The sequence below is a fragment of the Schistocerca nitens genome, chromosome 1 (genome assembly GCF_023898315.1).
Source record: "Schistocerca nitens isolate TAMUIC-IGC-003100 chromosome 1, iqSchNite1.1, whole genome shotgun sequence".
Taxonomy (NCBI): domain Eukaryota; kingdom Metazoa; phylum Arthropoda; class Insecta; order Orthoptera; family Acrididae; genus Schistocerca; species Schistocerca nitens.
The window spans coordinates 1,236,562,076-1,236,682,845 of record NC_064614.1 but is presented as its reverse complement, the minus strand read 5'-3'; the positions used below and the strand labels follow the sequence as shown (position 1 = coordinate 1,236,682,845).

General features: G+C 40.9%; 2 protein-coding genes across 2 annotated transcripts; both read left to right on the top strand.

Annotated features, from left to right (window-relative positions):
* Positions 1-31,729: 31,729 nt before the first annotated feature.
* Positions 31,730-32,176, top strand: LOC126233778 (uncharacterized). Its single transcript, XM_049942884.1, has one exon. It carries the CDS (start codon positions 31,730-31,732, stop codon positions 32,174-32,176), a length of 447 nt encoding a protein of 148 aa, XP_049798841.1.
* A 24,515-nt stretch (positions 32,177-56,691) lies between these two features.
* On the top strand, positions 56,692-101,352 carry LOC126201669 (cytoplasmic tRNA 2-thiolation protein 1). Its single transcript, XM_049936803.1, has 6 exons — positions 56,692-57,028; positions 64,339-64,570; positions 65,972-66,090; positions 67,462-67,650; positions 67,751-67,955; positions 100,617-101,352. The coding sequence occupies exons 1-6, from the start codon at positions 56,981-56,983 to the stop codon at positions 100,826-100,828; spliced, it is 1,005 nt and encodes a 334-aa protein (XP_049792760.1). The 5' UTR covers positions 56,692-56,980; the 3' UTR covers positions 100,829-101,352.
* Positions 101,353-120,770: the final 19,418 nt, after the last annotated feature.

Sequence of the window (120,770 nt, the reverse complement as noted above, 5' to 3'; positions counted from 1 at the left end):
AGATTACAAAACATAGTTGACCTCTAAAAATTTATTTGTTAATTAAGTTCTTTAGATAAGTTCAATTCATTTTAGAGTTTTATGTCTTCTTTCGCTAGAAACCGGGATATGGCATCATATGTACTCTTGGTTGTGTCTCCGACAATTGGGATCGTGCAAAGCGACTGGCAGCGACCAAGTCTTAAGAGCTCCTTTAAAAAGTCGACCCTGCCTTTCTCATACCCATTACACTGAAATAAGATGTGTTTATGTCACCAATTGTTTCCTATTCACATTGACAGTAGGGTGTCCCTGATACGCCGATTCTATGTAAGTCGGCAGGGGAAGATCCATGATTGAGACGCATTCTCAGAATGGAGGCTACAATTTTCTTTGAATGTCTGAAGTTCGCAAATCAAGTCTGTCTTGGTATGAATGTCCGTATAGGCGCATAGCTTTTTCCTCTGGTTTGTTGGCTTTCATTCCATTATTCCTGCCACGAGAGAATCGCTCGTTGTTTTACTTTTGGGAGGTATTCTGTGTATGGGAGTTTAATGTCCATAGGTCTTCAACTGTTAATCGCATCTCTCGTTAGTTGATCTGCTTTGTCACTGTATAGAATGCTGGAATATGATTTGACCCATACAAATTCTATAATTTGGCCAGTTTCTTAGCTTTGTGGTATTGATCCAGTATGTCGAGGGTGTATTTACTAGTTCTTTTGTCCCAATTCCTGTAACTAATGGATTTCAGAACGCTTTGAAAGCCAGTGATTATTACTGCCTTGGGGATTTTGAGAGATCTTGCATATTTGATTGCCTCTATAATAGCGAAAGTATCAGCAATAAATATGGAAGCATCACCTGGTAGTTGAAACTTCCTTTCTTCTGCAGTTTCTGGACAGAAGGAAGCACATGCAGTATGATTTTCCGTCCCCATTTTTTAGCCATCTCTATATAGTTTAAGATATCCTACCAATTTTTCTGCCAGGTGCGATTAGGTGAAAAGTGCCCATATCCTTTTCCTTTGCTGGAATAGTCGACATATGTTACATGAATATCGTGATAAGAGCTGTGATAATCATATAGAAACATTGGAAGGACCTCACTTCGATATACTTTCTTTTGGAGATCTTTCCAGTCTTCGTACCACTTGTAGATATAAAACTGCTGTTTCCTGACATTTCTGTTATTCCCGATTTGAGAGAGCGCTTTCTACTTTTTTTATCAGTGGATGTTTAGTATCTGCCATCCGCTGTAAGATATAACGATCACACATCATTGTTCTGCAAATATGTCGAGGCATTTCTAATGCTTCCAGGAGAAGGGCGTTGGTGGGAGAAGAATGTATAGCTCCGAGGCAGATGCGTAAGCTTCTGTACTGCATTTTATCCAGCAGTGCGATAGACCGTCCATCTGTAGTCTGTATGGGAACGTATCAATGTGCAGTAGAGGGTGAGCAGAGTGTTGAGGTGAGACCCCCACAATACTCTTCAATGCTTTTTCACGTGTATTGACGACGGTTTGAATATGAGGTGTCCAACTCATTCTGGAATCGAAGAGAACACCCAGAAACATCGCCTGGGATTTTAGTGGTATTTTATGACCAGAAAGTCCTATACTATGCAAGTAGCCTGGCATAATCTGGTTCGTGAAAGGAACAGGTACTGATTATTCTGCCGAAATCTGTAACCCACAGCTATGTAATGTTTGATCCAGTGTGCCCATCGCCCTTGATAGCCTACACACAGCCTGATCCATTCCTTTGGTCGACACATACAAACAAATATCATCTGCATACTGGAGGATTCTAACTGCAAAAGGGATAATCGTCGGCAGCTCGTTAGTATATAGTGCAAAGAGTAGGGGGCTGAGGATAGCTCCTTACAGAAGACCTGTAGTAAGACGACGTGGTCCAATTAATTTTTTTTGGAACCAAACCCATTTGTGTCTTTCGGCGAGGAAAGTGCTAATTCCATAAATCAGTTGTGGCGGGATTCCAATGGTTCCCAACTTCCATAGTGACACAGGTATAAGAACATTATCATACACTCCAACTATATCCTGGAATATTGCTGTTACATTCTCTTTTCTTGTTGTTACGTCATAGATCTCTGAGGTTAAGATATTTAAATTATCTATTGTTTCCTTGCCTTTTCTAAGTCCATACTGACTTGATGATAGTGTCTGATTTGATTCCAACTACCATTCCAAGCGATTTTTTACCAGGCGCTCTAAGGTTTTTAACCGATACAGGAAGAAAGAGAAACAGGTCTATGTGATTTGGCCTGCTCTTCATCTTTATGTGGTTTCAGTATGGGTACCACTACCTGAGTTGTCCAGTCTTCTATTAGCGTGTCATTCATCCATATTTGGTTAAATATCTGTAACAGTTTTCTGAGTGCTATGTCTGAGAGATTTTCTATCATCTGATGTGTATATTGTCCTCACTGGGAGTGGAAGTTAAGCTCTTTTTAATGCCATTCATCAGTTCTACATACGAAAACGGTACCACGATCGGATGATTGCAATCCCGTAGCTCTGGGGGGGGGGGGGGGGGGCAATATGGCTGCTCGGCTGCAGAAGCTGGTGAGATTAAATTCACAATGTCTTCAAGCCATGTGTCACTTAATGGCTGATGCCTAGTGAAGTTTTTGTTTTTGAATAATTTTAATTTCTTCCAAACATCAGCGATATTAACATTGTTATTTAAAGATTCACAGAATTTTGCCAGCTATTCTGTTTACAGTATTTTAACCGTCTTCGAACTTTTGCTGCTATTGTCCTATATGCAATGAGGTTTTCTACATTTCGTTGTTTACAGTAGTTACTGTACGCAAGTTTGCCTTGTGGTATGGCTCTAGAGCATGCTGGTGTCAAACAGACTGGGGGCCGTTGTTCAAAACGATGACTTCCTTTTTTCTTGGAATGGAAATTGTTGCATCGTCTTCAATAATTGAAATCAGCTGTTGGTAGGGCTCTTTCGGAGCTAACAAATTGTTAAAAGATTGAAACTTCACCTGGACTGTTGCAGTATCCTTTGTTTTCCACCTGCTGATTGGGTACATAATTTTTACTGCATTTATAGGTAAGTCTATTGTGATTTCCAGAAGGAAATGATCTGAGCCATTACATGGTCGAAGTTTAAAAAAATGGTTCAAATGGCTCTGAGCACTATGGGACTCAACATCTGAAGGTCATCAGTCTCCTAGAACTTAGAACTACTTAAACCTAACCAACCTAAGGACATCACACACATCCATGCCCGAGGCAGGATTCGAATCTGCGACCGTAGCAGTCACGCGGTTCTGGACTGAAGTGCCTAGAACCGCACGGCCACTGCGGCCGGGTACCAGGTTGAAGTCAATAGGGCACAATGTCAAATCGACGGCCAATGGTCGTCTGTTTGGGTTCTGTGTCATAGTAGGAGAACCATCATTTAGAAGAATCAAATTGAACTTTTCAAAAAGAATAACTAACTCTCTACCATCCGCGTCATCTATTACGCAAACCCATAGTGAGTAGTGTGCACTGAAATCTGCACAAAGGAGAAATGGCGTTTGAAGCTGGACTACAATCTGATCCAGTAAAAGATCTTGTATTTTACACATAGATGGTTTGTAAATGGTGACGATGGTGAATGCGCCGTTAGGAGTGTAAATTTCAGCAGCAACTACCTGGCATTCTGTTTCCTAGTAGTGATGTCCAATTTTTTGAAATTAATCCTCTCTCTAATCAACATGACTACTCCTCCTCCTTTTCCATCGTCTCTGTCGTTTCTGAGAATAGCGTATCCTCTGAATTGTACTAGTTGGGTTGGCTTAAACCAAGTTCCGTAAATACAAGCTACCGATATGTGGTTGCTGCTAAGCTCCCGATAAAGACCTTCTCTGTTCGAGATTGCTGACCTTGCATTCCACTGGAGTATTTTAAAAGCCATTGTCAGATTTGTAGAAGTCTTCAACAGCATTATGTATAAGAGCCTGTGTCGTTAACATGTCTGTTTCAGTTTTAAGAGAAAGAAACATCTGAATTATTAAAGCACAAATGCTGTTAATAGTAGTTTCTCGACCAGTATAAGATGTTGCCAGAGGAGTGAGAGGGTATGGATTGTTTTGTATTGAGTTCTGTGGACCCTGAAATTCGTATAAGATATCAGAATAAACCTGCTTGTATGGACTGCGAGTAAATGGTTTATTTTTGTAAGATCTGGGAGCTGGAACCGACATAACTTCATGCTTAGGTCCTTGTTGTAACCATTTTTCTGTCATTTTCAAACCTTTTGGTTTCTCGCATATTTTAGGCCAGTCACTAGGAGAGAGCTCTCATGTTGTAGAAACACCAGCAGTAGTATGCGCAAATTATGGTCATGGTGACAGGATGGCAGTTACGTAAGAAGCGCCATAGGCTTCGCTGCACTTTATTTCCATGTGCTGCTGATAAACTGGGCAACAGCGATCAGAAGTGAGGTGGTTTCCGTTGCAACGCAAACACCTGGGCTCTCCGGCATGTGAGCACTGTGAGGTCTCGTGGGCTCCAGTGCATTTGGCACAGTGGGCACTACTGCGACATTGCAAACTTAAATGGAAATATCTAAGGCAATTATGACACAGCAAAACTGACTGGACATACGATTCAACAGGGCATCGCATACCGCACAAATATACATACTGGGAAAGTTGTTGAGATTTAAATGTTACAACACATTTCAGTGTGGGAATTACTTTCAACCTCCATTTTCTATTACTTTCTTTGTGAACCTTCGGACGTCGGTTACTAAAAAGTCCGACTTTGTTTCTGCAAGGATGTCTTCGTGGGATAATGCAATCTCCATCACAGATAACTCCCCTTCTCTTTGTTAGGAAATTTTGAATATAAACCTGTATATTCTTTAGCCAAAAAACATCAATCAACCGCAACCTGTTTGCAGACTGCCCTGTTTTGGCTTCAATTTTATACCTGTTTCTACCAGTAGCTGAAATATCAACTATTTCATGTCTTAAATTATTACTTTCTGTAAACAACATTCTTCCAAGAGCCATCGGATGTAACTTTCCTACATTACCATTTTCTCCCTCTACAAAGACAATGATGTGTATTATCTTTACTAGCATATCTGTTGTTACGAGGAAACGTGTTATTTCCTGTAGGAGGTACCGTTGTGGTCACTGAATTGTCCAAGTTTTTACGACTAATAGACTTTTGGGAACCAGGCTGCTCATTGCAATTCCAGTCTCCTATATTTACATTTTACTGTCTTCTCCTGGAACTTCCACAGTGTGTGCAACATTATCAATATCTACCATATCTACGTCCCCTTCAACATTACTACTGTGCTTTTCACTTGCCTTTGCCTTCTTCGGAACAATTGCGTCAGGAGCTGCTGCCTGTTGGGGTGATGGTGATCGGTGTCTTGCCTTTTGTCCCTGGGTGTTGTTTGTCCGACACTGCGACAAGACAGCTGAACTGGATGAATGCTGATCCATCTCCATCTGAGCGTTCTGAGGACAGTGATCTTAAGAGCACATTTTGATGGTACCCAATTGATGCTTATTTTTAATTAACACTGTTGAAGGAGGGTGCATCATGACAGTCTCGTTGTTGTGACTCTTATGCAAAGTGATAGCCGACCCTTGGCTGATATCGACTGGGATTTCGTCATTAGTTTCCATTTTAAAAATAGCCACTGAGAGAAATCTCCCAGCGACGATGCTTTGACACTTGTTACTAACTACTTGTAGTTAAAATATCCAGTAGATAACACTAAAAAAACTTGATAACAGTTCCATAAAACACCTGATGGACCGGTGCCAGCCCCCGCACGAAGCACAAACGACTGCTCAGAGCGACTGCGGTAACTGCAAGCAACAATTTGTCGTTACCCGCTGGTCGAAAAGTTTTTCACTGCAGACAACACAGTTTAGAGTCTAACTGTTAATGATTAATCACCCTTTCTCAATATTCTGGAGAACGATCGGAAAAACAGCGTTGTTAATTTCGTTTCTAACCAAAGATCACTATTTTGTTTCAAAAATTATTAATTTTGTTCATGTGGCTTTGGTTACACACCATTCAGTCATTGCTGCGTAATGATAAATACTTTGTACACGTAGAGATCACTTCTTTTGGTATATATTAAGGTTTTGATGCTCATTATAGTTTATTACAGCTCCTTAAATGTTGATGTATGCGTCACAGAAGAATTAGACTATGGAGACCAATTCACACTGGCCATCACGTCACATCATGGCTAATGAAAACATTTCTCAAAGCAGTTTAAATGGCGGTGTGGTAACGATGGCAGCGCCGAAAACATGTCACTGCACAATGTGCATCACAGCTATCAGGAGAAGGAAATAAAGCTCATAGGCGGGAGCCTTCACTAAGTTTCAAGCAAAGATAGGAAACTCAACGTAAATACTAAAAGTTCGTCTCTACCAAAGGGACACTGTTGTGTGGCATCGTCACATATGAGGAAATGTACATAGGCGCAGGACACTTAAGTTTTGTCTCTGATAGAGACCTCTGGAATGACAAATAAAAGTAAAGGGAACACTCTGGTGAGGCGCCATTGTGACGAACTACAAAGGTACTGAATGGGATTTCTTCGAGGAAGCGCCAGTAGGCACATTGTGGTAGCTGGGGGGAAGACATTCCAGTTTGTAGGTGTCCATTATGGCTTAGGTATTTTAGAGAGTATCTAGGTGCTACTGCGAGGGAAGAGTCTTGTGTTAGTGCAGACAGTGGGATTTGCAAAATTTTAAACTTTAGGGAGTCGCCACACAGTTTCCCCTGTGTGAGAGGTAATTACATCGAATGCATCTCCAGGGTGTCAAACACTAGTGTTGGTCCTGTGCTGGTGAGCAATAGTGGCCTGGGCAGGTATGGGTGAGATCCACAGCACCTGGCAGCCAATGTGTTGACAGACAGCTGCTGTGTTGATAGTAGGACACATTGGCACACAGTGTGGTGTGTGTTTGGGGGGGGGGGGGGGGGAACAGCTGGCCACTGCCAGCAGTTGAGATGGTGCAGCAGCGATGGTAGAGTACACAAGCAGTGTGCTGTACATGGTGGTGGGTGATAGTCCATAATGTGTGACAGACAACTGGCAGGAAGGTGCACTGCACCACATGGCTAAAGACATGCCTGGTGATGTGCAATGTGGCTGGGTCTGCAACTCAGAAACAAGGCACTGCGTCGTTGAGTGATAGGCATGGAGAAGGCATTGGGCAGCATAAGGAGCTGTGATGCGGCGCTATCTCACTAAACACACATTGTTTAGTGAGATCCGACAAATATCACCTCAGTGCAGGAAAACAATAGGTGTGGGACGTGGGTGTCAAATATGAGGAGTTGAGCAGATCTCTGTTTGACTGATGAGGCAGCAATTGGGCCTGTGCCTGAAGTGTAACAGCACTCTAGGGTTGTGCAACTGGATGAGAAACTTATTTAAACTGGCCGCCTGAACCAGCAGTTCAGGCAGGCTAGGTGCAGGGACCTGACTGGATGAAACACTGACCGGTGCAGATGACATTTCAGGGCAGTATAGCTTCCAAACTAGATAGTGTCTCAGACGTAAGTAGAATGAATCTGACTGGTAAGGAGATTGCAGGCACGGGGTGAAAACAATGAATAAATACTGCATGGCGTTTATGGAATAATACTGATGCACACAAAGGGCAGCCTAATGGGGAAGTTGTAGTGTGTGGATCATGTAAGGAATGGGTCTGGTAGAAGGGGGGCAGGGGGGCGGGGTGCTTGAATGCTGGGTAACCAGTGTGGTAATGCTAGCAACGCCAAAAATATTTCACTCAACAACGTACATCACAGCTATAAGGGGAGGGAAACTGAGGAGAAAAGAAGGAGAAGGCAGGAAACGAAGTGGAATGCGCATTCTGGTGAAGCAACGAAAACACAAGGGAACTGTTTATTAAGGCTGGCAATACTAGGTTTCATTTAAAGCCGTTCAGCCATTGATGCTAGGGAACAGTGTTCCTGGAATGGACATGGCAGGATGTTTTGACCAAATCTTTGTTTATTTGTAACATGTGCAACTATATTAGCATTTGGCCATGGTGATTAAGAAAAAGGTCTTCCGCCAACACACAGCACTAACTACAGCACTCTCGGTGTTCAGCTGATTCTTTAAATTAAAATTTAAAATTTGAATTCCAAAATTTAAAAAAAAGTTAAAACAGGTAATATTCAAAAATTGAGCTTCTTATGGAATTAAAATACTGCTTGCTCGAGGTCTTCAGGAACGACTTCAGAAAATTTAAATTTAATAAGAACAGAGCAGCCACACCATAATGAAAATATAAGCATAACCAGAATGGGGCCATTGAAATGCAGTTAAAACAATCAAGCCTCTTGCATAATTAAATTACATACTGCTTGGTCCAGTTTTTCAATAATGACTTCAAGAAATTTAATCTTTAATACCGAACACAGCAAGCATATGGACCGAGGTGCAGCAAAATGCAATTGTAAGAATTAAACCTCTTGCAGTATTAAATTTGGTTCTCAACAACGATTAATAAAATTTAAAATTTAATACCAAACAGAGCAAGCACACCAAAATCTAAATATTAAAGCTTAATTTTAAACCTCTGACATCGATGGCCGAGCTCGCCCAGTTTGTTGCTAAACAATAACTAGTGGAATTACATCTGAAACCAGCACGGCCTTAGCTGAAGACTATAATTTAAGGAACAGGTTAATATACCAAAATTTTCAACAGATACTTCTTATTAGCAACCTAACCACCTCAAACATTCGTTATTTTCCGAGCTGTTAAGCAGCCCAACTTAGACAGACAGCTATTGAAATAAGGGGGTTACAAGAACACTAGCTTAGCTACTTAATAACAAAGTAAGAGAGCATGCGTGATCGGCATCATGTAAGATTAAGCAGAATGCCAAAGCACATGAAACCATTAAACTGAATACAGAAACCGAGTGACATCTTTCTTACAGTACTAGCAGACATCTGTATGCCTGTCTAGTCCACAATTAGGAATGGCACTAGCCACAACACACACCACTACGCCAGGAAGCAATTTAGTCCTTGTGTACAACATACCAAGAATATATGATTAGGTGACTTGCCAATAAACAATGGTACCTCAAGATTTAAACATTAATACAGTGAAGAATAAATAGCTAGAACATCTCACCATATTTTTCTGTTTCAAGGTGCTTGGAAGTAAAGCAAAGCTGTGAATTCTCTCTCAAGTTCCCCATCAAGCTGACAAATGCTGGTACACAAACAAACAGCTGGCAACACGTCTCACTTCTGCTTTACTGCCTGTCTTCGTTACTACTGACTGTATCTACACCGACGGCATTGTGCTCATTCATGTGGTCACCGACATAGTCCAAGTCACCACGTTCCATCTGCTGCCATTTCTCCCCTTACATACATATCCAAATCCCGTGACCACCGCCGTGAACACGCCCCTTGGCTCGAGGCAAGAGAAATCGATGAGCACGAAATCGACCTGAAGCTCTATGGGCATACATCAGAAAGCGGCTCTCCAAAGCATCTTGGGAAAAGTAAAGGGAAAACTGGACGAAAGCCTTAAGTCGATGGATAGGTCATGTTAGGGAAACTATGAAACTCGCAAGCTATGTGCCCAAAGCAATGCACAAGATCGATTCACCCGATATGTCCACGAGTAGTCATCATGTGGCAGTCCATGGGTCTTCATAGAAAGCGCTGGTCCAAGAGGAAAGCACTGTTCCGCAAACGGAAGCACTGATTCACAAACAATAGCACTGGTTCGCAACAAAAGGAGGAGCATTTGCGTGGATGTGTTATTGACCATTCACCATCTGACCATGCCAAAAGACGCTTGATTTGCACGCAGATAGGAGTTCTGGGCAGAAGATCGGTATACAGATTACGATTCTGGTTGTGGGGGGAGGGGGAGGAACATTCCAGTCAGTGGGTGTCCACATGGCGCTGGTGCTATTGAGAGTTTCTAGATGCGACTGTGAGGAGACAATTATCTACTAGTGCAGAATGTGGCACAAGCGAAATTTTAGAATTTAGTGAGGCGCACAATGGCATTCACGTTGGCCACCACATCATGTCATGTTGTGTGCCTGCATCATGATTGTTTATTGGGAACAACGTTTTGATGGCTGATGTCATCGTCCACTGTTGATCACGTGACCCCCATGCTCATTTCTGCCCAATAAACAGCTATGCTCTCGTCCTCCACACTTCTTGCCATTGAACTTTCATTATATCGTGGTTGATATCTGCTGTTATTCTATGTCTCTGTTATTCGTTCTTTGTTATTTGATGTAGATTAAAAACCGTTAAGAACAGATATGTGAGCTGAGATCATGTGACTTGAATTGACTTGACCTGATGTGATGAGACATGATGGACATTGTGAATACACCCTGACGTGACTGTGCCACGATGTGATGGTGCTGTGACGCCAATGTGAATTGGCCGTTGATGTTTTAGTTTTTTATATTGGTTGTATAAAGCAGAGACTTAACTGACATTGGTTATGGTACTATGGTTGATGAGAAGTATTAAAAATCTCTTCCATACTTCCTGATATTTTGAGCACTGTAATAAGATGTGTTTTGTATCTTCCTGTGTGATTGGAAAAGGGCACAGGTCATCCCTGTTTTCAAGAAGGGACGTCGAACAGATGTGCAGAACTATAGACCTATATCTCTAACGTCGATCAGTTGTAGAATTTTGGAACACGTATTGTGTTCGAGTATAATGACTTTTCTGGAGACTAGAAATGTACTCTGTAGGAATCAGCATGGGTTTCGAAAAAGACGGTCATGTGAAACCCAGCTCGCGCTATTCGTCCACGAGACTCAGAGGGCTATAGACACGGGTTCACAGGTAGATGCCGTGTTTCTTGACTTCCGCAAGGCGTTCGATACAGTTCCCCACAGTCGTTTAATGAACAAAGTAAGAGCATATGGACTATCAGACCAATGGATTGAGGAGTTCCTAGATAACAGGACGCAGCATGTCAATCTCAATGGAGAGAAGTCTTCCGAAGTAAGAGTGATTTCTGGTGTGCCGCAGGGGAGTGTCATAGGACCGTTACTATTCACAATATACATAAATGACCTGGTGGATGACATCGGAAGTTCACTGAGGCTTTTTGCAGATGATGCTGTGGTGTATCGAGAGGTTGTAACAATGGAAAATTGTACGGAAATGCAGGAGGATCTGCAGCGAATTGACGCATGGTGCAGGGAATGGCAATTGAATCTCAATGTAGACAACTGTAATGTGCTGCGAATACACAGAAAGATCGATCCTTTATCATTTAGCTACAAAATAGCAGGTCAGCAACTGGAAGCAGTTAATACCATAAATTATCTGGGAGTACGCATTAGGAGTGATTTAAAATGGAATGATCATATAATGTTGATCGTCAGTAAAGCAGATGCCAGACTGAGATTCATTGGAAGAATCCTAAGGAAATGCAATTCGAAAACAAAGGAAGTAGGTTACAGTACGCTTGTTCGCCCACTGCTTGAATACTGCTCAGCAGTGTGGAATCCATACCAGATAGGGTTGATAGAAGATATAGAGAAGATCCAACGGAGAGCAGCGCGCTTCGTTACAGGATCATTTAGTAATCGCGAAAGCGTTACGGAGATGATAGATAAACTCCAGTGGAAGATTCTGCAGGAGAGACGCTCAGTAGCTCGGTACGGGCTTTTGTCGAAGTTTCGAGAACATACCTTCACCAAAGAGTCAAGCAGTATATTGCTCCCTCCTACGTATATCTCGCGAAGAGACCATGAGGATAAAATCAGAGAGATTCGAGCCCACACAGTGGCATACCGACTATCCTTCTTTCCACGAACAATACGAGACTGGAATAGAAGGGAGAACCGATAGAGGTACTCAAGGTACCCTCCGCCACACACCGTCAGGTGGCTTGCGGAGTATGGATGTAGATGTAGATGTAGATGTAGATGTAGATGTAGATATCATCACAGTCACAGCAGGGGTTTGATTTATATGCAGTCAGTATATGTGCTCTGGCAATGTCCCATGGTTTAGTCTTGTTGTGCTTAATGCAGACGTCACTAGTTGAGATCCATCAATGGTCTCAAACCAAGGTCTTTTCAGAATTCGTGGTTGTATTTGGACATAGAGTGTCCTTTGTGCCATAAACACTGTGTCTACATATCATGCTAGGAGTTGAATGCTCTTTTGTGAATGAGTTACCTATATTCTGCGTACAGAAGCTTTATGACTAGTGGTGTCCTGTTGCTTGCAGCCAGCTTTGCTGACTCATATGCTTGTTTTCATTGCCTGGAATTCGCCAGTGGGCTTCCGCTCACATAACTGTCATTTGTTTCTTCATTCATAGCCACTCATAATACCGAAACCAAACTTGGATTAGGTCTTTATTGATAATTTTTGAGACTTTTATTAAGTATTGCGAAAGATGAGTACTTCCTATTCATATGATACATATCACCTTTATTATTGCAGTTGTCTCAGCAATATAGATTTCTTGGCAACCTACATTTTTGCGTTGACTGCAGCTATGCACTGAATATAGCGATTCTTATGCTGTTTTCTTCTGCTGTCTTTGAACCGTCTGTGTATATGTATATTATGCAGTTTCGTCTCTCCGCCATTTGCTTTGGCAGTACTGTCGTTGTCTGTACAAAATCAGACTTTCCCTCTGTCATATGGAATAATATGTGATCTCTGAGGATAAAAATGGTCGTATTGGTAGACAGACCATGTTATGTTTGAAGCTATAGCTCGCACATACCTGCCAAACTATTCTATGTCAAAATGAAATCATATGGCTTTTTGCCCTGATTTCCTGTGATGCATGGAACAATCGTATAATGTGGTGTACTGGATGTTAGGAACATGATAGCTTGTTTACTACAAATTGTACCATGAGCATCTTCCTTATTATACGAAAGGGCACCTCTAGTGCTTCCACTAGTAGCACATATGTTAGTGTGGATTTCATTGCACCTAAGAAGGTACTGAAATCTATCTAACTACTATAAAAGATTGCTGTTTGTGTATTCATAAAACATACACCCGTAATCCAGTCTCGTTCGAATAAGAGAGTGGTACATTAGCAACAGTACTGATGGATTTGCCCTCTACCATATTGCAGTAAGGAATGTAATGATATTAAGCATTCAATTGCCATTTTCAGTTGAGGTGTTAATGTGCACCATCTATGTAAGCTTACTATCCAGTGTCATGTCTAAAAATTGAAACTACACCTTCATCAACAAATTTAAATTTCATAGAGTGCCTAGCACATAGGTTAAAGTGCTATTTGTGGCGACCAACGTTAACTTGGACATTATATTAACAGTGGTCAGAACATTGAGAGGAGGCAGTGTATCGTTTGTCTGTGGAAAGTGAACTACTTTGTTTCATAAATCGTTTAATTTTCCTTTGGAATTTGTTCAGCGAAATCTAACATAGAAGTGGACAGCATTTCTGATGCAGAGTGTGTCATCAGTGACATCATGGGTTTTCCTCATCCCTCCTCCTCTGAGAAAGGACGATTTCCCTATGTACCCAGTTGTGGGAATTCAAATTTAGATGGGATATTCAAAATTTTGGTGGGAAATTAAAAAATAGTCTAGTTGCAGTAGTATGTTTCCTATGGGATTAGGGCTGTTGTCGTAAGTACAAACTGGCAGTAAATTCAAAATGGTGCATTGTCATGCTGGCTGACTTGGAATTTGAACACCAGCCTAACTATGATCTCTCAGTCCAAGATGGTCATCCTGGAATGCAAGATGGTGACTGAGGCATTCTGGCGTAGCTCTATGATGTCACAATAAAACTCGATCTGTCGGGCTATTTATAACACTGCGGATTTCTGGCATACTGGCCCAGACTTGAGTTACTGGGATAGGTTCTATGATGACAGAGTTCACAGCATTATGATGTCTTAGACAAAGGATGTTTGTGCAGGTCCAGTCCAGTGACATGTTTTCACCAGCTACTACTCACTCAGAGGTGAATTGTCACTGCTTCTCCTAACTCTGTGTTTGGTTCTTTCCAGTTTATATCTTTAAAACCACACTGGGGGCGAAAGGCTCCCACTCGGAGGTGTATGGTTACTTATAGAATTCCTGCATATTTCTTCTCCTAACTACAATTCCTCTAGCTCGTACTGGAGTCGCACCTATGATAGTTCCGTGCTCAGAGATGTAATATGCATACTGTTGATTTAAGTACCTCACGCAGAGTGGAGGATAGTGATGCACCCCGTCACTTGTCCTAAGTTTAATTCAACGTGTGCACCTCAAAACAACTGCAGGGAACAGAATAGCAATGACTAATCTTTGTTTAAGCAAACGCACACCATATCAGAAGAAGAGCCCATTCTGTGTTCGTGAAGGTTTTGATCGAGAAGTCTGCCTGAGGTCACTAAGAGCCCTGTCACCATGCATCACTGCTGACGCTGGAAGGCAGGGCTGTAGGATTAATTGCACTATGTAAGGCATAAGCACCCTGAGTTAAAATCATGGAGAAGATGAAAACACGTATACTTTCACCAGACTAATAGGTGAGGGTGTAACAGTAGTGGGTACAACAAGAATGCTGGGATGGTTAGCATTTTGAAGTACCAGAGAGTTGCCATAGCCAAGTCTACTCACAAGGGAACCTCCCCATCGCACCCCCCTCAGATTTAGTTATAAGTTGGCACAGTGGATAGGCCTTGAAAAACTGAACACAGATTAATCGAGAAAACAGGAAGAAGTTGTGTGGAACTACGAAAAAAATAAGCAAAATATACAAACTAAGGAGTCCATGCGCAAGATAGGCAACATCAAGGAGAATGTGAGCTCAGGAGCGCCGTGGTCCCGTGGTTAGCGTGAGCACGTGGGGAACGGGAGGTTCAAGTCTTCCTTAGACTGAAAATTTTAATTTCTTTATTTTCGCAAAGTTATGATCTGTCCGTTCGTTCATTGACGTCTCTGTTCACTGTAATAAGTTTAGTGTCTGTGTTTTGCGACCGCACTGCAAAACCGTGTGATTAGTGGACGAAAGGACGTGCCAATGGGAACCGAAAACATTTGATTGCAAGGTCATAGGTCAACCGATTCCTCCACATGAAAACACGTCTGATATATTCTAAACGACACTGGTGACGGCATGTGCTTCACATGACAGGAACATGTTGTAATCCCACCTAACTTGTACACTTGGCGAACGGATAAAAAGATTCTTCTACCTTGCCCGATTTAGGTTTTCTTGTGGATGTGATAATCACTTCCAAAAAAGTGATGAAAAGATAAGAGTTTGTCACATAACCTGCAACAAATGAATGCAACGGTTTCACAGTCGCACAGTTTTGCCTGTGCTCTATCAAAACATTTGTTTTTAACGTTTTCACATTTTTCCGTGTGTAGACCGTCAAATCCTGCATATGTCCAAGCAAATCTGAACATGTCCTGGAATTTTGGAGAGCGAAGTTGATTATGTGTGAGTGCCTGAACCTTGATAATTGTCTGAAAACAAAAAATTAAAATTTTCACTCGAGGGTAGACTTGAACCAAGGACCTTTCATCCCGCAGGTGCTCACGCTAACCACGGGACCACAGCGCTCCTGAGCTCACACTCTCGTTGATGTTGCATATCCTCCGCATGGACTACTCAGTTTGTATATTTTGCTTATTTTTTACGTAGTTCCACACAACGTCTTCCTGTTTTCTCGATTGATCTGTGTTCAGTTTTTCAAGGCCTATCCACTGTGCCAACGTATAACTAAATCTGAGGGGGGTGCGATGGGGAGGTTCCCTTGTCAGTAAGGAATGAGAGAGGAATGCTGGGACTGAGAAGCACCAGGAAGTTGCTCTAGTCAAGTTTACTCAACAGTGACTAAGAGACAAATGATGGGACAGCTGGCGTGAAGTATCGATAATCTGTAACACATACATACATACTGGATGGAAATTAAAAATCAAGAGACGCACATTGGTCCTCTTGATAGTGCAAACTTTTGCGCAAGTTTGTAAAAAAAGAAGAGAGGAGAAAAGAAAAGAAAAGAACCACAATACTCATATATCACATTTCATGACGAAAACATGAACTGCCACCAACAACAGAGTCCAGCGCCGTCTGGTTGTGGATGACTGTAGAATCGCTTAGCGACACACCACAGGTTATAGTTTCATCTGAAGGAGGGAGTATGACTACAACAACTCGGAAGAGCTGTCAGATACCTAATACGGACTACGCAGTGAAAGTGGTAGCACTCTGTAAATATGTTATGACTCACGCGCTTTGTCACGCTGGCGAGCAAGACCCACAAGGAGCAACATTGAGTGGTAGCGTCACTCCGACACACAAGTCTACCACGTACTGGTAGCTGATCACAGCCAACCGAATTGTACATATCCATAAACATTACAGCATCGGTTCCGCGCTACATAAGAAGAGAATGTTCCTGATGGCACACACACATTTCGAATTTGTTATGCCAAACGTAGAAACCATCCTCGAATGCGTATTATTTTACAATAAGAGCTGCACTTCACGAAATCAAAGAACTTTGCAACTGTAGCTGCAAAAGGTCTTGATGAACACAATCGTGTGACAGGAAGTGGGACGAGATGTTTCCATTGATTTCTAGGTCTGACGTCGAAATATCGCAAGTAAAGCGGTACCGTTTCTACAGAAGTCAGAAAACATGATATTTACTGTGATTTCTTGAGAAATGGGAATATCGATATACATTACAGCGTCGATTCTGTGTTACACAATGGTGGAATCAACGACTTTAGATAGGTCGAGAGGAATGGAATACATGTTATTGTTATTCTTTCCAGACAAGGCACAGGACGAATTATAAAACTGAACAGCCAAGTAACGATATAGACCTTTGGTTGTGTGCACCATGTAGTGGTTAATTAAAAAAAGAAAAGAGAGAAGAAAAGAAAAAGGTTGAAAATGTGGGAAGAAATGGTGAATAAAAAGGGGTTGTTAAAATCGTTAATGATCGTGAAAAAAGGGAAAGAATGAAAAGCAAATCGGACTTCGTATTACAGAAAAGCTATTGTTGGGGTGGTTCTTGTGGCGTTTTTGAGCAAAAGTTAAACCAATTTCCACTACAAAAAGTACTGAAAAAGAACAGAGAATAACAAAATGTAACTGACAGGGGGAAATGGCGTAGATAAGAGTTCATCCTTTACCAGGTTAAATGTCTTCTTTCATGCGGCGTCTAGGTCTTCAAAAATCTCCTACTTCATTTCTGCGTGAAAAGTCTGCTCCGAAATCTTGCAATAAGCTCCATTGTCCAGGAATTTTTAATGTATACAAAACCGTCTTGATCTTAAATACAATTTATTTTAGTTGCTTCTCTCCATCCTCCGAATTTCATAACAACTTCCACAATGTCTACACATTAATAAGTTTTTTTCGTCTTAATCAAATCACGTCTGCCTTAAGCTTCGGCTATCAAGAGACAAACAAGAAACGGATACAAAACAAAAAAAGAGCTACAATTTTAGTATTTTCTCTGCCGTCGAGCGCTCATACCGCTGCGACAGGATATTTTTTACCTGAGGGAACGAGTGTAGCGCGGCGAAATTCAAAGTCCCGCTACATCGCCCCCTCGACTGTCACGCTAAAACATTTAGCGTGGCAGGCTAGCAAACAATATAATAGATATTCCTTATACATTAAACATATTCCTCATCAAACAGTAATATATCACATATGTGGGGCCATTTGGCACTTCCATTCTCATAAAACTCCAGTAATATTTTCCTCAAATAATCTCTTGTCTCCATCAACTACTTCACCGTAACTTACCTTCTTATATTAACTTAAATATTAACTCATTCATACTGATCATTCATTCTTACATCCTCATTCATTCTGCTACATACCTACGTCATTACTGATCTCAATAGCTATTATTTCCTCTCATTATAGTGCCTTGAAATAACTAACTAGTTGTTGATTCACCTTTTAATTTACAATTAACAACCAATGTAACCTGCGTAGACCTCATTCCTATATGAATATCTTTTCTCATTCAGTAAGTGTACTCACCTGGGTTTACATTCTCTTCATAATTATGTATACAAGTGTAACTGCAGTATATAATTTCCATAAATGAATGTTTGTGTTCTTAGGCTGTATAACTTAATGTTCGTGTATTCAATACAAATATTCATGATCTCGTTTTCACAGGGACTTGTTCATGTTCAAATTAGTTGTCATTATATTATGTTGTCTTAGTGCACAAAGGGTTTAAAATGTTTGTAGGGATGCAGCCCCCTCGGCTTGTGAGATAATGGGTATTCTAGGGGGTAACAACCTGTGTGAGACACGCTTGCTATTCTGCAAGGACCTGAATATAATAGCTGCTGTTTTCTGTTCAGTTGTTTTAATTTTGTAGACTTGGGATGTGAACGCAAAAGAACAAGGTCATCAACCTGATAGGTTTGTTAATTCCTGTTCTGCTGTCATTTTGTCGTCGTACCTGAGGAAACAAACCGACTCAGCTGTTGCGCTCTTACAATACCTCACGACCGAAGCACGTGCGCTTAGCTCGGTCGTCGACTGTTTTCCGTCGCCTGCTGTGTTTGGCCGGGTTCATTGACCAGCTCCACTATGTTTACATTCCGGCCGGTTGGCGAGCGTCAGCTGATGGCGCGCCGCAATTGTTATTGCTACTGTGCGAGCTATAGCTTCAAACATAACATGGTCTGTCTACCAATACAACCATTGTTATCCTCAGAGATCACATTTTATTCCATATGACAGAGGGAAAGTCTGATTTTGTACAGACAATGACAGTACTGCCAAAGCAAATGGCGGAGAGACCAAACTGCATAATATACATATACACAGACGGTTCAAAGACAGCAGAAGAAAACAGCATAAGAATCGCTATATTCAGTGCATAACTGCAGTCAACGCAAAAATGTACTGCTACTTCGTGGCGGGGAGTGCATGACTGTACTGGGGAACGGCGGCGGATTCCGTGGAGGGTTATGATTTGTCATACGTGAATTTTGTGTGTTCCACATATTCTGTCGGTGATTGCTGGGACTGTTATTGTTTTGATAGTAATTATGTCTGTTATATGGCATGTTCCTGTCAAAGTAGCCTGGGTTGTGCCGGTTATTCTCACGTCTCCCATTGCGGTTGTTGTTGTACTGTCTGTGATTTTCATTTTGCATGTAGTTACCATTTTGATATGGGTGATATTTATTGTTGTTATTATTATTCCACGAATTTCTGCGGTTGTTCCTACTGTCATACACGTTTCCATTTGAATATGTTTCGCGCGCAGGCATCGTATTGTGTCGTGGCGCGGACGGATGGTTCCACCAACCACCGTCACTACGGTTCCTTTGGGGTGGGTGCTAATTTTAACTGATAGAAGCTCAGTTCTTCTTGTACCGCTTACTTTGGGCTGGGTGCTGACTTTGGTTAGTAATATGAGTAAAATTTGAATGGCATGAATCGCCTCTGTAAACTACGTCCATTTGATCTAAGAAGTTTAAAAAAACTCTTAATGTCATTCTCCAGTACTCCTATTAATCTGTCTCGGTATGGAAAGTGTAAGTGGCTCTTTAAAATGTCAATTATCGCTGGCAAGTCGGCTGGTTTGGACCAGTACAGTGTCTTGTCTAGGTACCTCTCAAAGTATTGTCTTAGTGTCTCTTTTTTAGGGTCATAGGTCTCGGGGTTGCACACTTCTCTCCTTAGACTCTGTTGCTCATTCTCGGACCAGAATTCGTCTAAGAAGGTTTGCTCGAACTGTTCAAACGTAAGGCACCGCCGCTTCATAGCGGCACCCCACTTAGATGCTCGTTCTCTCATGAGATTGGTGACGTATCTGATTTTATCGACTTCTGACCAACTCCGTGGAAAAACACCGTCAAAAGATCTAATAAACACAATAGGGTGGACTTCGTGCTTGTCCTCACTGGAAAATGTCTGGAAATGCCCATGTCTTACAAACGTGTCATCGGCCATGCCGGTTGGCATAGCTGTATTGACGTAGTTTGTGTCACTTGCTACTCTAGGTGTCGTACCGTAATATTGCTCGTTTGGTGGAAAAGAAAGCGGCACATTGTAATTTTTTGATTGGAAATAGGTGATTCCACAATAGGTGTTCTGTCTGTGACATTAGCCATGGTTTTAGCTGTTTTGTCGTTTCCTAGCGATGCGTTTGCACCAATCGCCAAACACGGCACAACATTGTCTCGTAATTTTGTCACTTCGTCTTCTATGTGTTTTGTCTTGTCTTTAACATGTGTCTTTGTTTTTGAAAGTATGTCCTGTGTAATTGTTTCAAGTTTTTTGTCCAGATAGTCGTCACACAATTTACATTCGTGTACAATTCTTTCGGCCATGTTGGTGTCATTGTTTAGTGACGCGAGGTCTGCTCGGTCTTCTAATTTTCCTATCTTTTCTTTGAGGTGGGTTTGTTCAAGAACTACTACCATTGTGAGTTGTTGGGTAATATTTCCCACTTCTTCAGTCAGCTTTTCTTGGGTGGAGCTAGCTGAAGTGTGGGCCTGAGCTAACTCTTCCACACGAGTGTTCACTTCCTGCTGCACATTCACTATTTGAGTTAACTGATTCTCACATCGGGTGATATTGTTTTTTGTTTCATGTGTGAATGTAACCAAAGTTTCTTCCTGTTTAGTGACTCAGTCGGACAATGTCTCAAATCGCTGGCTGAGCTGTTGAGTGGTGTCATTTAATTCTGTCATCTGTTTTGTCGTTCGTTCAAAATTTTCGGTCATAGTATGGTTTAATATGTCAATTTTCTGACTAACGTCTCGTTTCATGTCTGCAAATAACTCTAATAGTCGGTCCAGTTTGTCAGTTTCCTGTGTCCGATTTGTGTCACATTGCTGAATTTGTCTCATATTCGGTTCTGACATTGATGTTAACAATGGCGCTGACGGTCTAGTCTCGCGTCTATTCCTCATTTCGTCATTTAAAGTCGCCATCTGTGTATTATCACAAATGTTGCGAGTTTGAGGCAAAATCATTGCATTGATCTGTGAACTCGTCCATGGAGGGAAACGCAGACTTTCTTGGTTGCACGATGAATCTAGTTCACTTAACTCATCTGCCGAAACTATCTCTACCTTACCGCGTTCCATTGTAATAGGATGTATAATCGTAAGTAAAAAAGGGAATAATATAAGTCTGATTAATAAAGATTTGACTCAAATTTAGGTTGACATATTTTCTCGTCAATGTAAATGATTGCTCTATTGCAAACAATGGTTGAGAAAGAAGCAGCAGGGCGGACAAAATTTTTCGTAACAAATGAGTGTTTGGCGGTCAAATTCACGATCTTCATATGCTACAACAATACTATAATTACCACAAACTACAATAGAGATAGATAATTTTGGAAAAATCTAGAAGAAAACTACAGGATGCGTGGAAAGGGAAAAATGGATTCTGCAGTTGGCTATTGAATGTTTGAATGAAACATAATTGTGTGACTCACCATTAAATTTTCTGTCCTGCAGCGGCTGGTCAAACACTTCTGCGTAAATCGTATTCGTCAAAATATGGATTTTCGTAATACATCTCCATCGGATAATCACCAAAAGGTCTCAGAATAACAGTTTTGCATCAATATATGCCATGAAAAGAAAGACAGATTGAATTAGTTACAAAAATTCTTTACAATATTGTTGTATAATCATTTGCTTAGGTACAATAAAGTTGGTGTTTTAGTTAACCTTTAAACTACCGGATTTCTGGTTATTTTCTGTTGGGAAAAAATATAAATTAAAGTTTCAAATTTGCTCAAAAACGACACATCCGAAAATTGCGTCCTATCACGGGAGCCAGTTGTAGTGGTTAACAAAAAAAGAAAAGAGAGAAGAAAAGAAAAAGAAAAAGGTTGAAAATGTGGGAAGAAATGGTGAATAAAAAGGGGGTTTTAAAATCGTTAATGACCGTGAAAAAAGGGAAAGAATGAAAAGCAAATCGGACTTCGTATTACAGAAAAGCTATTGTTGGGGTGGTCCTTGTGGCGTTTTTGAGCAAAAGTTAAACCAATTTCCACTACAAAAAGTATTGAAAAAGAACAGAGAATAACAAAATGTAACTGACAGGGGGAAATGGCGTAGATAAGAGTTCATCCTTTACCAGGTTAAATGTCTTCTTTCATGCGGCGTCCAGGTCTTCAAAAATCTCCTTCTTCATTTCTGTGCGAAAAGTCTGCTCCGAAATCTTGCAATAAGTTCCATTGTCCAGGAATTTCTAATGTATACAAAACCGTCTTGATCTTAAATACAATTTATTTTAGTTGCTTCTCTCCATCCTCCGAATTTCATAACAACTTCCACAATGTCTACACATTAATAAGTTTTTTTCGTCTTAATCAGATCACGTCTGCCTTAAGCTTCGGCTATCAAGAGACAAACAAGAAACGGATAGAAAACAAAAAAAGAGTTAAAATTTTAGTATTTCCTCTGCCGTCGAGCGCTGATACCGCTGCGACAGGATATTTTTTACCTGAGGGCACGAGTGTAGTGCGGCGAAATTCAAAGTCCCGCTACAACCGACTTGGTGATACCTCACACAATACATTTTTCATTTCTACTAATTTCGAACCTGCAGAATGGGTGTATTTGCGACATATGGCAGGCCATCCAGTGAATTGTTACATTGAGGGATTCACATTTCGACCATAGACTCAGGATTTATAAAGGTTCCCGTGAATGTAGTCGTTTGATGGAAGGTGGAACTTCTCTTTGACGACAGGTTAATTTTTGAAAGGCTTATATGGCAGATGCATACGTAAAAAATTTCGGGGTCGTTTGACGAGCTGACCAGATCCTAATTTCACCTCTCTGTTCAGAATGACTCTGGGAGAATGTAATGTTTCGATTCCACTGATTACAAAGGAGTTCAAAGGCGTGTGTACGTTTATTTCGCGGAACAGCGAAACATTAACGCTAAACTTTCCAGGCCCTATAGTTGAGACACCTGAGCGATCAACATCTAATGTAAGCACTTCGCTAAAGTATCGTTAGTCTGTGTTGGGGGTGGCGAGGTGATTACAGAGATCCAAACACAATGGTCGCAAACTGTAACAGAACGAAGCTACTACATTGTACATCCACTACAACTTCGATTCAGTCTGACATAAACCAATTATAAGTTTCCATAGGTGTATAAGGTCAACTATTTAAGAAATTCACATCCGATTACGTTCGTAAGTTATGGTATGTTCACAACATCCCCTATATAAAACGATCGTCGGTGATGTTAAATGTGTGTGACGAAACAGCATCATCTTACGAGAGAAATTGTCTGTTTCCTTCTTATCCATGACATTTCTACACGGAAAACAGTCGCTCCTGTCAGACACCAGACCTTAGAGTTCCCTGTACTTACCCCTACCCAGAAGTCAGTCACTTTACGTTCCAACACATACTTGACAGCACAATCGAAGAGCGGTTAAGATATATCCACCATAGATAGAGCCTTTCCATAGGGATCCATATTGCAGAGTACAGCTCACACAGGTTCACCACAACTGAATGTTTCAAGTTGCTTGACAGAGACACATATTCGCTTCCCCATTTTTCCATATGCAGGTCGAATAGTAGAGGGGGTCAAACTTCTTCTCAGTCTCCCTCATTGTAAATGTCAAGTATATCAAGAGATGCACATTCATTCTCCGGATGGTGGGCCAGTCCCTTCTTATAAACAAATTCAACACGAAAAACAGTCAGCAGTGCCAGACACCAGACCACAACGCTCCCTATATTTAACACCAACCTGAGTCACGAACGCTATCTTTGTGTTCTAACAAATGCTTGACAACTCAGTTGAAGAGCAGTAAAGATATGTCTACCACAGGTAGTGATCCATATTACAGACTGCAAGTTGCACAGGTTCACCACACTTGAGTACCCGAACGCAGTCTAAGGTAGGATGACATTTGCAGGGGGCAGTCTCTCCCTGTTACAAACATCTTGTGTGTTGTTCACTTCTTCAATACATATAGTTCCAGCTATACATGCTTGTGAATTGTCTTATCACATGGTACAGGGCATACATCAGACAGGTATACATGGGATCAGTCGTCTACCAAAGGAGATGCTGTCATCTTGGATTTTGAGGTATGCAGGGTGTTACAAAAAGGTACGGCCAAGCTTTCAGTAAACATTCCTCACACACAAAGAAAGAAAATATGTTATGTGGACATGTGTCCGGAAACGCTTACTTTCCATGTTAGAGCTCATTTTATTACTTCTCTTCAAATCACATTATTCATGGAATGGAAACACACAGCAACAGAACGTACCAGCGTGACTTCAACCACTTTGTTACAGGAAATGTTCAAAATGTCCTCCGTTAGCGAGGATACATGCATCCACCCTCTGTCGCACGGAATCCCTGATGTGCTGATGCAGCCCTGGAGAATGGCGTATTGTATCACAGCCGTCCACAATACGAGCACGAAGAGTCTCTACATTTGGTACTGGGGTTGCGTAGACAAGAGCTTTCAAATGCCCTCATAAATGAAAGTCAAGAGGGTTGAGGTCAGGAGAGCGTGGAGGCCATGGAATTGGTCCGCCTCTACCAATCAATTGGTCACCGAATCTGTTGTTGAGAAGCGTACGAGCACTTCAATTGAAATGTGCAGGAGCTCCATCGTGCATGAACAACATGTTGTGTCGTACTAGTAAAGGCACATGTTCTAGCAGCACAGGTAGAGTATCCCATATGAAATCATGATAACGTGCTCCATTGAGCGTATGTGGAAGAACATGGGGCCCAATCAAGACATCACCAACAATGCCTGCCCAAACGTTCACAGAAAATCTGTGTTGATGACGTGATTGCACAACTGCGTGCGGATTCTCTTCAGCCCACACATGTTGACTGTGAAAATTTACAATTTGATCAAGTTGGAATGAAGCCTCATCCGTAAAGAGAACATTTGCACTGAAATGAGGATTGACACATTGTTGGATGAACCATTCGCAGAAGTGTACCTGTGGAGGCCAATCAGCTGCTGATAGTGCTTGCACACACTGTACATGGTACGGAAACAACTGGTTCTGCCGTAGCACTCTCCATACAGTGACGTGGTCAGCGTTACCTTGTACAGCAGGAACTTCTCTGACGCTGACATTAGGGTTATCGTCAACTGCACGAAGAATTGCCTCGTCAATTGCAGGTGTCTTCATCGTTCTAGGTCTTCCCCAGTCACGAGTTATAGGCTGGAATGTTCCGTCCTCCCTAAGACGCCGATCAATTGCTTCGAACGTCTTCCTGTCGGGACACCTTCGTTCTGGAAATCTGTCTCGATACAAACGTACCTCACCACGGCTATTGCCCCGTGCTAATCCATACATGAAATGGGCATCTGCCAACTCTGCATTTGTAAACATTGCACTGACTGCAAAACCACGTTCGTGATGAACATTAACTTGTTGATGCTACGTACTGATGTGCTTGATACTAGTACTGTAGAGCAATGAGTCGCATGTCAACACAAGCACCGAAGTCAACATTACCTTCCTTCAACTGGGCCAACTGGCGGTGAATCGAGGAAGTACAGTACATACTGACGAAACCAAAATGAGCTCTAACATGGAAATTAAGCGTTTCCGGACACATGTCCACATAACATCTTTTCTTTATTTGTATTTGAGGAATGTTTCCTGAAAGTTTGGCCGTACCTTTTTGTAAAATTTCTGTATGTAAGAAGCCTTAAAGGATGAATACACATTTTGCTTTGTCTAATAAGAAGAAGCAGAAAGTGCAGATTGAAGAAGAAAGAGAATATGAGGCTTTATACATTAATTGCTTGGGATTTTTCATATTGTGCTGCACGTAATGTTCCATCAGAACAGATAGCTCATGATCATACTCATATCCATATATGTATCAAAGACCTATAAAAAATTTGGTCATCTTTACGGGATGAATGCCATATTTCATGAGAGACATGTTTCATAGATATTATATGCAGGAACAAACGTATATTACTTACAGTAAGGGATGAAGCCAATATTAAACTTTAGGAATCTGTAATCACTGCTGTCCCTAAAGCATCACGTGCATTGTCATCTGAACAGTATATGATTCTGAAGGCTATAGACGTGCTAAGATTCTCTGATATAGCAGCAGCTGAACTGTAAGGTCTCTCTGACATTGCAAATGACTAAAGCTCTCTTCCCAACATCTGAACTGTTGAGTCTCAAGGTATATGTGAATGATGGAATAAAACATATTATAACTTGTAAATAAAAAATATTATTTATTATTGTACTTATTTATGGTACAGCTTCTATACATTGTTAATTTATTAGATTGGTGTGTAAGTTCATAGGGTTTTTGTTTTGCATGTTGGTATTCTGGTAGCTATGGTTATGTTTATCGATGTCATTTCTTATTTGTAGTTTACTGTTGTCACTGGAGTTAATATATTGTCATTTTGTCATTTGGAGATAGTGAGTGGAGCTTTTACGCTAGAATACGGATTGCCAAGTGGAGAAATGGGAGCATTACCGAAATGTTATTCTGTTTGAGTTCAGTAGAGGGGTGGCAGCAGTGGAGGCGTCCAGAAACACTAATGCCTTGTAAGGGGATAATGTCAATGGACAGAGCATGGCGAGAAAATGTTTTTCTCGCTTTAAGGAGGATCGTTTTGACTTTACCGACTCTGCACGTTCAGGAATATATTTCAGGTTTGGTGAAGAGCGTTTAAACGCATAATCCACAGTGATCGACGTCAATGAACTCGAGAACTGGCAAATGTGATGAACTGTGATCTTTCCACAATAGAGCAACATTTGCAAGAAATGGGGAAGGTTAAAAAATCGGGTATGCTGTAAGCAAAATCTGGTAATTCACCAGTAAACAGTGTTTAAATACAGGTGTTAAAGCTATTAAAAATAAAACTGAATAAAAACTCCAATAGTCTGCTGTAGCTGTATGTATTTAAGTCGATTATTGACCCATACGACCGGTTTCGCAACTTTTAAGTCGCATCTTCTGGTGCTTATAAATGTTAAGTCACATGGTACAGGAAGTAGTTACAGAAAGTCCAGAATAACATTTAGCGTGGCTAGACAGTGGCTAAACAAAGTTCTCAGTCCTCCTCAACTGACCAAAAATCCATCATCAACTAATTGAAAGAATCATCATCAATGATGAATGTCATGTTTGTGTTAAATCACGAACTGTCATCAATTTAACGATTAAAATATGTTCTTGTCGACCCATGTCATGCAACACACAATGCCCCTCATAGATATTATCCAAGAAAGTGATAGGTCCAAAAGCAAACATGCTCATGTGTATTTGTCACAAACACTGCAGCGAACAACATAATTACGAGTGTCCCATCTGTTGTCGAAGCGTGGTGTGGCTGCTGTCCGTTTACTGAGATAGTGATGGAAACTGTACCAAGGCGAGGAACACAGAAGGTAAGAAAAGTGCAGCGCTAGTGCTCTGCTCCGGAATTGCGGTCGGCTCTCTGTATGGCAAAAAATTAAACTGGGATAGTAGTAATATAATAACGCTACTAAGATGAGCTACTAATTTCTGAACCAGTAAAACAGTGTATACTTTAATCGAATTGGTTTGCCTCCAAGTGGACTGGCAGTGGGAGTAAACATGAATATTAACATAAAAAAGCTGTAATAAGCTAATCATCTAGTTAGATGCTGAGACTTCAAACTTCAAAAAATTCAAATAGTCAAAATTGGCCAATAAAGCTTGAACCCTTTACTCCATAAGAGGGAATGTGGTGGTAGTTCTTGTTATCCTGCCTAACAAGTTGTAAAGTGACAGAAAATGTGGAGTGATATTGGAAGAACTTGTCTTGTTCAATACTTCCTTCCTAATATTATAATAAAATTTATATCGTATCGATTAGCAAGTGCAATACTTTGTTTAACCTGGTACTCCTGGTCGAAAGTCTGGGGGTTTAAGGGAACCTGATGGAGGTGGTAGAGAAGCGAACGAAAGGCAGCCTTTTGATATTTCATGGGATTACTGGAAGAACGATGGAGCATGGTGTCAGTGGTTGACTGTTTCTGGTAAATATCAAAAACAAAAGTACTCTTACTTAATGTGATTAAGAGGTCAAGGTAAGGGAGTGTCAAATTAACACTGTATTTGATTGTATATTGAATACCAGAGTGCTGCGAATTCAGGTGGTCCATTAGGAGACTGTAAAACTCATTGGGGCCTTTATATAGTAAGAGAAACATCATCAATATAACGAAACCAACCAAGGATTTCTACATCTGCTCGCCTGATTCGTGAACTACACCAATGATTCATACCCTGTACCTCTACTGGTGACGAGAAATGGTGTCTTTGTGCTAATATAACGAAAAGAAAGGAATCCAAACAAAGCAGCTACTCCTTGTACATAGATGTGTGTGCATCCACAAAATTTAATGTTAAGCATCTGATGGAACAGCGGTGATCTAATGTACTATAAATTGCTCCACCAAGGTGTAGCCATCTCTGCTGACATTTATTGTCAACAACTGAGACATCTCACAGACACAATGCAAGAACAACGACCAATAAGGCTGCGTGAAGTGATGCTACTCCACGATAAGGCCTGTTGGCATTCTGCTAGACTGACATACTATACTACACACATCAAAAAATTTTTTACATCACCCCGGTTCCCAGAACACCTGAACATAGACGTTGACTGTGGATGTTGTATCACAGACACAGTCCCTTTGACTGTTCAGAGATGTCACTAAACCCACCCAAATATGTAAACAATCGTGCATGAGCAGCGCTTATTAGGAGGAGGGGGTCCGACAGTCGATCAGTTACAGTCATTGCACCAGGGAAGAGGTATATGGCTCATGTTGCCTGTAGTTCAACCATGGCTAGAAGGTCAATACCACGGTTCGATAGCGTCCGCATTGTTGGCTTGTGCCAGGAAGGGCTTTCAACAAGGGAAGTGTCCGGGTGTCTCGGAGTGAACCAAAGCGATGTTTCTCGGATATGAAGGAGATGCAGAGAGACAAGAACTGTCGATGACATGCTTCGCTCAGGCCGCCCAAGGGCTACTACTGCACTGGATGACCGCTACCTACGGATTATGACTCAGAGGCACCCTGACAGCAGCGCCACCACGTTGAATAATGCTGTTTGTGCAGCCACAGGGCGTCGTGTTACAACTCAAACTGTGCACAATAGGCTGCATAATGTGCAACTTCACTCCCGACATCTATGGCGAGGTCCAACTTTGCAACCACGACACCATGCAGCGCGGTAGAGATGGGCCCAGCAAGGTGCCGAATGGACCACTCAGGATTGGCATCACGTGCCCTTCACCAATGAGTGTCGCATATGCCTTCAACCAGACAATCGTCGGAGACGTGTTTGGAGACAACCTGGTCAGTCTGAACGTCTTAGACACACTGTCCAGCGAGTGAAGCAAGGTGGAGGTTTCCTGCTGTTTTGGGGTGGCATTATGTGGGGACGACGTGGTCATGGAAGGCGCCATATCTGCTGTACGATACCGCGAATGCCATCCTCTAACCGACAGTGAAACCATATCAGTGAGGCATTCGTCTTCATGGACGACAATTCGCGCCACCATCGTGCACATCTTGTGAATGAATTTCTTCAGGATAACGACATAGCTCGACTAGAGTGGCCAGCATGTACTCCAGACATGAATCCTATCGATCATGTCTAGGATAGATTGAAAAGGGCTGTTTATAGACAATGTGACCCGCTAACCACTCTGAGGGATCTACGCCGAATCGCTGTTGAGGAGTGGGACAATCTGGACCAACAAAGCCTCGATGAACTTGTGGATAGTATACCACAACGAATACAGGCATGCATCAATGCAAATGGACGTGCTACTGGGTATTAGAGATACCGGTGTGTACAGCAATCTGGACCACCATCTCTGAAGGTCTCGCAGTATGGTGGTACAACATGCAATGTGTAGTTTCCCTGAGCAATAAAAAGGGCGGAAATGATGTTTGTATGCACATCAAAAAAGTTTTGCATCACCTCGGTTTCGAGAGTTCTGGAACCTGTACAGAAAATTGGAATAGAGATCAACATAAAGGAGATGAGTTGGGAAGTATTTCTTCACCTACCTTATCCACATAATCTTGCGCCCTCAGATTTTCACCTTTTGTGCTCGCTAACGAACAACCTTCAAGGAACTTCCTTCCCAGATGAAAATGCGGTCTGAACATGGCTCAACGAGTTCTTCACCTCAAAAGTATGTGATTTCCACAGTCACAGAATCGAAAAGTTATCCCAGTGTTGGCAGACTGTTGTAAATAGTATAGGAAAATATATTATTGATGACTAAAGTGTCTGTTACGTGTATCTTTTGTGTTTATTGAAATTATCGAAAAACATTATGAAATAATGCACAAACACATACATTTGGTACTTTGTGAACTGTGGCAAGTAAAACACCATCGCTAAAGAAACATTGTCATTTTCTTTTTTCTGCATCAACGCAATTCATTGCTCTACAGTACTTTACAGATAACTGTTTTCTATGCTCTATTATATTCAGTCTCGCAATCCAGTTAGAGTGTTATTAAACTCCACTTGCAAGGAATTTTTGTTTATGGGGGTAATACTAGCAGACTTCAGTATAGCATACATACACACACACACACCTATTCACACATTTAACTCCTCATCCTAAACGTAAACTTCATGTTCCAGTAGATACATGACAATATCATCAAATAATGGATTAACAAACAATTGCCATAGACAGAGTCTCTCCATGGCGATCCATGTTGCATTTTACAGATTATGCAGCTTCATGACACTTGAACACTTTGAATATATACACTGTGCTGCATCTTGAGATGTTAACTTCATTCTATCATCACCAAATATGTCAACAATGGATACACTATTGCTGCCAAAGATATTGATGTCTCTAGGGAATGGAGTGTTCTCAGTTGTCGATATATTTCAGCTTGCTGCACAGTTGATCCCATTCCATATCACACAAATGCATCTTTGTATCCATTTGGACATTTCCATTTGAAGTCTATGTCAGGTGCCAAACCAACATTAACACGCTTTGATCCATTAGTGGTCAGTTGAAAAGTAGTACTGAACGACAACAGTCTGTGACGACTTAGCTGAGACTCGACAAGTGGTGCAATATTAAATGCAAAGAATGATGTTGTTCGATATAAGGTTTGACTGGTGGCAAGAGGTTATACTCAACGTTTTGGAGTAGATTATGTCGACATATTTAGCCCTGTTGTAAGATTTGAGACCATTAGATGCCTTTTTAGTGTTCAATTCAACATGATATGTGTATAGGCAATTTGATGTGAGGACAGCATTTCTCACTGGTATTTTGAAGAAAGAAATTTACATGGGTCAACGAGAGGGATTTGATGATGGTATAGGATGGGTGTGTAAGTTACTGAAGAGTCTATATGGTTTAAAGCAAGCCTCAAAATGCTGGTATGAATGTCTTGTTTGGTTCATTACTGAATGTAACTTACAGGAGAGCAGTTCAGATCCATGTATGTTTTATGGTGAAAACCTGGTATTGTTGTTTTATGTTGTTGATGGATTGGCTATGGGCTCTACTGATGCCACAGCTAAGTTCATTGAACAGTTGGGTAAATGTTTTCAAATCAGTGTAGAAAAAGTTGATTACTTTACAAATCAAGAGGTGTGACAACTGTATTCAAATAAATCAATCTGCATACATGAAGATGATTTTGGAGAAATACGATATGATGGATGCAAAATCATTGTCTTTACCCATTGAACCAGGATGGACACCAGGTGAGTCACCTCCTTTTAATAATACTGGACTGTATCGAGAAATGGTTGGAAGTTTGATGCATTTAACACAAGGCACAAGACCAGATTTATCATATGCTGTTAATGTTGCCTCAAGAGTTCAAGACTCACCAACTCAGGAGCACTTTGCATTACTCAAACGAATATTTAGTTATCTTAAATCAACAATTACAGATGGCATTAAGTTTACGAAGCCTATAGCAAGGCTGACCATGGTGGGGACAGAGGCACTAGACGTTCAACAAGTGGCATCCTGCTCAAGTTCCATGGTGGGTCAGTTGTGTGGAAAAGTAAATTACAGCAATGTGTTGCTCTTTCTTCAATGGAGGCAGAATATGGGGCTGCAAGTGAAGCTTGTAAATCACTTGTATGATTAGACCGATTTCTGAAAGAAATTGGAACTGTTGTTGAGTCATCAGTTCCTAATTTACAAATTTATAACCAAAGTGCTATCAAATTTATTAATGGACCAAAGTTTTATGAACGATCAAAACACATACAGACAAGCTATCATTACATTCATGAACTGGCTAGGAAGATTGAAGTGAATTACATACCAACAGGCAGCAGACATCCTGACAAAAGGGATACCATTTACAAAGTTACAAATTATGAAGGAACTTGTTGGTGTAGTATCTACTTAATCATATATATATAACATTGCGGGAGAGTGTGAAAATATTAATGTTTCAATTTTGTTATATGTATGTATAGTTTATATTATTTGAATTTTGTCTGTCATATGTCTCATAAATTCTTTGGTTCATTGTTGGTGTAGTTATTATGATCTCTAGCTATGTTTTGAAATGCGTAGTTCGTGTTTTCATATCATATTATCGTACTGTGTGATGCTTTATAAATGATTCGTTTCTAAAACGGCATTTGATGATTTGTCAACAATTCTAAACTTAGAACTATGCAATTTGGAACCTGCAGGGTGACATCACTGAAATACTGTTAGCCTGCTCAGTTCTTTACTGTGTTGGAATATTGCATGAGAATAACATATTAGTAATTCATAGCGGAGACTTCACTCTTGGTAGGTAGTGATCTAGGATGCTACAGGTAATAAGTGGGTAGAAATCTGCTGGAAATCTTAGATGTCCTATGTACAATATAAAACACTCGTAATTTACATAAGGAATCATCTAAAATGTGGTAGTAGCCTTGACAGTAGATCGTATTCTATTTATAGGGAGTATTGTAGGATATTAACATTTCGTCTGTATCGGTATCAAAGTTCCATCACACCAACACATGTCTACAGCGAAAATCGGTTTTAGATTAAAAAAATTATATTGCCGCCATTCAAATTAGTGTGTGGATCGCTATGCTACAGATGAATGAGAATTCTGCAGTTAGTTGGGTACTACTGTAATCTGAATTCGTCTCAGAGCCTTGTGTTTGAATTGCATCTACTACTACAAATGATAGTATGGTACTATACCAGCTGAGCCACAGCGACCCACAGATCTATACGAGCTATTGTAGCACATTTTCCTGGACAAACACCTTGAGAGTTCATCAGAAATGGGAGATGTATGTTTTTGAGGTGTTACAGACATAGATGCTGCTTCTGCTAAACTTTAAACTTTAGAAAGACGATTATGCATACTGTGGAAACCTGCATACAATACACTGTGGAGAATTTCTTATATCAGCGCTAGTTGACCCCTTTGCTATTCCATCTGTATGTGGAGAAATGCGGGAATGAACATGTCCTCTGTCATGTAACTTTAAGTGTGTGGTGAACCTGTATGATGTGCACTCTACAATATGAACCGCTATGAAGGGACTGCCTACAGCAGACATATCTTTACTGCTCTTCAATTGTGTTGTCAAGGACTTGTTGGAACGCAAAGTTAGCATTGCTTACTTCAGATTGGTGTTAAATACATAAATACAGGGAGTGCTGTGGTCTAGCATCTGGCACTGCTGACTATTTTTGTGTGTAATTTTATTTATAAGAAGGGCAGGGCCCACCACCAGGAGGATGAATGTGCACCTCTTGATATTCTCGACATTTACATTGAGAGAGAGAAGAGGTTTGGCTCCTTCTGCTATTCCATATGCATATGAAGCAATAGGGGAGCGAATATGTGTCTCTGTCAAGCAACTTGAAGCATTCAATTGTGGTGAACCTGTGTGAACTGTACTCTGCAATATGGATCGCTATGGAGAGCAGCATAGTGAATGCATTATTGTAGCCAAGATAGACACGAAACCCACGCCTACCACAGTAGTACAAGTTTATTTGCCAACTAGCTCTGCAGATGATGAAGAGATTGAAGAAATGTTTGATGCGATAAAACAAATTATTCAGATGGTTTAGCGAGACGAAAATGTAATAGTCATGGGGAACTGAAATTCAATAGTAAGGAAAGGAAGCGAAGGAATAGTAGTAGCTGAATAGGGACTGGGGTAAGGAACGAAAGAGGAAGCCGCCTGGTAGAATTTTGTGCAGAGGATAACTTAATCGTAACCAACACTTTGTTTAAGAATCATGAAAGAAGTCTGTATATGTGGAAGAGGCCTGGAGACACTGGAAGATTTCAGGTGGTTTATTTAATGGCAAGACAGAGATTTAGCAACCAGGTTTTTAATTGTAAGACGTTTTTAGGGGCAAATGTGGACTCTGACCACAATTTATTGGTTATGAATTGTAGATTAAACCTGAAGTCACTGCAAAAAGGTGGGAATATAAGGAGATGGGACCGGGATAAACTGAAAGAGCCAGAGTCTGTGGAAAGTTTCAGAGAGAGCATTACGGAACGGTTGACAGGAAGAGGGGAAAGAGATACAGTGGAAGAAGAATGGGTAGCTTTGAAAGATGAAATAGTGAAGGCAGCAGATGATGAAGTAGGTAGAAATATGAAGGCTAATGGGAAACCAAGGGTAACATAAGAGATATTGAATATATTTGATGAATGAAGAAAATATAAAAATGCAGTAAATGAAACAGGTGAAAAGCAATACAAACGTCTCAAGAATGAGATTGACAGGAAGTGCAAAATGCCTAAGCAGGGATGGCTTGAGGACAAATGTAATGATGTATCACTACGGGTAAGATAGATACGGCCTACAGGAAAATTAGAGACCTGTGGAGAAAAGACAAGCACTTTATGAACATCAAGAGCACAGATGGAAAACCAGTCCTAAGCAAAGAAGGGAAAGCAGAAAGATGGAAGGAGTATACAGAGGGCCTATACAAGGGCGATTTATTTGACGACAATATTATGGAAATGGAAGAGGATGTAGATGAAGATGAAATTGGAGTTATGATGCGGCATGAAGGATTCGACGGAGCACTGAAAGACCTAAGTCAAAAAAAGGCCCTGGGAGTAGATAACATTCCAATAGAACTACTGATAGCCTTCGTAGAAAAAATGGTTCAAATGGCTCTGAGCACTATGGGACTTAACATCTATGGTCATCAGTCCCCTAGAACTTAGAACTACTTAAACCTAACTAACCTAAGGACATCACACAACACCCAGCCATCACGATGCAGAGAAAATCCCTGACCCCGCCGGGAATCGAACCTGGGAACCCGGGCGTGGGAAACGAGAACGCTACCGCACGACCACGAGATGCGGGCGCTTTGGTAGAGCCAGCCATGACAAAACTCTACTGTCTGTTGAGCAAGATGTATGAGACAGTTGAAGTACCCTCAGATTTCAGAAGAATATAATAATTCCAGTCCCAAAGAACGCAGGTGTCGACAAATGTGAAAGTTGCCAAACCATCAGTTTAATAAGTCATGGTTGCAAAATAGTAACACAAATATTTTACAGATGAATTGAAAAACTGGTAGAAACTAACCTCAGGGAAGATCAGTTTGGATTCCTCAGAAATGTTGGAAAACATGAGGCAATACTGACCCTACGACTTATCTTAGAAGATATGTTAAGAAAAGGCAAACCTACGTTTCTAGCATTTGTAGACGCAGAGAAAGCTTTTGACAATGTTGACTGTATTACTCTCTTTCAAATTCTGAAAGTGGCAGGGTAAAATACAGGGAGTGAAAAGCTATTTACAATTTGTGCAGAATGTTGTGTCTAGACAAGACAGCCTAGACACAACGAGAGGAAGCCGAAAGGCACGCGCTTAAACTCACGCAGGCTGGCGTGAGGTCTGAAACAGGATACGTAATGAATGCTATAAAGAAAAGTACGTAGCTTCTGTAATACTTAACTTTAATCCACATTTGTAGAACATCGCTCTTGATGATACATTAATAGAATCTCAATATCAATTGAATACGGCGCCTTGTTAGGTCGTAGCAAATGTAGCTGAAGGCTATGCTAACTATTGTCTCGGCAAATGAGAGCGTATTTGTCAGTAATGCATCTCAGGCAAAGTCGGCTGTACAACTGGGGCGAGTGCCAGGACATCTCTCTAGACCTGCCGTGTGGTGGCGCTCGGTCTGCAATTACGGACAGTGGCGACACGCGGGTCCGGCGTATACTAATGGACCGCGGCCGATTTAAAGGCTACCACCTAGCAAGTGTGGTGTCTGGCGGTGACACCACATTTCTCCCCCGCAAATCGGCGAACGGTTATGTTATAAGGCTTCCGCCCGCCGTGGGGAGGACCCCATGTTGACGTATGCGACGAGGTGGGGAGCCTAACAACAGGCGAGGCCGTGCCACCCGCACCCGGCCATTCGGTCCGAGGGGAGCTAGGAAACGCCTGAAAAGCTAGTCCAGGGTGCACGCCAACATGCGGTGTATGCGCCCTTAGAGAGACAGGAGGGGCCGAAGGGTCGACATCTGGTCCGGAGCGGGCAAGAGGTCCATGTCGGCAGACAGCTGGTCACGGGAAGCGATCGGCGGCGCGTGACCCAAGGAGGCGCCCGGCGGCTGCAGCGAAGCGTCCACCGCGGGCGGCGCCGGCGGGAGAACAGGCGGCGGCGGCGGCGGCGGCGCGTCGCCATGGGGCAAAATGGAAGGCATCGTCGGTAACACCTGGGAAGAGGCGAGCCAGTAGATGGGTCCCCAGGGCGCTGACCAGACGGCACCGTCGCTGAAAGCAGACGGGGGGCGGCAGAACCCGTGCGACGACAGAGGCCCCCAAAACCAGATACATAGCGCGGCCGAGGCAGCGAAGAAGGCTCCCTGCGAGCCAACGCCGTGAACCTCGATAGTTGCGATAGTATACAACGTTGCCTGGAGCAAAAGCAGGTGGCTGCCGCTGCACAGGAACCTGATGCGGCGGATGTAGCAAAGACATCAAGGTTCGATGAGGACGACCGTAGAGCAACTCAGCCGGCGAGCGACCATCTCGGGGCTGAGAGCGATACGAAGACAAAAAGAGCAACAACGCGTCCTCCCGAGAATGCGACTCTTTCAACTTCAACATCTGTGACTTGAAAGTCCGGACCAATCGTTCAGCGGCACCGTTTGACTGAGGCGAAAACGGCGCGGATGTCAGATGTTGAATACCATTGGCCTTTCAGAATGACTGAAATTCTGCGGACATGAACTGTGGGCCATTGTCGGAAACAATAGTCTGTGGAAGACCTTCAATGCAAAAGATAGCGGATAACGCTTGGATGGTGGCAGATGACGTCGTGGAAGACATCCTGACAACAAAAGGAAAATTACTGAAGGAATCGACCAGAACCAACCATCGAGCATTCCAAAATGGACCAGCAAAATCTATGTGCAAGCGTTGCCAAGGGGAAGTGGCTTTCGGCCATGCAAAGAATTTCCGTGGCGGTGCGGAGTGTTGTTCGGCACACGCCATGCAAGAAGAGCACATATTCGTAATCGCAGCATCGATTCCAAAGCAAGTACAGTGCTGACGAGCAAGTTGTTTCGTGCGCACTATACCCCAATGTCCTTGGTGGAGAAGCCGTAAAACAGAGGACTGTAACGAACGTGGGACCACGACCCTGGACTGATCATTATCAGAACGCAACAGCAAAACACCACGTCGTACAAAAAGTCTCTCCTTGTGAGCAAAAAATCGGCGAACCAACGGATCCTCGATCCGAGACTGTGACAAGGGCCATTGCGTAGCAACAAAACGCAAAACGGTAGCAAGGACGGGGTCAGCAGCTGTGGCTGTAGCTACACGACGAAAATCAATCGGAAACGATTCAACCACGTCATCGGTTTCCGAATCAATGAACATGCAAGCAAGTTTGGAAGAATCGAATACTCTATCCTCAGCAACAGGGAAACGGGACAACGCATCAGAGTTGCCGTGCTTAGCAGTGGACCAATACAATATATCGTAGCGGTACTGCGAGAGGAAAATTGACCAGCGAATGAATTTCTGCGCTGTACGCGGAGGTACAGGCTTGTTCGGATGAAAAAGCGATGTCAAAGGTTTGTGGTCTGTGATGATGGTAAAGTGACGACCATACAAGAAATCATGGAACTTAGTAACACCAAATACGAGAGCCAAAGCTTCTTTCTCGATCTGTGAATAATGTCTTTGCGCAGACGAGAGCAATTTTGACGCAAAGGCAATAGGGCGATCATGCGATCCATCTTTGTGCGCAAGCACAGCACCGATCCCGAAATCCGATGGATCAACAAAAGGGGTTTCTGGGGATCGAATGGCGTAAGGCAAGTAGTTGAAAGCAACGCCGATTTCAACTGGTGAAAGGCGCGTTCGCATTCCGTCGTCCAGACGAACGGAACACCTTTACGGCGTAAGCGATGAAGCGGAGCTGAAATGGAAGAGGCATGTGGGATATATTTATGATAATAGTTAATTTTTCCCAGCACACTCTGTAGCTGCTTCAAATTCTGCGGCGAAGGCAAGTCTTGTATGGCACGGAGGTGCTCTGGACTCGGATGGATGCCTTGTGCATTGATTACATGTCCCAAATATGGTAAGTCACGAGCAAAAAACACACATTTGTCCTTCCGCAAGCGAAGACCATTTTGTCGCAAGACCTGAAATAATGTCCTGAGATTGGCTAAATGTTCTTCTTCCGTCTTTCCGGAGATCACAATATCGTCCAGATAGTTGGCTGCAGTAGGGACCGAGGCACAAACAGTTTGTAGATATTGCTGAAACAAGGCAGGGGCGGATGCACACCCGAATGGCAGTCTTTTGAATCGGTACAAACCCAGATGCAAGTATGCATCTGCTAGGTCCAACTTCGAAAAATATGTACCCGGGCACAGTTTGTCAAAAAGATCTTCCGGGCGGGGTAAAGGAAAAGTTGCAATCACTAGTTGTGGATTCACTGTTGCCTTGAAGTCCACACAAAGTCTCAATTTTCCGAAAGGTTTTGGCAAAATTACTAAGGGTGAGGCCCAGAGAGAAGCCTGCACACGTTCAATCACACCTTGTGATTCCAAATCATTTAATGTTCTTGCGACCTCATCACGCAATGCGTGGGGAACATTGAGCGCTCGGAAAAATTTCGGTTGCGCGTTTACTTTCAGTTCCAAATGTGCTTTATAGTTCGTAGCGCAACCAAGGCCCAGTGCAAAAACGTCTGCAATTCTTCACATAGACGAGAAACACTGACTGCAGGCACAGTCTGGTTCACTGATAGGACCTGATTGACTATAGACAAGTTAAACAATTGAAATAAATCTAAACCAAACAAGTTCACAGCAGAAGAAGAACGAAGGACGTAAAAAGACACAAGGTTTGTTTGTCCCTTGTATGTTGCAAGAAGGCTGCACTGTCCTAACACAGGGATATTCTGACCTGAATACGTAGTTAGCTTAACATTGGCGGCACGCAAGGGAGGTGTGCCCAGTTGTATGTACGTGTCTTTATTGATCAATGAAACTGCAGCTCCGGTATCGAGCTGGAATGGTATCTCGTGGCCAAGAATGTCCAAGTCCACAAAAAGTTTATTGTCCTGCTGACGACAAGAGCGACTGTCTCGTGCAACGTGAACAGACACTGGTACATAATCACTTGCTAATTGACGTGATTTCCGGCGACGTCGACGCACACTTTTTGCGGGACGAACACAGTCACTGTTAGAGAGAGTGGCACTGGGCGGAGTGGAATTAACTACATGAATGTCCATGGGCGAAGGTTCACGAGCCCGAGTATTCCTGGTTCGATTACGATTCCAGCGCGAAGCAAAGGGCCTGGAATGGTTGTTAGTGTCCGATCTGAGCTTTTTCTGGCAAACACTCTGAACATGTCCTATTTTATTACAGAAAAAGCAAATAGCTTGGCGTGACGGGCAATTCTCACGCGAATGTCTAGTAGCATACCGCGGGCATGATTTCACTGCATTTGCGTGCTTGCTTGGGACACGTGGCTGCGCGGACGTGCGCGAGTGCTGTTTACCGTTCCGTGCAGCTCGCCCGGCGGGCCGGTTTACGTGACACACGGCTGGCGAAGTTTCAAATGATGCCTGAGCAAAGTCAAGTGTGTCTTGCCTATCCAATATGTCTATCACTTGTTGAAGGGAGGGATTGACTAGTTTCAAAATTTGCTCCCGTATACGAACATCAGAAACGTTCTGTGCAATTGCATCACGTACCATTGTATCTGAATAAGGGAGTCCATATTCACACTCAAAAGCACAATCCCTAGTAAGGCCTTGCAAAGTTGCAACCCACTCGCGATTAGTTTGACCGGCCGTACGTTTTGTATGAAAGGACGTATACCTTTTTGCAACTACATTGACTGATTCTTTGAAATATGCATCTAATGCCGACAAAATTGCGTCGTAGGACAGAGTTGCTACGTCGCGTCGGGGAAACAATTTCACTATCACACGGTACGTCGACACGCCGACGGCGGAAAGAAGAAAAGGCTGCCGCTCATTACCTTAAATTCTGTAGGCGGCGAGATGGAATCCAAATTGGCGTGACCACTCCGTCCAGCTTTCCATTGCCGCATCGAAATGACGAAACGGTGGTGCAACTGCGTGTTGTGGCTGCGGTAGCGGTGGAGCGGCGGCTGCCGCATCGGTTTGCATTGCACGTTGACCCTGGACGAGCTGTCCAAGGGCATCCAATAACGCCTGCGTCTGCTGATTCTGCAAGCGATAAAATTCGGACAGTACATCTGGAGATTGTGGCGAAGCCATGACACAAGTAAATTAGGGCAATACGAACGCGAAAGCCTCTTTGGAGACTCGTCGCCAAATATGTTGTGTCTAGACAAGACAGCCTAGACACAAAGAGAGGAAGCCGAAAGGCATGCGCTTAAACTCACGCAGGCTGGCGTGAGGTCTGAAACAGGATACGTAATGAATGCTATAAAGAAAAGTACGTAGCTTCTGGAATACTTAACTTTAATCCACATTTGTAGAACATCGCTCTTGATGATACATTAATAGAATCTCAATATCAATTGAATACGGCGCTTTGCTAGGTCGTAGCAAATGTAGCTGAAGGCTATGCTAACTATCGTCTCGGCAAATGAGAGCGTATTTGTCAGTAATCCATCTCAGGCAAAGTCGGCTGTACAACTGGGGCTTTTGACAATGTTGACTGTATTACTCTCTTTCAAATTCTGAAAGTGGCAGGGTAAAATACAGGGAGTGAAAAGCTATTTACAATTTGTGCAGAATGTTGTGTCTAGACAAGACAGCCTAGACACAATGAGAGGAAGCCGAAAGGCACGCGCTTAAACTCACGCAGGCTGGCGTGAGGTCTGAAACAGGATACGTAATGAATGTTATAAAGAAAAGTACGTAGCTTCTGTAATACTTAACTTTAATCCACATTTGTAGAACATCGCTCTTGATGATACATTAATAGAATCTCAATATCAATTGAATACGGCGCCTTGTTAGGTCGTAGCAAATGTAGCTGAAGGCTATGCTAACTATTGTCTCGGCAAATGAGAGCGTATTTGTCAGTAATGCATCTCAGGCAAAGTCGGCTGTACAACTGGGGCGAGTGCCAGGACATCTCTCTAGACCTGCCGTGTGGTGGCGCTCGGTCTGCAATTACGGACAGTGGCGACACGCGGGTCCGGCGTATACTAATGGACCGCGGCCGATTTAAAGGCTACCACCTAGCAAGTGTGGTGTCTGACGGTGACACCACACAGAAACCAGTTGGCAGTTATAGGAGTCAGGGGCATGAAAGGGAAGCAGTGATTGAAAAGTGAGGGAGACAGGGTTGTAGCTTATCCCAATGATATTCAATCTGTTTATGGAGCAGGCAGTAAAGGAAACAAAAGAAAAAATTGGAGTAGGAATTAAAATCCGTGGAGAAGAAATAAAAAATTTTAAGGCTTGCTGATGACATTGTAGTTCTGTCAGAGACAGCAAAGGACCTGGAAAAGAAATTGGATGGAATGGAAAGTGTCTTGAAAGGAGGATATAAGAAGAACATCAACAAAACCAAAACGAAGATCATGGAATGCAGTAAATCAGGTGATACTGAAGGAATTAGATTAGGAAATGGGACACTTAAGGTAGTGGACGGGTTTTGTTATCTGGGGAGAAAACTAAATGATGATGCCCGAAGTAGAGAGCATATAAAATGTAGACTAGCTCTGACAAGGAAAGCGTTTCTGAAGAAGAGAAATTTGTTAACATCAAGTACAGATTTAAGTGTCTGGAACTCTTTTCTGTAAGTATTTGTATGGAGTGTAGCCATGTCTGGAAGCGAAACATGGATGATGAATAGTTTAGACAAGAAGAGAATAGAAGCTTTCGAAATGTGGTGTTACAGGAGAATGCTGAAGATTAGATGGATAGATCACATAACTACTGAGGAGGTATTGAATAGAATTGGGGAGAAGAGAAATTTGTGGCACAACTTGACTAGAAGAAGGGATCGGTTGGCAGGACATGTTCTGAGGCATCAAGGTACCACCAATTTAGTATTGGAGGGCAGCATGGAGCGTAAAAATCATAGAGGGAGACCAAGAGATGAATACACTAAGCAGTTTCAGAAGGATGTGGGGTGCAGTAGATACTGGGAGATGAAGAAGCTTGTACAGGATAGAGTAGCATGAAGAGCTGCATCAAACCAGTCTCTGGACTGAAGACTACAACTACAACATGGAGAGGCTCAATCTATGGCGGATATATATTAACTGCTCTTCGATTATGCTGTCAAGTATGTGTTGGAACGTAAAGTGACTGACTTCTGGGTAGGGATAAATACAGGGAACTCTGTGGTCTGGTGTCTGACAGGAGCGACTGTTTTCCGTGTATATGTAATGGATAAGAAGGAAACTGACTATTACTCTCGTAAGATGATGCTGTTTCGTCACACACATTTAACATCACCGACGATCGTTCTTTATAGGGGATGTTGTGAACATACCATAACTTCCGAACGTAATCGGATGTGAATTTCTTAAATAGTTGACCTTATACACCTATGGAAACTTATAAATGATTTATGTCAGACTGAATCGAAGTTGTAGTTGATGTACAATGTAGTAGCTTCGTTCTCTTACAGTTTGCGATCATTGTCTTTGGAGCTCTGTAATCACATCGTCACCCTCAACACAGAGTAACGGTACTTAAGCGAGGTGTTTACATTAGATGCTGATTGCTCAGGTGTCTCAACCGTAAGTTCTTGAAAGTTTAGCACTAATGTTTCGCTGTGCCGCGAAATAAACGTACACACGCCTTTGAATTCCTTTGTAATCAGTGGAATCGAAACATTACATTCTCCCAGAGTCTTTCTGAACAGAGAGGTGAAATTAGGATCTTGTCAGCTCGTCAGACGACCCCGAAATTTTTTACGTATGCATCTGCCATATAAACCTTTCAAAAATATAGCCTGTCGTCAAACAGAAGTTCCACCTTCCGTCAAACGACTACATTCACGGGAACCTTTAAAATCCTGGGTCTCTGGTAGAGATGTGAATACCTCACAGTGATAATTCACTGGTTGGTACTGTCATATGTCAGAAATACACCCATTCTGCAGGTTCGGAGTTATAGTATAAATGAAAAATGTATTGCCTGAGGTATCATCGAGTTGGTGTACACAACCAAAGGTCTATAATATACGTCCTGTGCCTTTTCTGCAGACAGTATAACATCAACATGTATTCCATCCCTTTCGAGCTATCAAGAGTAGTTGATTTCACCATTGTGTAACACAGAATCGACGCTGTAATGTATACCTATATGCTATTCAAAAGCCATTCCCATTTTTCAAGAAATCACAGTAAATCTCATATGTTTTCTGACTTCTGTAGAAACGGTACCGCTTTTCTTGCGATATTTCGACGTCTGACTTAGAAATCAACGGAAACATCTAGTCCCACTCCCTGTCATACGATTGTGATCGTGGAAATCTTTTGCAGTTGCAGTTGGAAAGTTCTTTGATTTCATGAATTTCAGTTACACGCATTCGAGGACGGATTCTACGTTTGCGTGACAAATTCGAAATGTATGTGTGTGCCATCAGGAACATTCTCTTCTTATGTAGCGCAAAACCGACGTTGTGCTGTGTACCGGTGTACACAATTCGGTTAGCTGTTGTCAGTTACCAGTATGTGATAGACATCGGTATCGGATTGACGCCAACCACTCACCATTGTTGTTTGTGGGTCTTGCTCGCCAGCACGCCAAAGTGCATTAGTCATAATACATTTACAGAATGCTTCCACTTTCCCTGCGCATTCCCTGTTAGGTTTCTGACAGCGCTTCCCAGTTGTTGTAGTCATATTCCCTCCTTCAGATGAAACTAGCAACCTGTGGTGTGTCGCTAGGGTGTTCTGCAGTCATTTACCATTAGTTGCTGCAGCTATCTGATGGTGGCGGCATTTTATTTTTTCGTCTTGAAATATGATGTACAAGTATGGTGCAGACCATTACTCTCATAGAAAATATCATACTTTTCTGCCATACGTATTTGTCATGTTTTGATGGGTATGATTCACATTGTCAAAAAGAATAAGTGTGTTTCACTCTCGAATGTTCCTACTTCATGCCTTCTAAATTTCCATCCATTATGTATGTATGTGTGTGTGGGTTATAGATTATTGGTGTTACTCATTCGCTGTCCAGACATTCACCTCTCATTCTCTACTGAACAGACTTGGCTGGAGGATGTCTCTGGTACTTCTGAGTCCCATCATTACTCTCTCATTTCCTATTGAATAGGCTTGGCTGGAACAACTCCATAGTGGTTCTCAATCCCAGCATTTCACTCCTGTTCCCTGTTGAGTAGACTTTCCTGGAGCAACTGTCTCGACGTTCTCAGTAGTGACCAACCTGGCACATTCCCAATTGAGTAGACTTGGTTGGGGCAAGTATCTCTTCTGTTTCTTAACACCAAAATTCCCCTTATTTACACTGCTGTCGTCCTTTTCCTGTCACCTGAGTTAAAGTGCAAATATTTTCATCTTTCCCATCATTTTATCTTGAGACCCTAATGTGTTACTCAGTGCAGCAATTCCTGCAGCCCTATCTTCTGACACCCACAGTGGCTTTTAGTCGCCGTGGGCAGACCTTTTGGTCATAAGCTTTGTGATTGCAGAAAGGGGACTTCTTCCCAAGTGGATATTCGTTTGCTTAAACGAAGATGTATTGTTTCTATCCTACACCCTAGAGTCGTTTTCAGCATACCATATGCAGAATCAAAATTTTCTGGACAAAGGGTGTGGGTGCAGCGCTATTCTCCTTTTTCAGGTGAGATAGCTGAATCAACAGTATGCATGTGAGGCTTGTGTGCACACAACTGTCACCAGTGCAAGGTAGAGGAATTGCACTTAGGAGAAGCAGTAAGCAGGAACACTATAAGTAACCATATACCTCTGAGTGAGAGGCTTTCGCTCCCTCTGTTGTATAAAGATATGAAGTAGAAAGAACCAAACATAGATTTCGAAGAAGCAATGACCATTCACCCCTGAGTGAAAAGCAGCTTCGGAAAATGTTTCATAGTGCGGGACATGCACAAACATCCTTTGTCTCAGATGTGGTAGTGCCAATGTTGTGGAAGGTGACTTCTGACATCACAGATCCTATCCCATTATCTAAGGTCTGGGCCAGCATGCCAGGTTACCACATTGTTATAAGTAGCCTGAGATGTTTGAGTTGGATTTTAACATCTTACAGCTGCATCAGAATGTTCGAGTTCTCATCTTGTGTTTCAGATAGGCCATCTTGGGTTCTGGTGTCATTATTATGCTGGTGCTCATATCCCAGGTCAGCGAGCATGATAGTTCACCACTTTGAAGTTCCTGCCGAATCATACTTAGGATAACCGTCTACTCCCATAAGAAATACACTAGTGAAATTGGGCCATTTCTTTTAATTTCCCACCAAAATTTTAATTTCCAACATTTTATACATAGCACAATTGGTCTTTTCCAGAGAGAAGAGGACGGGGAAAATACATGTCACCAAAGACGTTATCGATTACACACACTGCACCAGAAATGGCTCTGTTATACTACTGCCAGCAAATATCAAATGAGACAAATTGTTTCGAATTACAATTAGCTCAGATCACTCTGAAGAGAAATGTACATATGATATAAATGACAGGAGGTGCCTTTGGCCAAGGCTATCCTAACTGTCTTTAATTTTCCGCAACATTTACAAAAAAAAAGAAAAATATGAAATGGTACAACCAGGATCAGAAAAACGAACTTCGACAATTCGGTCATTAATACTCTTAATGAGTAGCACAGGAAGTCTGTAATTTAATAATCATACTGCTTTCTCAGATTTTCATACAAACAAAAATACCATTGCTGCTAGCCAAGTACGATGCATTTTTGAGTTTGCTCCATAATCCTTAGAAGGTACTTGCTCTTTTTCACTGATTTACGTTCAGTTTGCGAGCAACAAGAAGCTGTTGAGGATGGACGAAAATATTTTGAGTCGTCTTGCAGTTTTATCTACATAAAAACGTTTACTATACTTGGACTAAAACTTTTCTTGTTGCCAGTGAACACAGAATCCATCGCTGTTTACAGTTTCTGGCGAAAAAATAAAGCTAGCATGAGCTATTTGCAGTTTGTCAAAGTCAATGTCAAGAGAAGGGGGAAATGTGGGGTCGACATAGCAGACGACGCCCTTGATCACAGACAAAGTTGCTGACGGTTATTCATTTTGCTTCAAATATGGGGGACGCACGGCCACTGTATGAAATTTAATTTCATGTGCCTTCACCTTATTGTGTACATTCACATGTGTTAAACAATGTCTTGGTATGTCTCCCTTCCTACTGAACATGACTACTAGAGATTTCTGCAGCACCATCTTCAGAACATTTCCACAGAACCACTGGCCCCAGTTCTTTATTTCTGAGATAAGCATTTTTTTTATCGCCTCCTAAAGTGTTGCACAGGAAGTAAACACACATATGTCATTTGCAAACCAAATAATACTAAGTGATTGGGTTAACACTCTATCTATGTCATAAGTATACATTGCACATAATACTGGCTGAGTGCCGATCCTTGTGGTATGCCATTGCTCACTGTATGTGGGCCCTTCAACCCATTATTCTTTCTTAAATATACAGTTCGTTCACTGATTAATGTCGACATTCCTGCTGCAAACTGAGATTGTGCTCGAAATTATAGTAACTTATCTAATAGGATGTTTATCTGAACTACACTCCTAGAAATGGAAAAAAGAACACATTCACACTGGTGTGTCAGACCCACCATACTTGCTCCGGACACTGCAAGAGGGCTGTACAAGCAATGATCACACGCACGGCACAGCGGACGCACCAGGAACCGCGGTGTTGGCCGTCGAATGGCGCTAGCTGCGCAGCATTTGTGCACCGCCGCCGAAGTTTGCCGTGGCATACGGAGCTCCATCGCAGTCTTTAACACTGGTAGCATGCCGCGACAGCGTGGACGTGAACCGTACGTGCAGTTGACGGACTTTGAGCGAGGGCGTATAGTGGGCATGCGGGAGGCCGGGTGGACGTACCGCCGAATTGCTCAACACGTGGGGCGTGAGGTCTCCACAGTACATCGATGTTGTCGCCAGTGGTCGGCGGAAGGTGCACGTGCCCGTCGACCTGGGACCGGACCGCAGCGGCGCACGGATGCACGCCAAGACCGTAGGATCCTACGCAGTGCCGTAGGGGACCGCACCGCCACTTCCCAGCAAATTAGGGACACTGTTGCTCCTGGGGTATCGGCGAGGACCATTCGCAACCGTCTCCATGAAGCTGGGCTACGGTCCCGCACACCGTTAGGCCGTCTTCCGCTCACGCCCCAACATCGTGCAGCCCGCCTCCAGTGGTGTCGCGACAGGCGTGAATGGAGGGACGAATGGAGACGTGTCGTCTTCAGCGATGAGAGTCGCTTCTGCCTTGGTGCCAATGATGGTCGTATGCGTGTTTGGCGTCGTGCAGGTGAGCGCCACAATCAGGATTGCATACGACCGAGGCACACAGGGCCAACACCCGGCATCATGGTGTGGGGAGCGATCTCCTACACTGGCCATACACCACTGGTGATCGTCGAGGGGACACTGAATAGTGCACGGTACATCCAAACCGTCATCGAACCCATCGTTCTACCATTCCTAGACCGGCAAGGGAACTTGCTGTTCCAACAGGACAATGCACGTCCGCATGTATCCCGTGCCACCCAACGTGCTCTAGAAGGTGTAAGTCAACTACCCGGGCCAGCAAGATCTCCGGATCTGTCCCCCATTGAGCATGTTTGGGACTGGATGAAGTGTCGTCTCACGCGGTCTGCACGTCCAGCACGAACGCTGGTCCAACTGAGGCGCCAGGTGGAAATGGCATGGCAAGCCGTTCCACAGGACTACATCCAGCATCTCTACGATCGTCTCTATGGGAGAATAGCAGCCTGCATTGCTGCGAAAGGTGGATATACACTGTACTAGTGCCGACATTGTGCATGCTCTGTTGCCTGTGTCTATGTGCCTGTGGTTCTGTCAGTGTGATCATGTGATGTATCTGACCCCAGGAATGTGTCAATAAAGTTTCCCCTTCCTGGGACAATGAATTCACGGTGTTCTTATTTCAATTTCCAGGAGTGTATATTGAAGGCTTTTACATAATTCTAAAACAGGGCTGCTGCATAGTTGCTCTCACCAAAGCCAGATAACACTGGAGAGACTAATATAGAAATGTTGTCCATAGAAGCTTTTCCTCTATGAAGTCCAAATTGAGAGCCAGCTACTAACGATGAAGATTCTGACTACCATTCCAATCGCATTTTATTAGTTTTTCTATTGTTAAACAATACATGAGAATAGTGCAATTGTTCTGTAAGAAGTGGCTAACCTTGGACCTTGCCATTTTTTTGTGTATATGGTCCGATCTGTGTCTTCCATTCTTTGATTATTTCTTGATCCCATTCAGATTCTATTTACATATTTGGAGTAGTTCTAGGGCATTACCAGGCATATTTAGTATCATGGGATATGTGATGTGATCCAGTCCTAGGGATGTTTTGTGGCTCTCTGTGATGACTGCTGTTAGCTTGTCAATACTGATCGATCCAGTAAGTACAAGTTGATCTGTTAGTGTTTCCCTTTACCTCCATGGTTGCTTGTTGCAAACACTTGGTGGACTAATAAGATCACCGAATTTTTCTATCCATGACTGTATGTAGAGGCAATGTTTTTAATGCTGTTGACCTTGTGCTATATCTCTGATGGGTTAGTATTCTTGGTTTGACTGTCGCTATGTTTTAATCCAGCTTCTCATTTTGACTGCTCTTCTTGGTTCAATCTGTTGCTTGTTTGTAGTTCAAAAAGACGTTCTTCTGAAATATCTGAACATATTCACCTAATTCTTTCTTTCTGTCTCGCATTGTTTTGGATCAGTCTTCATTGTCGCTTTGATGCAGTCTTCATTCCACCATTGACTGTCCAATTTTCTTGCTTTTGCTGCTACAAGTCTTTTTGGGATTGAGTCATTTGCTGCATGGTATGTGCTGTTCCACAGCTGTGTATAAGCTCTGCGTGGGACTCGTTTTCTATTGGCTCTATCGCTAATTCAAAGATTTGTCGATATTTATACCAATCCACTTTCTCCATGTTCCAGATCGATTTGCAAGAAATATGGACTTGTTTATTTTTCCTGCAATGTACATTACTAGTTATAAGGAAATGATTTGATTCCATGGTGTCTGGCAGAACAGACCATGCTGTAATTTGGTTTTACAGAAAGAAGCTAATGTTATGTCTGTTTAATGTTTCAGATCTGACATTGTATATGTTCATACTGTAGTACAAGAAATGATGTAGTCTCCTGCCTTATCGTTCATATGGTAGTCCCATGCTGTGTGGTGGACAGTGAAGTCATAAAAAAAGTAGCAGCAATTTTGGTATGTTCTGAAATATTGTGCACAGGTGTTGTTCAAAATCCTGACAATTCACAGGCAAAGTCATAAGTAATTTCCTTCACTGATTTAAAGAAAGCATATGATCAGTAACAGAAGAACTAGTTTTGGATAAGCAAACAACCTAAATAATAAAAGATGCTATTATGAACAGTTTTCAAAAGTTAAATTCATGAGTGAGGAATGGTAACCATTTGAAATAAAAACAGTAGTAAGACAAGTGGATGGACTTTCTCCAAAACTGTTTAATCGTGCACTTGAGAAAGTAATCAGAGAATGGGACAAAAATATAAAGAGTGGAATAAGACTTGGTAGCAAAAAGAAAAATCTCAAAATCAACTGCTTTGTCTTTGCACATGATCTACCCCTCCTTGATGAAACAGTGGAGGAAGGAAAGCAAGAAGTCGTTTAACTAGAGAAACAAAAGCTAAAATAAGTCTTAGCATTTCTTTTGAAAAAACTAAAATCGTGACAATCAACAAACACATTAATAAATACATAAAAGTCCCAGAACAGAAAATAGAAACAGTAAAATAACAGAATGTGAGGCAATGGGTTCCAGAAGAAACAAATTGGAACTGGCCTTCCAATCGACAAAAGAGGCACAGAACAATAACTCTCTCTTTCATGGGGGTCTAAAACTAAGCTTTACACAACAGTGATCAACACAGAAGCATTGTATGTGGCAGAAAACTTACCTATAAATTGCATATCTTTAGAGAATTACCGACCAGTTTCATTACTGTATTTTTTTCAACAATAATAGAAACTATTATAAAAAACAGATTTCTGGATTATTTAAATAAGTACTAACTTCTGTGGAAGAACAGTTTGGTTTCTGGTCTGGAAAGGGAATAGGAGGTGCTACTACTAAATTTACAAAAATAATTTTAGATGTCCTACATAAGGGAGGCAAAGTAACAGGCGTTTTCCAAGACCTCAGTAAAGCATTCGACACAGCTGATCATGAAATATTTCTAGCAAAACTTGAAGCACTAGGAATAAGGAGGGTTGTAAATAAATGTCTTACCTAGTAGACAGAGTGCAGTGAGTAGAGGCTTCCCAAATTTCATGTGGCTTAAATTATGTGGTGAAACACATTTGAACACTGTAGCACCTCAAGGGAGTGTGTTAGGCCCAATACTGTTTCTCACTTACATTAATGACTTCCCACTGTGGGTCACTCAAGAAGAAATAATGTTATTTACAGATGACAGTAATATAATAATTACAGATAGGATGCTAAAAATATTAGAAGCAAAAGCTGAAAAGGTACTTATGGCAGTCCACAAATGGTCAAATAACAATAAAGTAACTCTTAATGTAGACAAGACTAATAAATAGAGTGCTACACAAATAAAGAAACGTAATACAACGAAACTTAAAATTTATAAGGTGACCAGAGCTCGCACCAAATTTTCAAGTATGTATGTTGATCAACAATTGAAATAGGACGAACATATCAGGCTGCTTGGAAAAGGAAGTAGCACAGCATACCTTATGATTATTAAGCATGGTGTGTAATAGCTCAAGTCTAAGAACAACATACTCTGTACACATATTTCTATCATCACGTGTGGCATAATATTCTGGGGTGCAAATGCTTAAATTGTGGGATGTGTGTTCAAACTGTAAAAATGAGCCATTGGAATAATGAAAAAGAGTTACAAAAGGGCCTACTACATTGAAGTATTCGAAAAATTTAGTATTCTGACTCTTCCGAGTGTATATATAATTCGAACTGGAGACTTTACACAGAAAAACATTGAGCAATATGCAGCAGATGGCTCCATACTTGATCATCAAACGAGATACAGTAATTACTTAAACAAAGATAGAATGAATAAATCAAAGACCCAAGTCAGTATGTTTTACCAATGAGTCAAGATATATAATTAACTGTCAAAAAGAGATAAAACATATAGGAACTCTATAAATTTAAAACATGTCTTAAATAGTAACTACTAAAAATGGGTTTTACTCAGTTTAAACGTTCATGTAGCATAAAATTATTACAAATAAATAACCAGATTGGCCAGTAACGAAGCAGACAAAGAGAATGAACTATGCTTGTAAGCAACACAATAAATTGTAGTTCGTAATTTACTCCTCACAATTTAAAACTTAGGTGTATTATGGGAGGAGTCTTACAATTCATTTGTCTTGGTTGAAGCAGGTTCTTTCTGCCTTATGTAATCGAATGATGTATATAATTTCTTATGTATATCCTGGTTTTTCACTTGTCTTGTATACCTCTATTATAAATAACGCATACCGGTATGTCTACATTTAACGACAATGTCCATAAAAAAGAAATTTGTCAATGCATGAATGCTTAAATAAATATAAAAAAATAATCATAGTCCAGATAGAACAATTAGAACTAAAAGAAAGAAAAAAATAAGAAAAATCATAGGAACAACATTTCAGGGTAATGAAATAGTACACATCAAGAATGATACCTTCTTCAAAAAACTAAAAGGCTCTAGATACTTATGCAAAAAGAAAAAAAAATATGAGCATCTCAGAATGAGCTCCAATAAACTAACTAAAAGATTTTTTTCTTCCTTGTGTAACAGCATAACGAAACCTAACTGGTTCATGGAAACTGAAAAAGACCTACACAAAGTAAAAATTACAGAAAAATCGTAACTCTATAGAACAGATCAGATTAGAACTGAAGATGAAGAAATTATGTTCAAGACAATTTTAAAATAAAGTCGAAACCTATCATCTCGGTAGAGGAGATAAGAAGGTCAGATAAAATGAAGAAATATTGGACACAAACAAGGAATAACATGCAAAGAAACGATTGGTCAATTATTCCAAAAAGAGTGAAACAAAATAAACAGAAGAAAATAAAGATAAAAGGGGCCCTCACACAGTCAATAATATTGCCAAACTACCAACATACTCATCGTCTGAGCGCGCATATTGACGTATTGTCAATACTAGAAATACTGACGATCAGTATTCATGGAACTCAAGATATTCTCAGTATTGTGTGAATGTGTGATGTCGAGTATAGATGCTGACAGAGTTTCAGGAACCAGCCAAGTGACGTTTGTGTGCACTGTTAATTTTTGAATATGTCGTTGTGTATGTCATCCCTCAGATTCAGTTTCACCCTAAGAAATTTTAATAGACCTATGCAAGGATAATCATTGTATATACTGCTTTAGGATGGTTAAGTTAGAGTTCCCTATAATACTGCCTACCTGATTAATTTGAAAATATAGTACAGATTGGAGTATTACACAGCATTTCGGAAAAACGCTCCCATTTTGAAAACCATGCCATATATCTGCAATGACTAGCATGAGATCTGCGAAACGCATGTCAGTTTCACCAAATTATCACAAAGCATAAAAAAATTGTTTTACGTTAATTGGCTGAACATGTATTTGCCAGGCAGATATAACTACTTCACAGGTTCCCACAGACTTTTGCTAAGGTGCTAGCTGATATTACTGAACTGCCTGTCGCCAGAAATCTCTTCAGATAATCTCTTGTCAGCTACAACTGCCCCTATTTTATCTCATATAAAAAATAATAACTTGACGTATGATGCAGGGGTCATCATAAAATAATTTATGAAATCTTTCGGGTCCTTGGTTCTGACTTCAGTCACTAAATTAATATGCGACCTGCCGATCTTTTTTTCTAACCATTCTCAGACCCGTTTTGTCGTTTTCTGTTACTTGCAAGCTATAGCTAATGTAACTGCTGCACGCGCTTTATTTTGAGTGTTCCACGTCTTAACCTTGTAAAATCGCGTTATCAGTTGACTGTTTTCGTAAATGACATCGATAGTTTAAGGTCCCTGAAATATACTGCAAGTTTGACAAACTAGAATTGTCAATACTGAACGAGTTCAGGCTCCTTAAGGATACAGTGTGCTTTTCTTGCTCAATATTATGTAAAAATCAACACCTATTTCTTTCAGGCACTGTTTATAATCTATATGTTTTACAGATTTTTTGTTGATATCAGGTAATGCAATATACTTTCTAAACTAATTAGAAGTTTTTTTGAATATTTTTGAACCTGCTTAGGGTTATTAAAAAAATTACAAAGAAATTGATGCATTTTTTTCCAAAATGCTTCCTCAGACTGAGGTACCATTTAATCCAATGTTATGCATTTGAAGGCGACTAAATTTTTACCAGATACGTATGACATGATGACTGAGGTACTCGACCTATTTAATTCCACCAATAATGCATATTACAAGGATAAAAAATATCACATCTTACATTTTTATTTTTATAATTTTTTTACTAATAAAATGTTATTTTTTCTATAATTTAGTTAATTCTGCAATAAAGCTTAGGCCTACTACATAAGTATGGATTACTGCAAGTTACAGAAAAAATTAGAGCAAATATTTGTACCTTAATTCTGAAAAATTGTGGGAAATTGCAAATGAAGATATGAAGCCCATTAAACTGTGCCTCAGAATGGTCCTGAAGCATAGTCTTCATCCTGCACCATTTCTTCATCTTCAATCTTCCACTTGGAATTCCTTTTTTAGCACTTCTTGCTTCTTTTGTAATTTGAAGAGCGAATCCTCCAGCTTCATGCACCTATTGTCTATCACAGGCAAGCAATTGATCTTCCATATTAGAGCCACATTTTATGCCTAACTTTCTCAGAACTTCCAACCTTCCTATCACTCAATCATTGAAACATATCACAGAATATAGTACATGAACTTTTATTGTATTTAGTCCTACAAAAACATTCTTGGGTAATCTTTCCGATAAGCAATGATTGAAACTTTCATTCTTATTCTGAGTGTCTACATGCAGACATCTACTAAGCAAAACAGGGTCACTCAGGTCTCTAAAAATTGCTTATCATGGTATATTTGACCACTTCCTTTTCCTTTTTGGTAACCACATCAAGAATCTACTCCTTTAGGGCAAAGTCCGCGAAGAGGTCTGGTATTCTGTGGACAACTTATGGAAGTAGGTGCCCCATACATTGGTGTAACATCATTCAGAGGTGCAGTTCGTCTAATGGCCAATCCATTATAACTCTGCAGTAGGTCTATTTCGGTTCTGTCAATTTGCCTCGGCCAGAAAGACATTTTCCATCAGATAACAATTTCCTTTCATTTCTCTTCGTAGCTTCCTCAATCTAGCACCCATTCTCTTTTGCACATGTCCACAACACCCCAGTTTTGTTACTGAGGTATTAACATAAACATTGAACGCATTAATTTTACTGAAAGCTTTAGAGTTCCCATCGCTTAGGTACTTCGTATATCTAACTTTATAAACGGGCACTGGCCTCTGAAATATTTTTAGAGCTCCATCACACTCAAAACCTGCACTGTGACCATCATAATTCTTAGAACACTGATGTTCGACATGTCCTTCACTGTTACCATGACAGGTGTAGCAGTACTTAGATAAGCACATCAACAACTTTTCCATTCTCCAGAGAAGCAGACGTAAAACACCATTCAAGGAACGATGTCCTCGACATTGACATGTCCCATCAAGTGCAACAGCAATGTCCCTGGTTCCACTAATATTTACAGTTTCTTTCTTCTACTGCACGTTTCATAGATACTAGGAGGAATATCCATCAAACCACAAAACGTTTGAGCAGCCTTTTCTCCTTTTCCTATTGCAAGCACTGCATACACTAACATCAAATTCACATCATATGAATTATGCATAATGTTCGAACTTATTTTTGAGGTAGATATATTGCAGGATCCACACAGAGCAACTAATTTTGACGCTAAGCCCTTCCTGCTACTTTGTTGTTCAGTTATTTCCAGACAGTCTACACCATCACATTGTTTACATTTCGCTACTTCCTTTATTAAAGAAGATAAGGTTCCCATATCAACAACAACAAATCCACTACAAACAGCGTCACTGTTAACACAAAAATTTGAATCACAAGGAGGCCTGTCATGTGGGAGTTTCTTCCCTGAAGAACTAACACATAGGTTACTTTCAACAGTGTGGCTTGCTTTGTTTGTGAATTGGTCATAACAGAATTTCCTTTTATTGAATTTCTTGATGTGTAGAGTAGTTCGTATTTATTGCACATTAAAGGATATGGACATCCACTTGGGCAACAAACATCCAGTAACACGTAAACAAACTGCTTCAGCGAAACAAAAGTAAATACTAGCAAAGTTAATCATTTACATACACTAGAAACCTGTACTGTCACCACATATACAATACAACCGCTGGAAACAGAAAGTTCACAGTTCTTTTCGAAATAATAGTGGTGTCTGTAACAGAAATAAAGGTGGCGTGACGGCATACACGACCATATCTTTAAAATTTGGTCATTTTTCATTTGAAACCCTATAATGTGAATATCAATGTAATCAAAAAAGACTATAGAATTTAATGAAGTCTTAAAAATTATTTTTCACCATTTATAAGTACCCTGTATCCTTAAGAACACGCATCAACACATTATCCACTGTTATAACTGAGTGCGCGCGGTGAAAATAGGTTAACTTCCGATGTTAGCAGACGACGACGTCGTCATAACTTGCTACCGAGAAACTCTGACTTGGCTTACGCTCCGTTGATGGCCCTTGTGAAAGCCGCTATTTGAAATTCAGTGTAGAATATTTTGACGTGACGTGACTGCCAGTGCGCATGACCCGTTGCCAACCAAAGATGATCTCACTATTTTTGCTCCGCTCCTTCGTTATAGTAGATCTTTGCGTTATTTATTACGTGTGTTTTTGTCTGCTGTCAATTAGTGTGTTTATATTTTTGTGATGCAAAGTCTGAAATTCCGTATAGAGTCATTTTACATAGCCTAACCGTTGATTGAGGTGGTTTTCATGATTGGGTGGTGGAGCGGTGGCTACAGTACGATGCTATCGCTTTGGACGTGATTCAATAGCAGTGCTTCGAAGTTTTAGGCAAACACATGGTTCATTAATTGGCCACCAAAAAGAGTAACAGAAGACCGTCGACATGCCTGTTACTTGTTCTTCTGGATGCTCCAAAAGAGCAATTTTAAAGGTAAGTGAGATGACACGATGCTTAGAATGAATGCTTGAATCTTTCGGTTTTGTAGGTCTAGCGTAGCGTTAATGGCTCGTAGAACAGAAGACTCGAGTAGAAGTAACTGTTCATAAATGAAAAAACGTTGTACTACAGGGACCAGCCGAATGAGCTAGTGCAATTGTTAGGTCGTTTGCCTCATATTCAGGAGGAAATAGTTTGCTGTGTCGGATCATCCTGATTAAGGTTTTCAGTGGTTTAACGAGATCGTTTCAGGCAAATTCGGCGATGGTTCTCACAAGGCCACTCCGGACCACACGTCGTATCCATATATATTTATGTATTATTGTGCGTTTATACTTGAAGTTATTTATTTTTATTGTATTGTGATGAAAAATCATTGTGAGATGATTTTTGAGTGAATGTATATAAAATTGTGACCTGGGATCTTCGTAATTGTGGAAGATTAGCTGGAGATCAGTGTAATTTTTGGATGTTAATTAGCGAAGCCAGGGTTTCGCATTCGTTGGTTTTGCGTCTGATGCCTGTTTATGGAATGTAATGAGGAACTACCATAAATTTGGTTTCTTTTTCTCCATCTTTGTCATTCAACAATCACATGGAAAACCATGCACTCTGAGATGTATCAGGTTACAGTTGAAATGAAAAGCGAAAAAAATAAAATTGTTTTAGACGATTTTTTAATACAAGATCGACAGTGTGACTGCTCTTAACTGCAAACTAGTACACACTGACACGTATGTTACTATACCTTAGTAGGCAGAGCATCCATTACCCGACCCAGAAAAAAATCTGGAGTTTCAAAATGAAAGCTATGATAAATGAAACACAGGGTTACTGTTCTCGAAATGATTTAAATGGTAAACTTGCCCAACTAATTCACAAAGATCACATACAGAGTCCTTTCCTGTCTCCACGCATACATTTTGCAAAACAGAAAGTGAGTTACTCTCCTCCTTTTACTGCTCAAGAAGAGTCAAGAGATACTACACTTAGTGAAAGGCTGTGGTTTCAGAGTATGTGGAATCTACAATATTCTTGGGTGTTGCTGTCATAGGCCTTCCTTCTGTACTGGCCACACATGATGTGGCAGCACATTGTGGAAATAGTAAACGTAATACATCTAGACAAATCAGTGATTACTGGGAACAGCGTAACAACAAATATGAAGTTATGTTTGTTACACCTAAATTTTATCCTAGACATCTAATTCTACTATTCTGCCATCAAGGAGGTCAAATCAACATTTGCCCCAGGGGCTCACAACTCTTTTGTGAGTATGTGCTTACCTACCATGGAGCTCCAGCTTTTGCAATACTACTTCCCTTTGTGGGCTCCAAGCCTATACTTTGACTATCCCATTTCCCCTCTGCCTTTCCATCGGAGGTCTTTGTGGTACAGTCCCCTACTGGACCTCGTACATGATACAGGGCATTAATTTTCCATTTCACTTCTGACACACTCTACACCTTTCCATTAATAAATACGTGGTCCCCATTGTTGGGTTTGACCTACCACCACTGTTCCAAAATTTTCAGAATTGCACATCATGTAGGGAGGGTCGCCCAGTGTGATGTCTGTTTCATCTTTGTGCCTTTCCACCTTAGCACCCTTCCTTTCCAATAAGGCAATATGCCCATAACTCAATGTGATAGCCGTCTTGTTATAGGGGGTCATCAAGTACCTGCATGGCGGTAGCCTCGTGACCACATGGGGATCACACTGTGCCCATCATTTCTGGGGCATGGGGGCTCTAAGCAACAGCTTACTGGCCAGGTAGCTGTTTCTGAGGCTGGGTGGTGCCCATGGGGAGAGCTTCCGTTTAGAGTGGGTGGGACTATGGGTGGATGACCTACATATGAAGTGGATGAAGGTGATCACACAGCTCCAGCGGTCTCTTCAGAAGGAAAGAATTTGTTAAGTGCAGAGATATATGACACCAAAATGTTTCCTTTCTTGTATATGCCTTGGGAGGAACTTAGGACTAAGCAACAAGCAGAGAAATACACCCCCCCCCCCCCCCCCCCAATACCAGGTTTGTACAAGGACAGATGGTGATTCTTTTTTGACCACAAAGCCTTTATTCTTGTCAAGACTATAGAGGATAGGTTTGGGGAAGCTGCAGTAATCTCCAAAATAAAGAGTGGATCAGTTTTGGTTAAAACAGCATCCCCTGCCCAGTCATGGGTATTGCTTGCTTGTGACAAATGGGTAACATTTTGGTGACTGTCACTTTCCATGGTAGTGTAAACATGATTTAAGGCATCATTTTCCGTTGTGACCTCCTCTTGCAGTCTGACAATGAACTATGCACCTATGTGGAGAGACAAGGTGTATTCTTTGTCCCTCATGTCCACAGGGGGCCAAAGGACAATATGGTTATCTTGGGCTTTGAGGGCAGTTCATTGGCTAAAAATGTCAGGGTGGTGGCATACTTATGTGACGTGAAACTGCATGCCCCCCCCCCCCCCCCCACCAAAAAAAAACAGTGTTTCAAATGTATGGAGTTTGGCCGCTTGTCTTCGTGTTGCAATGCCAACTCAGTTCTGTGGGGACTGTGGATGATCATTGCAAATGAACATTCCTTGTACTCCTCCCACCTATGTCAACTGTAAACAGCACCATTCTCCATGCTCAATAGAGAGAGAGAGAGAGAGAGAGAGAGAATATAGGAACATAAGACTCTGGACAGTCTGACATACCAAGAGGTCAAGAAAAAGTGTGAATGTCTACATACTGCATGCATGACCTGCTGCTGTTACTCTCCCCCAGTATGCACCCCTGCACCCTACAGTGGACTCACAGGGCTGCTGACCATGTCTGTCCCCCCCCTCCCCGCTGATGGATGAGGGCTCTCCTCCTGCTCCTTTGCCCACACCCACTTTGGGAGCAATGACTCCCCACCCACTGGGGACACCAATCCCCAACCTCCAGCCAGAGACACATCACCCTCATCTGGCTTCTCACACCCAGAAGGATTGCCTTGAGACACTCCCCTCCATGGTTTCTGTAGCTGTGTAACTGGATACCAGCCAGTGATTGAAGGAACCACAGGCTGCTGGTCATAGTGCTTCATGTTCTTCTTCAGTCCTTGGATTAGATTCAGGGAAGTCATTCAAACTCACTAAGGATAATTAAGGCAAAAATAAGTATTCCAAGATGAAGGAAATTCCTGTGGCCCCAACACTGCCAGATCTCACATGTTCTGATTCTGTGACCATAGCAACAATCCCGGTGGCCCCTAAGGCTCCAGATCACATCACACATTTCTCAGATCCTATGTGTGTTGATCATATCACCTCTCAACTGGTGGCAGCAGGGAAGCCTGGGACATAACCTGCCTCTTTGGCCTTCACGCCCTCACAGTATACTGACAGCAAGATTCCCCAGTGGAATTGTAGCAATTTTTTCCCCCATCTGTCTTAGGTGCGACATCTCTTAAGCTCCTCCCCTGCTCTCTGCATTGCCGTTCAGGAAACTTGGTTTCCAGCAACATGAACCCCTGCCCTTCGTAGCTATCAGGGATGTTTTAAGAATCATGCCGATTACGCCATGCTGTTGGGTGTTGGACTCTATATACAGCAAACTTGTGCCTCTTGTACATTTTTGGACATTGTGGTTATTAGGGTAAGGCAAATTCAGGATTTTACCATCTGTAATGTTTATCTCCCTCCCAATGGTCGATTGCCTTAGAAAATATTGTCTGCATTGGTTTCTCAGCTCCCCCAATCTTTCCTATCTTGGGTGACTTCACATCATCCACTTTTGATGAAATCGTTGACTGAATACTACACTGTTCCAATTTGCACCTAAAGTAGCACTAGCGTAACTGCATTCCAAGTGCTGATGGCAATACCTTACTCTTCCCAATTGTCACCACATTAGATAGCTCCATAACAGACCTGCAACTGAAAAACATGTTTTGATGTTCAATCACTTAATGCTGTCAAAAAACTGTAAAGTGCACAGTGTCACTTATTGTGGACCTCGTGTGTGTACTGTTGCTTGACACCGGATATGTGCTCAGGTGTGTATCTTTAAGTAGTTGTAGTCAAATACCATTATTAATTTCATTTTGTTGGCTGTGGCTTCCAAATTTTACTAAACCTTTATGGCATTGCACTTTGTTTGTACCTCAACACAATGAAAAAATTAGTTAGCAATTCGAAGACACACACAGACATCTTTCGGTGAAGGTAGAGTTAGGTTTAACATACATAGGCTTTGAAGTACAAGGTGTGGTGTACATCCCCCTGTGCCAGTTATTAGGGTTTCTTTCCATTCAGTTCACGTGTGGGGCCATGGAATGTTTGTTTAAATGCCCTTATGCATGCTGTAATTAATCTAATCTTGGCCTCAGGATCCCTAAGTGAGCAGTACATAGGTATTGTAGTACATTCCTAGAGTCATCATTTAAACCTAGTTCTTTAAACTTAGGCTTTCTTGGAATTCTTTGTGGCTATCTTCAAGAGTCTGCCAATCCAGTTTCTTCAGTATCCCTGTTGCACTCTCCCACAGGTCAAACTAACTTGTGACCATTCATGCTGCCCTTCTCTGTATATCTTCAGTATCCCCTATTAGTCCTATTTGTTATGGGTCCCACATAGTTGTGCAACATTCTAGGATGGATCACACAAGAGATTTGCAAGCAATCTCCTTTGTAGACAGATTGCATTTCCTCATATTCTACCAATAAATCTGTCTATCACCTGCTTTACCTGTTATTGAGCCTATGTGATCATTCCATTTCACATCCCTATAAAATGTTACATCCAGGTATTTGTATGAATTGGGTGGTTCCAGCTATGACTCATTGGTGTTACACTCGTAGGATTCTGTGTTTCTTCGATTTGTGAAGTTGACAATTTTACATATGTAAGCATTTAAAGTAAGTTGCCAGTCTTTGCAACATTTTGAAATCTTATCAGGATCTGACTGAATATTTATGTGGCTTCTTTCAGTCAGCAGTTCATTATACAATGAAGAGCCAAAGAATCTGGTATACATGCCTGATATCGTGTAGGGCCCCATGAGCACACAGAAGTGCCACAACATGATGTGGCATGGACTCAACTAATGTCTGAAGTAGTGCTGAAGGGAACTGACACCATGAATCCTCCAGGGCTGTCCATAAATCCGTAGGAGTATGAAGGGGTGGAGATCTCCTCTAAACAGCACGTTGCAAGGCAACCCAGATATGCTCCATAATGTTAATGTCTGGGGAGTTTGCTGAATGGCAGAAGTGTTTAAACTCAGAAGATTCTTCCTGGAGCCACTCTGTAGCAATTCTGGAAGTGTGGGGAGTCACATTGTCCTGCTGGAATTGCCCAAGTCTGTCGGAATGCAAAATGGACATGAATGGATGCAGGTGATCAGACAGGATGCTTACGTACATGTCACATGTCAGAGTCATATCTAGATTTATCAGGTGTCCCATATCACTCCAAACTGCACACGCCCTACACCATTACAGAGCCTCCACTGGCTTGAACAGTCCCCTGCTGACATGCATGGCCCATCAATTCATGAGGTTGTCTCTATACCTGTACATGTCCACTTGCTCAATACAATTTGAAATGAGACTCGTCTGCCCAGCCAATGTGTTGCCAGTCATCAACAGTCCAATGCTGGTGTTGACAGGCCCACGCGAGATGTAAAGCTTTGTGTCGTGCAGTCATTAAGGGTACACGAGTAGGCCTTCAGCTCTGACAGCCCATATTGATGATATTTCGTTGAATGTTTTGCATGCTGACACTTATTGATGGCCCAGCATTGAAGTCTGCAGCAATTTTTAGAAGGGTTAAATGTCTGTCATGTTGAACGATTCTCTTCAGTCATCGTTGATCCTGTTGTTGCATGATCTTTTTTTGACAGCAGCGATGTCAGAGATTTGATGTTTTACCGGATTCCTGATATTCACTGTACATTCATGAAATTGTCGTAGTGGAAAATCCCCAATTCATTGCTATCTCGGAGATGCTGTGTCCCATCGCTCATGAGCAGACTATAACACCACTTTCAAACTCACTCAGATCTTGATAACGTGCCATTATAGCAGCAGTAACCAATCAGACAACTGTGCCAGACACTTGCTGTCATACAGAGGCATTGCCGTATTCTGCCTTTCCCATCCTTGAAATAATCCAAGCTTGTGAGCCAACTCTAATGATCTTGTTGTTGATGGGATGTTAAATCCTAATCTTCCTTCCTTCAAGTAAATTCTTTTTCACATTAAACACACCAGACTTAAATTTAGAAAGCCTGCATGGAATCTCAACCATTTCCACCAGCCCTGCTCTTTGGCAGTCAGAAGAGTGCTGGAGATCTAATTGGACACAGTTTTCTGGACAAAGTGCAGCAAGTCAGATTGACCCAACAATACCACCTACAGGCATGTAGCTGCCAAGAAAAATCTAGAATTGCTTTAACCACAGCAGAACCAGGTGTGCAGAATGAAAATCCATTTCTTTATTAGTGGGAGATTGTACACAACCCTGAATGTGATTGTGGCATAGGGGAGCAAACATAGGTCACATTATTTGTGAATGCCCTGTAAGAAGATTTTGAGGAGACTGGAACAACTTCATAAAGACTCCTCCAAAGATTATTGTGTCGTTAAGCACCGTGGACATAGGGCTAAGATGTAACCATGAAATTAATGTTATTTCTAAAAGTTCACTTGCTATAATTTTATGAGTTTGTTAATAGTTTTTATGCTTGTTTTATATCTTATTTTTCTGTTTTACACATCACAATTTTCTGCCGTTTTGCCGTACACTAAATAAATAAATAACAACTGTGTGTTCACTTGTAATGAAGCACAACCTCATTTGTAAAGAATGGGATAGGAAATCAGCCATATTCTTCCCAAATTTTCACTTCATTTGATGACAGTTCACTGGCTGAGCTTAGTGTAGCACTGAATTTTCGGGCCACAGAAGAGAGAGTCCAACTGGGTCTAATGAATTATACAGTAAGATGTCGATGAGTTAATATAAGCATAAGTTAATACCTTAACTTAATGATTGTATCCACAGTGAATGTTTAGCAAGTTTACTTCATGGTATATACATTAGTTTCACATTTATTTTTGGAAAATGCTGCCAACAGCAATATCAGTGTTGATGGTTTAGATGATGGCAATGATGAGTGGACCATGTAACCGATTAGTAACTTGTTGATATCTGTTTATAATGAATTTGTCATATTATTTATGCATATGTTTCCTTTTTTTATGTTCAGAAGGCTCTTCCTCACTTCTCAGCTTTTATCACCAAAAATATCAATAATTTGTTTTCTTTTTGCAGAGGCCAAAAACAGGTGATGCCCTCTGCAAAGATTGTTTCTTTTGGGCGTTTGAGACAGAAGTTCACAACACTATTATCAATGGCCACCTCTTCAAACCTGGGCAGTTAGTAGCGGTGGCAGCCTCAGGTGGCAAAGACTCTACAGTACTTGCATATATTCTCAAGATCCTTAATGAACGACATAACTATGGGCTGAATTTGGTCTTGCTATCAGTAGATGAAGGAATCACAGGTAAGTGATGATTTGTTTGGATACTTGCTAACTTGTTATTGTTAACAGTTCAGTAAAAACTCTATGCTCCAGCACAGAAACTGTTGTGTTCATTGTGAGTTAGTATGATCAACAACATGAGGATCCGGGAAGCAATGGAACCACTGCATTAAAGAAACTTAATGTGTATCCATAAGACATATGCCTGTTATTCAAAAGATGCCATGAGATATCTCCATTGGCAAAAGATTCCAGATTAGTGTCCCTTCAGTTCTCCAGGATGGGACTGCCAAGGAGGAGATAACCAAGAGGAAAAGATTGACTAACAAGAATGAATAAAGAAAACCTAGCTGAAAACAGCAATGTTATAGAGTGTAAGCAAAGCAGTTCAGAAACCAAAGGCAAGAGTCATGCATTTTGAATGTAGCAAGAGTTGAAAATATTGGTGCTATATGACAATCATCACTCATATTCCATAATACCTACCACAGTAACAATAATACTATCCATCTTAAGAGTTGGTATTACACAGAGAGGAGTCGGGTATTCAGCCATAAACATTTAATAGCCTACGCAGTGATGTGAAGAATCTAATACATAATAAAATATTTCTTTTATCTTTGTTTTATGAAGTGAGTACCCACATTTTAATGTTCAGGTTTTTAATCTGTAATTTTCTGATGGTACTTCCACCTCATTCTGATTTATTACATTTCAGGAAAGTGTGTACGTTTGTGCTCTTAGTATAATTCATTCATTTTACTTCTTTGGCTCACTTTGGAATATACAAAGTGTTGTTGAGCTCCAGTGTCTACCAGTAAATCACAAAAATCTGACCACTTGGATGTTTAAGTAGTCACATTTTGTCGCTGGTGCCAGACTTTCAGCTTAAAACTGCTTGTTTTATTTACTTAACAGGTGAGACACTAGAATTTCAGCTGTTATCAATCTTCTCCCACTTTCATAATCATGTTAAAGAAATCAATGAATTTAGTCCTGTAGAACAGAAACCATGCAAAGGAAGCTTTGGTAAATAGATAAATATAGTGTGGCTCAAAACCTAATACACATTCTTCCTCTTCAGATTTTTGTGCGTTTTCACATTCTCATTTTTAAAAAAAGTCTGTGTTTGGGCTAGGAACAAAATCCCAAATCTCTCTCATCAGTTAGTCACATTACTCAATCTGCAATACAGGCAGACCTATGCATGTTTTTGATTTTATTATACATTTATGAGAGTGATGTGTTCACATCCGTTTGCACACTTAAAAATAAGCAAAACTGGCGAGTAATACTTGATAAAGTATTCATTTAAATTAAGAACTGGGTGGAAATGGTGATGTACTACAAAAAAATATGTGATAAGTTTGGGCTGTGTTGCATTTAACAAATTTTTAATTAACAATTAATTTGTTGCCTTAGGTTATCGTGATGATAGTTTGGAAACAGTGAAGAGGAACAGAGATGAGTATGAGATGCCTCTGAAAATTTTGTCATATGAAGAACTGTATGGTTGGAGCATGGATGCCATAGTGAAACAGGTTGGTTTAGATTTTTGGTATTCATTACTTGATAAATTGATTCATTTCTTTTTGGTGACTGTGGTGGTCTTACCAGGTAGAGCACCAGGCTCCAGCCCTCATTCCAGCCCCTCCAGGTCACCCCCAGGTTCATTCAGCCTGCTATCAAATGAGTAACAGGGATCTAGTAAATTACAGATTTCTCTTAAAAGAAATTTTTTATGGTGAATCAGTATACTATCAAAATCAACATTGTACCAAGAAGCTGCTGAATAGGAAATTTTAATGAAATATCACCTCAATAAAAATTTGAGTATTTAGTGTAAATATGTTGTAGTTACTACCAGTATATCATGAGAAAAAAAAATAGCTGTCTATGTAGTTAAATTGTAGCAATTGAATTCATTTCACTTTGCTACATTTCATATCCCACCACCGACAGCAGTGTACTATCCAGTCTAAAAATGTCCATTGCGCATAGTTCATCCTGTATTGTACAGAAGGTAAATTTGTCACAAACCAATATAATTTATATAGCAAGTGACCAGACAGTTCATCCATGTCTGATGATGATACAACGATTTGAGATGTGTATGTAACAGATTAAAGCAATGTGATGGATCCAGATGCTTCTTTCACTTGTAAAATGCTACCAATTGAGCAATCACTACATGTCTAGCAGCCTGACTCAGAGCTGTAATTTGCCAGCACCTTTCTCATGCTGTTCTAAGCTCTGTGAAAGACTTCAGTAAGATACAGGAAACTAAACTTCTAGGAGAAAGGATTGTAAAGCAATGGAAGTGCTAGATGAAGTTGCCCTACACTAAATATTTTATGTACATGCACATTGGTGCCCACAGCTCTGAAACTGCAATAACTTTCCACTGTTCAGTTTATAAGCTTGAGAGACAAATGGGAACATCACACATTTCTCTAGAATACTATTGTTCTTCCATCCTAGACGGTGTCCACAAGAGAATTTGGAAGCTGGATGTGATACACTCAAGTACTGAGATGGGCTGTCAGTTGTGCAAGGATTTACCTACAAAAAGCAAAGATAGGGATTCAAGTGTGTGTTTGATGCACACTTTCAGGAAACTGAAAGAACCACTGAAGCACATCCTCCACAGCATAGAGAAAGTTTCATTTTTCGTAGTTTGTTCATATCTGTTTTTAATCTGTCAGAAGTATTATCCCATATTCATGAAAATGTGAAACAAATAAATCTAACCCATCATTGATAAATAGTATCTAAATGATTCTTATCTGCAAGTGATTAAGGCTGATTACATGGATAACAAACCAGTGGAAAACCATAATTGTAAAATCTGTTTAAATAGTGTAACAGCTCAATAACCTGTATTTCTTTGTTTTTTTGCTGACGTTTTACAGATAGGAAAGAAAAATAATTGCACGTTCTGTGGTGTCTTCAGGCGCCAGGCACTAGACAGAGGGGCAGCAATGCTTGGCGTTGACTGTGTTGCTACGGGGCATAATGCGGATGACATTGCAGAAACAGTACTTATGAATATTCTACGAGGAGACATTGCACGGCTTCAGAGATGCACTGCAATCATTACGGTAAGCTTCTTTTAACTGTATAGTTCTTCTCAGCAGTTGTTCAAACATAGTGTCCTGTAATTAAACAACATGTATGATATATACGTTTCACATGTTCCAGGCAAACGAAGACGCAATTCCTCGCTGCAAACCTTTGAAATACGCATATGAAAAAGAAATTGTGATGTATGCGTATTTCAAACGATTACATTATTTCTCCACTGAATGTGTGTATTCACCAAATGCGTATCGTGGCTATGCCAGAACTTTCTTGAAAGATCTGGAGAAGGTTAGACCGTCTGTAATAATGGATATAATACACTCAGGTGAGAAAGTTTCCATTAAAACAATGACACATTCATTTTTTGGAATGAGAGCTCTATGTGCTTTTTCCAGGTATTAACAGACCAGTCAGTTGAATCAACATTTTCAAACACTGTTACTCTCTTGACTCGTAACAGTCTTATGAGACACTGTGGGACTTGCATGAGTAACACTATTGCTGTCATTCACAAAAATCTTGAACATTTCTTCCACACACCCATCTCACAGCTATGTGACTACAGGGAACAAAGTAATGAGTATACACTACCTTTGTGAGAGATGCTGTTCATCATCATCATCATCATCACCAGTACTAACAAACACCAGTAGGGATTGATAGTTGATATGCAGGCACATGAACAGCCAACTGCTGTCTGAGCAGTTAAAAGTGTGCACTGATATACAGAAAGCTGGTAGGTACTAAGGTGGAGAAATGAATCTCACAGCAAAAATATTAATAGTATAAGTCCCGTTACCGACCCACTGGTAATGTTTTCTCATTTTCGGCATCCACAGATAGCTCTGACAGTTGGTTGTGAAATATGTACCATTGATCACAGTTGTAAATAAACGAAAGTCACTCCAACACACCTCTTTTGGCTATAATTTCTTATTTTGCAATGCTCCTAAGGCCGGTATTACACTATCAAAGAAGTTTGATGGTGTAATAGGGCACTTTTTCAAATCTTGTCTGTTTTCAAATAAATTTGATCAGATCTAGGGCCTCACTGTAGATTTGTTCATAAAAGTCGCTTGTCTTCTGTTCACTGCAATGTGACATGTTACCACGTGGAGCGCAAGCATCACTGCAGCGTTATGTCATCTGTAGTGTGTTTATGAACATGGCCAGTAAATACAATTGGTGTGTACCGACAACTGCAAAATTAATAGAGATGTATGAAGCTGATGAGGCGCTTTACAATGTGAGGCACCCTGAATAAAAAAAAATGATTAAGAAGATTGGAGACCTAACCTAACCTAATCTAACCCAACCTAACTCTCTCCTGTAGCAAGGAATCAGAGTGTTACAGTGAGCCTGTCTTCTGCACATATAGCAGTTCTTAAGTGAGTATTGCACTTTGTGATGTGAGGATACACTTCACTGAGCAAATACTGAAATGTATGCTCATCCATTATTAAGTAATTTATGTATGACTGGACGTCCTCCACTACAAGCTCATGTAACAAGGTTTGTTGAATGCTTGTATTGTCTCATCATAAAACAGACGGCTTCAACCGTTATGTTTCCTTTTTTCCCCCTGTTTCTCTTCCACATGTGCACACTGTGCAATTGTGCTACATGCAACTGCTGTGGCTAATAACAAGTTGTTGTTGTCAGCCATCTTGAACTTTGATGAAAAATATGATGACAGTGTATTACCCCTTTTTAGCGCCACACCAAAGATCTTTGTCAAATAAATTTGACAAATATTTGATGAAATCTTTGACAAAGAAATTTGATAGTGTAATACTAGCCTAACACACTTGATTGGGTGGCATCATCAACAATTCAGAGAAACATTGAAAGATTAGTAAAAAATTTTTCGTAAACATTGCAGCTCCATGAAGGAAGTGTGTGAATATTATGTGACACTTTATTCAGAGCTTTATATAACTTACAAATTATTTGAATTACAGAGCTATGTGTTGGGTGCCTGTATTTGGGAGTGTCTTCTGAATGGCCATTTTAATTTTATGCATAAACAACTGTACAGAAATGATAAATGTTGTGCACTGTCTGATAAAAAGTATCCAGCCACCTATTAGTGGACATTAGTATGGGGTGTGTCCATCCTTTGCGGCTTGAACCCTGCTGGTGACACTTTCAGTGACGTGTCGAAATGTCTGTGGCAGAGTAGCAACCTATTCTTCCTGAAGAGCCAACGCCAGAGAAGATAGTGATGTTGGATTCTGGGATCTGGAGCAAATTCTGTCTTCCAACTCATCCCAGTGGTGTTTCATTGTATTCAAATTGGGACTCTGGGTTAGCCTGTCTGTTTCCACAAAGTATTGCCACACAGATTCCCCTTTGTGATGGGTGCATTGTTATTTTCTCTGAACTGTTACTCTATTGTACACAGTACACAACAGTGTAAAATGTTTCTTATCCTTTTGCATTTAGCATTTTCTTAATCACAATTGGGGGACCACATTCTAGCCATGGAAAATACCCCCATACTGTACACCACCTCCCCCATTTCTTCTGTTAGCACTACACATGATGCAGGTAGTGCTAAGCGCTCTCCAGGCATTTGCTGAACCTGAACTTTCTCACCAAATTGCCAGGGAATAGTGTGATTCATCACTCTAAATCACTCATTTCCAGTCATCCACCGTCCAGTGGCATACCTCTTTATACCGCCTCAAGTGTTGCTAAGCCGTGAGTCAAACATTGTCTGGCTTATGAGGAACTGCTCAACCAATGTATCTCATTCTTTTTAAACTCCCTATGCACATTCATCGTGCTAGCTGGATTGCTTGTAACACTTTGGAACTCACAGGTGATTCCTAGTACCAATTTTATGTAATTTTGTAGCAACCATCCTCTGCAATGTGTGATGGTCTCTGTTCATCAGTACACGAGGTCTGCTTGCTTTTGGTTTAGCTTTGGTTGTTCCTTTGTGTTTCCACTTCACAATAAAACCATCAACAGTCAAATTGGTTACCTTTAGAAGAGTTGATGTGTCCCTGATGGATTTATTACTCAGGTGACATCCACTGATTAGTTCACGATAGAAAACAATGACCTCTCCTGACTGACCCATTCTGCTGTTACTGCTTTTCTACTGGCAAAACAATACTCCCAGCTTCTGTTTGCACTGGCGGGTTCACCTCTTGTGACATCTAGTTATCAGTTCTGCATTATATAGGGGTTTACATATACTTTTGATCTGATAGTGTACATCATTCTTTGGTAGCAGTAGATGTGGGAGAGATCAGTATGCTTCATTAGTGCCAAATTGTTCCATAATCACTACAAGGAGATTGAATAGAGCAGTTGTTTATATTTGACCATCCTCAGTGACTATAGGTGTTAAAAAGAAATATTAACAAAGATAGCAAAATATTGCTTAGGAAATATAACAGGAAACAGATTATCTGAGCAGTCAGTATCAAACATGGATTTCTAGAGATGGAGGTATGGAACATCAGTGGATAAAATTCAAAAGTACTGTGCAGTACACTTTATACATGTATGTGCGGAGTGAAATTGCCAAAATTTATTTGTGAACAACAATAAAAACACTCATTACTCAATAACCATTCACATTATCATAAAAATTGTGGTCAAGCATTAACAGTGCGCCATGTATTATTGTCGTGTCCCCGCTTCAGTCAATCTCGTGTTGTCCTCTCCCTGCCATCTACTTTACCGGATATTTTAGCTGATGACGTTCGAGCAGCTGCTCGTGTTCTTCGTTTTATAACTTTGACTGGCTTGTCCAAAGACATCTAACTCTTTTACTTATTTTATCTGCATCTTTGTAAGGACTTTCTGGTGTCCCCCCCCCTCCCCTTGAGTTTTATTAGATTCTATGTGCTCTAACAATTGTGACTGGGCGCTAATGACCTCAGTAGTTGAGCGCCCTTAAACCCCCCCCCCCCCCCCAAAAAAAAAAAAAAAAAAAAAAAAAAAAAAAAAAATCACAAAAATTACAACAATTAAAAAGTCAAGAGTGATGAGGTGCTTCTGAGTGCTGCATAGCCATATAAAAGTGCTTGATTCACTAATACCAGCATATATCAGTAAAGATGCATCTCCAGGTGCTTACATCTTCTCATTCTATTTACTCAACTACAACTTTTTCACTGCCTTGCTATCCTGGCCAATCAATGACCTCAAACAATTAACTAATTTGCCTTGCACTGGCCCTCTTATAGACAAACAACAGATATGAATTATTTTTGTATTGTTATAATTTCAAGTTATCTTTATTTACAATACAAACTTGTAAGTGTGACTAAGTATTCAGCATGAACAAATAAAAAAATTGAAATACATGTATACTGACGTAAAAAATCACAACACCAAAAAATAATCAATGTACTGTAATGAAATTTTATGAATACATTTGTCTGAGTGACATATTTAAGTAATTAGCAGTGGAAGATCATAGGTTAATGTAAATGCGAGATAAGCCATTGCAAATGTGAAATACTGGTACATTAATAACTGATGTACTACTAAAATGTTGAATGCCAGCATGCAAATGTGCATGCATTGTGTTGTACAGGTGTTGGATGTCAGTTTGTGGGTGGAGTTCCATGCCTGTTGCACTTCATCGGTCAGTACAAGGATGGTTAATACTGTTTGTGGTTGATACTGGAGTTATTGTCCAATGATGTCTGATATGTGCTTGATTGAAGACAGATTTGGTGATCAAGCAAACCAAGACATGTTGGCACTCTGTAGAGCATATTGTGGGGGCGTATTATCCTGTTGGAAAACATCCCCAGGAATGCTGTTCATGAATGGTGGCAGCAGATTGGTGTACAGATTTGCAGTCTGGGTGTGTGGGATAACCATGAGAGTGCTCCTGGTGTCATATGAAATCATACCCTAGACCATAACTCAAACTTTTTGTAACAGTTTTTTGGCCCACTGTGGTGCCAACTGCTGCTCAGATTGCTGCTGCAGATGCAGTACCATGTGCCAGAGCCATATGGCGAACACTATGGTCTTACTTCTTGCCACATGGCCATTTGGAACCTGATCTCCTGGTGACCGTGCATTCTCATTACCACCACTGCCAGGAAGGCTGTAAAATGGATACATTCCTGCCAAGTCTTTCTGCAATACCGTAGAAGGCACATCTAGCTTCTCGTAACTGTTACATGACCTTGTTAAAACTTAGTGAGGTGTTGATAATGGCATCTTGGTATTCATGACTAACATCAACTCATCATGCCCAATATCAAAAGTAGCACACTCACTGCCATTATAGCATTTATTTAAAGCAAACCTGATTTGCATCTGCATAGTGGTGCCACTAGTGCCATTCTTACGCGACTGGCACAAAATTTGCATAGACATCATCTTTCAGATGCAGATAGGTATCGTCTTTCAGATGTAAAAACTTACCTTTGTCACACAACTGCTTCTTTGTGTCCCGATTTTTTTCTATCAATGTATTTGTTAAGTATAAAATTTTCCTTTACCATATTTTGTTCAATGTTTAATTTCAACAGCTGGTATCAAAAGATACAAATTTTAGTAAGATAAGTTAAATATTTTAATTTTCTTCAATTACAGAACTTTCCACACTAAAGTTTTATTAGTTTGCACAAATAACTGTCTTTAAAATTGTACTGAAGGCTGTGCTAAATGTTTACAGTTTGAACATTCAGATATGTTATTTCATGATGTTTTCCAGAAATGTCCACTAAAACGTTCTATGTATTTGATACAAATATCTCATTACATGAATACAAATTTTCATCTTCCCAGATTTAAAACTATGAGATGGAATAGAATTAATATATGTGACAGACGTAAAAATAATCATAAAATATACATCATCACAATAAAAATTATAATGTATCATGTACTTCACTAGACACATGTATCACCTACTCCTATACTTGAAAATCTGGGGCTGTTACATTACAGTAATCATAACAGTCCTGCTCTAGTTTTTGTAGAATAAGTTGATAGGGACCTAAAGTAACTTTCACCTTCCAATATTTGCCTAAACTGGAAAACAAATTTTATTTTCCCATCAGAACTTAAATTTCCAACTTGTAATGCAGTTTCTTTGATATGTATTTGACTACTATATGTGTGAGTATGTTGCAAGCGTGTCTTGACTATGGATAGTGATACAGCTTAACAATCTGTTTTTATATTGTGGTAAGGTATTGCTGCAATGGCTCCATGTTCTCTCAGTGATGTAGAACCCTTTTACACAGAACCGCCAAGCTTTAGAAAGTCCGTAATACAGACCATATTTTTTTCACCTTGCATTATATCCAGAACTTATAAAATAGAGCCAGAATATTTTATAAACTCTGTAATTTGCTCAAACTTAGTGTCTGTTACTATATTCTTTCTAAAGCTAATGCTCTGTATAACTGCATAGACATATCTCACATGAAATAAATATGTGTCATTGCATTGTGCAAATCATTCCATAGTGTAATATCACACCTACTCAAAGTTTGTCGTAAAACACTTTCTGGTTTTTTGGATGACTGTACACACACTAAGTAAAGTAACTAAGTGTTACTGACTGAGAACCCTGCTCCCCCAGAGAGAGGTTAATCCACCAAATGGGAAAGGTTTCCTTTCTGCATGCACATCACCATCTTTCCTTCACTGAATGTGAATGTTTTGTCTCAGTTGCAGATATTCAGTGTGTGTGTGTGTGTGTGTGTGTGTGTGTGTGTTTGTTTTATAGTGTTATATTTTTGTTTTTGATTAGATGAGAGAGAAGGGAAAGGGTAAAACCCTGTGCTGTCAGCTTACTCCTCAAGAAGAATACCAACAGTGCCACTGTACTTAACTTAGGGTAATGGAGCAAAGTTTTGTTATCCCCTCACTGGCCTAATACTAGTGATGAAAAATTATTCCACTGGTATGATTTGAACCAGATACCTGCAAGTGGAGCAACATGACACAGATGTTAGTGACATGGTTACAGAAGCAAGTTGTAAAAAGGCGCTGGCAAGTGGTGTCAGTTTGAGGTGCATCGGTGTTTGCCAAGAAAGCATTTTTATGTTACATTTGTTACACTGTAGAACACATTAATAAATTATTTATCAAACAGAAACTGCACTGAGTCACAGGAATAAACACTTCGAGGTTCACTGATGACATTGTAATACTGTCAGAGAAAGCAAAGGACATGGAAGAGCAGCTGAATGGAATGGGCAGTGTCTTGAAAGGAGGATATAAGATGAACATCAACAAATGCAAAACGAGGATAATGGAATGTAGTCGAATTAAATCGGGTGATGCTGAGGGAATTAGATTAGGAAATGAGGCGCTTAAAGTAGTAAATGAGTTTTGCTATTTGGGGGGCAAAATAACTGATGATAGTCGAAGTAGAGAGGATATAAAATGTAGACTGGCAATGGGAAGGAAAGTGTTTCTGAAGAAGAGAACTTTGTTAACATCGAGTTTAGATTTAAGTGTCAGGAAGTCGTTTCTGAAAGTATTTGTATGGAGTGTAGCCATGTATGGAAGTGAAACATGGACAATAAATAGTTTGGACAAGAAGAGAATAGAAGCTTTTGAAATGTGGTGCTACAGAAGAATGCTGTAGATTAGATGGGTAGATCACATAACTAATGAGGAGGTATTGAATAGGATTGGGGAGAAGAGAAATTTGTGGCAAATCTTGACTATGAGAAGGGATCGCTTGGTAGGACATATTCTGAGGTATCAAGGGATCACCAATTTAGTATTGGAGGGCAGCATGGAGGGTAAAAATCGTAGAGGGAGACCAAGAGATGAATACACTAAACAGATTCAGAAGGATGTAGGTTGCAGTTGGTACTGGAAGATAATGAAGCTTGCACAGGATAGAGTAGCATGGAGACTTGCATCAAACCAGTTTCTGGACTGAAGACAACAAATAACAAACAAGTATTTGTATTGACAGGGAGCAATAATCCTGTTATCAGTGAATAATTTATTTGTGAGCAACATATTTTTAATTATTTATTTATTTGAAAGATTATCTGTATACGTAGAAATTTATTCAAGTAATACTCATCGCTGGTGCTGAGCAGGGAAGGGATGGGAAGTCACTACAGAGGCAAAGAGAGCTTTGTCACAGATTTTAGAGAGTTTGATCTTATTGCCAAACAATAGTAGAACAAAATGAAATTTAGTATAAGGAGAAAAGAAAGAGAATCATTCAGTGAATTTTAAAGTAAAATTTACCAGCCTTCTGAGGAAGAATCTTAAAAAGTTTTGGTCTTACTTGACATCAAAAAATGGATCAAAATTATATATCCAATCAGTCAGTAATTATACTAACTTTGGAATGGAAAATGACAGACAGAAATGCAGATTTACTGAATTTGGTTTTCAGAAATGTTTTCAATGTGAAAGATCATAATATGATGCAAAAATGGAAGATATTGAGTAAGTAATTGTGGAATAGAAAATCAATTAAAATTGTTCAATACAAAAGGAATATGGAGCCAATGAGAGATTTGCATGACATTGAACAGGCTACAAAAATTTCCTCCTCTTCTAGCACCAGTTTTATCATACCAAGTGATTGGAAAAAGTAGTAAGTTTACAAGAAAGATTGCTGGACTTAGGCCCTTATTATAAGCCTATATTGCTGATGTCAGTCTGCTGTAGAAAATTGACCACATTTTATGCTCACTTATTATGACCTTTCTGGAATAAACAAGAATACTACAAACTGAGATCTTGTGAAACTCACCTCTCTGTGTTTGCTCGTGATACCCAGAGGTACCATAAAGAACATTACACAGACTTTGTAACACCCCTTATCCTTCCAAATACGTAGGCCATGTTCAGAGGGCTGCACAGCAAGGTGATCGGTAGTATCTGTCATGTAATAAATTTTCTTTTCTTATATTCTTATTTGACCTTTTGTTATAAAATTGTGTAGGAGATTAAACACTTTTGTATCTCATATTGTTAAAAAAGAGTTTTAATGTTTTTAGAGAAAGCTTTTCGAGAGGTCATCGGGTGCTGTAATAGTTTTGTACACTACTGGCCATTAAAATTGCTACACCAAGAAGAAATGCAGAAGATAAACAGGTATTCATTGGACACACATATTATACTAGAACTGACATGTGATTACATTTTCAGGCAATTTGGGTGCATAGATCCTAAGAAATCAGTACCCAGGACAACCACCTCTGGCCATAATAACGGCCTTGATACGCCTGGGCATTGAGTCAAACAGAGCTTGGATGGCGTGTACAGGTACAGCTGCCCATGCAGCTTCAACATGATACCACAGTTCATCAAGAGTAGTGACTGACGTATTGTGACGAGCCAGTTGCTCGGCCACCATTGACTAGACGTTTTAAATTGGTGAGAGATCTGGAGAATGTGCTGGCCAGGGCAGCAGTCGAACATTTTCTGTATCCAGAAAGGTCCGTACAGGACCTGCAACATGAGGTCGTGCATCATCCTGCTAAAATGTAGGGTTTCACAGGGATCGAATAGAGGGTAGAGCCATGTGTCGTAACACATCTGAAATGTAACGTCCACTGTTCAGAGAGCCACTAATGCAAACAAGAGGTGACCAAGACATGTAATCAGTGGCACCCCATACCATCACGCCGGGTGATACGCCAGTATGGCGATGACGAATACACGCTTCCCATGTGCGTTCACCACAGTGTCACCAAACACGGATGCGACCATCATGATGCTGTAAACAGAATCTGGATTCATCCGAAAAAATGACGTTTTGCCATTCGTGCACCCAGGTTCGTCGGTGAGTACACCATCACAGGCACTCCTGTCTGTGATGCAGTGTAACCGCAGCCACGGTCTCCGAGCTGATAGTCCATGCTGCTGCAAACATCATCGAACTGTTCATGCAGATGGTTGTTGTCTTGCAAACGTCCCCATCTGTTGACTCAGGGATCGAGACGTGGCTGCACGATCCATTACAGCAATGCGGATGAGATGCCTGTCATCTCGACTGCTAGTGATACGAGGCCGGTGGGATCCAGCGCGGCGTTCCGTATTACCCTCCTGACCCACTGATTCCATATTCTGCTAACAGTCATTGGATCTCGACCAACTCGAGCAGCAATGTCATGATACGATAAACCGCAATCGCGATAGGCTACAGTTGAACCTTTATCAAAGTCGGAAACGTGATGGTATGCATTTCTGCTCCTTACACGAGGCATTACGACGACATTTCACCAGGCAGTGCCAGTCAACTGCTGTTTGTGTATGAGAAATCGGTTGGAAACTTTCCTCAGTCAGTACGTTGTACGTGTCGCCACTGGTGCCAACCTTGGGTGAATGCTCTGAAAAGCTAATCAATTGCATATTACAGCATCTTCTTCCTGTCGGTTAAATTTTGCATCTGTAGCATGTCATCTTCGTGGTGTAGCAATTTTAATGGCCAGTAGTGTAGTTTCCTGAGACTTTCTGCAACAGCAGAAGAAAACGTGATTAACATCTTCCTCACTGCTGCATTCACATGAAAAAGATGTGTCCCTGTTGAGGTGGTGGAGATGTTGCCAGAATCTCTTGTGATTGAACCGAAGTTGTGCCATTGTTACTATAAAGTCTCTGCTGTATCTGCAATATTGGTGCTAAGGATGTCATAGGAGATTAGGTGCCACTGCAGTACATTGTGTACCTTTAATTTCTTAAGACTGGTGCAGATTTTCATGGGTCCTGTTGCTATGAAGAATATTGTCAGGTGGCACTTCATCGTATTTCGCTGAACCAGTGTGTACAGCTTCCTTGGCTAGAGTACGTACTTTTTCATTTCCCTTTACTCTGCTGTGTGTTTTCCTCCCATAACATGATGGTCGTCTTATTTATGCAGGAAAGCTCCTGCACTGCTTCTGTAATAAAATGTACTAGATAATTTTTGGTGTTGTTGATGTCGTAGCATGTTAACAGCATCAGTGCTGAGAGAGAGTCTGATAAAATTATGATTTTCTTCTTGTAATTCTTTTTTGTATTGAAGTCCGTCTAAAATCACTAGTAGTTCTGCAGTGAGTATGGACACAGCTTCAGGGAGCTTGAATTTGCCTCCTTGATTAGTCTTGCCATCTATGAATGCACTTCCTGCCCTTTTCTTTTTTTAGACCCATCTGTGTAGATCTGCCTTGACCATGGCTATATGCTGCTAGATTGTCAGCTAAAGTTTTCTGATTCGGTGAGCTATGGCTGAATGGTCTTGATATTCTGCACCACTAAAGTGTTAGCATAGGGTGTGCTGAAGTAGCTTATATTTTGGGAAGTGGTGATGTATTTGTGGAAAGACAAAGTGTTGAATTAAAATTCTTCTTAATCCAATACCTACCTCATAGCGCTTCAGATGTCTAATCTTTGTTTATAAATTGTCATTTAAGAAGTGAAAACGTTTCAACAGAAATTTGATGGTGATTTGTTTCCTGCATAGTTCTAATGACACTTCATTTACTTCCACCAGCAAAGCATTAGTTGGTGTCGATTTGGCTGCTCCAGTACAGACTATGTGTCACAAGGCTCTGCATTGTCAGCATTACTGTTCAATCTAGTTACATCAGATCTACAATTAGTATTTCACCAAGTGCGCAAGTACTGCAGGGGATTTATGTATTTATACTGGTAGCGAAAGTTTTATTGAGTGTCAGCAGCAGAAGGATAATGCTGTCATAGTGTTCAGTGAATGGCTGAATGAGAACTGCCTTGACATATCATCTCATAAATCAGCTGTGTGCATATATACGAGACATAGGCTTAACAAAATAAGAAATGTAAGAATGGGATCCTTTATATTCCCAGTCAAAAGAGTAGCCAAGTACATAGGGCTTTACATCGACAGTAAGCTAACATGATCACATCACGTTGATATTACAATTCAAAAATGTGAAGGTGCTGTAAATATCTTTTGCCCTGTGACAGGCGTTTGCTGGAGAATGGACTCAAGAATCTGCATGAACACATATTGTGCACTAATAAGACCTTACATGGATTACAGATACATCTGTTGTGGTTCAGTAGTGCAAAATAGACTAGAGAAACAAGATAAATGCCAGTATAAAGCCCTTTGAGTTGATACATTTCAATTTGCTTCTGAGATGTATAATAACCAGTACAGTTGAGCTTTGTACATCGATAGAAGCTGTCTGGACTGTAGTCCTGAGGGACACATTCAAAACCTGTTTGATTCAGTGCCACAGTGAGTATGGGCTTGTGCTGCAGTGTAATCCTTCAACAAATATTAGTTATGGGTACTCAGTGTAGTTTTGTTGCTCTGAACAGTTTATCAAATGGTTCTAAGCACCGTGGGACCTAACATCTGAGGTCATCGGTCCCCTAGATCTAGAACTAGTTAAACCTAACTAACCTAAGGACATCACACACATCCACGCCCAAGGCAGGATTCGAACCTGCGACCGTAGCAGCAACGCTGTTCTGGACTGAAGCGCCTAGAACCGCTCGGCCACAGCAGCCGGCTAACAGTTTATCAGTGCATTGTTTGGTTGCAGGTCATATTTGGACTACATTCATTGCTTTTTGGTGATTTCTCTATGCTGCTGCTATTTTCATAAAAGTCATAGACATTTACAAATTTATTAATTCATTCCAACTTTGCTCAGCATTGCAACCAAAAATGCCAGTTACATGATAGGTCATGTGCAGTTATGTTGAATAATATTCATTTACAGTGGATCTATCAAACATTTAAAGAAAATGGAAAAACCAGTCACTTGCAGATGATTTGTAGGCAGCAACTAGGCACACTTGAGAGACTGGTAAATGTCAATAACTTACAAGATCTCCATGTTTTCTGTACTTATAATGTGTGTGTGTGTGTGTGTGTGTGTGTGTGTGTGTGTGTGTTGCCTGATCTTGTAAGACTATGTGCCTGCAGATGAATGGTTGCCTGTCCTCACTTTTGTTTGTTGTTTCCATTTGAGAATTTCCACATTACATTCTTACATCTTCATATATTTTCCATAAGCAGTAATTCACTTTTCCAAATGTGTTACCCACTTGAGACTACAATTCTGGATTTTTTTTCTCAGAACCAACTATATTTTCTGTTGTCTGATCCATATCTCTGGATATTGTCTCTGAGATGAAACATAATCTTTAGGACTATGAAAAAGTTGGCCACGGGGATCAAGAACAATCAAGGAGTATGTAACATCTGTTCACTCCTTATCCCAAAGGAAAACATGCATTTTGTAAGGCACTGTTCACACAAGAGAAACAAACCAATGTTACCTTGAATGTGCCTCATTAATCTCAACATCCTTGAGTAAGGATGGTTTTGAATGTTTGTTTGGTTTCTACGTCATAGTGATAGTGAAACGACTCATCCCAGGAGTGATAATCATAATTAACCATATAGGGAAAAGGATAGATTGCTGATCATCGTGAAGATTACATATGTAGTTGCAGACTGTCACAGTGAAAAAAGACTTACATATTTAGCTTTTGGCCAAACCTTTAGAAAAGGAAACACACACACATTCATTCACATAAGCACACACACCTCATGCACACATGACCGCCATCTTCAGCAGCACACGTTCAGTTTGGAGTGTGAGGTGTGTTTCCTTGTGCAAATAAATGTGTGTTTACGTTTCCTTTTCTGGAGAAGGCTTTGGCCAAAAAGCTTAATGTGTAACAGTCTTTTCACTGTGCCTTGTTGCAATTCAGCATGTCATCTTCACAGTGTGTAGCAATCTGTCCTTTTCCTTATGTTGTTGATATTCCAGCATGGACTTTCCATTGTTTAATCACAGTTAAGTTGCCGCTTCAAACTAACACATTAGTTCATTTGTTTCAGTTTTGAGCCTATATGAATATATGAGGCATGCTGTATTTACCCGATTGTAAGGTGAAGTTTTTCCCAAATTCATCATTCAAAAAATACATAGTCATCTTACATTCATAGATTAAGTTGAAGGTTTCATATCTACATCTACATCTACATCTACATCTATACTCCGCGAGCCACCTTACGGTGTGTGGCGGAGGGTACTTATTGTACCACTATCTGATCCCCCCTTCCCTGTTCCATTCACGAATTGTGCGTGGGAAGAACGACTGCTTGTAAGTCTCCGTATTTGCTCTAATTTCTCGGATCTTTTCGTTGTGATCATTACGCGAGATATATGTGGGCGGTAGTAATATGTTGCCCATCTCTTCCCGGAATGTGCTCTCTCGTAATTTCGATAATAAACCTCTCCGTATTGCGTAACGCCTTTCTTGAAGTGTCCGCCACTGGAGCTTGTTCAGCATCTCCGTAACGCTCTCGCGCTGACTAAATGTCCCCATGACGAATCGCGCTGCTTTTCGCTGGATCATGTCTATCTCTTCTATTAATCCAACCTGGTAAGGGTCCCATACTGATGAGCAATACTCAAGAATCGGACGAACAAGCGTTTTGTAAGCTACTTCTTTCGTCGATGAGTCACATTTTCTTAGAATTCTTCCTATGAATCTCAACCTGGCGCCTGCTTTTCCCACTATTTGTTTTATGTGATCATTCCACTTCAGATCGCTCCGGATAGTAACTCCTAAGTATTTTACGGTCGTTACCGCTTCCAATGATTTACCACCTATGGCATAATCGTACTGGAATGGATTTCTGCCCCTATGTATGCGCATTATATTACATTTATCTACGTTTAGGGAAAGCTGCCAGCTGTCGCACCATTCATTAATCCTCTGCAGGTCTTCCTGGAGTACGTACGAGTCTTCTGATGTTGCTACTTTCTTGTAGACAACCGTGTCATCTGCAAATAGCCTCACGGAGCTACCGATGTTGTCAACTAAGTCATTTATGTATATTGTAAACAATAAAGGTCCTATCACGCTTCCTTGCGGTACTCCCGAAATTACCTCTACATCTGCAGATTTTGAACCGTTAAGAATGACATGTTGTGTTCTTTCTTCTAGGAAATCCTGAATCCAATCACAAACCTGGTCCGATATTCCGTAAGCTCGTATTTTTTTCACTAAACGTAAGTGCGGAACCGTATCAAATGCCTTCCTGAAGTCCAGGAATACGGCATCAATCTGCTCGCCAGTGTCTACGGCACTGTGAATTTCTTGGACAAATAGGGCGAGCTGAGTTTCACATGATCTCTGTTTGCGGAATCCATGTTGGTTATGATGAAGGAGATTTGTATTATCTAAGAACGTCATAATACGAGAACATAAAACATGTTCCATTATTCTACAACAGATTGACGTAAGCGAAATAGGCCTATAATTATTCGCATCTGATTTATGACCCTTCTTGAAAATGGGAACGACCTGCGCTTTCTTCCAGTCGCTAGGTACTTTACGTTCTTCCAGAGATCTACGATAAATTGCTGATAGAAAGGGGGCAAGTTCTTTAGCATAATCACTGTAGAATCTTACGGGTATCTCGTCTGGTCCGGATGCTTTTCCGCTACTAAGTGATAGCAGTTGTTTTTCAATTCCGATATCGTTTATTTCAATATTTTCCATTTTGGCGTCCGTGCGACGGCTGAAGTCAGGGACCGTGTTACGATTTTCCGCAGTGAAACAGTTTCGGAACACTGAATTCAGTATTTCTGCCTTTCTTCGGTCGTCCTCTGTTTCGGTGCCATCGTGGTCAACGAGTGACTGAATAGGGGATTTAGATCCGCTTACCGATTTTACATATGACCAAAACTTTTTAGGGTTCTTGTTTAGATTGTTTGCCAATGTTTTATGTTCGAATTCGTTGAATGCTTCTCTCATTGCTCTCTTTACGCTCTTTTTCGCTTCGTTCAGCTTTTCCTTATCAGCTATGATTCGACTACTCTTAAACCTATGATGAAGCTTTCTTTGTTTCCGTAGTACCTTTCGTACATGATTGTTATACCACGGTGGATCTTTCCCCTCGCTTTGGACCTTAGTCGGTACGAACTTATCTAAGGCGTACTGGACGATGTTTCTGAATTTTTTCCATTTTTGTTCCACATCCTCTTCCTCAGAAATGAACGTTTGATGGTGGTCACTCAGATATTCTGCGATTTGTGCCCTATCACTCTTGTTAAGCAAATATATTTTCCTTCCTTTCTTGGCATTTCTTATTACACTTGTAGTCATTGATGCAACCACTGACTTATGATCACTGATACCCTCTTCTACATTCACGGAGTCGAAAAGTTCCGGTCTATTTGTTGCTATGAGGTCTAAAACGTTAGCTTCACGAGTTGGTTCTCTAACTATCTGCTCGAAGTAATTCTCGGACAAGGCAGTCAGGATAATGTCACAAGAGTCTCTGTCCCTGGCTCCAGTTCTGATTGTGTGACTATCCCATTCTATACCTGGTAGATTGAAGTCTCCCCCTATTACAATAGTATGATCACGAAACTTCTTCACGACGTTCTGCAGGTTCTCTCTGAGGCGCTCAACTACTACGGTTGCTGATGCAGGTGGTCTATAGAAGCATCCGACTATCATATCTGACCCACCTTTGATACTTAACTTAACCCAGATTATTTCACATTCGCATTCGCTAATAACTTCACTGGATATTATTGAATTCTTTACTGCTATAAATACTCCTCCACCATTGGCGTTTATCCTATCCTTGCGGTATATATTCCATTCTGTGTCTAGGATTTCGTTACTGTTCACTTCCGGTTTTAACCAACTTTCCGTTCCTAATACTATATGCGCACTATTTCCTTCAATAAGCGATACTAATTCAGGAACCTTGCCCTGGATACTCCTGCAGTTTACCAATATTACGTTAACTTTTCCTGTTTTTGGTCTCTGAGGACGGACGTTCTTTATCAACGATGCTGATGTTCTCTCTGGTAAGCCGTCAGGTATTTTATCGTTTCGCCCAAGGGGGGGTCCCTCTAACCTAAAAAACCCCCGTGTGCACGCCACACGTACTCTGCTACCCTAGTAGCTGCTTCCGGTGTGTAGTGCACGCCTGACCTGTCTAGGGGGGCCCTACAGTTCTCCACCCAATAACGGAGGTCGATGAATTTGCAACCATTATAGTCGCAGAGTCGTCTGAGCCTCTGGTTTAGACCCTCCACACGGCTCCAAACCAGAGGACCGCGATCGACTCTGGGCACTATGCTGCAGATATTAAGCTCAGCTTGCACTCCGCGTGCGATGCTGGTTGTCTTCACCAAATCAGCCAGCCGCCGGAAGGAACCAAGGATGGCCTCAGAACCCAAGCGGCAGGCGTCATTCGTTCCGACATGTGCTACTATCTGCAGCCGGTCACACCCAGTGCGTTCAATAGCTGCCGGAAGGGCCTCCTCCACATTACGGACGAGACCCCCCGGCAAGCACACCGAGTGCACACTGGCATTCTTCCCCGACCTACCCGCTATTTTCCTGAGGGGCTCCATAACCCGCCTAACATTGGAGCTCCCTATAACTAATAGGCCCGCCCTCTGTGACTGTCGGGACCTTGCCGGAGAATCGGCCACTGGCCCAACAGGCGAGGCATCCTGTGGTGGCTCGGAAACGATGTCATCACCACTAGGAAGCACCCCGTACCTGTTGGAAAGGGGTAAGGCAGCTGCCACGCGGCCAGATCCCACCTTCGCCTTTCGGCCAGGCACGCGCGAGCCCACCACTGTCCGCCATTCACCCTGGAGTGATGGCTGACCGGTAAGATGCTCACTGCCGGAAGACGCAGCGACATCAGGGGTTCCATGTGATTCCAAGGCCACCGAAGTAGGCATAGGTCTCACCACAGTTGCCCCAACGCCACTACGAGCCGACGCCTGCGCCTCGAGCTCGATGAGCCTAACAGACAAAGCCTCCACCTGCCCCCGAAGAGTGGCCAATTCTCCTTGCGTCCGCTCACAACAACCACAGTCCCTACACATGACTATGTTTACCCTACTCTATACGGTGACAAATTCCCAAGATAATCTTCTGATGAGCTACTCTGATAATCAAGAAACACTCACTGAAATACGAGACGCGAAAACTACGCTAGGTTTTCCCAGAAAAACTATTTAAAAGCTAAGCGCAGCAAATAAGTACAAAATAAATTTCTCTCCTAACGATCAAGAACTGTTAGTTTCTATGCAGAGCAGATAAACACTAATAGAATCCCTTCCTTAGTGGAAGGTCGTAAACAAAATGCAAAATAAACGCTTTATACAAACAGTACTCGCTGCTGCTGGTCCTCTCGCTCTGGCTGTCACAAGACAAAGTAAGTTTTATATACCAAAGTAACACTTTGTCAGTTTAGTACAACAAACCATACTAAAAGCAATGTGTTTTGGAAAGGTCTTTAATGTGCTGTATCATTGAAACTGCGCACTTTCATAAATGCAAGTATAAATACAAAAACCTACAAGTATGGCATTATGTTAGCATCATATGCAATGAAATAAAGATCGTGAGTGCCTGATTTGCTTCTGTTAACCAGTCACAGAACAGGACATGTGATCTCATGAGCCAGTCATATCATAGAACATTATGCAAGTAAAATTAATAAAATAAGGAGGGTTGATATTTCATATTGAAGGTATTCTAAATCTGCAACTACAAGAAAACATTTCACAAACTGCAATCAGGTCGCAAATAGAACAGTGATCCATACAGTGTATAATAAATTTATTAATTTCCGTCTGTGATCACGAACTTGTTAGGCCTTCAGACTACCAGTTTTGGTGAGCAGTGGCCATCTTCAGATTTTAAAAACAAGTCCTAATATAGGGAGACACAGTTGAAAGTAGCCCCCAACCTCTTGGTATTGTGAATGCGATATTCAGCTTCTGAAATAAAGTAAACAGCTACAACAATGGACAGTTTTATGCAATAATCGATTCTTAAGCATTCTTCTGTCAGTATTTCAGTTTATTTCATCAGTGAAGTTAGACATTTCTCTTTGCGGTCTGCAAAATGATTTTCTCGATAGAAGAAAGAATTGAAATTGTGAAAGCATATGTGAAACAGGTCCACTTACGGAAACTTGAAAATTTTTGTGGTCAAGTATCCAGATAGAAGACTATCAGTAAAGAGAGCAATACAGAGTCTGTATAAAAGCTAGTGTATTTATGGATCTGTGCAAAATGTAAAAGAACAACAAATTCCTTCAATTCTCATGCCAGAAGTTATTGCAGACATTCACTGAAGAATTATTCAGAGCCCAAAGAAGTTTACATGTATGTAGGAGGAGTTGCAAGTGGATATTGAAAAGTCTTAATTTGAAGCCATATTGTGTGATGGGTGTGCAGCAATTATGGGAGAATGACAGTTAGAGATGAGAAGATTACCACACATGGCTTTTGAATAATATCAGCTATGGTTTGTTAGACCCTTTCCATTACATCGTGAGTGATGAAGCATGGTTTCATCTTTCAAATCCTGTGAATTCACAGAACACGAGGTACTGGGCAACGGAGAACCCTAACACTATGTATCAGCAACCGCTCCATAATGAATAAATTGACGTTTGATATGGTGTACAGGAATGCATGTTGTTGAACCAATATTTTTTTACACTAACCTCACACAGTCGCATATATGGAAATCTTTGATACTTTTGTGTTCAACCCACTGAATGTGAAAGACAATGTTGCTTCTTTCTGCAAGATGGGGCAACATGCCACACGTCTAAGTCATCCCTAGAATGCGTTCATGATTTCTTCACTGAGGAATGGACTGTCAGCAAATATTTATGGCCACCATGTTTGCCGAATCTAACAACATGTCATTTTTTTGTGATTACGTAGGCTTTCCCGGCGTAATAAGTCTTGAAAGTCTCTTCGGGTTTGCTGCTGGATCCTAAAATCAACTTGACTCGATATTTCGGCGACCCAACTGGTCGCCATCTTCAGGAAAATGCTGCTTCTGCTGATGAGTCCCGCTGAGAACTGATGCCAGGTTGCAAATCGACGTCCATATACAGGCACCATTCAGTACACAGCACATGTGCCGCCCATCATGGTTGCTGCCTTCCAAGACAGGGAGGTGGCGCCGCCCTTAGTGAAACACTGCTGGCAACGATATATCGCAGTCAAGGCCACACCGAAGAACGTTCAGTTTTGATGCGAGATAATACAGGATTCCACGTCTTGCTAAGAGGAAACCCATTGTCTCGGTTGATTAAATTATCAGCCAACCAAATTTCAATCACCTCTTTATAGACACTGTTCCAAAAACCGGAAATGTTGGCAACTACCACAGTTTCATCAAATTTCATAATGTGTCCCTCATTTAGGCAGTGTTCTGCTACTGCTGATTTTTCCGGCTGTTGTAGCCTCGTATGACGGCGATGTCCCACACACCTTTCATGCAGTGTGCGAATTGAACAGCCAATATAAGCTTTCCCACATTGACACGGAATTTTGTACACACTGGGTTTCCTAAGCCCCAAATCATCTTTCACAGAGCCAAGCAGAGCCCTAATCTTAGAAGGTGGACGGAACACACTCTTAATGTTAAAATTCCTTAAAATTCGTCCAATCTTAAACGATAAGCCTCCAGCATAAGAAAGAAAGACCACAGATCTATGTTCCTCTTCATACACCTCCGGAGATGATCCAAACTCCATAGCCCGACGAATCTGCTTCTCGGTGTATCCATTTTCCTTAAAAACAGCCATCAAATGCTCAAGTTCTTGGGTTAAGCTGTCTTGGAAGGCAGAAACCGTGATGGGTGGCGCATGCACCGTGTACTGAACAGTGCCTAAATATGGACGTCGATTTGCAACCTGGCGTCAGTTCTCAGCGGGACTCAGCAGCAGAAGCAGCATTTTCCTGAAGATGGCGACCAGTTGGATTGCCGAAATATCGAGTAAAGTTGATTTTAGGATCCGGTAGCAAACCCGAAGAGACTTTCATGTCATTTTTTTGTTGTGCGGGTGCTTGAAGGACAAGGTCTGTGAAACAAGTCCACACACAATACAGGAACTGAAAACAATATTAGCCATGAATTTGCTGCCATTGATATCCAAACTTTACACTGGCTGTATCTGACTATGCTTAGAAGAGCACAGCTGTGTGTTGGTGTTGCATGGAGTCACTTTAAACATCTTGTATAAATGTATTTTTCACTGTATTTTCATTGTAAATAAATGGTAAGTCCATCTCAGCTCTTGATTTCTGTAAATCACTGCATTTCCTTTATACTTAACATGGACTGCTCTTATCTGCAGCACCCTGTATAATGGAGCTGTGGTGGCATCGTCAAAAAATAACACAAAAATAGCTGAGCATCGTCACACAAATCTAAAATACGATACATATTAGAGTCATCTTGTTAACAGTGCTACTGTTAATAGCAACATGTTCGTTACAAACAGTAGCGCTGTTAACAAGATGACTGAAGTATGTACCATATTTTATATATATGCAATGATGCTAAGCTGATTTTGTGTTTATCTTTTGACAATGCCACTATGGCTCCATTATACTAGGATGTGTTTTCAAACAGATGTGAAGATGGTCTTTGCTGACTGAAACTGGTGGTCTGAGGACCTGACAAGTTTGTGATCATAAATTTATTCTTAAAAAAAAAGTGTATTTCATCATCAAATGTGTTTCGTTTTATTGAAGTAACGGAAGATTATAATGTGGCTTGTTTTCTAGATTGAAAAACAGTTCATTACAAAAGATGCTGAATTTACTTACAGTATTTTATGTCCAATTTTTGCTCATGTCAGAAAAGACCATCTGCTTGCATTTTTCAAAGTATTCCTTTGTTTGGCACTGTTGATTCCAGCCTAACCCCACATTACTTTGCAGAAGTATGCATTCCTTGATGTAACACACAACAGTGCAGCACCACGTGCCAGACTTTCAGGGAACCAAGACAGGGAAGGTTTCATGATTTGGAGCAGCAGGTTGTTCAGTATGTACAAGAGAAATGCAGTGAAGGCTTCCTGGTTACTCAATAAATTATCCTAATGGAAGCACTGGAGATGAAGAGTTTTTTAACTGCCTCATCGAATTCAAATCAAGTACTGGGGCTGGTGTGCAAGGATGACAAAGAGGGCAGGGATTAAGTTACGCACAGGACTACACTAGCTCAGCAACTTCCGATGGTGTATGACGAAAAACCATTTGGTTACCAGTGCCATGTAATTAATCTCAGGGAAAGGCATGACTGTTGGCTAGGTCATATGGACAACATCGATCAGGCACCTATTTATTTTGATATGCTGTCAAATGTTATTGTCGATGTGAAGGGCATTAAAAGTATTCGTATAAACACATATGGTGATGAAAAGGCCAGAATAACAGTAATGCTTGGTGTTGTAACCACGACAGGAACGGTCACGGGGTGTCCGCTAATGAAAATGCGGTGTGACCAAACGGGAGCGGCCCACGAACGGGAATTGAAGTACAAGCATGACAACAGACAACCAAGCAAGACACTGAGATTAACAACAAAGTATTAAGCAATGGGGTCACAAGAGATAACCTCATGAAATCAAAACAACGTCCACTCGCGAACGGGAAGTAAGCACACACAACGTAAACACAATGTCTTAAGCAAAATATCAACTGACTCAACGCAAATACCAGGCTGCCTCGCTGAGTGAGAGGCAGCCTCCTAAATACACAACAGGGTATGTCACTATTGGCCACTGGGACCACATGCTCCACAGTGGCACCCTCACATTAGACTCGGGGCCAGGAGCATGCGCAGCCACGACTTACAGCGCAGAGACCTCTAGTGGTCATCAAGTTCCATGCTGTCTGGCGCAGATTCGAAACCCGTGGAACTCAGTACCAGATCCCTCCCCCCTTGAAACTTGTGTGTAGGGGCAAAAACGCCCCAGACAGAGCCGCAGGGTTGGCAGATGGGAGAAGACCCAGGCTCGGCAACTGCCATTGTCGGGGAGGAAGGCACGTCCAATGTGTCCATGATGGCTGACCCAGAGGGCGGAACATCAGAAGGAGCCTCCGAGCCACCTGGGGCAAGGAGGGCCAGAGGCATGCTCACAGGGAGGCAGCAACCGGGGGGCAGTGGTGGCGACTCGAGGACCACGTCAGTACCCGAAGGAGGTAGTGGAGGAGGAGGTGGTGGCGGGAGTCCTGCAGGGGTACGCAGGTGGAGCTGGTTATGATGGTGGCACTCCAACCTTTTCGACATCTGCACTGACGTCACACGCTGCCCATGGGCTGCGAGAACTGTGGCAGGCATCCAACCCGCCTTGCTGCCGTACACATGGGCCCATACGGCTGCATTGGGGGCGTAGCGCTGGGAAGGTGATGGCATCTACAAATGGAGCAGGGTCTGCGGCTGTCGCCCATGGAGGATCTCCGCCGAACTGTGTCCGTCAATTGGCGTGGTGCGATATGTGCTCAAGAACAGGGTGAGGGCCGACATGGTTGGAGATGTTTTGACTGCCTTTGTCAACTGTTGTTTAAGTGTGTGGACAAGCCTGTCCACTGTGCCATTGGAGGAAGGGTGGAAAGGCAGGCTATGGATATGTTAGATACCATTGGCCTGACAGAAGTCGTGGAAGGAGGATGCTGTGAATTGGGGGCCATTATCAGAGACCAGTGTGTGAGGCAGGCCCTCAATAGCAAGAACCTGGGCCAGGGCCATGAGTGTGGCCTCTGTGGTGGTGGATGGCATGCAGATGACATATGGGTATTTGGAGTAGGCATCAACAATACGTAACCACATGGACCCAAAAAACGAGCCCGCAAAATCAAGATGGATGCGATCCTAGGACTGGTGAGGCAGAGGCCAGGGTGCGAATGACTGAGGGGGGGGGGGGGGGGGGCGGGCTTTGCCCGGTGACAGGCACATACAGTGCACCTGCAGACTAGGTGGTCAATATCGCCATTGATGCTGGGCCAATGCATGTGCCGGTGAGCCAAAACTTTCGTGCGAGACATACCCCAGTGCCCGCGGTGTAACAAACTGAGCACATGATGTCGAAAATCCGGAGGGATGACCATCCGATGGGCATCAGACTCCATGGCCAACAGAAGGACATCATGGAGCACGGAGATCCTGTAGGACAGGTGGTGCCAGGGGCTGAAGTCGGTCCGCATCCGACGAGTAATATAGGAGGGCCAACCGTGGACCATGTACCGGAGAACCTGCCACAAGACAGGGTCTCGGTGTGTAGCTGTGGCAATGGGAGCAGCCATAAGAGGCAGACCGTCCATTGAATCCTGGCGGGCGGAATCAGTGTGAAAGCAGAGGACCTCCTGTTGGTCAAATGCATGATGGGAGCCTGCTGGGAGACGTGACAAAGCGTCCACATTAGCATGGTGGGCAGTGGGCTTATACAGGATGGTGTAAGTGTAATTCCGTAAAAATAATGCACAGTGCTGGAGACGTTGAGCCATCCACTCTGGAAGTTGAGAGTGGGGTCCAAAAAGTGTAACTAAGGGTTTATGGTCCACCAGGAGGGTGAACTTGGCCACAAAGAGACAGATGTGAAATTTTTGGATGGTAAACACTATCGCCAGGGTCTCCTTTTCAATCTTGGAGTAGTTCTGTTGTGCTGGGGTTAATGGTTTAGATGCATAAGCAGTGTGCTGTTTTGAGTCATCGGTATTCTGATTGATGTGCGAGGACTGCTCCAATGCCATATGCCGACGCATCAGCTGCCACAACCAGGGGGCGATCCAGAGAGAAGGGAGTAAGGCAAGGAGCGGACTTCAGCATCACCTTTATATAGAGAAAAGCCTGGTCACAGGAGTCCAATCAAAAGTCACCCCTTTGCGACGCAAGTGATTGAGGGATTGAGGAATGGAGGCAGCTTGGGGTAAGAGCTTCAAGTAATAGGTAACCTTGCCCAAAAACACCTGGAGCTCAGATAAGTCCTTGGGACGAGGAAGGGCCTCAGTGGCCGCGACATTGCAATCCAAAGGGCGAATGCCATCTTTGCTAAGGCCTAAGTATTCCACTTCCGGTTGAAAAAAAAAAGAAAAAAATATATATATATACAATTGTCCAGCCGATAGCGTAAACGTGCAGATTGCAGAAAATGAAATAAGGTGCTGAGGTTGTGCAAATGTTCCTGGCAGGAACACCCGGTGACCAAGATGTCATCCAGATAATTCACACAGGCTGGGATAGGCTGCGTAAGCTGCTCCAGGAACCGCTGGAAAATTGCCGGCACCGAAGAGACACCAAATTGAAGGTGCTTGTACTTGTATAATCCAAAAGGCGTGTTGATAACCATGATGTTCTGGGAATCGGCATCCAAGAGTAACTGGTGGTATGTCTCAGCCAGGTCGATCTTAGAAAAGTCCTCGCCCCCCCCCCCCCTCCCCCCCCCCCCTCTCCCGTAAGCTTGGCGAGAAGGTCTTCCTGTCGGGAAATTGAGCATTGACAGTAGCACCGAAGTCCCCACACAGCTGAACGGACCCATTAGGTTTCCGTATGACCACCAATGGTGTCACCCAAGCACTGTATTTCACAGGCTGTAGGACACCAGCAGCCTGGAGCCGATCAAGTTCGCGCTTGACTGCTGGCCATAAGGCCACTGTAGTGGGTCTGGCCCAGAAAAAGCAAGGCTGTGCATCTGGCCAAAGTGTGATGTGTGCCTGAAAATGTGAAGCATACCCGAGATCTGTTACAAACAATGATGAAAAGCCAAGCACAGATCGTCCAAGTCCTGAAAAAAAAAAAAATAGCCATGGAAATGACCTTAACTTAATCGGAAATTGAAAACCCAAACAGTTGAAATACGTCTAGGCCAAAACTATTCTAAGCCAACAGATGGTTGACAACAAACAGGGTAGGGAGCTGGGGAACACGTTTGTACATTGCCTGTACGGCGAACTGCCCACGAAGGGGAATGGAACCATTGCCATAGGTGACCAAACACCGAGAGGGAGGTGACAAAGCAGGGGAGCCAAGGCGGGTATATGTCACAATATTAATCATGGAGACGGTGGCCCCAGTGTCAATCTGAAAACTGACATCTCCAGTAAAAAGGCGGAGTGTGAGGAATAGCTTCTGTGCTGATGGGTCCTCCAGCAGGACAACTGATTGCCCTTCAGCGGGATGACCGATTGCAGAGCATGTACTGTATCCTGAGGCCCAGTAGGGGCAGGACAGGAGCGAGTTAAGTGACTAAGACAAACAGATTGGATGTGACCCTCCTTCTCACACAGTGTGCACGTTTTCCAGTGGTGGGGGCAATCATCTCGAGAGTGTGCGGTAAGGTACTGTGGGCAAGATGGAAGCGGGCTGTGCGACCGTCGACAAGGGGCGACCAGAGGCCCTGAAGCCATAGAGACATCGAACAAAGAGGAGTTCCAATGGCACTGGCCTCTGTAGGCCAAGCCACGTCTACATCACGAGGGTGGAACCCACAGAGATGCACCGATCGCTGCCACTTGCGGCCGCACAATGAGATGCTCGTTAGCCACCTGAGCAATTTCAAATGAGTGGGCAATATGGAGAATCTCTTCCAACGAGGGTTAATCGAGTTTCAACACCGCAGTGTGGACCTCAGGATCGGGAGCCAGCAGAACCACCACATCCCATATCAGGGAGGCCACATACAAAGCCTTACACTGCTGATTGCTGCATGTAAAATTGCATCAACGACTGAGACCCTGCAAGTCCGTGACCCAAGAATGATATGATTGACCAGGCTGTTTATGACACTGGTGGAACTCCAACCGAGAGGTGACTACATTGAAGTGCTGTGAATAATAGTTTGTCAGCAAAAGGCATATTTCCTGGAAAGAGAGAGAGCCACAGGATTGGACAATGGTGCAAACCTGCGGAGAAGAAAGAATGTGTCTGGGGAGGCCCAAGACATAAACAACGACCACTGCAAGGGGTCATATGTGACTTGAAAAGCTGTGAAATGTTGTTTCAGCTGATGTAAGTATGTTTCCCAGTCTTCTTTAGTGTCATTAAATGGTGGGAATGACGGCGGACGTGGGAAAGCATCAGACACCTGAGGACTTGGAAGCTGCTATTGTAATGCGTCCCGGGCATTGACTTTGTCCGTTAGCAACCGCATCGACTTTTGTAAGATGTCTAACTGGAGCTGCTGCAGCTGCATGAGCTGCTGATGTTGTCCCAGAAGAGAGACCAACTTAGTCTCCATGCTAACAACTACTACTGTTTACCTCATCGCCAAAATGTTGTAACCGTGACAGGAATAATCGTGGGGTGGCTGCTAACGAAGACATGGCAGGACCGAATGGGAGCGGCCCGTGAACAAACAAGACAGACGAACGAAAATGGAAGGACAAGCGCGACAGACAGACAACTGAGCAAGACACCAAGATCAACAACAAAGTATTAAGCAATGGGTTCACAAGAGATAAATTCATGAAATCAAAACAACGTCCACTCATAAATAGGAAGTAAGCACACACAACGTAAGCACAATGTATGTAAGCGAGATATCGACCAACTCAATGCGAATACCAGACTGCCTCGCTGCGTGAGCCTAAATACACGGCTGGGTATATTACTATTGGCCGCTGGGACCACGTGCTCCACAGTGGTGCCCTCACATTAGACTCGGGACCAGGAGCGCGTGCAGCCATGGCTTACGGAGCAGAGACCTCTAGTGGTCATAGAGTTCCATGCTGTCTGGCGTGGATTCAAAACCCGCCCCGGCTGCCCCATTGTAGCTGGTTACCAAGCCCCCACAGAACGTATCTCTGCCTACGTAGATCAAAACCTTCAACCCATTACGTGCAGTCTCCCATCCTTCATCAAAGACACCAACCACTTTCTCGAAAGCCTGGAATCCTTAGCCAATCCGTTACCCCCAGAAACCATCCTTGTAACCATTGATGCCACTTCCTTATACACAAATATCCCGCACGTCCAGGGCCTTGCTGCGATGGAGCACTTCCTTTCACGCCGATCACCTGCCACCCTACCTAAAACCTCTTTCCTCATTACCTTAGCCAGCTTCATCCTAACCCACAACTTCTTCACTTTTGAAGGCCAGACATACCAACAATTAAAGGGAACAGCCATGGGTACCAGGATGGCCCCTTCGTACGCCAACCTATTCATGGGTTGCGTAGAGGAAGCCTTCTTGGTTACCCAGGCCTGCCAACCCAAAGTTTGGTACAGATTTATTGATGACATCTTCATGATCTGGACTCACAGTGAAGAAGAACTCCAGAATTTCCTCTCCAACCTCAACTCTTTTGGTTCCATCAGATTCACCTGGTCCTACTCCAAATCCCATGCCACTTTCCTTGATGTTGACCTCCATCTGTCCAATGGCCAGCTTCACACGTCCGTCCACATCAAACCCACCAACAAGCAACAGTACCTCCATTACGACAGCTGCCACCCATTCCACATCAAACGGTCCCTTCCCTACAGCCTAGGTCTTCGTGGCAAACGAATCTGCTCCAGTCCGGAATCCCTGAAGCATTACACCAACAACCTGACAACAGCTTTCGCATCCTGCAACTACCCTCCCGACCTGGTAGAGAAACAAATAACCAGAGCCACTTCCTCATCCTCTCAAACCCAGAACCTCCCACAGAAGAACCACAAAAGTGCCCCACTTGTGACAGGATACTTTCCGGGACTGGATCAGATTCTGAATGTGGCCCTCCAGCAGGGATACGACTTCCTCAAATCCTGCCCTGAAATGAGATCCATCCTTCATGAAATCCTCCCCACTCCACCAAGAGTGTCTTTCCGCCGTCCACCTAACCTTCGTAGCCTCTTAGTTCATCCCTATGAAATCCCTAAACCACCTTCCCTACCCTCTGGCTCCTACCCTTGTAACCGCCCCCGGTGTAAAACCTGTCCCATGCACCCTCCCACCACCACCTACTCCAGTCCTGTAGCCCGGAAGGTGTACACGATCAAAGGCAGAGCCACGTGTGAAAGCACCCACGTGATCTACCAACTGACCTGCCTACACTGTGACGCATTCTATGTGGGAATGACCAGCAACAAACTGTCCATTCGCATGAATGGACACAGGCAGACAGTGTTTGTTGGTAATGAGGATCACCCTGTGGCTAAACATGCCTTGGTGCACGGCCAGCACATCTTGGCACAGTGTTACACCGTCCGGGTTATCTGGATACTTCCCACTAACACCAACCTATCCGAACTCCGGAGATGGGAACTTGCTCTTCAATATATCCTCTCTTCCCGTTATCCACCAGGCCTCAATCTCCGCTAATTTCAAGTTGCCGCCACTCACACCTCACCCGTCATTCAACAACATCTTTGCCTCTTCACTTCTGCCTCGACTGACATCTCTGCCCAATCTCTTTGTCTTTAAATGTGTCTGCTTGTGTCTGTATATGTGTGGATGGATATGTGTGTGTGTGCGAGTGTATACCCATCCTTTTTTTCCCCCTAAGGTAAGTCTTTCCGCTCCCGGGATTGGAATGACTCCTTACCCTCTCCCTTAAAACCCACATCCTTTCGTCTTTCCCTCTCCTTCCCTCTTTCCTGATGAGGCAACAGTTTGTTGCGAAAGCTTGAATTTTGTGTGTATGTTTGTGTTTGTTTGTGTGTCTGTCGACCTGCCAGGACTTTCATTTGGTAAGTCACATCATCTTTGTTTTTAGATATATTTTTCCTACGTGGAATGTTTCCCTCTATATACTGCCTGCAGAGCATATCTTTAAATGCAGAGGAAAGGGATGGATGACAAATGGCCCGACTGGTTGGAAGTTGTTTGGAACAGTATACCAAGCTCTTCGCTTCGCTTAACATTAGGAAAATGTTGATGCTGTGTTATTTCAGGCGACACCTTACCCAGGAAGTTAAAGATCTTATAGCAATGAACAACACAGACCTGGTAATAATTCTCGGTGGTATCACCTAACAACTGGGTATTGTTGTGAATAGGCCTTTTAAGGTTCATCACTGACAACTTTACAGTGAGTGGCTTCTTCAAGGAAACCCTTAGCATCCACACTCGGCCAGTGGATCCTTACTGCCCAGGGAAGAATCTCAAATGAATATATTATGAAAGGATTCAAAACTGCTGCATATTGGATGCTATGGATGGCCCAGAAGATAACATATTATGAGAGGAGGCTTACAAGTGAAAATCGTGATGCCCATGATGATGATTACAAATATTGGTACCACATAGATAGTACTGTAAGCAAACAAAGAAGTGGAAATAAAAATTAAGATAAATCATTTTTTTGTTTATTTCATTTCTCCTTTTATTATGTCAAGAAATGACATAAGTTTAGACTAGATGAAATGTTAATTGTTTTAGGGAGATACTTTACATTAATAAAACACAGATTTTGATTAGTCAGATTATGTTAAAAATGAAGCGTTCCCAAGGAGCCTCTTAAAACAAAAGGGGCGGGGTATTGTTGTATATTCAGGGTCATGTTATAATCAGATAAATACAATAGATATCCTGTGCAGGTGCTTCATTGTGTCATTGTCTGATAAAAATTGCCAGTGGGCACTGCACAACAGATTTATTTCTTCAGGAATTTTATCAGTGCTCTTATGATAGTTTTGATTGATTGCCTGCTGAAGATTTGCCTTTCACTTTGAGAATGGGTAGGTCATGATAAGGTATCTGTTCATTTAGTCTCATTTATGAATCATGAAATCTTAGTTTATTCAAAACCATTTCTTTAATGTTACTGAAGCACAACAGTAGTATTAGTTACAATTTTACCAGCTGAAAAATGAATTCTGCACAGACCATTTGTTCCTTTTGTAATAGACACCGAAATAATTGTTAGTCACTACAAGCAAGACATGTAAACTGTTACCAAGTCTGAACAACTTCTCAAATCTTAAAAGGGGGCTCGAGCCAACAGCTGGTAATGTAAATTACAGATAGACAATATTCACATATTCTGTTGCAGTAATGTTTATTCTGGCTGCTCATCCCAGCTCCTGTCATTATGTGATGGAAACAATTTTCATTGTGCAGTCCTAAAACAGATCTCAATTTCCTAGTTCACTCTTTATTACTGAAATTTATGCGATAAAAGGTTCTTCAATTCTCTTGTTGTTTGACCTGAACATTTCTAAAAATCCTGTCCCATTGACGGGAAGAACTGAGGGATGTCACTTATTGTCAAGCCTCTTCTATTCTTTCTATTCTCTGTGTGAATATCTAAAATACCTGTGGGTCATATGATTATTATTGTAATGAACAGAATTTAGCAAATACCTCTCATCATAACTTGAAATTAGGTACAATTATTACCACAATTATTGATCATTTTCATGAATTAAAATTTTATGTGTTGGTATGACAGTTGTATGGTGGTATAAAATAAAGTAAAATGGAATCAGAATGAGAGGAAACAAATGCTTTTTATAAAAGACTCAATTTTCTCAGTGAACTGCAGTAATGAACACTCCTTACATATCATACTCACTGCACTCACCTTCAAATTATTGTTACTTTATCTATCATCTCCCCTTCTTACAAGGGAACCTCCCCATCGCACCCCCCTCAGATTTAGTTATAAGTTGGCACAGGGATAGGCCATGAAAAACTGAACACAGATCAATCAAGAAAACAGGAAGTAGTTGTATGGAACTATGAAAAAAATAAGCAAAATATACAAACTGAGTAGTCCGTGTGCAAGATATGTCACAATAAGGTACCTGTTCACTGAGGAGCACCGTGGTCCCGTGGTTACCGTGAGCAGCTACGGAACGGAAGGTCCCTGGTTCAACCCTCACTCGAGTGAAAAGTTTTAATTTTTTATTTTCAGACAATTATCAAAGTTCATGCACTCAGACATGATCAACTTTGCTCTCCAAAATTCCAGGACATGTTCAGATTTGCTTGGACACATGCAGGATTTGACAGTCTACACACGGAAAAAGAAAAACTTGAAAACGTTAAAAACGTTTGTTTTGACAGAGCACAGGGAAAACTGTGCGACTGTGAAACTGTTGCATTCATTTGTTGCCGTTTATGTGACAAACTCAATGTTTTCATCACTTTTTTGGGAGTGATTATCACATCCACAAGAAAACCTAAATCGGGCAAGGTAGAAGAATCTTTTTACCCATTCGCCAAGTGTGCAAGTTAGGTGGGTCGACAACATATTCCTGTAATGTGACGCACATGCCATCACCAGTGTCGTATAGAATATTTCAGACGTGTTTTCCTGTGGAGGAATCGGTTGACCTATGAATTTGCAATCAAATGTTTTCGGTTCCTATTGGAGAGGCACGTCCTTTCGTCTACTAATCGCACGGTTTTGTGGTGCGGTCGCAAAACACAGACACTAAACTTATTACAGTGAACAGAAATGTTAATGAATGAACGGTCAGATCGTAACTTTGCGAAAATAAAGTAAGTAAAATTTTTGCTCGTGGGAGGACTCGAACCAAGGACCTCTCGTTTCGCAGTTGCTCACTCTAACCACGGGACCACGGCGCTCTTCGCGTTACATAGTCCTAGATGTTGGATATGTTACACTTGGACTACTCAGTTTGTATATTTTGTTTATTAGTTCCACACAACTTCTTCCTGTTTTCTCGATTGATCTGTGTTCAGTTTTTCAAGGCCTATCCACTGTGTCAATTTATAACTAAATCTGAGGGGGGTGCGATGGGGAGGTTCCCCTGTTAGACACAGAAAATGAACTCCAGCATGCCATTATAAGTTATATTATTTACATATCTATAAAATTTATCATTAAATGTGAAATTTTTCAGAACACTAAGGAAAGAAATGTTGACAGCAGGAGAAAGTAGTTTCACTACACATCTACTGTTTACCTCGTATACACAGCAGTCAGATCCATCAATTGATTCATTGTGGTCCATAGATTCCATCAAGAGGGAGAACCTTCTAGGGATGTGGAATGAGTATAGGTGCATGTTAACAAAAGACAAAATACTGAAAAAAGTTGCTACTTTGAAAAGAAAATTCTGCTTTCTCTATTATCATATATAACTGAGCCATATGTTTGTAGCATTTAATTTGCGTTAATGTAATACAACTGAGTGATATTGCTAATTGTAAAATATTGATTTGCTGTTTTGAAAATTATTTGACTTTTATCCTGAAATTGAATTCATAGTTTCTTTTACATTTTCCATTCAGGGTACTAATGTGTGTTAATTTAATTATTTCCAGGTGAAAGTCTCTCTGTCCGTGAAGGCATACGAATGCCTGAAGTTGGCAAGTGTTCTCGCTGTGGATATGTTTCAAGTCAGGAACTTTGCAAAGCCTGTGTCTTGTTAGATGGACTCAATCGTGGGCTGCCACGATTGGGTATTGGAAAAACTAGTAAAGTTAAAGAAGCTCTTGAGCGAGAAAAGAACAAGGTAGCAGCAGATGATTTTTGATCAGTACTGACGTGGAGATATTTCAGAGAATTTCAGCAGAACCACCATAATCCAAAATAGCTAAAGAATAGTCTTTGTTGGAAAATATATGTATGAAGACAGGTCTCAACTTCTGCTGTGAGATGCTGCTGTTCTGGTGTGACGGCCTCTGTCCAGTATGTCATGTAATATAATGCAGAAAAATGTTTTTGTGTGAAAAAGCAACAAAATAAAAATTGTTCGCTTTTCAAGTCAGTGCTGATTTTATTTCCAACAGATAGAAACCAAAAATCATGTGGTATGCAAGAAGGCTAGCCGTAAACAAAAGGAGGGAAGAAAATTTCAGTGGCATGTGTCACTATTAAATTCACGAACATTAATGCTAACTAATTTATAAGGAGCTTGTGTTCATTTTTGTAATTAGTATGTGTAAACTGAGGTGTTATGTACAGAAATATTTATAAATTTTAAACATTTTGTTGACCATTTCAGTATATTGTACCTGACAAGGAGGAAATAATAAAGCAGCAGAATTTCTTCAGTTATTGTTCCAGTTCTTTACTGGTAAAAATATAAATCTGGAACATCCTTTCATCTTTCCCTGTATATATATATATATATATATATATATATATATATATATATATATATATATATCAAATGATTGAAGCGATTTCATAAATTCACTGTAGCTCCATTCATTGACATATAGTCACGACACACTACAGATACGTAGAAAAACTCATAAAGTTTTGTTCGGCTGAAGCCGCACTTCAGGTTTCTGCCGCCAGAGCGCTCGAGAGCGCATTGAGACAAACCGGCGACAGGAGCCAAGAAAGCGTATGTCATGCTTGAAATGCACCTAAGGACATCACACACATCCACACCCGAGGCAGGATTCGAACCTGTGACTGTAGCAGCAGCATGCTTCCGGACTGAAGCACCTAGAACCGCTCGGCCCCGGCAGCCGGCAGCCAAGATGTGACATTACTCCAGAAATCATTGCAAAAGTGCACACATTGATCATGGAGGATTGCCGATTGAAAGTGACTGAAATTGCTCACGCTTGCCAGATGTCATCTGAAATGGTATACCACATGTTAACTGAAGAATTAGAAATGAAAAATTATCTGCAAGATGGGTGCCCCGACTCTTGATGCTGGATCAAAAACGCATGAGAATGGACATATCGGAACAATGTTTGGCCTGTTTTAGGAGAAATGAATAAGATTTTTTGCACCAGTTTGTGACCACTGCCACCAAAGAAAGGAAAGACAATTCCTTCGGTGGGACAGGTCATGGCATCAGTGTTCTGGGATGCGAAGGGGATTCTGTTTGTAGATTATCTCCCCACTGGGCAAACAGTTACTGGAGAATACTATGCTAACCTCCTGGACAAATTTCAACAAAAGATACGCGAAAAAAGGCCAGGTTTAGCAAGGAAGAAAGTCATCTTCCATCAAGACAATACTTGCCCGCACACATGTGCCGTCATCGCAAAATTACTTGAACTAGGGTATGAATTGTTGCCACACCCACCCTATTCACCTGATATGGCTCCATCAGACTTCCATCTCTTCCCAAAACTGAGAATTTTTCTTGGTGGATGAAGATTCACTTCAAACGAAGAATTGATATCCAGAGTTGACAACTATTTTGCGGGCCTCGAGGAAACTCATTTTCAAGATGGGATCAAGGAACTGGAACATTGTTGGACCGAGTGCATTAATCTACAAGGAGACTACATTGAAAAATAAAAAAAAGTTCCAGTGAAGTAAGTACTTTTTCTCTGTTCCATTCTGAGAACTTTTCAAACCACTCTCATATCACTATAGGAAGAAAGTGCCTTAGTCTCGATGAGACACTGGGAATGTGTGTGAAAACCCCCCAGACTCACTAGGAAATTAAGCTGTTTCACAAGTGGCATGCGTGGCTATATAGAAATTAACTGTAAGCGCAATGAAATTGAGCCTCCATAACGACAACAAAGGAGTCATCAAATTCTGTTATTGGTGTGTTTGCTGTATGGATCTATGGAGATGACCAAATGCCAATAAAAAATGGTGTGATGAAAAGGAGCATATAGAGTGTAAAAAGAATGACAGTGAGAGTGGCTGATATAGGCCCCAATATTTTTAGGCTGAATTGGAAAACCAACTGGTTACAGTAGTGAGATGCTTCCAATGTAACCTACCTACCATAGGCACAATGGAGTATGTACAAAGGAAAAGCCACTCACTTGCTTTAAATGGAGTAGGATGTACCATTATGGAATAGTTGTAATAAGAATGCACAACAACACAAAAGGAAAGTAAATCACTAGGAAACTAAGGAGTCTCGAGCCCTCAGTCAGGCATTACCACATCAGATAGGTCTGTAGTTAGGGTGATAGACAGCGCACTAAAAAAAATATGTATGGTACAGAATCAAGAACACATTTAAAGTTTGTAGTAGATACTAGTCTACAGTAGTGCTGTCCAAAAAAAGAAGTATCTTTGTAAATAGTAAAAATTAAGAAGAATGACGCATAAACAATGTGCACTAAATGTGTCACTAAGTACACTGGTTGCAGTGAGAAAACACTTAGAGTCTAAAGAGTAGAAAACTATGGAAAAAGTTTCACATGTATGGATCAGAGTTAGACATTTCATGTGACTGTTTGATAAGAAGACACCGTTTGAGATAACATAGACTAAAATTAGCTGATGGCAGCAAAGTGTTGCGGATATAAGAGCAGGAAATACGCTCAGGTATGGAAAAGAAACTTGAGGCTCTAGAGTAGTGGTAAATCAGAAAATGTTAGATTCACATTGTCTGGGGCCATTTGTAGTAGTAAGGGAGGATAATCGGTGTGTTCTAATAAGGGTTAAAAGAAACACAGGTGTATGCATACAAACTGAAACAGTACTTTTAATTTCACATATGGCACATGACAGAGAATGTTTCAACTGCTTACAATTATAGTGACAAACCAGTTTCACCACAGTGCAATTGTCTGTTCTTTTTGGTATTATAAAAATTCCATCGTCAGACCTATACTGCAACAATGCAGGGCAAGTATAAACAAACAATACCACATGATACTTATGATATTTTGGACTCAGTGATGGAGAAGGCAGAAAGATATATGGTAGTGCGGCATTATAGCACTGTAGTCATATGTTGCAATAGCCAAAACTATGTTTTATATTGTTGTCCATCATATCAACAAATAACATGTCATGAAGGAAATATTAAAAAAAATGAAATTAGTGCTACTACAGTTCACAAAGCATGAGACTCGAAGAAAGTGAGATATATTTAATTTCAAGGGACAGCTGAGTAATATATAGAACACTGGAAGAATGGCAACAAAGGGTCAGAACAGCAGAGGGGGGAATAATTAAAAGAGAGAGAGATTTTTGGGAGGGTAAGAAGGTAGAAACCATCAAGGAAACAACCAAGTTTAAACACCCTTTTTAAGTGGGCAAACTGAAGAAGAAGACAGACAAAGCTATACAGCATATGAAGAACATATTGTGGCAGTGGGACAGAAGGAACAAGTGCTTAGGTGTTCACAAGGGGGGGGGGGGGGGGGGGTGAGAGGAACACAGAGTATTTATTTGTTACAGAATTCTTTCTCCCTTCTAGAAGAGTTTTCCTGTGATTCTGCAAAAACTCTCACATAGCCCATTATAACATTATGTGGCTGATGATACTGAGACAATACTATAGCAGTTAGTGTCTCCTCTTTAGAAAGTGTAACACCAGACATTTGATTATAGGGTGCAGGCTTCATTTGTTTATGGGTTGTTCTCCCTTCCATAATAATGAGCCAGTTCCTGTACCACAGACCAAATGGAGATGGAAAAAAAAGCTGTTCTTGTGTGCCTTGCCGAAATCCTTTATTGCCTTCTTTGAAGTACTGTTGTGAAGTTAGCTATAAGGTGTATTGCAACTGTATCAGAATCAAATTCCCCATCATAGTCTTCCTAACATAATGAATAATACCTAAATGCAGTGCTTTCTGGTCTATTGTTTGGTTTCACAGAACACCATTGCCTCTGTACTATGCCTTAGCAATTGCTTTCACTACAACTTTGTCGTTTAAATCGTGAGAAGACAACCAAGAGTGCATTACACCATTTCATAATGCTGGAAAGAAGTGTAACCTGCATAAGGAAGCTTGTTGATTTAGTTTAGTGTATTCATTTAACAACAAGGCAACACTTACACCATTTTCAGACATTCAGACTTGAAATGAGGCTAATCCCATGTACTCCAATAGGCTAAAGCTGGAAACAACGATCATTCAGATTTTTCAGGGCTGGCACAGCCTGGATAGGGTCAGCGATTGAAGTTTTAAATAGTGAACGGTTTGTCACAAGTCATCAGCTAAACACATTTCTAAGTAATTAGGATTTTGAGGATAAGGATGTATAACTCAATCTTGGGAAGGTGACACAGCTTTCAGCTTTACATGCATTTGAAAGTTCTCCAGTGGTCCATTTTCTTTTGCAAATAATCCACTTCTGACACACATCTTCTGATATGTTCAATTTAGCTTCGAGTGATGAAGGCTGTATACACTCAAGGACAAAAAAAGAATAATGGCAATGAACAAATTATCCAAGTGGGACAGAAATCAGTAGATATGATATAAATGTACAGGCAAAAAAAGATTACAATTTGAGAAAAACTGGATTATTTATTCAAAAGAAAGAGCTTCACAAACTGAGCAACTCAATAGCACAATGGCCCACCTCTGGCCCTTATGCAAACAGTTATTCAGCTTGGCATTGATTGATAAATTGTTGGACATCCTCCTGAGGGACAGGGTGCCATATTCTGTCCAATTGGCGCAAGCTGAGCCCCAGTGACCAGTGACCAGTGAAGGCATGTATTGAGACACTCCAGACAGCGGTGGGATATCACTGTCACCCGCCATGTGGTGGTTACTAGTGCTTGTCTTATCGAAACTATTCACAAGAAATTTAGTATGCTATGACATGTGTTCTCGATAATTTACAGCTTGGCAAAGCTAACTTTTTCTTAAGTCAAAACAGGTCAAAACTATTATAATATTGAAAACTTCTTATCTGAGGCAGCACTGTGGTATGATTTTTTGGACAGTAAGAGCAAAAACACCTATAAATCTATCAAATAGTGATATTACCAATATTATGGAAAGGAAAGTTGCTACTTACCATATAGCAGAGATTCTGAGTTGCAGATAGGCACAACAAAAAGACTGTCATAAATACAGCTTTCAGCCATTAAGGCCTTCGTCAACAATAGACGTAGACACACACACATGACTGCAGTCTCAGGCAACTGAAACTACACTGTGAGCAGCAGCACCAGTGCCTGATGGGAGTGGCGACTGGGTGGGGGTAAAGAGGAGTCTGAGGCAGGGAGAGGGAGGGATAGTATGGTAGAGGTGGCATACAGTGAAGTGCTGCAGGTTAGATGGAGGGCAGGGGAGAGGTGGTGGTGGGGAGGGGGGTGGGAATAGTGGAAAAAGGGAAAAGTAAAAAGACTGAGTGTGATGGTGGAATGACAGCTGTGTAGTGCTGGAAAGGAAATAGGGAAGGGGCTGGATGTCTGAGGACAGTGACTAATGAAGGTTGAGGCCAGGAGGGTTACAGGAATGTAGGATGTGTTGCAGGGAAAGTTCCCACCTGTGCAGTTCAGAAAAGCTGGTGTTGGTGGGAAGGATCCATATGGCACAGGCTGTGAAGCAGTCATTGAAATGTAGGATGTCATGTTGGGTGGCGTATTCAGCAACAGGGTGGTCCATTTGTTTCTTGGCCACAGTTTGTTGGTGTCTAAAGTTTTCCTAACGACCGGAGACTGTGTGGTACAGGGGTGCAAAACTCACACATATCCCGCGGGTGATTTATGTATTGTGTGCAGCCAATCTTCTTATCTGGACAGATGGCTGCTTCAATCTTCACAACGCTTCTTCTTCAATGATTTCGTGCTGGTGAGGGAAATAATACTGAACTACTTCTCTACTTTTGAAATAATTTATTAGTCTCAGAATACTTTCATATCAACTTCATTATATTTTCTATATATCTAAAAACAAAGATGATGTGACTTACCAAACGAAAGCGCTGGCACGTCGATAGACACACAAACAAATACAAACATACACACAAAATTCAAGCTTTCACAACAAACTGTTGCCTCATCAAGAAAGAGGGAAGGAGAGGGAAAGACGAAAGGATGTGGGTTTTAAGGGAGAGGGTAAGGAGTCATTCCAATCCCGGGAGCGGAAAGACTTACCTTAGGGGGAAAAAAGGACGGGTATACACTCGCACACACACACACATATCCATCCACACATGTACAGACACAAGCAGACATATTTAAAGACAAAGAGTTTGGGCAGAGATGTCAGTCGAGGCCTGCCCAAACTCTTTGTCTTTAAATATGTCTGCTTGTGTCTGTATATGTGTGGATGGATATGTGTGTGTGTGTGCGAGTGTATACCCGTCCTTTTTTCCCCCTAAGGTAAGTCTTTCCGCTCCTGGGATTGGAATGACTCCTTACCCTCTCCCTTAAAACCCACATCCTTTCGTCTTTCCCTCTCCTTCCCTCTTTCCTGATGAGGCAACAGTTTGTTGCGAAAGCTTGAATTTTGTGTGTATGTTTGTATTTGTTTGTGTGTCTATCGACGTGCCAGCGCTTTCGTTTGGTAAGTCACATCATCTTTGTTTTTAGATATATTTTTCCCACGTGGAATGTTTCCCTCTATTAATTTATATCATTATATTTTCTTCTTCACAATAAAACAGGCTACACAAGTTTCACATGTGCTTTCAAGTTTCACAAATCAACCCCGTCTGGAAAACCTTAGTATTTAACATATATCATTATAGTCTATTTTGGTTTTAATAATCCTTGGCAAGACAGTTCTTGCTCCTAGCAAGTCAAACAACAGAGTATAAGAGTCTCTAAATAAAACATATTTCGTTTGTTCCCAACAGTCACTACTATTTCACTGCCAAAGATTAGTCCTTGATTACTCCTTGTACCGGACACACGGCTTCCAAGGCGTGCGTGGCCACCGCTTGTCAGCACCGATAGGTCACCACAACTTTAGTCTTCTCGTAACACATGCCTGTCCTGCTCACACATAAACTGTGGCACAGTAGACTCATTTCCACTCTCACACACTCATCCTTAAAATATCATGTGTTCGAAACGGTGAAATATGAGTGTCTCTAGAATTTACCCCGAAATTCTCGAGGCACTACATATTCCTCCCCTTAGTTTGAACACACAATATTTTATACATGTTTGTTATGTACATCAAGATCATATTCACACAATGCTAGTTTACATTTCAATCAGTTTATATAACATTTTTTAGCAATTGTGTACCTAATACATAGCTCTTCTTTTTCTTTTTGTTTCAATAATAATTATCTGAGCATTGCACTTAATATTGAAGTTAGGATGTTATATATGAATTGTGCAGACAATATTCTTAACCTCCAATCACAGACTCCAGGTGTCATAGACACTTATTTATGTTGTTCTTTACTCTTCTCCTCCATACTGTTTTTTCTTTAGTACGTATTAATTTCATTAACTACCATTTCCCGTAGTTTGGAGGAACTCTGGGCAAATGAAAAGGTTCTTTCCGACACTTATAAATGTAAAACCTGACAATGCTATTGGAATAGAGAATTCAAACTTGCAAGAAAATCTCTACAAAATGTGTGACTTTTGTCACAATACTGCCCTTTTCCTTTTAAGCACAGTACCTATATCTTACATAAGGGTTGATACTATGAATGCTCTTCCTCCTTACATTTTGGTAGGTATGCCCCTTTCTTATTCCTATATTCTATGGTACAGGTCAATCCTCTTCTTGGTTTTTTGTGCCCCTGCCCGCACAGTATAGGTCAGTCTCTCTTCGTATGCCTATCTGTCTGTTTCTTCGTTCAATAAAAGCTGGCTGTGCCCCCCTTATCCTTTGTGAGTAGGCCCCATGGTTCATTGCCCTAGTACACATCTTTTATGTATACTGTTGCTAAATATTACCTGGCAAAATTAAATTCTACTTCACACTTCACCCTTACCTCTGGGTACCTTATTTGATTCTCTAGAGTCCTCCACTACTTTTCAACTTCTACACTTTCAGCAGACCTCATATTTATATATAATTCAATATATCATACCTTTCTTTATTCTATACTTGTCCCACTATCTTACAAATCATCAGAACAAATATTTGACTGATATTCTTAAATAATTATCACCATAAGTTCCTCCCTGGATTATGCTCATTAGTTCTTCCTTAGTCCTACTCACCTTCATTTCTCACACTTACTTGTGTGATATAAAACTGTCTCTGTTCTTATACCTATGTGTAAATATATAAGAAGCGACAAAAGAAAAAAAGGGACAATGCAGAACTTTCATATATCAACCATACAATATGTGCATCTACCCAGATGTACATATGTCTTTATTCCCCTTCACCCATTGGCGGTTCTGACATTGCTTTAGGTTTCTAGCCCACAATTTTCATGTTTGTGTCTAAGCGTAATTTTGTGTGTATGTCTGTGTGTTCTTGCAGCCTGATTCTTTGGCCTGCTTATTTGAAATAAGTTGAAGGTTATAGAAAACCACGAAGAATGAGAGGGATCTCAGCGATAGAAGTATATGCATATTGGAAAGAGGGAAAGATAGACTGGTACTCAGATGAGAAGTAAGAAAGGAGATAGCCAAAGGCAGGAAAACCCTTACCAGCCCCATTCCCCAGGATCCCTACTTTGCCGGTACTTGATTGAGAAGCTAGAGGAGGTATGATGTTAAACGTCTCCTGCAGAACAGACATTCTCACCTTCACCTTTGAAGTCCCCAAAGAAAGAATCTTAGCAACCCCTATGGAACAGCAAATGGTGAAGAATCAGTCACACTTGTCTGTGATGGTTGTCTTGAAGATGTGGTGTGCGTGTGTAGTGTTAGTAATGTTTGTACCTACACTACCCACCACTTTCAAAATCAATATAAACCCTCCCATCTACATCACATCTCATATAAGGTATAAATGTTCTATAAAAATAGAAAATTATACACTATGATAAGATAGTTAATTCACTAGTCAACTCATATTATATTATTCTTAACTATAATATTCAGCAATGGCCTTGCCGCAGTGGTTACACCGGTTCCCGTGACATCACCAAAGTTAAGCGCTGTCGGGCATGGTCGACACTTGGATGGGTGACCATCCAGGCCGCCATGCGCTGTTGCCATTTTTCGGGGTGCACTCAGCCTCGTGATGCCAATAGAGGAGCTACTCGACCGAATAGTAGTGGCTTCGGTCAAGAATACCATCATAATGACCGGGAGAGCGGTGTGCTGTCCCCACGCCCCTCATATCCGCATCCTCCACTGAGGATGACATGGTGGTCGGATGGTCCCGGTAGGCAACTCGTGGCCTGAAGATGGAGTGCTTTTAACTTTAATATTCTATTCTGTTCATTCCATCTCAAAGTCACTCTGTTTACATTTGTTGTTGTTATGGTCTTCAGTCCTGAGACTGGTTTGATGCAGCTCTCCATGCTACTCTATCCTGTGCAAGTTTCTTCATCTCCCAGTACCTACCCCAACCTAAATCCATCTGAATCTGCGTAGTGTATTTATCTCTTGGTCTCCCTCTATAATTTTTACCCTCCATGCTGCCCTCCAATACTAAATTGGTGATCCCTTGATGCCTCAACACATGTCCAACCAACCGATCCCTTCTTCTAGTCAAGTTGTGCCACAAAATTCTCTTCTCCCCAATCCTATTCAATACTTCCTCATTAGTTATGTGATCTACCCATCTAATCTTCAGCATTCTTCTGTAGCACCACATTTCGAAAGCTTCTATTCTCTTCTTGTCCAAACTATTTATCGTCCATGTTTCACTTCCATACATGGCTACACTCCATACAAATACTTTCAGAAATGACTTCCTGACACTTAAATCTATACTCGATGTTAACAAATTTCTCTTCTTCAGAAACACTTTCCTTGCCATTGCCAGTCTACATTTTATATCTTCTCTATTTCGACCATCATCAGTTATTTTGCTCCACAAATAACAAAACTCCTTTACTACTTTAAGTGTCTCATTTCCTAATCTAATTCCCTCAGCATCACCCGATTTAATTCGACTACATTCCATTATCCTCATTTTGCTTTTGTTGATGTTCATCTTATATCCTTCTTTCAAGACACTATCCATTCCTTTCAACTGCTCTTCCAAGTCCTTTGCTGTCTCTGACAGAATTACAATGCCATCAGCGAACCTCAAAGTTTTTATTTCTTCTCCATGGATTTTAATACCTACTCTGAATTTTTCTTTTGTTTCCTTCACTGCTTGCTCAATATACAGATTGAATAACATCAGGGAGAGGCTACAACCCTGCCTCACTCCCTTCCCAACCACTGCTTCCCTTTCATGTCCCTCGACTCTTATAACTGCCATCTGGTTTCTGTACAAATTGTAAATAGCCTTTCGCTCCCTGTATTTTACCCCTGCCACCTTCAGAATTTGAAAGAGAGTATTCCAGTCAACATTGTCAAAAGCTTTCTCTAAGTCTACAAATGCTAGAAACGTAGGTTTGCTTTTCCTTAATGTAGCTTCTAAGATAAGTCGTAGGATCAGTATTGCCTCACACGTTCCAATATTTCTACGGAATCCAAACTGATCTTCCCTGAGGTCAGCTTCTACTAGTTTTTCCATTCGTCTGTAAAGAATTCGCGTTAGTATTTTGCAGCCATGACTTATTAAACTGATAGTTTGGTTATTTTCACATCTGTCAACACCTGCTTTCTTTGGGATTAGAATTATTATATTCTTCTTGAAGTCTGAGGGAATTTCGCCTGTCTCATACATCTTGCTCACCAGATGGCAGAGTTTTGTCAGGACCGGCTCTCCCAAGGCTGTCAGTAGTTCTAATGGAATGTTGTCTACTCCTGGGGCCTTGTTTCGACTTACATCTTTCAGTGCTCTGTCAAACTCTTCACACAGTATCATATCTCCCATTTCATCTCCATCTACATCCTCTTCCATTTCAATGATATTGTACTCAAGTACATCACCCTTGTATAGACCCTCTATGTACTCCTTCCACCTTTGTGCTTTCCCTTCTTTGCTTAGAACTGGGTTTCCATCTGAGCTCTTGATATTCATACAAGTGGTTCTCTTTTCTCCAAAGGTCTCTTTAATTTTCCTGTAGGCAGTATCTATCTTACCCCTAGTGAGATAAGCCTCTACATCCTTACATTTGTCCTCTAGCCATCCCTGTTTAGCCATTTTGCACTTCCTGTCAATCTCATTTTTGAGACGTTTGTATTCCTTTTTGCCTGCTTCATTTACTGCATTTTTATATTTTCACCTTTCATCAATTAAATTCAATATTTCTTATGTTACCCAAGGATTTCTACTAGCCCGCGTCTTTACCTACTTGATCCTCTGCTGCCTTCACTACTTCATCCCTCAAAGCTACCCATTCTTCTTCTACTGTATTTCTTTCCCCCATTCCTGACAATTGTTCCCTTATGCTCTCCCTGAAACTCTGTACAACCTCTGGTTCTTTCAGTTTATTCATTTCCCATATTCTTAAATTCCCACCTTTTTGCAGTTTCTTCAGTTTTAATCTACAGTTCATAACCAATAGATTGCGGTCAGAGTCCACATCTGCCCTTAGAAATGTCTTACAATTTAAAACCTGGTTCCTAAATCTCTGTCTTACCATTGTATAATCTATTTGAAACCTGTCAGTATCTCCAGGCTTCTTCCATGTATACAACCCTTCTTTTATGATTTTAGGCTAAAATATGTAAAAAGAAATCAGTTTGTTAGTACTCTGTATGTGCAATTAAAATTACTCTTCTTTTAAAAATATTTGAAATTACGCAATTTCTGGTATACTTAAAATTGATATTATTAATTGCACAGTCTAACTCTAATTATTAAATTTAATTCTGGACTCATTTATAAAATAATGATATAAATTAATAAAGATTCTTTTTGTCTCAAGAAAGATTGTAAACTCTTTTGCTTTGTAAACTCTTTGGAATATTGTGAATACCGCAGAACGTTAATAGTGATGGGCATGCCTCTGATGGAAATGCACATATTTTGCTAAACTTGAAACAAAAATTTAATTTTTGATGTGATAGAAGTGAAAACTGTAAAGTTGGTGTGATTTAGAAGAATGGGATAAAATAAAAAGATATTCATAACAACAGGCAAATCTTCATCAGTTATTCGGTTTATCAAGAACACACAATGTTATAAAAATTAAAGCCTCAAGAATATACCCCAGACACAGCAAGACTTGGAGCCAACAACAACAATGACAAGATTTTGAAGATAAGTAAAAATTTTTTCTTTTGTATATCTTACGCCTCTCGAAGCTTTCAAAATTTGTGCAAAGACAGAGAATTTTAATAATGATGTGTGGAAGGGTAAGATAACAAGTGTGGGTGTCAGACATGATATGTTGACAGATAACAAAGTTTGACTGTTGCATAAGAAGACCCAAGGACTGCCCAACAAAGTTGTATCAACAGTGATGACAATTTCATATGATATTAACAATGACAGACCAGATGAATGGAAAGAGGACTTGGCAACTATGATGAAGAACATCATAAAAGATTCAATGCAAACTATTTGTGAAATTAATATTTTTGGCGGACTCGTGATTGCTAGCAAAATGAATACAGATGAGGGCAGTGATGTAGATGTGAAAGCTATAGGACCCAGCCAAGACATGTTTAAACCAAGTGAAAGTATAGAAAGCAAAGAAACAGTTAAAACAGACATTATGCAGTTGATTCTGGCAAAATTGAGTGAAAACAATGATAAAATAGAGAGGGTACAATACCAAATAGACCAACTTAGTAATCAGGTTTTAGAAAATAAATTAATTGTTTTGGAAAATGAGTTTGTGGCCCAGTCTGCACAACAAATGAAGAATATTTATGACATCAGAGTTCAACAGAAAGCCGTAGCAGAAAAAATGGAACAGAACTTTAGTAGTTTCGATCAAAAAATTTTAAATGTTGAAAACAATATGCTAACAATCTGTATTCAAAGACTTGTTTTGCGTAGTCCAACATTCCAATCAAAAGTTTTCTATCAGACAACTTACATCCAGTGGATTTTTTACACCACTGTAGGGATAGTGACAACCAAAAGATTAAATTTGTTAAAAGATATCTTGAAGGTGAAGCTCTGTCTTGGGTAAATCTGAATTTAAGTCAATGGGAAACATATCAAATTTCCGGAAAAAATTTTTTAAACAAATATTGTTCAGAAGCTGAACAAGGGAGAATTAAAAGTGAATTTCTGAATAGTTGAAATTATAGGAATAGGGATGTTACATTGAAAGAATTTTGTAAGAATCAGTTTAAGAAATTAGCACACCTTGACAGGCCATTTGATGAAATGACATTAAATGATGCACTGAGAAGGAGATTACCAGAAAGGTTGCAGTGGGATTTAGTAAATGGACCTGATGATTGCCTTGAACAATTTTTATGATATGTTGACAGGCTGGATAGGGCAGTAGAAAGAATCATGTACCATAGCAATTGAAATGTAGAGATCATAATGATAATAACTAGAGAAAAAGAGATAATGGTAATTTCTATCAGGGTCAAAATGGTAATAGGGACAGAAATCTTGAACACCAGCAGAATAGGAGCAATTGGGACAACTATGGGTAATATAATAGGAAAAACGGTCATGGAGATAACTATTCGGGAAACGGCAGTCCGCCTCAATGAAGGTCTTAAGTTTTGGGGCGAGGAAACACAATTTACACTTGCATTTACACAATAACAGCAGTATCAATAATGTGGCACAGGTATCTGAAGTTGAACAGAAGGAACATCAGATTTCTCATTTATGTTTTGATCAAAAGTATTGGAATACTTTGTTTAATTATAATGATATAGATACCAGAATGTGAGAGTAATGAGAATTTTGATGTAGTGTGTACTAATGATTTCTTCTCTTTGTCAGAAAATAGTGTTATTGATGTATGCAAAACAAGTGATGACTGTATTGGATCTGAATTGGGTGGTATTTTTTATGTAGATGTGAATGAGAGCTGTGAAATGACTGAGGTTGGTAAATCTCAGACTAGTAGCTTAGGTGAGGAGTGTGACTTTGATGGTGATGAGACTTGTGTTGTTAATGTTGTTATTGATGAATTAATTTTGGAAGAATATGATGATAATAATGATGGTGATGATGAGTAACAGGTTTTTGTGGATTTTAAGAATAATGAAGTTTGAGAGTTGTTTGTGAATACAGATAAGGTAAGTGATGTTTTTGTGTTGTAAGTGAGAGTGATGGGATACCTGTCCAGTTGAAGCAGTTTTTCATTAATGTCATGCAAAGTAATTATCCAAACAGTAAAGGTGAGTTATCTGTAAGCCCAGTGAATAAAGGTGGAAACTTTTTGAAATTTGTTTGGGACCAAATAGATGATAACATAGATAAACGTGCATTCTGGAGTAAGTTAGTTGTGGTTAGTCAAAATTTGTATCCAAATTGGTGGAATGGAGTGAAAGAAGAGCTAAGCAGAAAATGTGACAGTAATATATTTTGTGTTCCTTCTGTAATAAGTGATGTTAGTTGTGCTATGGAACCCATTCAGTGTGTCCAATCTTTATCTGACAATATGTGTAACCAAAGTAATGCTATAATATCAGTAAAGTTGGTAAAACCCTGCAAAAACAGTGTGGATGTAGCATTTGATGAAACTGAAAGTGATCTCTTGCATGAAGTGTCTAATAGTAACAGAGACAATGATTCAGATTTTGGATGCCCTTACATTAAGATTAAGATTGATCAGTGGGAAGGGAACTGTTTGATTGATGCAGGTAAACCAATCTGTGACATATCTGAACAATTTAGGGATGAGAACCAGTATAGCAAGAATTTTGCAGAAATGTCCATTGCACATGCTGGTAAGCAAAGCAATTATGTAACCTGTTAAGCAGTGTTAACATGTAGTATAGAGGACAAGACATATGAACATGGATGCATAATGATACCTTGTCTAGAAGAAAATATTCACTATGTCTGTAGATTTTTAAGACTATGTAACTGTGTTTTGTTTGCCACGAATGTAGTATGTAAGATCATGTAGTTTCTAGAGTTCTATCTTATCCATTGACTGAGTTTAAATCTATTTGTATATGCATAAGACTAGATAACTGTGTTTTGTTTGCCTGGAATTTAGTATGTAAGATGATGTGATTTTTAAAGTTCTATCTTATCTATTGACTGAATTGAAAAAAAATCTGTGATACACGATATAGTTGTATTCTGAAACAGATATGTGCTTTAGAATTTGATACATATATACCAGGAGACTAAATGAGTAGATATTTTCAGAATTTTAAAATGAAGCAATATTCATAATTTTCACTGCAAAGATTTGAAATGGTATCTTAGCATATCGATGTGTATTACCTTATTAGTCCATTGTATTTAACTCTGTTTATTAATGTTTCATATGTGAACACTTTTTAATTTCACCAGACATAAATCCCATATAACTGACTTTAAAAGTTACTAAGGCGAACATATCTTGTGTGATGTGAAGAAGGTATTGAACAGCATATTTAGTACACAAAACAATGTTTCAGGATTTGATGTGAATGCTAGACAAGAAGTTACCAATCCATTGGAGCGTGTAATGAGAACTCTAAGGAGGAAGCTAAAAGATGTAGGCGGATCCATTCCCCCACACTGCTGTATGGCTGTACCCCGCTAGACCAGTCATCTTGCAAGATATCGTGGATGCTGGGTAATGTACTCAAGCATCTGTTGACTGGATCTGCGTTGTGACTGATATTTGTGAATTGTTAGCCAAGATTGCTAAAGACAGTGTCACTCAGCATAAATGCATGTAGGGGGATTAGTCAGTTGTAAGTTAATCTTCTAGGTTCTTATATACATAGGTTAGTTTGGGTGGACAATTAACAAATAGTGTGGAAACATTTACTAGTGTGGACAGTATAACAGAATGTACGCATGTCTGCTTTCATATTCTGATTTTGGTTCTCAAGCTACTGGGTTGTGTCATCATTCAAAGCTAATTTATGACTATGTTTACCTGAATTTATCCTAAGTATTGTAATATTGTATCTGACTGAATCTTGAGTTGTGGACAGACTCAGGCTTAACTGTGTTTTGGGTACCCCTGGTCATTGCGACTGTGTGTGTACTCAAGGAGAATGTACAACCATTGATTGAAGCTAGATGCTTCTCACAATTACTTTTTGCATATGTTTGAACTTACTGGTATGATTATGAACTTCATTCATTTTGAAGTGTCTAAACATTTTTTGCTGGTTTTTACCTGGTGTGGTTTGGAGTCATGGGTCGATCTTCACATCATAAACTTAGGCCCCAATATTTTTCCATTATTTTGTTCTTTCCTGAGTCAACTTATCCATAAATGCAATGTTTTATATGGCTGATTGATTCCTACTCATGATTGAGTATTCTTTTGCTGGTCTGTATCCATTATCGTGAGTTTTTCGAGTCGGTTCACTCATCATACACTTCGGCTCTGAAATTTTTTCTCTTCTCTTTTGAAGACTTTGAAGTTTTGATTGTATAATTTATAATTCCAGTAATTTACATTGTCTCTGTAATTATTTCTGTAGTTTAGTGGTGTAATGTTGTAGTTTTGATTTTGTGGTATTTTCTTGTGACGGTATGTTCCACAGATCTGAAACTCTGAATACCATATCCTGATATATGTATAGATTATGATTTTTAAAATAGATTTTTTTCTTATGTTCTCTGTTATATGTTAAGTATCAGATGATTCTATACATCCATCTGCTATCCTGGGCATCATTTTGTACACCATTTGGCAAATCTTGTAGTCTGTTAGAAAAAACTGCAAACATTCTGTTTCCAAATTTTGTAAGAGGGCTATTATAATGGGTCATCCTCTTCTAACATAGCCTTTTTTTTTAATATAGAAATAACCAATTCCACGTATATTATCGATTCTTGTATAGGTGAACATTATATCAGCTGTCTAACTGAATGAACTTCATATGCTTTTGTATACAATGTCTTGTGTTTCAGGCTAAAATATGTAAAAAGAAATCAATTTGTTAGTACTCTATACACGCAATTAAAATTACTCTTCTTTTAAAAATATTTGAAATTATGAAATTTCTGGTATACTTAAAATTAATCTTATTAATTGCACAACCTAATGATAATTATTAAATTTAATTCTGGACTCATTTATAAAATAATTATATAAATTAGTAAAGATTCTTTTTGTGTCAAGAAAGTTTGTAAACACTTTTGCTTTGTAAGCTCTGGAATATTGTGAATACCACAGAATGTTAGTAGTGGTGGGCATGCCTCTGATGGAAATGCCCATATTTTGCTAAACTTGTCAACAATAATGTAATTTTTGGAGTGATAAAAGTGAAAATTGTAAAGTCAGTGTGATTTAGAAGAATGGGATAAAATAAAAAGAGATTCATAACAACAGGCAAATCTTCATCAGTTATTCAGTTTAACAAGAACACACAATGTTATAAAAATTACAGCCTCAAGAATGTACCCTAGACTCAACAAGACTTGAAGCCAACAACAATGACAAGATAATGAAGATAAGTATAAAGTTTTTCTTTTGTACATCTTACACCTCTCGAAGCTTTCAAAATTTGTGCAAAGACAGAGAATTTTAATAGTAATGTGTGGGAGGGTAAGAGTACAAGGTTCCAAAAATAGTTAACATATGACAGTCTACAGTTCAGAAACTTGTTAGCATGAGCAACACTACATCATTAAGAAATTTTTTGTTGTTGAAACAGTAATGTATTAATTATTGAGTTAAATAATTATAGTTATAGCTTGCAAAAAGGAAGGCATTAACATACACTAAAATAAAGTACTTGTTTAAGTCAAGTAGGAATATATTTTAATGTGACTGACTGCTGTTCTCTTAGACATGTCCAACAGAACACACAACATTCAACATAATATAATGCATCGACTCAATGACGTGTTTTAGTGCAGATGCACAAATACTGTTTGAACCCCAATGAGAATCAAGAATTTGCAAGTAGGTGGTGTAATGGTCAAGTGATGCTGCAATGCAGCATGTGATAAGTTGAGAATTTTGGTCGGATGGGAGGAGTTCTGGGTGGCTGAGATGATTAACATAACCATTCTAGAAAAGCAGAATGTTTGGGATTGTGTCCTGACTGGCCCCGATTTTCAACTTTTGCCACTGCAATAACACTGCCCTGTGCAGCTGGGAATCATGGTTTCCAACCTAACCCTTTCCCTTTCTTCCCCATTCCTCTACTTCAGAAAATGAAAATATTTTATGGGGTCAGAATGACTGATTTCTGCCATTTTAGGAATGTCGGAAACTTCACTGTTCTACTGTTATAAAATAAGAGTGTGTTCAGTTTCAAAGAGGGCATTGATAAAAATTGGAAAGTAATGCAACAGAAGATCGATGGGTAGCTTTAAGGGATGAAATGGTGAAGGCAGGAGAGGATCTGATACGCAAACGACAAGACTCAGTAGAAATCCTTCGCTAACATATAAGATATTGAATTTAACAACGAAAATAATCAATTACTGAAAATATAATGTACATGGACAGATAAAAAATCTACTCACCAAGCAGCGGCAGGGGAACACACACAAAAGGATTTAACTTTCACAAGCTTCTGGTGGAAAAGTGGAAGGGAAAGGAAGAGGGGTGAAGGAAAAGAACTGGAGAGGTTTATGGAAAGGGGTACAGATTACAAAAGTCACCCAGAGCCACGCGTCAGGGGATACTTATTGGTCTTTCCTTCTCATCCCGCCTGGTAAGTCTAGAGAAACACCAGTATGAGTATTAGGAGTGCAGATGACAAGCAAGTACTTGGCAAAGAAGAGAAGGCTGAACAGTGGATATAATACAGGGTGATTCAAAAAGAATACCACAACTTTAGGAATTTAAAACTCTGTAACGACAAAAGGCAGAGCTAAGCACTATCTGTCGGCGAATTAAGGGAGCTATAAAGTTTCATTTAGTTGTACATTTGTTTGCTTGAGGCGCTGTTGACTAGGCATCAGCGTCAGTTGATGCTAAGATGGCGACCGCTCAACAGAAAGCTTTTTGTGTTATTGAGTACGGCAGAAGTGAATCGACGACAGTTGTTCAGCGTGCATTTCGAACGAAGTATGGTGTTAAACCTCCTGATAGGTGGTGTATTAAACGTTGGTATAAACAGTTTACAGAGAATGGGTGTTTGTGCAAAGGGAAAAGTTCTGGACAGCCGAGAACGAGTGATGAAAATGTAGCCTCCAAGAAGCCCTGATCTTACCCCCTGCGATTTTTTCTTATGGGGGTATGTTAAGGATATGGTGTTTCGGCCACCTCTCCCAGCCACCATTGATGATATGAAACGAGAAATAACAGCAGCTATCCAAACTGTTACGCCTGATATGCTAGAGAGTGTGGAACGAGTTGGAGTATCGGGTTGATATTGCTCGTGTGTCTGGAGGGGGCCATATTGAACATCTCTGAACTTGTTTTTGAGTGAAAAAAAACCTTTTTAAATACTCTTTGTAATGATGTATAACAGAAGGTTATATTATGTTTCTTTCATTAAATACACATTTTTAAAGTTGTGGTATTCTTTTTGAATCACCCTGTACATAGGAAGTCTGTACAAGGGAAATAATCGTGAAGACAGTATTATAGGAAGGAGGGAGGAAATAAATGAAGATGATATATGAGGTATGTGCTGCGAGAAGAATCTGATAAGAGTTCTGAAAGAACTAAGTTGTAACGAATCCCCAAAGCCCTGGAGGAGATGATATTCTCTCAGAGTATTGAGATTCTTGGGAAAGCCAGTCAGTACCAAGCTATTCTACCTGATATGCAGCATATAGGAATGAGTG

Coding starts and splice junctions, on each gene's coding strand:
- LOC126233778 (XM_049942884.1), top strand. CDS start 31,730: ATGATGGATGCAAAATCATTGTCTTTACCCATTGAACCAGGATGGACA.
- LOC126201669 (XM_049936803.1), top strand. CDS start 56,981: ATGCCTGTTACTTGTTCTTCTGGATGCTCCAAAAGAGCAATTTTAAAG. Junction 66,091..67,461: donor TGGATGCCATAGTGAAACAG/GTTGGTTTAGAT, acceptor GACGTTTTACAG/ATAGGAAAGAAAAATAATTG. Junction 67,651..67,750: donor GATGCACTGCAATCATTACG/GTAAGCTTCTTT, acceptor CACATGTTCCAG/GCAAACGAAGACGCAATTCC.